Here is a 144,179-nt window from a genome sequence, read left to right as displayed (position 1 = left end):
TACAGGCAAGCTGTATCGCAAATAACCAAGAAAGAGCGTCCTGTACAGTTGCATCATTGCATGTACTGAAGTGCCCCAGACATTTCCTCCAAGAAACTTAAACACATTAGAGCTATCATCCGTCAGACGCTTCTTTAGGTAGGCCACATGAGGACTCCAGCAGAGGTCGCGATCAATGATTACGCCTAAGAATCGGTGCGTCCTGACATAAGGTATGTTTTGACCGTCGATAGAGACATCGTACGATCTCATTGGCTCTCGGCTAAACGCGACCAATGCGCATTTTTCTGGCGAGATCTTAGTCCTTGTTCATTTAAGTACGCCGATGTTGACGTGGCAGCTTTTTGAAGCCTGGCGCGTACTTGCGGCCGTGTCACACCAGATGCCCAGACGCAGATATCATCGGCATACATTGATATTTTAACTGTGTTCGGAAATCGTTCCACGAGACCAATGAGTACAAGGCTGAAAAGCGCGGGACTCAAGACACCGCCTTGTGGAACTACATGGTGCGTATAATATTGCGAGGTTGGGCCAGCTTCAGTGTTAAGAAATAGAGACCGCGTATGTAAATAACTGCGAGTCCAACGATATAATGGACCGCCTAGGCCCACCGATTCCAATGCTTCAAGTATAGCATCATGAAGAACGTTGTCGTAGGCTCACTTCATATCTAAGAACATTGCGACAGATAACCTCTTACACGTCTTTTGGTGTTGAACATAGGTTACGAGATCGATAACGTTGTCGATAGAACATCGGTGAGGTCGAAAACCAGCCATGGCGTCCGGGTAGATTTCGTAATGTTCAAGATACCACTCAAGTCTGGCGAGGATCATTCGATCCATTACCTTCCCAACGCAACTTGCCAGCGCAATTGGCCGGTATGAAGTAATCTCTAAGGGAGACTTGCCAGGCTTAAGAAGCGGTACCAGGCGGCTGATCTTCCAAGCTTGAGGAACTTTGACCTCTTTCCAGGACTCGTTATAGATATTTTAAGGAGCGCACTTCGTGCTCGTTCGCCAAGGTGACATAGCATGCGGTAAGATATGCCATACGGACCAGGCGACGACGACCGATTACATAGGGCGAGCGCCACGTCAAGCTCTTGTGTCGTGAAAGGCAGATGCATGCGTGAATCTCGTGAATCTGGAATACGGTTCAATGTAAGCGAACCTGTGCGAGTTGGCTGGCCCGCAATCATAGCACAGAAGTCTTCCGCCACATCAATGTCTTGTCGGCGCTGGAATAGTGCTAGGGTATTAAACGGGAAACGCTGTTTCGGAACAGAACGTAGACCTCGCACAGTTCTCCATATTTGCGATAGCGGTTTGCGGGGATCTAGCGACGCACAAAATTTCGACCAACGCTGAACCTCTAGTTTATCCACGCAGCGTCGTATCTTCTTTTGCATTCGCCTGGCTGTTCTTAGATCCTGAATTGACCTAGTGCGTCGATATCTTCTTTCAGCACGACGGCGAATCGCACGAAGCCGCTCCGATTCCAGGTCAAATTCAGAATATCTTGGAGAACACGTGAGTGTGCGCGTGGCTGTCTGTGCCGTTTTCTTAACAGCTTGTTGAAGTCCACAAGAGAGGCCTATGTGACAAGCCTCCTCAATCTGGGATTTAAAGACAGTCCAATCTATTGTTCGTATCGTGGTGGACGTATACGTGTTAGACATTCCCTTGATCTTGAGGTAAGTGTCTCGAATATTATACTATCACTGAATGTTTTCCCTTTTGTGCTGCAGAGTGATGTTAGAGCCTCCTGTGAATCGCTGAAAATTACCAATTTTTGCGCATCTCTTACTGACAATATAAATTTTATCGCACATAGAATTGCGAACAGTTCTGCCGTTGTTGGCGAAGTCGCACGAGCTAGCTTAAATGATTCTTGTTTGCTGAGGTGCGGTATAATGAATGATGAAGTTGAAGAGCTTGATGTACTGGAGCCATCTGTATAGACGTGTGTGTATTCTGAATACCGCATACATATCTGGTAAAGTGCTAGCTGTTGAGCAACTTGAATGAACATGTCTCTTTCTCTGAATATCCCGTCTACTGACAATTCGATTTTTGGAAGTGTAAGCAGCCATGAAAGATATTCGACGTATGAGTTCCACAATTCATTTCTTGGCAATATGTGAAGATTTCCTCGAAGTTCTATATGAACATAACATTTAGCTCGTTTCATTATGTCTAGAGCCAATGGTCACTTTTATGCTGTGTTTGAAGACGAAAATAATGTCGGCATGTTTCTGTAGTTTGCATAACTGGAAATGGTGATTTGCGAGGCTCAGCTATTACAAGAGAGCTAGAAGTCGCTCGTGGAACTCCTAGACATATGTGTAGTCCTCTAGCTAAAAGTCTTTGAAGTCGCTCTTCTGACGCGTGGGAAAGCCCGTGTAAGATGGGCTCGGAATACGCAATTTTTTGGCGTATTAATCCATTGTAAACAGTCAGCATGGACGATACTGATTCACCCCATGATGTGCCTGCGAGTCTGTGAAGTACAGTCACTATGGCATTGACCTCGTTTTCGAGTTTTTTTATGGGGTGTCCAGGATAGCTGCCTAGCAAGTATTATGCCAAGAAATCGATGCTGTGTGACAATCATTAGAGGATGTCCTTCCAGATTAAGGGTGAAATTTTTTAACTGCCTCCGAGTGAAGGGCAATCCTAAATCTGCAGTCATTATACTGTACACTATGACGCAATCATTCGTGCTTCCATATTCCAATACTTTTCGCCTGCTCGTCATGCAGGCGAAAACTATGCGCTAGCTGAAACACATGCAAGTTACTCAAAAGCTGTTTCCTACGGCTCAGTTTTCATATCTTCTTTACCGCAAGTCCATACACGTAACGTACCAACGTACAATAGCCTGCATTTACCTTAGAAACGACGTTGGGCATATCCGAATGACAGAAAGAGACATTTTTATTATGAATATTTGTTTGCGAAGGTGGCAGTTCTTGTGACGTGGTCTTGTGGCAGTGAAAGACGCTCAGGAGGAGAAATTGCCGGCTTCAATGGCCAGGTTAGAACAGCCCCCCACCGCCACTCCGTCGGCTCTTGAAAGGTATTTTAAGGCAAAAAACGCAAATTGAGACTGCAGTTTTAGTGATGGGGTGCAAAATACACAGCAAGCATGCTGTCCTGGAAACAAGTGAATGGCTAAGCCAGGCCGTTGGTCTGGCTTAGTGAGAGTGCCAAGTACTTGAACTACCTAAGACAGAAAGACACGTCCGCGGTGCCACGGGAGCTCCCGCATAAGGTTATGTCGAAGAACAGAACGGAGAAAACGCAGCGATGATGCTTCCCGTGTTGGAAGCGGTGGGCGGGAAGTCTGTAGCATACAGTGTGCATTGGCGGCCTGTACAAGTTCATAAATGATTCTCAAATAAATCAATAACAACACAATTTCTCTATGCTCATGATCTAACGCTGATGTTGTACTGTCATTTTCCGTTCAATTAAATGTACATAAGTTTTAAGTAGCTAGAGGTCTTTTTAAATTTTATGTGTGTATTGTTACGATTGTCCAGCGGGAGCAGTGACTTTCGAGTCTTTCTTCGATTTCCTGAGATGAATCGCTTAAGCTTTGTGAAGTTAACAGTAGGTTCCATCAGTCAGACCAGTGGTAACACCATGGTGGGACACGTTTGACGGAATACAGTGTGGTTGATGGATGACACCGGGCCGCGGACCACGACGTTGGGACAAAGAGACTCCCTGGAAAGTGCATTCTGCAGCTTCGTTACGGCCGCTACTGGCCGCCCAAACAAATCGGCCCAACAACCAGCTAATTGCTGAGCCCATTCCACGAGCTGAGACGCGTCAACTGAGACAAGCATGAGCCTTCCTGTTAACGCGTGCCCCTTCCTTTCTCTGGGGCAGAGAGACGTGTGTGACTGGGGGTATTTCTGCGATTGTGTTCAGAGTACAAAGGTGGCGGATTGCTTATACGCACCCTTGCCTCGCCTTATGCACACCCTAGTTAGAGGAAGGTGTTCCGCAGAATTCACTTTATAGGGATCAAGAGAGGACCATAGGGATTTAAGCAGACTGCTGAAGTGTGTGCTGGCGTGCTCTGATATGTGCTCGCCAGAAAGATTTATCCTCTGAGCTGTAGCTCATGCTACGCGAACAATGTACTGCGCTCCGTACTCCGGCCAGTACGAGTACCCCTTGTTCTATGTAAAGAAGTTTGTCTTTCCAATGTAAATAAACCCCCTGTTCCGTTCCTGATCTTCTCGACCTCCTAATCTTCGCGAAAGAACCAGCGCTCGTGAATAACCCCCCAAGTCATGAATAACCCCCAAGTCATGCAATATCTTGCCCCGCACTTCGTCAGCCTACCTGTCACTTCAGGAGGAATGTAGAGAGAACTTACAACAATTAGACGTGCGCTGAAATCACACCATCTGAAACCATATCATACCACCCGGGTAAGCCCACGTTGGAGACATATATAGCAACGACTCAACAACGAAACAGTCGGATAAGTGTAGGAGGACTCAAACGTCATCACGATGGTATACGTTCACCCCGGAATTAAGTGCTAACAGACGGAGGCTGAGAAGAAAGCAGACGTACAGAAGCGTTCCCCGAACGTACAGGCATTTAACAACGTATACATATACGTGTATGAAAACTACTGACCAGGCGTCGACACCACAGACTTTCTGTAAACAAAATTCACATCGTGGCTATGCATAAGTATTCGTACCTGCAAATGTTCTCACACGTAAATACTCCCGGTTTAGCGAGCTCAAAAAATTTATCCAGCAGTATTTAATGAGTGCACGGGACAGAACGAGCAAGCGAGCGATCACCGCGCCGTCACACGTTGTTCAGAATACTTTTAACCGGCGGATATTTTGCATCTATGACGCCTTTCTTTTCGCCCTTTCGCCAGCACTGTAGAAAGAAGGAGGTTTGCAGAGCGATCCGTCAGACAGCCACGCAGTGAACGCTGCCTACAGACGCCGCTTTCAGCTCTTAAACGCACCTATCAGTTTCGCAAACAAGACACAGATGGCAGAAAAGAGCAGCAAAATACCAATGAAGCACGCTCCCTGATAAAATTTCCCCAAAAAGACATCAAAGAAAACGAAGGAAGAGGGATATGCGCAAAGGCAGCACATGCAAAATATATAAAGCAATAGCGCGAAAAGAAACATCGTTCAACGACAGTCCTTTGAGAGCTACCACGTGGTTTCGGGCATATTGCCCAGACCGTTGACGTAGTGCGAAAAACCGGTTTCTTGCTAAATCTCTGTTCTGTTAATAAAACCTGCTTGAAGCACGAAAAAAAAAAGAAAAATGATAAGCTGACAAAGAACAAAGTCGTAAATGCGTTCTTCAGCAGTCTACTAACATTCTCATGGCAGAGTAAAGAAAAAAACAAAAAGGAATGCGGCGATCCAGCATAATGCTTTTGAAAGCAATTGGCCACGGAGAAGAAAATAAACTGGCTGAAATTTCCGTATTTAGGCATGTCAAAGAAAAAAAGAAACTTCCTTAGTGCATACATAAAAATAAAGATAATTTGGAACGCTTCAAAAAGAAAAGTAAGAATACTAGCAAAAGGAAAAGTCGTGAAACAAGTCCAAACTGTGGAAATGTCATGCATGAAAATTGTCCCGGCCAAAGATTGAGATGAGAGCGATCGCGAAAAAAGCCACCTTTATAGAGAAAAATAAAATACAACAACAATATAGTGCATAGTCGTGTCGTGTGTATCCGAAGTAAGCTTTATACGAAATTGCCGCACTTGCACATAAGCAAACAAATGCGCACCGAATGACAATGCAACAGGAACGGAAAGCCTCCGAGTAAAGAACATTCAAAAGCCGGCAACATTGGATGCTGTTTTTTTTTTTGCGCTCTTCCTCGGCAGCCCTGTTGTCCGCTGTACTGGCGTCCTCTAAAGTGGATCTTCGCGGATCAAGCCGAGCGAAGCCGAAGCGCGGGCAACTAGGCTTGTAAAAAAGGTTCGTGTCACACCCACGCTGCTGTCCCGCAGAGCGCACCGGTTCCGCAGAGAAGCCAGCGCCTCCTGGAGGCGGACGCTGCTCGCCCGTCGTCCCCTCCTGCTCTGGGCGACAGCCGAGGAAGAGCTTCACTCCTGAAGCAAACCTCAAAGCAGGAAGAATAAAAGCAACGCCCCGCAATAAAGCGCCGGGTCGAAGCACACAAGTGTCTCTGCGTTAGCTCGGTTGATTTGAAGACGACGTTTCTGTTACGGGACGTCGTGTTTGTGCAGATGTATATAAGTACAAACGCCCGCGGCGAGTGGCGGTTGCGTTTCTCCGAACGCAAGCTGCAATTCATTGTTTTTTTCTTCGTGCGTGTATTCTTTTACACGTGCCCTGCACTTCCTGCGATTTGATGGCTGTCGCGGACGGGGTTTACGACGTCACTCGTCTCCAGACTGCGGGTCGCCCTCTGTGCTCTCCCCTGGGGCAGCCCACTCGTCTGCCGGGCACGGTGCTTGGCGCCGCCCCGCCAGAACCAGTCCCATCAGCGGGATCCTTTTGTGTCTGACCTCTCCCGCGCTCTTAATCCCTCGACACCCGGCTGGGTGCGTGTGTGCCCCGCTCTCCGGCCAGTGTACGTCAAATTAGGCAAAGGAAAAAGAAATTGTGATTGCCAAGGTACGCAACCTTAACTTTATTATTATTATTATTATTATTATTATTATTATTATTATTATTGAGGTGAGCCCAGTTCCCGGTGTTCAGGTTTCTATAATGAACGGAATATCAGCTAGTTATTCACTGTTGTCTTATTTAATTTTACAATCTTCTTTTTTTGTTCCTCGTTAGTAACAGCAGATTTGAAAATCGGCAATTAAGATTTACAGTCAGGAACGCTGAGCAGGAGGCCCTGCATTTCCTCAGTTATACAGTTCCACGGCTTCACGATTGAAGTAATCGACGAAGTCCGCATAACAGTATCCTCACGGCAGCAATTCTTCAGTCCAGCAACTCCTTTTAAGAAAGTTGCAAAATATACATTAAAGGGAATCCTTCTTCCAACAAAAAGCGCTTCAATGAAATGCACACTGGCGGAGTTATAGGCAGTCGAAGGTTACCCTCAACGAGTCTTCGGCGCTCCCGAGTTCCAACGGGGCTGCCCCTGCCGGGGCCATAGCTGCCTTGGCGTGTCTTCTACACCATGAAACGAGAGCGCCAAGCGACCAGCTCTTCCGAGGCCCATGTTCTAAACGGGCGTGCAAAGGGCCTTCGGCCAATTCACCGCTCTGTTTCGATGGAGCATTTATCTACCGCAACGTCATTTTCCAACGAGAAGAAGAGGCAATCGGCGAAGCAGAACGCCGCCGCGCGTTCCTTAACAACAACGAAGACGCCCGAAGTGGATACCGCGGGAGTGGCCGCCGATCCCATCGTCGCCAATTTCCCTCCCAACAGCGAGAGGTGGACACTCCGACCGGGGAAAGGATGAAGGAGGATGCTACCCCGAACATTTACGACGACAAAAGTGACGACGACACAGGCGGCTGTTGGAAGACAGTGATACATAAGCGACGCATCCCTCAAACGCGCGCTAAGACGCAACCCTCCGAGAACATCTCGGGCATTCCGGACGCCTCCCAGCCTACCGTACGCAAGCGCATTCGGAATCAGAACCTCCCTCAACTTCCTTTGCACGATGAAAAGATAATTCTGCGGCCTCACGGAGGACTTTGTCTCGATAAGTGGACGCGCCCCGAACTCGCCAGTGCTCTATGGAGTGCAGCCGGCTTGACCGCCGAGGATCGTCAGGACATCATATTCCGACTGCGACCTCAGCAGAACTTCGCAATCATCAGCACACTCCAGTCACACGTAGCCGACGCATTGTACAAGGTGAGGGAGCTGAACCTTGGTCAGCGGGTCTATCCCATCACGACTTATTTCGCGGCCCCAGACAACTCATGCAAGGGAATTGTTCCTGGCCTTTTGCCCGGTACACCGTCTTCCAATTTAGTCGATGAGCTTGTGGCTCCTGGAACTCAAATACTTCAAGCACGAATGATGGGTCAAACCATCGTTGCGTTGGTAAAATTTGAAGGACTTAATGTGCCTCGATACGTGCGTTTCTATGGTGCAGAACTCCGCTGATACCCCCATCGACCCCGCCAACTGGTTTGCAATATATGTCACAAGCTCGGCCATTGGGCTGATTACTGTCCTATGCCGCACGTGGTCATTTGCGTGACGTGCGGGACTGACAACCCCACCCCGTCTCATCCGTGCACCCCACACTGCAGATCCTGTGACGGGACCCACCCTACCGCGGATCCAAACTGCCCGCGGCATGCTAGGCAGACACTGAATAAATCTTGGGTGCGGAAAGCTCTCGAGAAAGAGCAGCGTGAACTCCAACCCTCCAGCAACCCGACCACTACCACAGATACGGCGGAGGCCCGAACGTCGCGCGCCCCAACGAAGGAGACCAGAAAAGTCCGGTCGGAGACCCGTTCGAGATCCCGTCGCAAGTTCAAGTCTCGGTCCCGATCCCGCGAGGCATCGGTGCGCCTCCCAGAGAAGCGCCCTCCTTCCCCATCTTTCCAACAACCCTACAAGAAGGCCCTTCAGACCAACGCCCCAGCCAAGGTGACCCTGGTCCCTTCAGGGATGCAGCGGACCCCGGAGAAGAAAACAGCAATGGAGGCGCCTCGGGAGGTAGGTCGAGCGGAGGGCCTCCCACAGCTCGCTCCGCCCCGTAAATCTCTCCCTACCCCTTCCCCTATTACCAATTCGTTACCAAATCCCGATCCTTTAATAGAAATAGCCCGCCTACGTCGTGACATGGAGGCGCGCTGTGAACGCTTGCCAAAACAAATGGACGCGCTGGTGGCAGACATGAGCACTAGTATGCAGGCGGCTCTGGACAGGATAGAACGCCAAATGGAGGCCCTTCAAATAGGGATTACGGAGCAAGTGACATCATGTATAGAGTGCACTTTCGCACGCATGCAAGTTCCTGAGCTTAGCGGTAACAACGAAAGCGCGCTTTCCGACCAAGGCTTTCGGCCGCAACTTTCAAATGTGGGCACCCGGCGCCCGCATCCCTACGCACGACCGCCTGCTTCCTCTCGCGATGATGATGGTGCCGCGTAACGCGGAGCAACTAGTGGTGTGGCAGTGGAATTGTAGGGGATTGCGCCGAAAACGAGGTTCCCTACAGCACTATATCGCCACATCCACGAACCCTCCCGATGTCATCCTCTTACAGGAAGTCAATTGCACCCCTTCTTTATCCGGCTACAGCACGCTCTCGGGTGTCTCTCCTCTTGTGGGAGCCTTAGTTTCGAAACATGTTACATGTCGCATGCATACTACTAACATTGACATTCCTCACCAAATATTGGAAATAATTACGCAAGGCAAACGCAGCGAGAGTCTGTTTATACTCAATGCATACAGTTCCCCCCGTTCGCGAACGCACTGTTTTCAGCACCTACTAACAGAATTTGGTAGGTTTGGACGGGTTTTTGTGGTGGCCGGCGACTTTAACGCTCCGCATATTGCACGGGGTTACGTTAAATCGCAGGCTAAAGGGACCCACTTATGGAATGCCATCTGTCACATGAAATACACACGGCTTACCCACCCAGAGCACCCCACTCGGACGGGCAACAGCGTACCTCGTGACACCTGCCCTGACCTTACCTTCGTGCGCAATACTGGCCCAGCCGTTGCGCACGGGCCTTTAGAGGAGCACCTTGGTAGTGACCTCTACATTGTAGTGACCACCTTGTCATTACGGGGTGCGCGCAGGCCCGAGCGAAATGTGCGTATTACGGATTGGGCGAAATTCAGGGAACATCGCCAGGACCCACCTGAGCGTCAAGGGTACGCACGCTGGCTTGACTCTCTCGCAATAGATCTAAAGGCCACCACGAGCACACTGCGCACCACAACCGAGACACCAGACATAGACCCGCATTTTGGAACGCTCGCAGAGGGTTGACACGACGGTGGAAACGACAACGCCTCAACCGCAAACTTAGGAAACGTATAGATCAAATTACACGGGAATCTCAGGAGTATGCAGAGATCCTTACGAGGAATAACTGACGAGGATTTTGCGATCGCCTCTGAGGCACATTGAGCACAGCAAAAACGTGGTCGATTCTTCGCTCACTCACAGATCCCACCACAACAAAGGGAAAAACATTTGAACAGCTGCACATCCTAATGCACGAGTACAGGGACGATGTCTCGACACTCCTCAGAGAGCTAGAGAAGCATTTCATACCCACACGCCCGCCGCCGCAGTACCCTGACTATCCTTAGGTAGGCGAGGTGAACGAATTGCTCGATGCAGACATCACATCTGACGAAGTGCGGGTGGTCCTACAAGACCTACGCCGCAACACGGCACCGGGAGCCGACCACATCCGATTCGCCACCCTTCGTAACCTCAGTGACGCGGATATTAACCACCTCACCCATATCTTCAATGATTGTTGACGCAAGGGCATGCTTCCCCAAGCATGGCGACAAGCCGACATCACACTGATCCCCAAACCGCGCAAGCCTGTTAAGGTTGAAAACTTACGACCCATCTCCCTAATATCCTGCATTGGTAAGCTCATGGAGCATGTACTCTTGCGGCGTGTGCAGCCCTTCCTCGATGAAAAATCATTCTTTTCTAACTCTCAATTCGGATATCGGGCTCATCTGTTTGCCAAAGATGTGCTTTTACAATTGCGGGAGGTAGTCATAAGACTTTCGTCGTCCGCCCAAACGAGAGCACTCATTGCCTTGGACCTAAAAGGGGCATTCGATAATGTGGAACATGACCTCATCCTTCGCAATGTTGCAAATTCACACTGTGGAATTCGTATGTACAACTATGTCCGCGCATTTCTTCGAGATCGCACAGCCACCGTAGGAATGGGACCGCATCGATCCGGTACGATTCGCCTTGTAGGACGTGGGACACCCCAGGGCTCAGTTCTTTCCCCTACTCTATTCAATATCGCGCTCGCAGGGCTCCCGCGGCTACTCGACCAGATCCCTGATGTCGCCCACGCTATTTATGCGGACGACATTAGTATCTGGTCGACACGGGGTTCCGACGGAGCCATCCAGGACCGACTGCAGCAAGCAGTCGATACAGTTTCCGAGTACGCGAGAAAATGCGGCTTAAGATGTGCTCCGGAAAAGTCGGAGCTCATAATCGTTCGCCCCCGGAGCCGTTCCTCTACTCCCCCTATCACTGTGCACGTGGATGGCGCACCGATACCACAGGTTAATCGTGCTCGTATCCTCGGCCTACACGTCCAAGCGAATGGCAGGTCAAACTAAACTGTTTCGTTTCTATCCAGAATAGATTGAGCAAATTCTGGCCATGATCCGTAGGGTCTCCAACAGGGGCTCGGGCCTTCGAGAAGAGGACGTGCTGCGCTTGGTGGAGGCATGCGTGATCAGCCGCCTTACATACCATCTCCCGTTTCAGCAGTTGACCCCAGCTCAACGACTTCGCATTGACGCAATGATTCGCAAAGCGACGAAGCTGGCCCATGGCCTCCCGAACTATACTTGCACACGCCATCTCCTTAACTTAGGGACACATAACACACTAGGCGAGCTGCTAGAGGCACATTTGGTCAGCCATCGCCTGCGCCTCCTACTCACTCCTACTGGCCGCCATCTTCTCACACGGCTAGGATACTCTGTTCCACCCCTTGAGTCTGAAACCCGTCCAACGATCTTGTCGTCAGCGATACGCCAAGCACTGAGTATTCATCCATTGCCACGTAATATGCACCCCGAGCATGACAAAGGGCAGCGCAAAGCCCGTGTACGATACATCGGCCGCATGCTTGCAAACATCCCGGAAACACACACTTTATACACGGAGACATCACGCACTCAAGAGGGTTATAGCTCGGTAGTTTTGGATGGCACCGAATCCCTGAGAGACTCTGCTGCAATGCGCGGAACAAATGCCGCTCACGGAGAAATTCTCGGTGTTGCTCTTGCAATTTGATACGTCCTCCATGTTCCTGAGGAAGTGTATATATTGACGGACTCGCAACAGGCATGCCGGGCGTTCCTATCAGGACATCGCATCCCGAGAGTGGCGCACCAAATTCTCAAACAGATCCCGCAAAATACACCAACCACACCTCCCCGAATCCACTTACTCTGGACCCCTGGTCATACCTCGCTGCCGGGTAACGAACGCGCACATGCGGTTGCCCGAGAAATTTCCCTCCGGGCGACTCGGTGTGGTGAGGCGACTAGTTCAGAGTGGGGGGATCCCTTGCTCTGTGACAAAGACATACTCCGTCATTATACACGCATTCGTCGCACCCATGCCGCACCACCGCCGTCCTTCTCGCGGGAGGAAGCAGTGGCATTACGCCAGTTACAAACCGCAACTTTTCCAAATCTTGTCTCTCAATAAATTCTACCCACACTGTTATGCAGATCGTTGCCCTGGCTGTGGCAGCTCACCCACAATCTTCCACGTCACGATTGAGTGCACTGCAAATCTCTTTCCTCCCTTGTCAACTCTCCTTTACCCCCTACGCAACAAAGAGCTGTGGGACGATGCCCTCTGCGACGGGCCTCCCGAGTCCTCCGAGCTGTGATACAACGGGCTCGAAACATCGCCGGAATCATCTTAGGGACCCCGGACTGAGGGTTCCTCCCACACTGCTCTCGCCATTCAAATATTATTAATAAAGATGTTTTAGTCTTTCTCGGCGCTCCCGCTTCTTACACACTGTGCACGATGTACGTAGGGAGGAGCGGACTGTTGCCTTCAATGCTCAGCCCGTTACACATCCGTATACTCACGTAATCGCGTGTTTTTTGCTTTCACTGTTAACGTGACGGTCAGTACTCCTAGTTATTACGGTAACGACTTGCTAAATTCTGAGGTTCTAGCTTGGCTTATTGACAATTTTCGCGGCGATTCCGTGGCCGCTGCCATATTTGATAACACGATGATGCGTCCATTGCTTGCCTCAACTGCCTCCGTTATCTCCGTGTTCACAATGGCTGTGTAAGACGCCGGTGCGGCTTAGTAAACCTCTGTTTCGGAAGATATCGTAGACGGTGACTGGATGGGCAACACGAAGCTCTGGCTACAGCTTGAGAGAACATGCAAACGCGCTTTCGGAGCTGATTAACATATGTCCGAACGGCGGGAGCAGCGTATATGGTGCTTGTTCTAAAAGTAGGGCTAGATATGTATTCCTAGTTATCCAAATTTTCCGCTCATCAATTGAATTAGGATTAGTGTGTTTTGCTCTTCGTACTTCATGTGACAAATATTTTGAAGCAGCGGCTTGTCCCATTTCTGACATAGCAAAGTTTCTCTGTACGGTCACTACCTGATTATATTATTTGTTGCCTAATCCCTCGCGGGTGTCCTCAGTTCCGATAGATTTATTCTTGCTGTGCACAAGCATTGAAACGTAGCTATTTTGCACATCTTAAGACCTTGTGGCAAAGATGTATTATCGCTAGAAACTCACTTACTCTTCTGGACCGTCATGAAACATTCAGCTCCGACATTCCGTGTGCTGTTTGTGCAGACCGTGGTTTATTGCGCGTATATAGTTCGCATATATTCAAGTGTGCTTTCATTCCCTTATTCTTGACAAGTTGGCGATAGAGCGAGCGTAAGTTTCCGTGCCACTTGTGGTAGATGTGTGTAGATACTGTGCGCGAATCTTGCTATGACAGGAAGCGGCGCTACTCGTTTTGTCATTATTTAACGAGTGGTGCTCCCTCTTGCCGATGTTCCTGAGCTGAAGCACTTTCTGTGATGGTTAGCGACACAACTCTGCTGGATGAGCAATTTTTTGTATCCTCGAGGAAAGCCATACATCCCAAAGTGCCGGTAACACGTAAGAACCGGCACTTGACTATGCAGATTCGTTCCATTCCTCAATATGCCAGTCACCATTTTTGCAACCAACTACTGAACACGTCTTCAATCCACATGATTAAATCCAGCATGACTGGAGCACAATGCGTTAGCGAAAACTCAGTTGCATTTCCAAAAGCTGATCGCACTGAAGCAAGGTAGAAACGGTAACGATTTCATATTCGTGCACTGCGCTGCGGCGACGTGCGGCACGCCGCCGAAAGCGCCAGCTCGTTGCTCTAAAACAAACTGCTCCGCGAAAGGGATTAATAGTTGAGGTACTGCAGGCACAGTGAATGGAATTAAATTTTATGGTTTTACGTGCCAAAACCATGATATGATCACGAGGCGCGCCGTGGCGGTAAATACCGGATTAATTTTGACCACTTTGGGTTCTTTAACGTGCACGCAATGCAAAGTATGCGGGCATTGCTTAAAATTTCGCCCACATTGAAGTGTGGCCGCCGCGAAGGGGATTTGATTCCGCGCCCACGGGCTTAGCAGCGCAGCGCCATAGCCCTTACGCCGCGACGGCGGGTCATAGTGTTTAAGGCACTAACATGTAGCACCGACTCAGAATCCTGCAGCCCACCATTTCTCAAGCTGACAGCAGCTCCGCAACACGAAGCGTCGCAAGTTAACCGTTTCATGGTTTTGATGTCACCTTCTGAGCTGATCGAGTTGCAAATGTCCTGCTTTAGCCGGACAGAGAGCTACCCTAAGCTACTCTAAGACAGACAGCTGGTGTTTCACATGGCTGGACAGCGACGCGGACGAGCATGGCCCGAGTTACCTGAATAATCAAGGAACCGTGATTAGTCGCAAGTTTGATTCTTGGAACCGCGAAATATGGGTGTATTCACTATCTGGCATTTCAAGCTTTGCGTTTGCTCGTGGCAGGTGCCGTCTTCAATGTGTACCGGATTTCCGTGGGCATCGAGTAGCGGAACTTTCTCGAGGAGTTTGGGATTGACGCTCTACAGACATTGGTTTCACTAGTGCGGAATTCTTGTTTCATCAAAAACGGGGTTCTGCGTCGGCACTACACCAATTTCAATGCCACTGTTTTTCGACTTCGCCACAAGGTTACCATCCTCTTCAAACTCGATGTGCAGTGACGCTCAGCCATTGCATCAAATGGCCGCCGAGACAAGCACTGCTAGCCCAGCCCCGAAACAAACACGGCACGCATAAAACATGTGAGCTGACGAATTGTTCATTGGGCTTTCTACAGATTATTGAAATTGTTGCAGAAGGATAAAATAAATTCTCAGTCACCAGTGCTTTCAAAATCGACTCACTGACTACTTCTCAAAGACAGAAATTTTTGAGCTGAAATCACGAAGCTTTCCCTTGATGAGTGCTTTTTGCCATTGGCCATTCTCCTTTGCTAACAATTTGCCCAGTATAAGGATCGGCTGAAATTTTTACTTACGAACGATTGCAGCGCAAGAGGGTTTGGGAATACAAGACCTTTTCTTCGGCTGTAATTTGCATTATTGCTTTTAGGGCTCCTTTTGGCATCAAATTCATTTCTATGACCATCCACAGGTGACAAAACCAAACACAGAAAAAAAGCTCAGAAGTCTGTAGCATTGTTTAAAGAGCTCAGGAAGACCATGAACACTGGCACGGAAAACGAGTATGGATAAGTGGCCCCGGAATTCAAGCAGTTAAACCTTGAAAAATGAAAGAACCTGAAACGAAACATTGGCTACGTAGGCCAGAGAAACTTCGTGGCTTTAGAAATTTTTAACAGAAAAATAAAACATCGGCCCCAGCGACTTTAGAAGTAGAATGAAAGACGCGGAAAAAAAAGAAAGGAAACATAGCGTAGCAGCAGGTGGGAGCGAAATTATTTCTGTCGGTTTTCTGTGTATAGGCACTGTCGCAAAATGGAGAGGAGGACAGGAAAAGAAAAAAGTACGCATCGCGGGAAAGTAGGCGGGAAAAGCGAAGAGAGAATTGACCAGGTAAACGGGATCCATGTTTGCGCGAGTAATTACTTTTGCCGCGCGCATGGTCGTCTCTTGAGCGGCACAGTGTACCGCGCCGGGAACAGCGATGCCGTCGCAATCTAATTATTTTCCAGGAAAGAACGCCGCGCGCTGGAGAAAACAAACAGTGGGAGGGGCCACAGTTGCGCCCAGCTGACAACACGAAAAATCCGCGAAAGATATCGCCGAAGCAAAACTGGCTAACGCGCTGGCTCGCACACGCGCATAGAAAACACGGGCGTACTGCTGGGAAGACGGTTGCCTTCTCCGGCCTGCTAGTGGTTGCATGCGCGAAGTAGCGGGAAGGTGGGCAAAAGATAAAGAAGGGGCAAAAATAAAAGAAAATATAGGAAAGGGTGTGGAGAGGGTGAATTTGCTACAGAAGGAAAAACAACCATCACTGCGGCCAATCACAAGCAACGCATGCCCGCTCATGCTTTCCGCGCACTCTCCCACTAACGCCATGGCCCAACCTAAACCTGAGTATTAATCGTGGTAAAATATGTGGTTCAGCTGTCCGTATTGCAGCGGCATTTCGGAAGCGTTTGCATCGCACCGAAGACATCTCTACAGAGAGGACCTACTCAGAGTCTTTCGTTGTCAGATGAAATAAATTTCAAAATACAGACGTGAAAATAGGACGTGCTTAAATTACATTAAACTGAGATTTAATAACCCGAACCTGCGTGGTGATCTATGAGGGAAGCCGTGGTGCAGGGCTCTAGATTAATTTGGCCCTGTGGGATTTTGTAACGTCTCTTTCTTTCTTTCTTTCTTTCTTTCTTTCTTTCTTTCTTTCTTTCTTTCTTTCTTTCTTTCTTTCTTTCTTTCTTTCTTTCTTTCTTTCGTCCCGAACACGTAGGAACACGGCTGCTGCAGCCGGGAAACTACACCTCGGCCTTGTGCTCAGCATCATAACGCCATACCACACCTGGTGGGATGTATTTTTTCTCAAGAAACTTCTAAGCAAATTAGCGATAGGAAAAAGTTCGGAAGCCCGTTTGCATTACACCATAACGATGGCATGAAGGTGTAACAGACTACATGGAGTAATGACGCTTCTTTCGCTGAACGAACATGAAAATGAGGTGCGCATACTTTCCCAAGAATTGAGAGCAAGTTACACTGCAACAATTAACAAAACAAGCACTATAATTCCGCAAAGAAGGAAAGCTTAAAAAAAAAGAAAGACTGCAGATTTCAACGATTCATACAGCTCTGAATTCATTTACTGCAACAGAAGCATATTCCCACAGTGAAGACCACCATCCTTGCTTGCTTGCTTCTTCCTCAAATAATTGCTTCCACCCACAACGAGGAACTCAACAAGAGCTCAGCGATTATGGCAAAGTGTATCAGGGAGGAAATCGTGCGGTCGTATAAAAACACAATTTGAAGAATAATAAAAATAGCAATTTAATATTCAAAAGGTATTTATATATGCCTAAATGCGCAGAAAGAATAGTGTGCATTAAATAAGTTTTGATTTTTTTCTTAAGCGGGGAAGCGGCTTCCCCATCGAGAAACACGGGGAAAGGATAGATATTTAGAAAATCACATTTCATTTCGAACAACACTTTCTATACTTGATTTCGAAAGCCACATAGAAGTGCCCTAAAAATTCGTTGTGTTAGCCAAGATGGTCAAAAATTTCGTGCAAATCACAAGAGAACACCGCTTTTCAAGCCACATGTCTAGAACGGCGCCACCGAGCAACGCTATCTTCTCCTCATCGGAAAGCGCAGTTTTCCGTCTTCAAGCTTGCCGCTTCAGCTATCTCCTCCATACAAGAACAAGCGAACAGGTGGGTTAAAGGTTCTTCCGGAGTCTCCGACTGGCCGCGCCCACCACCTGACTCTAGCAAGGTTAGCATTACTCCGGCGCTCGCTCCGCAGGGTTTGTCGGCTCTTCGGAACTCTCGATCTATCGACACTCTCCGTAATCTGGACGAGTATAGAAAGGGGTGCTAAGCGTACATTGCAGTAGCGTGGGCTGTCCCTCCCTTTGTGGTCGCCTCAGACACGCGCGTAAGCCTTTCGGGCATTGCCGACGCGGCTTTCGCGCGTATAATCCTCGGACATGCGGCTAAGCCTTTCAGCATCAGTGGTTACGAGTTCGCGACCAAGTGCATCGAACAAGCAATCCTTGGACCAGTGGCCAAGCATTTCACGCAGTCAGCGCCTCCAACTACCTGACTAAGCACATCGAGTGTCGACTCCTCGAGCCCACATTTAGGTGTTTCGCGCATCGGCACCTCGGACTACGCGTCTAAGCACATCAAGCGTCGAATCCTCAGACACCCGCCGCGTGTTCCACGTGTCGAGAGCTCGAACTGCGCGACTAAGCATATCTAGCGTCGATTCCTTGAGCCCGCAGCTGAGCATATTGAGCATCGGCACCTAGGACTATGCAACTAAGCACATCTAGCGTCGATTTCTCAGACACGCGGCCGAGTGTTCCATGCGTCGGCACCTCGGACTGCGTGGCCAAGCACATCAAGTGTCGGCTCTTTGAGCCCTCAGATAGAAATTTTGCGCATCGCCACCTCGGACTATGCGACTAAGCGTATCGACCATCGATTCCTCAGACCCACGGCTGGATGTTTCATGGGTCGGCAGGTCCGACTATGCGACTAAGCACATCGAACGTCGATTCCTCGGATCTGTGGCAGGGTGTCTCACACGTCAGCACCTCGGATTGGGCGAATAAGTACATCCAGCATAGACTCCTTGAGCCCTTAGTTAGGCATTTTACGCATCTGCCTCTCGGACTACGCGACTAAGAACATGGAGCGTCGATTGCTCGGACCCGCAGCCGGGTGTTTCATGCGTGGGCACCTCGGACTGCATGGCTAAGCACATGAAACGTCGAATCTTTGAGGCCACAGCTAGGCAATTTGCGCAACGGCACCTCGCACTATACGACCAAACACATCGAGTGCCCATTCCTCTAACACACGGTCGGGAGTTGCACGCGTCGGTACCTCGGAATGCGCGGCTAAACACATCGAGCGTCGACTCATTGAGCCCGCAGCTAGGCAATTTGCGCATCGGCACCTGGGGCTACGCGGCTAAGCACATCGAGTGTCGATTCCTCGGACCCACGGCCAGGCGTTTCATGCGTCGGCACCTTGGACTGCGTGGCTAAGCACATCGAGCATCGATTCCTTGAGCCCGTAGCTAGGCAATTTGGACATCGGCACCTCGGAATGCGCGGCTATCCACATCGAGCATCGATACCTTGGCCCCGCTGCGGTTGTTTCACGTGTGGGCACCTCGGAATTCGCGGCTAAGCAGACCGAGCGTTGACTCATTGAGCCCGCAGCTAGGCAACTTGCGCATCGGCCCCTCGGACTATGCGACTAAGCACATCGAGCGAAGTTTCCTCCGACCCGTGGCCGGGTGTTTGACGCATCGGCACCTCGGACTACACGACTAAGCACATTGAGCTTCGATTCCTCGGACCTTCAGCCGGGTGCTTCATGCGTCGGCATCTCGGACTGCGCGGCTAAGACCATCGAGCACCGACTCCTTGATAACGTAGCTAGGCAATTTGCGCATCGGCACCTTGGTCTGCGCGGATATGCACATCGAGCGTCGATTCCTAGGACCCGTAGTCGGCTGCTTCACGCGTCGGCATTTCGGAATGCGTGGCTAAGCACATCGAGCGTCGGCTCCCTGAGCCCGCAGCTAGGCAATTTGCGCATCGGCACTTAGTACTACGCGACTGCGCACATCGAGACTTGACTTCGCGGACCCACGGCTAGGCATTACGCGCGCCGACTCTTTTATCACATTGTCACGCTATATGCTAACAATATCGGTGGAACCACCCCTTCGTAAAGAGGACCTTCTCATGAGCTCTGTTCGCTAGGTCCCTTTAGCTGGCAGACACCGGCCTGCAGAAGTAAGGCATCAACCGCCTTGGTTGCTTCGCGACTTTGGTGTTGCCCTGCTAAGCACGAGGTTGCGGAACCAAATCGAGGTCACGGCGACCGCGTTTTGATCGCGGCGAAAGGCAAGAACACCCATATGCTTAGATTTAGGGGCGCGTTAAAGAACCCCAAGCGCCCAAAATTAACCCGATTCCCCCAATGCGGCGTGCCTCATAATCATGTCGTAATTTTGGTACGTAAAACTCCCTAATCCTTTTTTTAGAGCTGAGGCATCACATAGAGATACAGAAAGAGAAAGAGAGAGAGGAAAGGCAGGGAGGTTAACCAGAGGTGAGTTTCCGGTTTGCTATCCTGCACTCGCTGAGGGGATATAGTGGTTGTAAAGACGCCAAATAGCGAGAGGAGAAAAAATTCGCACTGCTGTCCGAAAGTCGAAGTAGCGATCGCTATAGCAAATTAGTAGTCTGCTGTACGAAGTAAGGTGAGTAGTTTTATCAACCGTACAAACTTTTAGACATTCACTTAGTAACTAAATTAACAATGATAGAATATGTAAGCGTGAGTCAACGGTGACGTAGAAGGAAACAGACAAACAGAGACAGTGGTTATTGTGTGTCTGCTTCTTTCTACATCCTTGTTCAGTCGCGCTTACACATTCCATCATGGATTCAAACCAACTAGCCCGTCAACGTGTTTTGACTAAATTAACCAGCACGGTGTCACGCGCGCACAGGTAAACATGAACACATCTCGCTATGTCAGCGCGGAAACTCGCTTTGAAAATTCAGGAGTGAGGAATCGCGTCAGGAGCAAGCAAATTGACCTTCATGCATGTCTCGCTTCAGCGCGAACAAAATACCGAGAGCACAGCCCATACGAATCTACAGGCACTACGCGCACTCTGCAAACACAGCAGATCGCCTTGAGGATGGGGTCCGTGCGGGCTCGCACTTTAGCCACGTCACAGATTGCTTTCAAGACACACGAGCAGCGGCAACGCACCCCTACGGCGTCCGCCAAATTGTCTACAACGGGGGGAGGCCATCAGGGGGCCAAGCGATATAGACGTGCCTCAAATGAGCTCCGGCCTTTTCACCTCACAGCGACCGTCAACATTTCCTGGAAGTAACCATCGCCACGACTGCGGGAAGTCATCCGGACCACGAAGAGCTGAACATTTCTGCAAGTGTTTGCACATAAACTGAACTGAACTGAACTGAACATAAACTAAACGGAAACTGCCACATTTTGTGCCCGGTTCGCCGGCCGCCGTGTGAACCCTAACGCTGGTTCGGCAGCCCGGCATCTCTACCAACTCATCATGCAGCTATGGAAATAGAAGTGGAGGGGACTGAAATCGCCCAAGAAAAAATTAACGAGGCAGGGTGGCTCGCCGCCCATAAAAACCTACAGCGAAGCAAACCAAGCCTTAGCGAATCCAACACCATATTGTGTACAAGAACTGGTCCGGTAGCGCAGACGCCGGCGTTCCGTCCGCGTCGGCAAGCGCCAAAGCCTCCACAGCTGCCGGAAGACGAGTTTAAAGGGGTTCTCCGACCGCGTGACGGATTCAATACAGCCATCTGGAGCTCCGCGCTCATTACCGACAACATCATGAGAACGGCTGCTCTGGAAGCGGCGACACACCTAGATTACACGATCCGAATCAACACCACCCAAAATTTCATTATTGTCAGCACACCAAGAGAAGACAATGCCGTCAAGTACAACAAAAACAAGGAGCTCAAACGACAAGAGAAGAGATTCAGCATGACTACCTACATTACTGCCCCGAAAACTCGGCCAGAGGAATCATCCATGGGATTCCGGACTACGCCGCACAAGAAGACATTATTTGAAGTTTGGCGCATAATACCCCCCGAGTCCTGCACGCCAGGCGCATGGGCAGGACGTTCTCAGTTATCATCGTTTTTTAAGGTGGAGAAGTACCACACTACATCAACTACTGAAATACTACGTACCGATGTCTCCTGTACAAGAAGAAGATCGAAGTGTGCGGAATCTGCCGAAAAGTCGGCTACCGGGATGATGTGTGCCCCACCCCAAACGAAAGATGTTGTATCCGGTGCGGCAAGCAAAACCCGCCAACGTACCATGACTGTGAACTAGTGTGTGCTATCTGCAACGGCAACCATCACTCCGGCTCAAAGCAATGCAAGAAGCGTTTCCAAATCACCTACATCATCCGACAAGACAATGGCAAAAGCTCTCGGTGGAAGAACACAACCAACCCAGCGAGGGCAGGCATAGTAGATCGCGAGAACGCCGATCGATACAGAACAGCCAAGAATCCAGTGCAACCTTTTTTCCCGGAGGATCGAGCAGCAGGAGTCGATCTCTATTTTACCCGAGACAAAGCTCAACTCCGAGCACCACGGACTCCGGCGGGACGTCGTGGAACTGGTCGAGTTCTGGGAGACGAATGACCCCGACTAACAGCGCTCCACAGGTGAGCTGGGCTAACATGGTCTCTTCTACCAATGCTCAGTATCCTAAGATGCAGGCTCTCCAGGCAGAATTCCAACAAATGAGGCAGTTAATAGAACAACAGAGAACAGAAATCACTAAGCAGCGGGCAGAAATCACCCTACTACAAGAAAGACAACAGGAGCGCAATCAGACGCCGCGCCCAACCCCACCGCCTACTCCCTCACACAACACCATAGCACCACCAAAGAATCGTAAGGCAGAAGAACATACAGACAACTCTCCCGACATATCCCCAAGATTCGAGAAACTAGAATATATGATTACTGAACTTGCCAACCAGATGCTTCAGCAACACCAGGGGAATGGTGCCAACTTGCAACAAATAAGCGCACGTCTAGACCTGCTGAAAACCAGGACCACTAACCTAGAGTCAACCTAGAGTCTAGGTTGGCAAGCAACCTAGTGGTCCGGAGAATCTTAACCCAGACGCACCCATTCTAGAGGCTGAAGTACGAGCCGTCTTGCTTAGACTACGATCTAAATCTGCACCAGGCCCAGATGGCAAAACGAATAAGACCCTCCGAAATCTAGAATACGCATCTGTCACTGCCTTAACAGAGTACTTCAATCGCTGTTGGGAAACAGGTTCGATCCCCTCGCAGTGGAATCATGCATAAATAATATTCGTACCTAAACATTGTAAGCGACTACAGCTCGACAACTTATCCCCGATCTCTCTGACCTCGTGCGTAGGAAAACTCATGGAGCACGTCATACTTTACCGCCTCCACAATTTTGCGGAGGACAAGAACCTATTCCCGTACTCCATAATTGGCTTTCGTCCGAAACTTCACACGCAAGACATCATGCTTCAGCTTAAGCATCAAGTTCTGGACCAAATATCTTGATCTTGATCTTACAGAGGCCTTTGACAACGTAGCGCATCATGCTATACTGGAGAATCTGCAGTACCTAGGTCTAGGCCAGAGGACCTACAACTACATCAAAGACTTCCTCAACCACCGCACAGCGGAACTAAGAATAGGGGAACTACACTCGGACAAGATCCCTCTCGGATGTCGTGGCACACCGCCTGGACCAGCCTTGTCCCCATTCCTCTTTAATTTAGCAATGAATTCATTACCGCAACAACTTAATCAGATTCCAGATCTACACCACAGTCTGTATGCCGACGACATCACCCTGTGGGTGGTTAAATGTAGCGATGGAGATATAGAAACCACGCTACAACAAGCTGTAGACATGGTTGAAAAGTACGTGACCGACAAAGGCCTCACCTGCTGCCCTCAAAAATCAGAACTCTTCCTACTCAGAGCCCCTACAAACCGCAAATCCGACACTGAACCACCCCCAGAAATCACTGTGCGAGCCGGAGGAGGCGGGGACCCGGTGGTGGCCACCATCCGTGTACTCGGCCTCTTCATGCAAGCTCACGAGCGCAACGGCAACACAATTTATAAACTAGAAGCATGCGTTCAACAGACGATGTGAGTCATCTCAAGAATTGCCAACGGACACTCTGGCATGAAAAAGTCGAACCTGATATGATTGGTACAAGCCTTCGTGCTCAGCCGCATCACCTACATCACCCCGTACCTCTGCCTCAAAGCGGCTGAGAGAGAGAAAATAGAGGGAATTATCCGGAGGGCCTATAAACAGGCTCTTGGGCTGCCTATACGAACGGCAAACGCTAAATTGCTAGCCCTAGGTGTGCACAACACCCTCAAGGAGCTTGTGGAAGCGCACCTTATATCTCAATACGAAAGGCAAGCTCAGAGTGCCGCTGGGCGAAACATCCTCCAGAATCTCGGCTTCAACTACGAGTCGATGCAAAACACAAAAATAGACATTCCTCACGATCAGAGGCGCAATCTCAAAATTAATCCAATCCCTAAAAACATGCACCCCGAAGTCCACAAGGAAAGGAGGGCCGAGCGGTCTAAAGCCCTACATCATATATACCACGCCTACAAAGACGTAGTCTATGTTGACGCAGTAGAATACATAGAACGCAACTGTATGTCCCTCGGAGTGGTGGACTCCTCAGGTGAATTACGCGCTGGTGGTTCAATCCACACCAGCTCTGAAAAAGCGGAAGAGGCGGCTATCGCTCTGGCAATAGCCTCCACACATTGTCATTACATTATTAGCGATTCCAGAGCACCAGTACGCAATTTTGAGAAGGTCGGGTCTCGGCTCCCGTAAAACACATACTAGACACCAACGAACACCCACGACCAATCCAGATCATTTGGGAACCAGCACACTCCTCACTACCCGGCAACGATGCCGCCCACACTGCCGCTCGAGGACTCGCCAAATGAGCCCCCGGACGGCTCACGCTAGGACCAGAGAGGGATCGCATGGTCAGTTACCAGGAACTAACTCAGCACTACAGGTTAGCCAGGGCAGTGTACCCGCCAGCACACAAATCGCTTAAAAAAGCGACAAGAAGTAGCTTGGAGACGACTTCAGACGAACACCTACACCAACCCCGTAGCCTATCACTACTACTACCCGGACCAATACCCTAATACATGTAACCATTGTAAGAAAAAAGCGGATCTGTTCAATATTATGTGGTCGTGCCGAGCGGAAAATCGCACAAATCACGAAATAAGAAATACTGAGCAGTGGGAGGCCCCGTTGATCAGCTCCGACTCTGAGCTGCAGGCCAAGGTCATCAAGAGAGGTGAAGAAGCCACCCGGGCCCAGGGGCTCGTAGCTGCCTATCAACAAGGTCATCTGTCAATACCTTGTTTTCAAATAAAGTCTTTACTCGCTCACTCACTCACTCACTCACTCACTCACTCACTCACTCACTCACTCACTCACTCACTCACTCACTCATTCACTCTAATACGGCGTCCGCCATTCGCGTGGCCAGCGCCGTAGTAGACGGCGCGGTTCTCTCCACTCTGTGCGGAGCGGCAAGCAAGGAGGACGTCGAGACACCCTAGCAGCCGCCGGAGAAGAACGCCCCTCCTCCCCCGCCTCGCGCGCCACAGGAGAAGTCTGGGTGGCTTTGGGAGAAGGCTCGCGTCGGGGCCGCGTTCCTCCCTCGCACACACGATTGAACCGCGTTCGCCGGCTCCCCCTCACAAGCTTTCACTCGTACGGAACCTCACGGTGACGCCGACGGCAGAAATGCACCTACAGCCTCCATATAATTGCTATCGCAATAAATAAGTACGAGCTGGAAAGCACCTAACAGCTCAATTGCTGCCTATCTCTCAGTAGCTCCCTAGCTGATTCTAAGCTCCACAGCCATTCTCAAGGGAGAGAGAGAGAGAAACTTTTATTGACAAACGATTTACGTGCAGTGGTCGGAGACCCTTTAGTCCAAGGCCCCGCTGGCCTCGGCCGCCAGCTTGACCTGTCTTATGAAGGACTGTTGTCCCGGCAGGTCTGAGCTGGTTAGCTGTGCCTCCCATTGCTCCATTGTGTGGTGTGTTTTATCAAACGGGTGTGATTCACAATCCCAAGTAATGTGTTGTAGTGTTGGTATGCCTCCGCACCACGGGCAGTCGGGCCTGTAGCGAATGGGAAACATGGCATTCTGTAATTTAAGGTGGAGGAATACCCCAGTCTGAATTTTGCGCCAGCTGGCGGCTTCCTCTCCACTGAGTTGTGGGTGAGGGGGAGGGTACTTTTTTCTGGTTGCACGCTGATGAGCGAGAATCTCCCGGGCATTCGTTGGATTGGGGTCATTACAGCGGCTACTTGGGATCGCCCCAGTCGAGTCGGCCCGGTTAATAATACCTCGGGCTAGCGAATCGGCCAGTTCGTTCCCCTCAAGGCCTGTATGACCTGGACACCATAGGATCCGGTGATGATGGGCAAATTTCGTCGGTATTATTGAGTGACATGTTTTGGTCACGTGGCCCTTGAGAAAAAGGCGACATGCTTCTTGTGAATCTGTTATTATGGTGACGCTCTTTTGCGTGCGTTCCGCGTGAGCGAGGGCCATTGCCACGGCAAAAGTTTCGGCAGCCGCGGGAGTACCTGCCCTAACGGAAGCCGTAAATTGTTGCTGTGCTGTCGTGTCGACGATTGCCACTGCGTACCTCCTGATGTTCATTTGGGCATCACTGGCGTTCGAGTGCACGTTCGAATACGCGGCTGCGTCTGTGTATATTGTGTTGTACGTGGGATTATTTTCATACATTGTTCTAATATGTTGTACACGTGCTTTTCGCCTTGCTTTATTGTATTCAGGGTGCATGTTTTTGGGTATGGGTGCCACTGTTATTCGAGCTCGTGTTGAGGTTGGTAGTGGTAATAACTGTTCGCTGATAAATTGTGGGTGTGGGGAAATACGTACCCTTGTCAGTAGGGCCCGTCCTGCGTGAGTGTAGCTCAAGCGTTCCCTCTGGGAGATTAGTGTGGCTTGTTTTAGTTCTTCGAATGTGTTGTGTACTCCTAAGGCTAGCAGGCGATCTGTGGGCGTCCCCTTGGGTAGTCCGAGGGCCGCTTTATATGCTGATCTTATTATGATGTCGGCCTGCCTTTCCTCCTCGCGACTAAGGAAGTGGTAGGGCAGGCCGTACGTGACTCGGCTTATTACTAGTGCTTGGACGAGCCTCAGCGTGTCGTGTTCTTGCATGCCCACTTTCCTATAAGTTACACGACGGATCATTTGCGCAATGTTATTTGCGGTGGTTTTCAATGTTTTGATGGTGTGGGATGCGTTTCCGCTACTTTGGAGCCAGAAACCCATGATACGCATCGCTTTAACTTCTTGGACCGTGTGTCTTTCCACAACGATGTTGACAGGTCCGTTGGATATGTAGCCCCTCGAGTGTACCCGAATGACCTGCGATTTTTCGGGGGCACATTTGAGGCCACTACTCCTCGAGAATTTGTCTACTTCCTCGGCTGCTTGTTGTAGCACTTGTTCTTTGTGTCCCAGAGAGCCCCCTGCTGCCCATAGCGTTATGTCGTCTGCGTACAGTGTGTAACCCAAATCGGGGATTTGGTCCAGCTGTCGCGCAAGGCGACACATCGCTATATTGAACAGCAAAGGTGAGATTATCGCCCCTTGGGGTGTTCCTCTACCGGGCATATTGAACTTTTGGGAAGCGAGTTGACCGATTCCTATCGTGGCGGTGCGGTTGGCGAGAAAAGCCCGCACGTAGTTGTACGTTCGTTCTCCACATCCCGTCAATTCGAGTTCCTCCAATATTGTTTTGTGCGAAACGTTATCAAATGCTCCCTTGAGGTCTAGTGCGAGCACTAGTCTTTCCTCTCCGCGGGCAATGTTAGCTATAACTTCTTCTCTGATCAGTAAGAATGCGTCTTGACAGGATAGCCCCGTACGGAACCCTATCATGGTGTTTGGAAACCATCTTATTTCTTCGAGGTACCGCTGCAGTCTTGTTTGTACTACTCGTTCGTACAGTTTACCCAGGCAGGACGTGAGAGAAATGGGCCTCAGAGCGCCTATTGAAGGGGTCTTTTTAGGTTTGGGGATCATGATAATTTTAGCGTGTTTCCATTCCGGGGGCAATTGGCCTTTGAGCCAGCTCTCGCCGTTGAACACTTCTGTGATTTTAGTCAGGACTCCAGCGTCCAGGTTCCGAAGCATCGCGTTCGTGATGGCATCAGGGCCAGGAGCCGAGTTTCTGGCGGCTGCTTGAGCTGCCTCAAAGACTTCTGCATATGTGAAAGGTTCATCTAATTTGGAATTCGCCTTTCCAAGGTATGGTCGCATCTCGATTGGGGCGTCTGTGTTTAGTGGTGGTCCTATGTATCGTTCTTTCAGTTTCTCTAGTAGTTCCGCGTCTGTGCCTGGAAAACTGTCCGATATGATTTGGATTCGTTTATTGTTTTCCGTGCGTGTGCTATCCGGGTCAAGCATTCCACGAAGGATGCGCCACGTGCCAGCTGTTCCCAAGGTCCCCGAGAGGGACCCGCAGAACGTAGCCCACTCGTTTTTCGCTAATTCGTCAGCGTGTCGTTGCGCCTCCTCCGCCAGAAGTGTTATGCGGGCACGTAGCTGTTTGTTAAGGCGTTGCTTTTTCCAACGCTTAACTAATCTGTGTCTTTCGTCCCACAAGTTTACTAGGTGGGAATCTACCACGGGGGCGTCCGACGTACGCTCTATGGTTTTGGTAGTGTCCTTGTGTGTTGATTGGATGAGTTTTGTCCATTCTTGTATGTTGTCGGGAGTCGTTGCTGTGTCAAGGTTCCGTTGGAGCTCCCTGTATTTTGACCAGTCGGTTAATTTCGTTGTGCCAATCGTTCTACGTAGTTTGGGGGTCGAGAGTGAAATACGAATCAGATCATGATCACTTCCCAAGTTTTCGTTTAGCGATGCCCACTGTGCGTCTTTGATGTTTAGCGTGTACGCGCGATCGGGTGTTGTGTCCCTGCTCACGCTGTTACCTGTGCGTGTGGGCGTGCCTATGTGGTTTGCTGTCTGCATGCTGAGGTTCTCAACCGATTGCTCAAGTAGGGCTCCTTTAGGGGATGTGGACGCGTAGCCCCACATTGTATGTGGCGCGTTGAAATCGCCCAATATCACCATCCTGTCTTTGGTTCCCGCTATGGTTTCAGTGTCCGATAAAATTTGGGGTAGGTCCAGACCTTTGCTTTTAGGAGGGCTGTAAATGTTTGTTATGATGCTGTGTGCTTTGCCTCTTTTCCGCGGTAGCACGCTGATAGTTACGGAATTTGTTTCCCCGGTACGTTGGGGGAGGAATATCATTTGTGCCGTGATTGTCTTGCTCACCAGCGTGGCAACTTTAGGATTTTGGGGGTCGCTCAGAACATAATAGCCCTGTAGTCGGGCCGGTTTGGGCCCAACCTCCTGAAGACATATTATGTCCGGAGCTACCTGAGAGCTTTTAATAAATTGCTGGAGGGCTGCCGCCTTTCTAGCGAAGGATCGGCAGTTCCATTGCCAGATCTCTCATTGTTCCGGGTTGTTTGGTTTTGTTTTATCTTTAAGTGCAGTAGCCATGGTTCCCACTCGTTATTTATGCTTTTGACATCTCGGTGTCCGAGCCGTCCGTATCAATTATGCGGTGGGCCGTCTTGGTCTTGGCCGATCCGGCTCCGACAGCTATGGCGCGTTTCTTAGTGGTTGTGGTTTTGGCTGCGGTCTTTAGCTGCTCCGTCACTTGTTGTTTGTGCTTCTCGAATTCTACCAGCATTTGTGATTGGAAATCGAGGAGTTTCTGATTCACAAGGGTTATCATCTCGTGCATTAGTGATTTAGAGGTTTCTGCCAATAATAGTTGGATTTGGGCCATTGCGGGTGGCGCTTCGGTATTCGGTGTTTGTGGTGTTGGTGATTTTGGTTCACTACGTGTGAGAGTGTTCGTATTTGAGGTGATTTGCGTCGGTTCTGTGGCCGATTGTCTACGATCTGATTCTAGCTGTTGTATTTTTCGTGTGAGGCGTTCCTCTAACTCCTTAATTTTCTCGTCGGATCGCTGTCGTTTGCGTTCCTCGTCTCGAAGTTGTGCGCGTAGCTGAGCGTTTTCGTGTTTAAGTATTTCATAACCGGGATCTCGCTGTGTGTTTGGTGTGTGTTGCGGAGCATTGGGAGATACAACCGCCGCCCAGCTCACCTGAGGCTTTTGTGACTGCTGGTGCTGCGGGGGCACTGGCGCTTGTGCGGCCCTGGTCAGCTCCCTGGATGGGCTCCTACTTCTTTTGCCGTTAGGAGATGTGGATTTGTGGCGATGACTCTCTTCCTCGTCCTCTGAGCTGAACCATCGCAGTTTCTTCTGGCCCACTCGTTCTCGTGAGCGGGACTGACGATTGGTGTTCTTGGAACGAATGTTCTTTAGTTTCTGTGGACACTGGTTGCTGCCAGTCTCGTGGCCTGCCGCCCCGCACTCGGCGCATTTGATCACACACTCGTGTCCAAGGGCGGGGGGATCCTTCAGGCCGCATTTTTTGCAGATGTTGATCGGGTGGGGGCACACATCCGGTCGGCGTCCCGCTTGGAAACATTCCGTGCATATTTGAACAGTGGGCTTGTATGGATGGAGTCGCATCTCTCCTCCCATGTAATAAATACATTTGGGAAGGGAGCCACCGGTGAACGTGATGAGCGCCGTGGATGACTTGCCTAGCATCCGAGCTCGTTCGATTTGAACTCCGTGTGTCCGTACTCGCATGTTGGCTACTAAATGTTCCATGGGTGTGTCCGCTGGAATGCCATGAACCACACCTCGATAGCAGTTGTCGGGGTCAGCTACGTATGTGTTGAATTGGTGCACGCGTCCGCTCAATTCGAGTAGCGTGATGCGGCGGAGTACGTTGGCCACTTCCGTGCTGCTCACCGATAGAATTATAATGTTCGATCCGGGGCGAGTGCGAAGGATGAAACCCATGCCTGTGATTCTTTCTCGCTTCACGGGTCCATCTTGAATTCGACAGAGATGGTCTTGGATTGGTTGGCTTGCCTTGAGAATGGCACTCGCCAAGGTTGGTATTAGTATGTCTTTGATAGTTAATCCCTTTGTGGGACGCATGATGATTTTTACATCATCCTTTGGTAGTGCTGGCAGAGGCTTGCGCTTTGGATGGTGGAAGCGATTTCCTTGGTTGTCAGCCACACCATATGGATGGTCGTCGCGTTCCCCTCTCGCGAAGTTTGCCTGACTAGGTGAGCCGCGTTGCTTCGGAGATGGGGCTTCCTTGCCCTTTTCGTTCTTCTTACGTTGTTTCTTAGCTCTTTGTGATTCCACAATGTGCCAACTACCGCCAGTGCGGTCGGCCTTTGTCTGGTCAGTTGCTGTGAGGTCCTTGTCGAACTCGTGTTCCATCTCGATGGATGAAGATTGTTCGTTATAATCATTCAGTGAGTGCCCTGAGGCGGAGCACATTGGTGCCGGTGTTGTGCCGGTAGCCGTCGTTGGCTCTTGAGATGCCTTCTCAGACATTTCTCTATCGTTGAGGTGGCAGCGGTCTCATAGACCACGCCTAGGCGTAGCGAACGCCGTGCGTTTCTGTGAGCGTTCTTGCCGCGTTTGTTACCCGACGCAGCTGCGCCCGCTTCGGATCTTCAAACTTCGATATTGAGGTAAAAAATTCACCTACCGGTGTGAAAATGATGTCTGAGTGTAGATCTCGTCGAGTATAGTCCAATCGATATCTTGGCTGTTGTCCTACGGTCATTAGAAGGGGCGTAAATCGAGTTTCGGTGGAGCCGATGTGAGGCACGTCTGCTCCGTCTCGCCCCCTCTGGCGTTCTTCATTCTCAAGGGAAGATGAGTGAGAACGCTCCTGAGATCCTTCATTCAGAACACGGTTGATCCTACCAAGAGAAAAAAATGAAGGACTCTTAAGCTTCGCCTTTCAAAGTGGAACGCGATAGCATTCAAAGACCCCTGACTGCTGTCCATGCTTCCCGGCAACTGCAGCTTATCTAACCGCAATGTTTCCAGGGAAACACTGGCGGCTAACGCTATGCGAAAGCCACCTAGAAAAAAATGTAAGGCCTCCATATGCCGGTGTGACGTCACGCTAGTCGGATGGGCCGGACAGTTGACGCCGTCGGCGTCTCCGCGCCTAGGTTCGTTGCGCTTGCAGTGTGTCTCAGTGCGCGTAGCGGATACTATGGCATGAGAAAATTAGTGCTGCCCTTATAGTGACAGGAACCTATAAATTCAGATGCTTCGTTTCCAAAGCAAGACACGTATAGCTGACGCAAAAAATAAGGGGGAGCCGCTGGTTCACCGCAGTCAACACCACCATAGAAAGCAGCATTCTTTCATACCTTCCTTAGATTACTTGATTGGCAACATTTTTGTTTTTTGCGTGTATCGCAAAACGACGTGCCTTATTGTGCTTGTGATGTTTGGTCGGGACTAAGACAAGCAAACCGCATGCTGCTTAGTCACTCAACTTTAGACGGAACGAAAGAAAGAGGAAAACTGCATATTGAAGACACAGAATATACTTTATTCACAAATGATAAGAACTGTATTCAGAAACAAACATTTTAAATCGTCCATATACAATTATCATTCTCACTCTTGCATTGCATAAAACAGTCCTCGCTAGACACACGAATATCGAGGTTAATTTTATTGTGAAAATTTTATCATTATAGGGTCACGCACAATTAATTCTCAAATAGAATAAGCTTCCGTCTTTGTTGTACCATTTCTTGTGGTTATTTTATTTCCACCCGCCTTGTTTGCAGGCGTTATTTGTCTTCATAAAATACTGAGATAATGGTGAAAAGTAAGTAAAAAACGAGAGGCCTACTCTCAGTCCTAAAGGAAAACATGTAATTAATGGATTGCGGTAGCACGGAGAATTCGAATCATAAACAGGTAGCACAATACACTCAAATAACATTTGAATTGGCCAAAATGCAGGGTTTAAATTTTGATAATGTAGGCAAATAAGTCCTAGCTACGCCACAGGTTTATTTTTACAAGGGTTCTGTCAACACAAACATACGTAGATGTTCAACAAAACAGAGCTTCATGAATAAAAAATAAATAATGAGAAACATCTCAGGCCTTCAAGGTCTGCAATTTTCGGTCGTTCTTGGCGTTGCGTAATTTGTCGTTTTCTGTGCGGCACAAGTTGTTCAGCAGTGTATTCGCTGCAGCACTTACAACATGCCCCATTACCTCCTGTGCAGGATGACCGAATTCACACACATCGACATCCTCAAAGTCATGAAGGGTAGCGAACACAAGGCCGACAAGAGTATCTTTCTGCCTAGGAAGGCTGAAAAATCGTACGGCATATTCTGGTGTCCTGAGCTTGTCCAATATAATTTCAGTAAAGAGTACAGCATTAACTACAACTGCTCATGGAAACTTCAGGCCACCCCTTGTCATCTTCGTGATTAATGCATTCTCAGGGTCATCTAGATCGACGTCTTGCATCACAAGGCTTTCACTGCAAGATGCGCATGTCAGCTTTTTTAGAGCTGCATGGGCACAATAGCCGGCAACATAGATTAGTGCCGGTAGCCTTGACGTTTTTTTCTCAATGTCGGAGTCGGTCACAGTGACTTGAAACTGGCCGTTTCCTGAATGTACACTTGTCTCCAACGTGTTCGCGCTCGGTGGTAGTAGAATGTCCAAATCTGGCAGGTCCAGAACCTTCTGCAAACGCAATTTGTTTTCAGATTCATATATCTGCCTTATAGACACGTGGTAATTGGCACCAGACAATTGCCGGCACTTTCCAAAGCGATCCTCTAAGCTATCAGTTTGAAATTTGCCCAAAAGAACATACTCGAAATGAAGCTCTTTGAGAAAGTATATGGCAAGTTCGTGCAAGGCATGGGTAGTGTGGCTGAAAGCTATGTGCGTTTCACGTGTCAAGCGGCCATTGTCATGTTCGAGGCTTCTCCAGTGATCAAGCCATTGAACTATTCTCTCTAAGAATTCTAGTTGAGGACATGACGATGAAACTATTGGACCTTGCAATTGATCTCGCAACCGCTGCCCTTTTCTTGGCGTCTTGACGTTAACAATGTTCCACCAAGTCAAAATGGTGTCGACATATTGAGAGGTTTCCTTTTCACGCTGGAACGTTGCAACACTGAGAGCAGCAACAGTAGATGAGTTAAAAATCTTTAAGGCCAGTTTAACCTTCTGCCGTTCCATGTTTGAGGGGTTCAGTGCCTTCAAAGTGAGCGTTGGTGCTAGCTTCAAGAGCTCATGCTTTTCAGCTTGGTGCAGCTGGCATAATACCTTGAAAGATGCTGTAAGTATCTTTGGTTCAGCCTCATCACTCTTCGGTTCAGGAAAGTACATGAATTTGCCAATGTTTCTTTGATTCAGCCAGTTATTTCTTATACACCTTAGTATGTGAACTGGGTCCACCACAAAAAACAGGGGTCGTGATGGGTCAGCAGGATGCTGGTAAACAATGCTGACACTTGCCGGCTTAGCGAAGCATGACATGGCTTTTCTGTTTATGGAGTTATTGTCCGAGATCACTGCGATTATTCTAAAACCAGATGCCTCTAGATCAAGAACAATCTTCCGAAGGAAGTCGTGCAGTGCCTTAGCATCGATTTCTGCCTCAGGAAGGATGTGTACAACATCCTTGTTTGAAGAAAGCAGGCTCTGTATCATAAATACGTGGGCAGTTTTTGCTGCAGTCGATGAATTTACCGCAGCACCAGTAACCAAACCAGCCTTGTAATCAAAAAATGATTGAAGGTGAATCTCATCAATCATTAACGTTACAGTATTTTCATGCTCTTTATATGTGCTTACAATACGCTTTGCATAGGAAAGAAAGCTACATTCTTGCTGCTCCGTTTCAGGGCGTACATCGTACGATGAACACAGTCTTCTGATCGTATCAGGATGCGGCATCTTAAGCTTCATCGAACTTCTCAGGGATCTATAAGCATGAGGTGAAATTGTGAACAAAAGGCTAGCAAAAACCAATAAATCTGGGGGATATCGGCCAGCACCATTCAAAACAAGATCAACTTGACTCTTCAAGAATTTAAGCACTTCCAAATGCCATTCTTGCAACTCGCATGCGAAATGTTTTCCACTTACTTCCTCTAGCAATGTCGAAACCAATGTCAGTAGATGACGGGCCTTTTCAGAACGCTCAGTGCTGATATCCTTACGTGTCTGTTCGATCATGTGTAACACACTTTTCAAATCTCTCAAGTCACACAGCTTTTCAGGAACTAAAACATCCCCACACTTCCTCACACCCGTTTCACCAAAAAATACTTCGACGCGCAGGTCTGTGGACACGATCACCGAAGTACGGACTGCGGGAGCAGATTGAAGTGACAATTCCAAAAAGAAAACCTTGGAGCCCTTGTTCAAAACTGTCCAGAAGGCCGAACACTGAAAGCTTGGCAAGGCTTTCAGCAAGTCCGCAAAGCTACCAACCAGATTTTTGGCGTCCTCTTCTGCTTGGGTTTGCTGAGAAAGCATTATTGCTTTTTGCAAATATGTGGCTTCCAAGCGCGCTCTTTTGGCAGCCGGCGCTTCTCGAACGCACACTTGCGGACGCGATAAATAATAATAATAATAATATTTGGGGTTTTACGTGCCAAAACCACTTTCTGATTATGAGGCACGCCGTAGTGGAGGACTCCGGAAATTTTGACCACCTGGGGTTCTTTAACGTGCACCTAAATCTAAGCACACGGGTGTTTTCGCATTTCGCCCCCATCGAAATGCGGCCGCCGTGACCGGGATTCGATCCCGCGACCTCGTGCTCAGCAGCCCAACACCATAGCCACTGAGCAACCACGGCGGGTGACGCGATAAATAGGCAGGGCAATTGGGAAACAAGCTCGGAACTGCAGTTTTCTTCAGACGGTTGTTTTTCATGGCAACTTCGACCACTTTTCCTGTCTTGACGTCCGTGTAAGATGTCTTCAAGTAATCCGGTGGCAGGAAATGCTTTTCACAGAGCTGAAATAAAAAAAAAACACAAGCTGTTACAGGTATGAAGCTCGACGAAAATGTTGAAGTTACAATCGCGTCGACAGGTGCAGAGACCCATCTATTGTGCACGCGTGCATGAATGCATTGCGCACTATGCTGACGAAACCTATTCGTCTGGAAACCCAGAATAACAATAGAGAGAAGAAATACTGACCACTGTGTACTTCGTTGGCGAGAATTCCTTCCGAGGAACTGCTCTCGTCCATGCTTCCCGAGTGGCTCGGTCAGATGGGAACTTGTGCACTCGGACACTTTGTCCTCCGTCATAATTGGACTTGCAGTTTGGTGCGCAACAACAGCCAGGCATCGTTGCGCTTCCATGTACGACAAACCACGCACAATCGATGAAAAGCAATCGCGTTTACGGTGCAGCATGCCCCACCAAAGCCACCAAGCAAATGCTCCACCCGTTGCCGCTCTAGCGTTGCAGCCACGGAGAAAATTTGTTTTCAGAACGCGCGCCGCGTTCTAGAAACGCAGCGCTCCCCCATCCACCGCTACCATCCGACTCGACAAAGACGCAGCTTCCGAACGCTGTGGTTGCATGATGCATCGGCTCCGTCTTTTTTCGTGTGCTGTGTCCGAATTCTTGCCTCGACTCTTGTGATTTTTGGATCACTGGTGCTGTAAGTGACCCGCTGTCGAACGACACCTCTTCAGCGGAAATCGGACCTGTCATCTTCAGCTCATCGCCAATTATTCGAAACATCCAAACCCCTGCGCCCCTGCCGCGCAACGCCGGCAGCGTGCGTCGGCGGTAGCAGCTGCAGCAGCCATGACTCGGGACGGCGTCGTCGACAGCGTCGACATGACTCCGGAAGAGATCCTCGATTAGCGCGAGAAATTTATTTACTCCGACACCAACAAGCCTTCGCCAACCTCGCCCAGCGCCCTCAAAACTCCACCGCAAGTAAGCCACATTCTGCCTCGTCCTCCTCCACTTCCAGCCGCAGAATACAAAATAATTCTTCGTGTACACGGTGGAGTCAACTGCGCCAACATACATCCAGTCTCTCTCCGCGACATCGTCATCAAGTCCACTGGTCTCTCCACGGCTGCAGCGTCGCTAGATCGACTCCGGGCCAACGAGATTAACAACACAATCATCATAAGCACTCCCTGCATGGACAGGGCTGAACGCTATTTGAAGATCGCCACCCTCACCATCATGGGCAAGAGCTACGAAGTCTCCACGCACGTGGCAGACCCTAAAAATTCGTGTAGGGGTATCATCAAGCTGCCGGCCTCCCTGGTAGAAGGGAACGTGTTGGCTAACCTTCGAGAGTCCAATCCAGCAATCAACATCCTAGCTGCTCGAAGAATGGGCTCTACAGACTCCATCCTGGTCACTTTCGAAGGCTCAAAGGTCCCCTTCTACATTGACTACCTCCGCACAGACCTCCGCTGCCGACCATATCGACAAAAAGTGGAGGCGTGTACTAAGTGCCGGCAGCTTGGCCATCGCCAAGACGTCTGCCCCAATGTGACCATATGTCTCTGCCCAAAATGTGGCACGCCAGATCCTCCTCAGGACCACAGCTGTACTCCCACTTGCATCATCTGCAACGGAACACATGAGACTGGTTCCTCAGAGTGCAAACTTCGTTACAAACCACGGACACCGCCCCGGGCACCTCCAGAGTCTAAACTGACACTTCCGGCCAGGAACGCTGTACAGGCCCCCAATCAACGCAATGGACAAGAGACGCCGCAGAGCAGCTCTGGCCGCAAGAACACTGCAGCATCGGCGCAGCTCCCATCATCGAAGCAAGCTTGGCCTCCACTGACCCCACGCAACGAGGAGACACCGCCCATCAACCATAAAAAGGTGAGCTGGGCAGGAGTAGTCTCCCACAATAGCAGCTCCTCACAATATGCTGATAGCTCTCTCACCAAATACATGCTAAATCAGAACGAAATGCTTAAAAACGAAATCAAGCAGCTCAAAGCAATGCTCCACCCCCCCATCGATATCATTGACACTCCTGCTGCTACTTCCAAACCACTCCCACAAACGCTTGCGCCCACACTCACACGTCCTCCGACAGAACACATGGACACACTTGCATCCACTGCTACGACGGAAGCCGCAACTCCAATGCTGCCTTCATCACACACGCAGCCCCCACCCGCAAAAAGGAAGAATGCCGAAATAACAGACACCGAGAACACCGTTGAAAACGCCATATTTGTCCTCACTGACCGCATGAACCTTCTGGAAAACAAACTTGTTGCCCTTGAAAATCGACTACAGAGCGAGCTTGATGCATTTATTTGTGAGGCATCTGCACAGTTTTGCCGGTTTCAAGAGCTAATCGACAGCTGGGGAAGACGCTCCACGACGTCACAAATTCCCGTCCTTCAAAATGACAATAATGATGAAGCCAGCCCGTAGTCTAGTCATCTGGCAGTGGAACTGCAGGGGGTTCCGCAACAAGCGCGCATCTCTAACACTATTTCTACAGAGTCTTAACGAGCTCCCTGACATTATAGCCTTGCAGGAAACACACGGGAAAGTCACACTACCTGGATACAATACGTTTCAAGACCCTCACATAGACAAGCCCAACACTGCCATACTTGCAAGGCGACATCTTTCTGTTAAACGGGACACATTCAGCAGTACTGAAATCCCCCACGATTTCATCAAAATTCTACCTCAAAGCCGCACACAACCCACCCTATGCGTGTTGAATGTTTATAGCCCTCCCAATGCTCGACACCACCGCTTTGAGAACATGCTTGCCCAGGCCAAAGCTAACGCCAATAAACAGCCGCTAGTCGTAACGGGCGACTTCAATGCCCCCCATCAAATGTGGGGCCACTCCGCATCCACTCCTAAGGGAAGAGCTCTATGGCAGCACATACAAAATCAAGGTTTCACCATCTACAATGACTTCACTCTTCCTACCCGGCTAGGAAATAGCGTCAGTAGGGATACATCCCCTGACCTCACCCTAACTCACCGCATCACTCAGGCGACGTGGCAAAACCTCCAAAACAACTTGGGAAGCGACCATTACATCCTCGAACTCTGTGTAGATTTTAAGCACAGACCGTTAGCCACGAAACCACTAAGGCTTACGAATTGGACGGAATTTAGAAAATCTCGCTGCAACACTAACGAAGAAACCATTACCGACATCGAGCAATGGGCGAACGCCTTGCAAGCAGACGTAGAGGCCCATACCACCACTCTCCCGCTAGACACACCCTTGGCCACAATTGACTCCAAGCTATTACACATGTGGGAAGCGAAGCAAGCTCTACTTAGGAAATGGCTAACAGCACGTTACAATCGTAAACTCCGAATCCGAATCGCCAAATTAGACTCTCAGATCCAACAATATGCTATCAAATTGGCGGCACAGCAATGGACTCAGGTTTGCGAAGGCGCGCATGGTACTCTCAGCACTAAAAAGACCTGGCAATTGCTCCGGCACCTGCTCGACCCCACCACGTCTAGGACGCACAATAACCACCAGATGAATAAACTGCTGCATGAACATGCAGCCGACCTGCCGACCATGTTCAGCAACCTGGCTTCCAAACATATGCCCTCTCCTACGCAAATACCCATGCCCGACTATGCTGGTGAACCCAATCAGGAGCTTTGCAGCCCCATCACAGAAGCGGAGGTTCGACATGCCCTCAACCAAGTGCGAGCCACCACGGCACCAGGCCCAGACTCTGTGACTAATAAAACGCTTCGCAACCTCGATGAGCAATCCATAAGCAAACTCACCGGGTTTATCTTCATTCCAAAGCCGAATAAGCCAATTCACATTGATAACTTCCTTCCAATTTCTCTGACTTCATGCATAGGGAAGATCTTGGAGCACGTAATCCACCTACGCCTCTCCAAATACATCGAACATAATCACTTGTTCCCTTCGGAAATGACTGGCTTTCGCAAATCTCTTTCTTGTCAGGATGTCATGTTAAGGCTCAAAGAAGACATTATCGAACCGAGCGACGCACGTGACACACAAGCGTTGCTCGGCCTCGACCTCAAGGGCGCCTTCAACAACGTGTCCCACTTGGCCATACTACGCGAACTTAGCAGTATAAACTGCGGGGAGCGAATCTACCGCTATATACGCAGCTTCCTCACGAACCGCACTGCGACGCTACAATTAGGCAGCGAACAATCTGGCCAAATAAGTTTAGGAAGTACTGGCACGCCCCAAGGGGCAGTACTTTCCCCCCTCCTCTTCAATTTGGCTATGCGACCTTTGGCTTTCACTCTCAAGAAGATTCCTGACCTCCGATTCACACTGTACGCGGACGATATTACGCTGTGGATGACCGGAGGTTCTGACGGGCACATCCAAGACACCCTCCAAGCCGCAATTCATCAAGTCGAACAAGTGGGTCACGAGTTGAATCTCAGGTGCTCCCCCACCAAATCACAGCTTCTCCTTCTACGCCCCACAAGACGCTTCAGGACTTCACCCCCGAATATGCAATTCACGATTGAAGGGCGCCCTATACCCCAAGTAGACAGGATAAGGGTCCTAGGATTACACCTCCAATGCAACCGAGCAAATCAGCATACCTTGCAAACACTACAAACAACAGTAGATATTACGCTCCGCCTGATAGGGAGGATCTCCAACAAACACGGAGGGCTTCGAGAGAAGGAGCTAATTCAACTAATCAAGGCTTTTGTCTTAAGCAAAATCACCTTCGCACTACCGTATCTCTCACTCTCTAGGCAGGAAGAGGATACTGTGAATTGCTTGATTCGCAAGAAACACAAAGTCGCTCTTGGTGTTCCAATTAGAGCATCCACACAAAGGGTGATGGCCACCGCCACACTAAATACCCTTCAAGAATTAACCGAAGCCCATCTATCATCGCAATACCATAGACTCACCACCACTGAAGCTGGGCGTGAGATCCTGAGACAACTTCATCATGCTCCACCATTCAACGAGAGTAGGCGACATCAACTTCCTCCGAACATACACGGCCAATACCACATCCAGCCCCTACCCAGAAACATGCACCCCGAATTTCACGTCAAACGCCGCAAACATCGAGCCAAGGCGCTACAACGCAGCTATGGACAGGCTGAAGGAGTGTACTATGTGGACGCTGCAGCCTACACCCCTCAACATCGTTATGCTATAGCGGTCGTAAACAACCAGGGCAACACTGTTTGTTCAGCATCAGTCAAGACCACCTCGGCGGGTGACGCGGAAGAGACCGCCATTGCACTTGCATTAGGGCTACCCGATTGCAACGTCATTATTAGCGACTCTAAGACTGCTATCCGGAACTTCAGTAACGGCTACATTAACAACCTCGCGTACTCTCTGCTTGTAGCTCACCCACCAGAAAAAGACATCGCTCTCGTATGGGCTCCAGCACATCAAGGACTCTATGGCAACGAAATGGCTCATGCCGCTGCTCGAGGATTCACGGACCGAGTGGCCGCAAATATGGGCCTAACTCTAAAACCCAATGACTCCCAACAACACACCAATAAAGACACACTCGTCACATTCCATGAAATTTGCACACATTACAGAAACCAACGCCTATTGTATCCACCTCTCTCTGTGTCTAGAACGCGCCAGAGAGAAATACTGTGGCGACAACTACAAACTCGTACTTTTCTTACCCCGCGCACTTTGCACTTATACTTTCCCGCCACATACCCGACACCCAAGTGCCGCTTTTGCCCTGTCCCCATAGCAGATCTCTCCCATATCATGTGGCAATGCCCCATCAAAACTCCCCCCCGCAAGCTCAAACCATTAATTAGTAGCGAGGAGCTGTGGGAGACTGCCCTGCGCAGCTCCGATCCCACCCTACAGGACCGAGTCCTGAGGTGGGCTGAAGAGGTAGCGGAGGCTTACCACGACTGGTAGACGGACTTCTAGCCACATAATGTGGTGATGGACGCCTGCTGGGACTGGAGAACTTAGACCTCCCTCTCTCCCCCCCGGCTCCTCCCCTTTCTTAAAAGGGGAATAAAGTTCATTCATTCATTCATACCATCCGACTCTCGTGACGTATTGACTGGGGAGAAGAGGTGATGCGGTGGCCTTACATTTTTTCTAGGTGGCTTTGGCTATGCTATGCACGAAGGCAAGCTTTCTGTTAGAAACGCGGCCCCTTGCGTGGGTCGAGCTCCTGTTATTGTTTTGCGCGTTTAATATTTCGGTCCGAGAAGTGCTAATATAAAACACATGAGCTGTCGGTATTTTTCTCCATTACTTTAGTTTGTGGGCTGCCGTTCTGAGAATACCGAGGAATGACCTTGTAACGAATGAAAGACCAGATATGAGCGTCTATGGTGGTAGAAGAGTGGTTGGGTTTGCGTGGTTCAGAATTTGGTTCGAGATTTCTTTACCGAAATTTTTAACGCCGGACAGAGGACGCCGACGCCTGATTTTCTGCGACACAGGGCCCTTAACCTTATCGCGACTATAATGATTCACTGATTGCACTGGACGCTGCTAACAATGAGGCACTCTGTAGGTACCACACTAAATCTATATTTATACCCACACATATTTCGGCACCTCACTTGAGTTGAAAGCCAGGCTGCTTGTAAAGCAACAGTAAAGACTGTCATACAAAAGAGGGAGGGGGAGGAACGAAGAATCACCAGACCAGAGACCGCACGCGAAAAAAGCCCTACATCACAAAACCTGCCAAAGACTTTTATAGAACTGAAAAGAAAGTGAAAATTTGAGAGCCGTTTTTTTTTTTCGTTCTGCTCAGCTTTTGGAGCCGATTTTTTGCTCCCGTTTGGCCTATTTTGATTCGGCATTTTTTGTCATGCGCCTTTCCCTAAAGTACAGGTCGTGTTATCACTTTTTTATTATGACATTTTATGAACTTGTGATGTAGCTGTTCGGTCATCCCAGAAGTGTGCTTGATGCGAAGTTAACATCAAAAATGAAAATTCAATAAAATTGTGTTCAGAATACAAAAAAAGCTAAATATCAGGACCTTCAGCACGCGTTAGCTATGTAGTCAATACTTAATGAGCCTACCATTGCATTTTATTGCGATAGCAATTATATTGACACTCCAGGCGCATTTTGCCGTCGCCATGATGTCCCGCATAAAGTTGAAGGGCCACAAGACCGTCGCCGCGCGTCGTATGCTGTACGTGCGAGTGAAAGCATGCAAGGGAAGCCCAATATTGCGGCTCAGTCTGGCGGGCGCGAAGGAGAAAATGCAGAGCAAACTTTCTCACGTCGTCCGTCGCGCGAAAGGCCATGCGGATATGGGAGAGAGGGATGGGCGATGGAGTTGTGCTCCGGCAGGAACTGCGCATATCGCGACTGGGCCTAAGGGCAACTAACGATCGCGGCTCAATCTCGCGCGCCATATATGTATGAAAGCGGAGAGGCAACACGGACGAGAGAGAGGGGGGGGGGCGGCCTTGACACCACCAAGTGCGTACTTCGCGCGCGGTGGCGCGCCCCGTATCTCGAAGGGATCTGCAGACGGCTGTTACCTTTGTGCTCGCTGTGTTTACGCCGCTCTTGCGTCGAAGTCATATACTGCACGAAGGACTTCGCTCGCTGCTGCTGCCGCGCTTGCTCGCACCAGCGTCCAGCCTTTTGCAGCCAGTGTCCGCGCTCATCGTATTTGAAGTGTTCATGTTTGCTTCTGCGCGCTGACGCCATGCTCGTTAATCCACTTAGTTAGTGAATGTTTCCAAGTTTATATAGCCGATAAAACTACTATCCTTACTTCGTATTGCTGTCGACTAATTTGCTATATCCCAATGAATGCTTCGCCTTTCGAGACAAACTGCGACATTTTAAAGCTCCCCTGGTACTCCAGAAAGTGCAAAGCAGAAAACTTCTGCTCAACAAAATGTTCTCAAGATGTCACTGAAAAATATTCAAGGAAGCACCAGAGAGACATTTTACATATTTGTGCCGATTTTGACCAAAATCCACGAAGAAACAAGGAATTTAAATCCACATCTCCCCTTAATAATCTCCGCAACTTCATGTCTGTATGACATAGTAATGCATGCTGTAGAATTCATACTGCTCGTACATACACGGAAAGACTTCAACACATTCAGGCTCCCCATGCCTAAAGAGGCTATATTTATTTATTTAAAATCAACCCGTTGGTGACAGCGCCGCCACGGGAGCCCTTAAACGACTGGTATAGCCTGGCCGCAATTAGTGGACACGGGGGAGCGGTAGCCATGTGCTCGTCGCTCACGGACCTTTCCTGCCTGCCTGGGTAGCTTTCTAGTACGGCGCCCTTGTACTCTAAACGAAATAGCAGTGTTTGTTTGCTGCTCCTCCCGTGTCCACAAGCTTTGCGAACATCTTAATCTGATTGTGTCTTTGTCGCAAGAAGCTTATTAATGTGTGGCGACATGGAGCCCAATCCTGGGCCCCCTAAGTTGGATTTAAGCTGTAAGCCTAATAATGATGACGCGCTTTGTGCTGTTCCTGCTATTTCCTCGAAGTTTGATTCGCGGTATAAAGAAATAATGGGTGCTCTTGATAAACTTAGAAATAACCAAGAGAGAGAAAAAGATGCATAGAAAAGCAGGCAGGTCAACCAGAGGCCGTTCCGGTTGGTTACCCTGCACGGGGGGAAGGGTGACGGGGGACAAAAAGAGAAAGAGAGCGGAAAGGGGAGATAAAAAGAAATAGAGACGAGCACGACCAAACCGCATACACTACAGAACGATAGGGGTCGGAGTTCTTACAGTCTATCGTGAAGCCCCGCAGACCGCAGGAACCTTACTAACACGAGGTATTTAGCGTGGATGTTCTGAGGGAGTACTGACCTAAAGCTTTGAATTCTGATAGTGGACGATTGTCCAACTAGTCTAGTACTCTGCACAGAACTTGTCTCTGGGCACTATATCGCGGGCAGACAAAGATAATATGTGCGAGAGTCTCATCGATGTTGCATGTGTCGCATGTACGTGGGGCTGTTGGCCATTCCTATAAGGAAAGCATACGAGTTCGTAGATGCAACGCCTAGCCACAGACGGTACAGCATGGTCTGTTCACGTCGTTGTAGCCCAGGGAAGCGCTTGCATCGAAGGTATCTGATTTAACAGTTCGAGTAGCCGCATTTGAAGCGTCTGTTGAACTAATAGAAAGCGGGCAGTTAAGCACTGACGGGCCACGCATAGTTGCGATGCAGTGAGCGAAGAACAGGCCGCACTGCAGTCCCGCTTTGATCATCTTGAGGTCCGTTCAAGGCGCGAAAATTTAATATTTTATGGAATCGCGAACATTTCTTCGGAAAATTGAGCGCAGTCGGAAACGCAGGTGCGCAATTTTCTTTCCAGCCAGCTCAACTTGAACATCTAGGAGGAACCGTTTTCACGGGCACATATATTGGACAATTTCGTGGCAAACAAGTCACGGCCAATTATCGTGAAATTTGCATCTTCAAAGTTAAAAGATAGCATTCTTTCCCAAAGAGCAAGGTTTAAGAATCCCGATGTATCATTAGTGAAGATTTCTGCAGGGCCACTCGACAATCGCGGAAACACTTAATTGAATTTGGCAAAGCAAGCGGCTATTACACAGTTCGCCATACCAGACTCGTTGTGAACGGAAAGACCTGTGTGTATAGCGCAACTAGAAACTGGGTCTGTGAATCCGGGCTTGCTTTTACTTCACATGTTCGAGCTAACCCATCAGTAAACTTGCCCACCGCAAGCTCATCCTAGCAAATATCGCACTCTAATACCGACAACCTATCAATTGTGTTCACGAATATCAGAAGTATCCTTAATAAGCGAACCGATTTGTCGTCCGTTGCCGATTCGTGTTCAGCAGGCATCATCGTCCTCACTGAATCATGGCTGTCGGCTAAAATAAAAGATAGCAAAATCTTCTATTGCGACAAAGCCTATACTATTTATAGGTATGATCATGACATCCCCTCCGGAGGGGCGTACTGGTTGCTGTCAGTGACTCACTTGTTTCTTCACCTGTTGCTATTGCGTCCCCTCTAGGATTAGTTTCTGTACGTGTTCAAGCTGGCTATCGAGAATTTCTGTCCTGCGCAAGCTATCGGCCTCCCACTGCACCCATGTCGTTTTGTAATGAACTACACGACGCACTTAACAGCATAACCATCCGATTTCCCAGCTTGCCATTGTTCCTCCTGGGCGATTTCAATTATACTACCATTATGTGGAGCAGGGGGCGGCAGAAAGTTAGGTGGGCGGATGAGATTAAGAAGTTTGTAGGGAGGACATGGCCACAATTAGTACATGACTGCGGTTGTTGGAGAAGTATGGGAGAGGCCTTTGCCCTGCAGTGGGCGTAACCAGGCTGATGATGATGATGATGATGATGTGGAGCGATCAGGCCACTACTCTTAAACGTAATTCTTCTGGGTGCGTTAATTTCCTGAACATCTGTAATAATTTTAGCATAACCCGACTTTTTTTTCAACCAACCCGAACCACTGCATGTCTCCAACGTCCTTGATCTGTTTACCAACACGCCTGACGTAGTTAGTTAGCCCTCTTGTCTCACTAACATAAGTGATAATCCTTTGATTCACTTTACTATCAAAGCACGGACCTCATCTGACAAAAAGCATAAACTAATTCGCTATTACTGTCGGGCAGATGTAACATTGATAATAGCTGAAATGCAATCATTCCTCCTTGATTCCATATGCAATTTTCCTAGGCGTATTGTTGAGGAAGACTGGTACCTCTATAAAAACAAACTGCGTTCTTTAGCTCAACGCTTCGTACCACAGCGTAAGATAATTTCTCGCCCACGGTGAAACTGTCTTACTACTGCTCTGAAACGGCTTTCGAACAAAAAGAAACGTTTATTTTTCTTCGTGCTAAGCGAGCCAACAACCCCAATTGTAGGACTGCCTATTTCCAAGTAAACGTGCTGTACAATAACGATATGGAGTGTGCTAACGATCCGGGTTTTCCCACTGCTTTGCCGGAAATGTTGCAAACTAACCTGCGCAAGTTATGGGACATTGTCAGTGGCTAGGACAATCACCATGTCCAACCAGCACGCGATGATAACGCTTTAGTCCCTCCTCCCCACTGCTGCTTAGTGCTTAAGACGCGTTCGTTTCTTTTTTCTATAAAACCGTGCCTGTTTCTTTCCCATTTCTTCGCGACCGTAACTTTCCTCCTGTGGAACTCATAATCATTGATTCTGTAGGCAATGGCAAAGTCAGTAGTAATATTAAAATTTTATCGCCTTCTGGCTGTGATTCAATTATGTCGAAAATTCTGAAACTGATGGAAGTGTACTCTTCTGTTATCCTGTCTAGTATTGTTGCTCAATCTTTAGAGTGCTCCACCATTCCTGGTGATTGTAAGGTAGGGAACGTGGTACCTGTCCATAAGTCACGTAATGTACATCTTCCAGATAATAAAAGACCCACATCAATTTGAAGCATCCCATGGAAACTTCATGAGCTTGCTATTTATTCTCATTTAATCTATTTTCCAGAGAACAACGCTTTCTCCACTAACTGCCAGAATGGTTTCATGAAAACGTTTTCCTGTGAAACGGCGCTATCTTTTACTAATGATCTCTTTATACATAACGACATCAGCTCTAACATTGATCGAATATTCTTGGAATTCGCTAAAGCTTTCGATGGGTTGGCGCGCGATTTGCTTCTTCAATTCAGCAAACTGAATTAACATAGACACCAAGGTATTGTATTAGATCAAAAAGTCTTCCTGACCGCACCCAGTTTTTCACTGATAGCAACGGTTCGTCTACTCTTTCACCTGTCTCACGCGGTGTCCTGCCAGCATTAGGGTTGGGACCCTTGCTCTTTCCCGTTTACATTAATGACCTCCGTGACTGTATGACGTTTTCATAAATGAAACATGAAATGAAGCATAAGAAACTACCTCAACCCTCTAATGAGCGGAAACTTCAAGAAGACCTTCACCATTTGTCCTCATGGTCCATCAAATTGGGGATGCGGCTAAACATCAAGACGTGTAAGAGCATGCGAATATCTCGACGGGACCATACTATTAGCAGCGCGTATTTTCTTGATGGTATCCTACTAAATCCTGTGACCTGTAACAAGTACCTCGGAATCAACATCATTTGCGATCTTTCTTGGAGCATACTACATTACTAACAACGCAAACCTCATGATGGGTTGGTTACAACGTAATTTTTCCCGACCACCTTCTTCAGTAAAACTACACCTATATAAAACACTTGTTCATCATAGATTACGCATGCTCCATTTGGAACCCCCCCAATACTGCACATTTAGCAATTATTTAGTCCGTCGAGAATCGCCCAGCTCGTTTGATTCTATCAATTTACACTCGGCATGCCAGCGTATCATCAATGAAAGCAACACTTGTTTTACCTGAAATATTTTTGTGCCGTAAATGCTTTTGCCTTTCATTCTTCCGCAATATCAATCATTATGATCCGATTCTAGAAGACGTTCTTTTTTCTGCTTTGGTCTAGGTGTCATAGCGATCAGACCATAACTTCAGAGAAGGTGCGACATCTTGCCCGACTAATACCTACAGCGAATATTTCATTCCGAAGACCGGCAAAGAATAGAACCACCTTCCCGCTTTCATCCCCACCATCACCGATCGCTTCACGACTGCCATTCATGAAGCTTTTTGTTAAGGTGTTTTCTTTATTTGCTAGAACTGTTCTTTCTTTCTTTTAGTGTGCAAACATTATATTCGATGCAAAAAGGGTCCGAGGCGAAAACTTCTGTTGTAGAATGGATGTCACGAGCGAGATGACGCAGTGCCACCTACGGGATTTAAGCATTCTTTTCTTCACACCTTCAGTGCTACTATACGTGTAGAGCACTTGGCGGTTGTGAATACGTTGAGCTGCTGCGCAAACTACGCGGCGTTGTCGCTGCAACGTCACTGTAAACATTGACATTGTTGATGCTTTCGTCGTTTTCACCGACCGGCTTATTTTGTGGGCACTCTCTATAATGGGTATGTGCCATGTTTGAAGTTTATCACCATTGTAATGCACCACCCACACTGTTTCCACGAGCATGACAACGAAGAATGTTACGCAAGAACATCGCCATCTTGTCAAGAACAATTTCTATGCATTGCACGCAATGCAATCCTCCTCCACTTCAGTATTGCTCGTATACGCTCCAAAATACATGCACAGGTCTATGCCACTGCTCTCAGAGTCTGTGTGTATCGCAATACATTGCAATAATTTCCCAGCACTGTTTGCGATAGCTCAGTGGGCGGCGCTATCGACTCTCAAATGCACATTGCTTTATCGGCATGGTTTAAAATCTCAGTGCAGCCGGTGTCGAAAAAATTTTCTACAGCGAAGGTGTATACGGCTAGCCTATTCGTCCGTTTGTCCGTCCGTCCGTCTGTCCGCCTGTCGGTCGCCTGTACGTCGAAAACTCCTGCGGTGCAACCCCATGCGCATGCGCGAAAGAAAAAAAGACAGAAAGAGAGGTGCGCGTTTAGCCAACACCGCCTAGATAGCACAAGACCTGTTTACTCCCATCTATAACCTCACGCTACCTCTTCCGAAATTTCCATTGACAAGGCTGGCTGGATGAAAGCGGTGACGTCAAAATCACTGTCGCCTACTCGGGAGCATCCCCATTGGATTCTATGGCAGTCGGATCAGGTAACATGACGTCATCGACCAGGGTGAAGAGGCCTTGTGCTATTTAAGTGGTGTTAAACTGCGCCAGTAGCGACGTCATTGCTCTCCGTTGCAGCCGAGCGCGCGCGCTGCAGTTTCTTTCCGGCTCCGAAATGGTACTTTATAATCCAACGCAGCATGCGCGTGAACCAGCGTCGGCGGAGGTTTTTCTTCACGTTGTGGTAATGGTGAAGCTGGGGGTAATAAGGTAGCATGACGACAAAGGAATCAGGGCGATCAACTGGATTCGTGAGACAGTAACGCGTGAGTATTAATTTTCCCCTGTAGAAGGCGCGCCGTCCATTGTTACCTTTAAGTATACAGAACACAGACGCAGCAACTATCGCGAGAATAGGAACGCACGACATGTGCCCGGGCTCAATATGCAAGTCAATCTGACGACGGCCGAGGTCCCGCAGTGCGGGCTCTCATCCCGGGGCGCTGCGTGCGCCGCCTCGGTCAGCTGCCTCCACCATTTTCACCTGCGTCAGCCTCCTCGCCACTCCTCTCTATTCTTTTCCCGTAGACAAGCCGACAGACAGCCTTTCGTTCCCATGACCATTCCAATGTTGACGCATTCAACAATCATCGTTGTGTATCGTATATGACGACAACAGTCGTCGTCCGAGTAACAGAACGGATGGGCAGAGTGACTGGGTAGACGGACGGGACAAACGGACAAGGCAAACCAGGTTTCGAGCACTTAACTGTTGTCGCAGTGAAGACTGCTGGCTACTTGTCACACAGCGTGACTGTGCGTGCGCGCGCACAGAATCTCAGTGTTGGCGCAGAGCACATCATGCACAATATCAAAGTTAAGATCTAGAGCAGTTCGTGTTTACAGAGGTCGCAAATGTGGCCCTTGAACCGCGTGCGAGAGTGCATCGTTCTTATTACAGTTGACTGCCGGGGTTTTCTTCAGGCTAACTAATCCTCATCTGTGGTTACATAACCGTTTATATACTTAAGTTCAGTTGCATGTCTGAGTGATTCGTGTCCACGGTTTTCAAAGGTTTCGTAAGTTAAAGCGCCTAGAAATAAAGAAATTGACAACCATTCTCTCTGTGAAGATAGAATGGCAGCGAAAGCTGACGACAGTCGAAGCTCTCAAATGAAAAGCAAAATGCTTCACCTCCGCCGCGGGTCGGCCCGACGATAGTGCAATATCAGGCCGACCCACGGCGAATGTGAAGCAGGCATTAAGCACCCCTCATACCCGGACAAATCCCGAAGGTACTGCAATGCCGGGCCGACCCGCGGCAAACGTGAAGCAGGCGTTAAGAAATCCCCATACGTGGGCGGATTCCAAAGATAGTGCGATACTGGGCCCACCCACCGCGGAAGTGATGCATACGCTAAGCGCTCTCCATACGTGGGCCCATCCCGAAGGTAATGCAATGCAGGGCCGACCCGCGGTGGAGGTGAAGCAGGTGTTAAGTAGTCCCCATACGTTGGCCCATTCCGAAGATATCGAAGGGCACGTTACAGGTTCCCGAGCCCCCAGGAGTATGTGCCATTGAGCTGGGACTCTTTCTGCACGATCACCAGGATCGGTCCACATTATTTTTTCTGTTGAAGGACGCCGAAGAAACTACGGAAGGCTAGTCGTACATAGCTTTCGCTGTAAAAAGAGGTCACCGAGACTGCCAGCGCTAAAGAATTACTGCTACTCAATGAGGTGCTTTTGCTAAAGTATCCACGTAGGCTGAGCTTAGGCACTTACAAGCGGTAAACATCTTCTACTGCAACCCGAAAATGCTTCGACTTCATGTTTCAAAAGTAATAACAACGCACAGTAGTGTTGCGCATGTGAGTACTTCGGGCATTTTAGGTGGGGGCGCTATTTCACTGCCCCTCCGTCCAACATGGTAGGCGATTAGCCTTTTAGAAGCATTGGAGAGCGGTTGATTTTCGCCTATCTTTTTTTTCTCAAACGCAAATCCTTCGTTTTTCAATATAAAGGGCGAATCCTTCGTGGGGATCTTACGCTGTGCCTTGTATACATTGCAACTACTTAGGAGGCAATGCGTGAATCTTACCCCTGGTATAACGTGTTATTGCACAAGTTCCTGGCAGTCCTTGCACTTGGATTCGGCAGTAATCAGTTCATACCGACCCCCCGTGGTTGCTCAGTGGCTATGGTGTTAGGCTGCAGAGCACAAGGTGGCGGGATTGGATCCCGGTCACGGCTGCCGCATTTCGATAGGGTAGAATTGCGAAAACACCCGTGTACTTAGACTTAGGTGCACGTTAAAGAACTCCAGGTGGTCGAAATTTCTGACGTCCTCCACTACGGCGCGCCTCATAATCAGAAAGTCTTTTTAGCACGTAAAATCCTATAATTTATTTCTTAATCAGTTCTTACTAGGTAGACATGTCTGAATCACTTAAGCCTCCGAGAGGAGAGCGACAGTCGACGATGCTATGTATCACTGCTTCCACAAATTTCCATGATAGTACCACAATTACTAGCACAGTGATGCTAACGGGCTTTATCACTAGGTCGTGCTCACTGCTGCGAACACCCAAGATAATATTTTGTACATTTCTTACTAACTACTGCGACCGTCTATGCTAACATATCAGTAAATGCAACCTAACGTATTTTTTTTTCGATAAGCTATCACGTTGAGCGGTGAAAAAGAAGATGCTTTGAGAGACAATCAAGGAAAGGCATGGCGATTTACCAGATGGACGTCCGGTTGGCTAGCCTGCCTGGGGTAGAGGGATTGAAAGACGAAAGGAGAAAGGGAAAAGAAGAAAGTTCATTATTGCACGGTAGTAAACAGAGGGTGTCCATATGGCTCGCTGAATTTGGGAGAGCCATGCATTCGAGCGTGCGTAACATTTTTGATTAATGATGGATGATGACACGCCCCCAGGACCTTTGCGACTATAACGCATTTACCATCCAATTGTCTAAATGCGCTCGGAATAGGCTGATGTCGGACGTCGGAGTGGTGGCAGCGGGTGTACTCGATGGTTTCTTCACAATTGCACTAGTCGCATATGGAGGAGTCTGCCATTCCAATGAAGAAGTGGTGTGAATCTGTGAAAGCTGCACCCATTCGTAGGCTGAACAGCAGGGAATGTTGAATAGGCCTGGTGGTAACCGCAGCTGCGGTGATAGATAAATAATAAGTAAACAAAAGTCTTCCAAAGATCCAGTGTGATGTCTCGAGCCATTCATCAAAGTTTCTTATCTGTGCCCTTTCTCTATAATGGTATGAACATGACCTGTGCGTGATCATGGGCTGATCATGCAGCTTCATCAGCAAGATGGCTGCCGAAAATGCCGCAGTAACCAGGCAGCCACTGGTTTTATTTATTATACACTTATTTATTAGACACTGGAGTGCTTACGTGACTACGGTCTGAGGCTGAACCTCAAGAGATGCAAATTCAGACAAAAAGAAGTCATGTTCCGTGAAAATCGAGTGGACACTAATGGAATTAAACCAAAGAATGACAAGATTGAAGCAGTTCTCCAAGCACAGCACCCGAAGTCGGTCAGCGAGCTGAAATACTTCTTCGGTTTAATCAACTATTATGCCAAATTTTTGCCAAACTTGTCCACAGTACTGGCTACACTGTACAGTCTACTAACAAATGGAGCTACGTGGAAATGGCAACAAAAGCTGGAGCAAGTGGTCCACAAGGTGAAGCAAGACATGCAAGCATCAAAGTTTCTGACACACAAATCTTTGAAGTTGTAATGTGATGTCTCACCTGTAGGAGTGGGAGCTGCACTTTCACACCGCATCAATAACACCGATTATCCAACGGGACTCCACTCCAGGACGCTGTCCGCAGCAGAATGCAACTATTCTCAGCTAGAAAGCGTTGGCGCTTGCATTTGGTGCGACATGATTCAAGGCCTACTTATGTCGCAATCTGTGTATACGGCACTCTTCTTTGTCAACACTCACTCTGTTCAATCTACGAGGTACTGATCGGGCTGATTGCTCACGGCGACCTACGCTACATCGCGGCATTTCTACCGATCGAGACGTGGTCTGGGGATCCAAGCATTCAACAAGCGTCCACACATCGTATACTGGATTCACGGCGCATCCTGGAATAGTACCTTCTGCGCATCAAAAATTGCCTGATGACCGAGCATCGTGGCACGCTTCCGGAACCGCCTGCTGCTGGCTAAAAAAAGAGCCTCTGAACCAACAGTCACTGACACACGGCACTCTTCTCGACCCGACACTCGCTATGTTCAATGTATCAGGTCGGTTACTGAGCCATTGTAATTATTTTAAAAGCAGTAATGTCCTGCTTATTAGAGTGTCGTGTTCTATCAACTGCAAACGATTTATCAGCACCTGCAATATTGTTGCTCGCGAGTGTGCAGTTATCATGATGAATTCGTTGTTTTAGAAGACTGTAACATTGAACAATTACTGAAGGAACCACACTCGGGACAGGCAACCATGCTGGAAAAGTTTTCAGACATCTCAAAAACTGTTTAACCTTAACCTTAATGCCTCTTAACCTTAATAAGTGCCAATGTATGTCCTTTTCCCGTAAGCTCAGCATCACAAGTTACGCGTACCATATAAGCTAAACTAAAATACCACGAACAGACTGCTATAAGTATCTAGGTGTTCACCTGACATCATTATCATGTGTTAATCACATTGAAACAATAAGCGCAAACGCCTCGCGCCACTTGCTTTCTTGCGTCCCAATGTGAAATCATCGCCAGCTATTAAAAACTTGCACATCAGACATACGTTCGGCCAAACCTGGAGTATGCATCATCTATCTCGCACCCTTCACAAGCATATCTCACCCACGAATTAGAAGCAATGCATAATCGTGCTGCACGCTTTATCATGTCATACTGCTCAAGCGAATCCAGCATAACTGAACTGAAATGCACACTCGATCTTCCCAGTCTCTAATCACGTCGTATCATCTCGCGTCTGTGCATGCTTCACTGTTGCTACTACGACCCAATAGCCAGACACCCTCGACTATAACCCCCGCCTAAAATCTCTCTCCGCCTCCACCACAACTGTTCAATGGCGCACATTCAGTGCCGAACGTCTTCGTTAAAGGATTCTTTTTTGCCAAATGCAATGGCGCTGTAGAACACTCTTCCCGACTGTATTGTTACTTCCGCCGACCACATGACTTTCCGTGAGAAACTAACAATCCACCTCACCTAGAATGTTTTGTTAAAAATGCATTTGCTACTTGACCCCTGTTAAGTAAATAATTCTTAGTGATTCATTCTCATGCGTAGTATGTATTTAGCAGTATTTATGTAGTATGTATCTAGTTGTATTCAGTAGTTTTTTTTACACAGTCATTTTGATGATAGTGTCGCTCGCTCGGTTCCTTCCTGAGCGTTGTTTCCTTTTCTGTTCTTCGTCTGGCTTTTCTTCCTCTTTTCTCTCCTTTGCGTGATGAATAGTTCTTCACACTTTGTTTGCCCCCGCTTATGTAATGCCTCCGGGCCTTTAAGGCTTCAAAAAATGAAATGAAATGAAATCTGACATCAATGCATTGTGGCCTATTTTTCGTGACAGAGTAACCGAGCTCAAGACAAACGTGCCTCGGGGGTGTCTAAAACGCAGAAAGAGCCACAAACCTTGGTTTACCACTGAGATACGCAAACTTATCAGAAAAGCAGCTAATGCCAGCAAAAAAATTTCGTAAGAGCTAAACAACCATTTATAAGACAAGGTTTAGAAGTGCATACAAACAGGGAAAGTTGAAACGGAACAGGCAAAACATCATTTTTTTTGCCAAGCTAAACACAGGCATGAAGCGTAATCCAAAACCCTTTTTCAAGTACGTCAAGAAAAGCCGAAAAGATGACCCAGCGTACTCAATTTATTAATCGCAGACAAAAATATAACGGGCGACTTCGAAAAAGCAGAAACATTTAACGCCTATTTTCAGTCGGTGTTTACTAAAAGGTCTCCGCACTAAGCGGTGTTATGCACTAAGAATATTGGTAAGGAGATGGCTGAAATCGAAACTGACTATGCTGGTATGGATGGTTTGCTGCTTGATCTTGACACCTCCAATGCTATGAGGCCAGAAGGGATATCACTTTCTTAAGAAGTGTCACACTATTGTTGCCCAATATCTATGCGTTATGTAGAAATTATCTCTCGATACCAACCAGGTTCAAAAAATACTGGAAGACGGCGAATGTTGTCCCTGAGCGTAAGGCAGGCAGCAAAAAGCTAGTACAAAACTGTCGTCCTATATCTCTAATTTCAAATTGTAAATTATTAGAGAACACTATTTACAGCGCGTTGTTCAAATATGTTAAACTATTAATTTTTTCCCTAGCTCCCAGCATGGATTTCGGCAGAGTCGCTCATGCATAACGCCACTAGATGAAGTGATATACGTTGATGCTTTGTTTTTTTTTTCGCAAAGCATTCGACACAGTACCTCACAATCTATTAGACATCAAACTCACTTCCTTAAACATAAATGGCAAGCTACAAACCCTGATCCCGAATTAAGTAGTCGCGATCTAAATGCGGAAAAGTCATCGTATGCAAGCGTGGCTTCAGGCGTTCCACAAGGAGGCGTACTGGGATTCTCTTATTTTCAGTTTACATAAACGATATAGTAGCTAATATACAATCCCGCCTAAACCATTCTCAAATGACTGCGTCATCTATCGGTGAATTGCTCCAATAAAAGACGAAAATTTAGTACAAGGTGACAACAGAGTTGACAGAGCAAATGGGTATAGACGATATTCTAATAGACATTAAGAGAAAAAAAATGGCGCATGGCAAGTCATGTAAGGCGCAGATTAGATAACCTTTGGACCATTAGGGTGACGGAATGGGTTCCAAGAGGAGGAAAGCGCAGTAGAGGACGGCAGAAGACTAGGTGGTGCGATGAAATTAGGAAATTTGCGGGGGCTAGTTGGAATCGGTTGGAGCAGGACAGGGGTAATTGGAGATAGGAGGGAGAGGCCTTTGTCCTGCAGTGGACATAAATTAAGCTGCTGATGATGATGACCTAAACACAGTCACACGTTCGTGTACCAATTGGAATATGTGCTTAAATATCTTGAAGTGTAACTATGTTAGTTTTGCGAAAAACATTCCAAAATACCAGTCTTCATGCAGTATCAGTAGCGTTGCAGTCACAAAAGTACCGGGATGCAAGTGTGTGGGGAATTTGTCGAACGGTATCATCGAATTGGAAGAGGCACATATATTCAAGTGTAAGAAAGGCTAGCAAAGTGTTGTTATTTATTCGCAAAAGCTTTAAGGAAGCAAAAGAAAAGACGCAAAAGAGTCTCTACATCCTACATGTAAGATCCTACATGCAATGCAAAAGGTTCAAAATTAGGCAGCCCGATTCGTAAGCAATAATTAAGATGTCTTTGTCAGTATCTCCAAAATAAAGGCCATACATAGGAAATGCTACAATTTAGAAGACGGAGGCTGCGATTAAAATTTTTGCATAGTATATATCACAATGCAACAGGAATTAATAAAATGGAATATCTTTTGGTACCAACGTATCGTTCAAAGCGCTGCCAGCACACAAAATACTAGAGTACTCCTTCAGAACCACCAGTTCTGTTAACTCCATTTTAAAACAATTAGAAAATGGAACCAACTCCCTGAAGACGTAGTAAAAAAAAAAAACGATAACAGTGTCTTTTTTTTTCATCGTTGTAACCTGCGACAAGTGTATTACAACTTTGTATCGCCTTACCATTTGCATATTGTACTAAGTTCGTAGCGATATGCTATTATTGCTATTATTTTGCATTCCGTTTTCGTATGCTTTTCTAGCAATGTGGTTAAATTATGTCGACTTTGCCCCCCCCCCCCCCGCTCTGGATTAACGCCAGTATGGCGTTGGAGCAATTTCGTAAATAAAAAATAAACCTAACTTTCTTTTTGTGACGGACCATAAAGCCTTGACGGGTTTATTCAACCAAAGAAAAGCCCTTCGTCCCACGGCAGCGACTAGGATTCAGCGGTGGGAGCTTCTCTTATACAACTACCAGTGCATGTTGCAATGTGGCAAGGATACGGAAAACTCGAACGTTAATGCCTTAAGTCGCTTGCCGTCACAAAAACAAGCTGCAAGATAGCAAGAGGATCCGCCAGAGTATGTTCTTTACTCTGAGTGTTTGTAAAGAAAGGTCGTTAGGTCAGATAAGTGGCAGGTTTCACAGAAATGGATCCGAATCTGCAGCAAGTGAAATATTCTATTAAGAGAGGCAGGCCGAAATTTTTGTCTCAAGAGCAAATTAGGCTCCGGCCGTACTTCAGCAAGAAGGCTGAGCTCACGTACTGTCAAGATTATACTGGTGACATCGCATCGTGCTTCCCGCAGCTCTAACTTGTCGCATCTTGGACTTGCTCCACGAGACACCCAGGCATGGCGGCCATGAAGAACCATAGCAAGATCCCTGTTCTCGCTTCCAGGTGTGGATGGTGAAATTGAGCTATTGGTGCGTACATGTCCTGCTTGTGTACAAGCTGCGGGGATGCCACCAGCGCAAACTACTGTTCCGTGGCCCACAACGGTAAAAAAATGGAGCCAGTTACACGCTCATCATTTCAAGTCCCATCGAAGAACACATGATATTGGTGACCGTGGTCTCAGAAATAAAGTGTATAGAAGTACTTCCAATGAAATCGGCGACAACGGAAACGACAGTGGAGACCCTTAGGGCTATGTTTGCGAGTTTCAGCCTACATCGCAAACTTGTGACGGATAATGAACCTCAGTTCACAGGTTTCCCCTTCCGTAATTTCCTGGCTCAGAACCAAGTACAACACATGACTACCTTTCGCCCTATCTTCCGTAATCAAATTGTTTAGTGGAGAGTGTCGTAAGAACCCTGAAAGAAGCGTGGAAGAAAAACGAAGGAATCTAGCTACAAACAGGGATTGCAAGGTGTTTGTTCCGTTATCGTCCCACGCAAGTGAGGGAAGGCAAGTCCCCGGCAGAACTTTTGGTGGAATATCAAATAAGAACAAAGCTCCGACTGCATCATGCCGGAGGCCGAGGCAGCAAACACAGAGCCGTGTACCGAACCACAGTAGCGATGACAAGTTGGACAGCGTTTGTGGACTCGAACGTTCCCGCCATGAAAAAGATGAATGCCTGCTATCGTGCGTGATAAACAAGGAAAGTGAATGGTCACAGTGGACACGACTCAAGGAACGGAACGGTGGCATCTTAGCCAAGCGTGACGTCGGGGCGCTTCGGCCACGGAGTCATGCGACACGGACAGGGTAACGCCCCTTCAAGGACGTGCGGAAGGGGTAATGCCCCTTTAGCGCTCATGTTTTAAGCGACCCTGGTTTTGAGCAGGTTTCCAGCTAACGTGGTATAAAGGAACGTTCTACAAATGTATGACTGACTGGTGTCATGTGTCGAAGCAGAAATGACTTCTTGTCCTGTTCAAACAGTCGGATGATAGATTTCTATTATCTTTAAACCAACTTCCTAATTACCATGGTACAGTGCCAATTACATTCGTTGAAGAGCTGTTTTAAAATAGTAGAACATTACCCATTAGCATAGGGATGTTTCTTCAACATACTTAAATGTGGCGCGAAGGGTAACACGTTCTCATCCTGTGAATGTGGTCGTATGCAACTGTTGGAATTAGGCTGGGATCGAATGGGATGTAACGACAACTGAGGCTATGGAATTGGCAGAAGGGACCGAACCGTCCTTCTAAAATGAACAAGGTCTGCAAGCACTCAATGTAAAAGTGATAAAGTTACTTTAGAGGTGTTAATGACATTGCGGCCTTCGTAATTCCTGGCATTTTAAGACGTACTTGGGGCTTTTGCATACTCCACAAGGAAGATGGTGATCTTGCAGAAGCTGCGGAGCTCTTTGGTTTACTCGCTTGTTTATGAAAATGTAGCCAGAGGCTTCTTCTCTACCAAACTAAGAAGGTGGCGGTCAGGAACCCGAGAGAAATGTCGATTATGTGCTATAAAAGTGTCTCGAGCTATCTAAGTCGAGATTGGGTGCTCACCGGCGATGACAGTCGTTGCGGCGGTTGAGGCGCACAGAAGTGACCTAAACATGTACGAAGACCCTGGCCTCGCTTGCTCTTAAGAGCACGGAGGTTGATGTTTCACATGTTAGACATGACAGCCAGGCTCTAAAAAATAATGCACTGTTTAACAGAAGCATGGATCTTACTGATCTGTCCCACGTCTTCCCATCGAGAAGTCTGAGCAGGTATGCAATGAAGCTGAGCTTATTTCAGTGGGCACAGTTGCTTTTTGCTTGGTCCCACGCAGTGGGCGGGAATGCGACTATTAGTTTCGAATTTTTGTGATGGTAATCTATAACCAACCCTTTCAAGATAATGCTATTTCATGACATCCATAATGATTTTATCCTCCACTGAAGACTAATGACGGCATTGTTGGACTGGACAGGAAGAATGCTGTTAGTACCATGTTTGCTAAAATGTAAGCTCTGTTTCATCTAAATGACTATCACAATAGCAGAATATGCAATTATACTGTCGGTTCAACAACTTCAATATAAACAACCGCTTTTGTAATTCCATGACTCGAAATACATCAAAGTTGCAGTACTTCACATAGAACATCATCAATGGAAGCATTAGCTGCTGACTTTATTGAAGCACAGAAGCAACCTTCTATATGATGTATTCTGACCGACTCAAAGTTGGCTCTTCAATGCTTGCTGCACTTTTGTCCACGTGATCTAAACGGAATAATTATTTACGAGATGCTACTGAAAATGGCTGCAACTGTATCGCCGTGCATGCAATCAAACGAAAGTGCAATGCATTCCTGGGCATACTGGTGTCGCAGTAGGAGTTGGGGAACGTCTGGGAGAACTACAGTGTCTCTAATAGACCACTCAAAAGTAAAAACTTCAAGAGTGTCTTGACCGCCTTGGGATGTAATGACTTTGTGGGCCGGCGGTCTAGGATTTTCTGCTCTGAATGTGGCCGGTCATCAAGACAGGTCAACGCAGTCGCGAGTGGCTGCCTGTGCGCGCTGTATCGAGGGCAGTGGCAAAGAACAAGTTAGATAGTTGCTTACCTGCCATGGTGGTCACAAGCAGCACTATCATTCTTTTCTACGCTCAAAGCAATGGATTTCGTTGGGAGGACGCCGAACCGCACTCGACAAAGTACTGTTGTCTCGGGTAGAGGTAGTCCAGATCCAAGACGAATCTCTTCCGTTTAATCTACCTGCTTTTCCTATCTCGTTTCTCTCTTTATTTCTCTCGGTGTCGCAGGAAAATAAAGACAAACTGGCTAGAGATGCGCATCCTTCCATTCCTGTTGCACTAAGTCAGTCCACGAAGGCTGATATTAAGAGCCCTCGTAAATTTCTAACATTTAAAAAAAATTGTTTTATTCTAATGTTGGCATCATGAACTTGATTTAATAGATCTCAAATGGAAAAACAGACGTTCATAAATTTCAGGCCAATTCTATGAACCGATTTCTGCATAAAGTGGACGCCTTCCTGCAGCTTCCAACTTCTCTGCAGCTGCTAGCCGTGACGTAGACTGATTGAAGGTCTCAGGTTGGATGGTGGCGTATGCACGTAGCTTTATATATTGCATACGCCGTTCAGCTATGCCTTGTCACACGCGCGGCTGTTCATGGGATAACATATAACACGTTCTAAGTTTGAACAGCAAAGATTTTCTTCGAGGATGCTAGCGAATTATCTGGATGATTGTCCTTTCGGCAGAGAAAAGTTGCAGGCCATGAGGTTAAGCGTCGTTACCCAGATCCGCTCCAAAAGCCTTAGTGACGTTCTTTACTAGAAGCAGTATTGTTTGTGTGTTGTGCCAAGTATTTTATTACGTATTTGTTTATTTATATTGTAGCATTCCATTCACTTGATTGATTGACTTGCATTTAATTGCAGATTTCATATCGCTTTTCATATCCCTTCATGTTATCATTTTTTGATCATCGGAAAATGTTTGCAGAGAAGCCGGTGACAACAGGTGCAAAATATCTTGATCTGAATAAATCACTCCCTTAAACATATTAGGTCACCAATTTGAAAAGTTAATCTCTGAACGACAATATCATTTACAAAAATTATTCTCCCAATGCAATTCCGACAAAGCTGCACAGAAACCCTGAATTTCTTTCGACTGCCTAGAATTTTCTTTTTGAAGTGAAAAAAGGTAAGCTGCGCGTGTTCCATAATTAACTAATTGACACTCGTAGTCCTTTTACAACAGTCTACGACGGAGTTTATAGTCAAGTAAAATTAAACACTGCTGTTTTTTTTACAGCAGGATATTCCAAGTTGTTCAATGCTTCCCTGATGCCGATCTATACTGGTGGAGGAAAACGGAATGTTCAAGCTGTTTTAAACATATGGCGGCAATAAATAGTCACTACCAAGCACACACAGCGAGCCATCTAAGAGAAGCGCGCTGGACTCTGCACGCTGCAGTGGATAGCGGGCCTTAGGCTAGCCATCCGCCGTTACTACTGAATCATTCCACCGACTACAATTTTTCCGCGATAGTGGTGTCAGTGAGAAAAATCCCACGACACACATATCTTGCAAGCATAATTTCGCAAAAGATATGCCTGGTTTTCATGGCCTTGGTCATGCGACACCACTGCCTACGAACACAAGAGAATCGTCAGTCATGCAACACGCCACTTTTTCATGGACTCCGAATTCTGAGTTCACACTGGTTCTGTAGAAGTCGTAGCGTGATTCAGTGGGAGGAACAACGGAGCAAGGTATGATAACGCCCAACGTGCATTAGACGCTCGCCATAGACAGAAAGGAAGCGCACGGCGTTTTAAGCACGTCGGCGGCTTTCATGAGACTGAACAAGAAAAAAGTTTCAAGGAAAGTCCTTGCATTTGCAGCTCACAGCGAATGGCAGTCGGAAGAAAACAGAAATTTGATCACATCTGAAAACTTACGTAAAATAGGAAGACAAGCTTGACAGAAGACCTGTGCTATATTCCCTAAAGATCGAGTCGAGTATGCTATTGCTGCTGCGGATGGCGTTAAAACTTGAGTAGAGTGCAGGGGAAGAAAAGCTTTTTACTACACTCGAACAGGCCTGTTTGGAAGCGCGAACAGCCGAAGAGGTGAGCAAAGACAAAAGAATAAGAGGGCCGCGAAGAAGCCGGCGGCGAAAGCTGACCAAATAGGGGACCATTAGTGTGAGCAGCGGCCGCCGAAATCGGATCAGTCCGCGGGAGCGACACGCAAACGCGGCGAGTGGTCAACAAGAGAGCTGACGAACAGGGCTGCCGCGAATGTGTCGGTAGGGCATCGGGAAAGTAGAATATGTAAGGACGGCAAAGGAAGCGCGGGGCAACGCATAACGATCGGAGAAAAGTGGGAGACATGAGGACACCTGAGAGAAATAGAAAGAAAAGGTAAGTAGAATAGACGAAGCGCTTGAAAAGGCACGCCTAGACTTGAAAAGGGATTGCGGTGCTCTGTCCACGGACACGTGTTTTTTGGCTATTGGGTAAAGGGGGACCATTGAGTCAAGTGAACACTCGCGAAGCACAAAATACAAAACGTGCGTTCTGCCCACTAAGTGCGTGCGAGAATGAAGAAGGGCTGCCCGTAGCGCAGAAGATGTGCGCTTGCCACCGTTGCTCACATGTGGGTCGATTCATGAGAAATGACTATTGCAAAAAGAACACGGGAAGAAAATAAAATTGGCAATAAGAGCGCAGGCGCTTCGTGAACCTACTTATTTATAATTTGCATTAGAGAGGAAACGGAAAAGGAAAATAGCGATGCGGACACAATAGAAGGCCAGCTTGATTTTGCATATGATGGATAAAAAGAAAAAAAACAACAAGGATGTGTAGCTTTGCTGCTGCCTCGGGTATTTATAGTTAGTGCAAATGCCTAATCGCCACTCCCATAGCTTCTGGCGCTAATGACGTGAGATCATGCTTGCTGTTACACGTTCGTTGAAAGCAGTTGGTCATGAGATGTAACAATTAACCAAGACTGAAGAGCTCACGAGAGTTTTCGCTACGGGTTGTATGTCATGCGGTGTCCTTTCATGCGGGTATAGTATTTCGTGGATTTTATTAGTTTTATTTATATACTCTGCAGATAGTGAATCCGAATTCATTTTTTTGGTGAATCCAATATTTATGAGACGCTCGCTAATTCTCACAGCACAAGTCTACGAAGATGAGTTAGCGCTTCGTAAGGTCAAATCACTTAAGCGAACACCTTTAACATTGACTCAACTTAACTAACTTTGTTGACACTTTGTAAGCAACAGTTCAAGATCAGTCATGTCGCAACATGGACGGGATCCGAACTTTCCACCTTTGCAGTGCTATATGTGCAGCAACAATCACCAAATCACAAGGATATATTCTGTGACTCAAAGGAAGCCCTGCAATCACTCTTTTCAGCTCTACGCTGCAGCCCACACGAACAATTGGTAGCAGAGATGCGATTACGCTACCATCAAGCGGTGGACAGAGGACACGACATTGTATTTCAGTGGCTACCTGGGCACTGCAACATTACTGGCAATGACAGTGCCAACAAAGCCGTCCTTGAGGCACATGATGAATGTGAAAGCACCGCCATACCATTGTCGAGGACAGATCGCACATCAGCTGCCTTGCCTATATTATTACTCTAAGAAGATAGAACACAACGGAGTTCACCAACCGGCTGCTATATGTCATTGACCCCCAATATGACATTACAACATTTACTTGGTTGCAATCGACGGAAAGAAACGCTACTGTACCGCCTGCGATTAGGAGTTTCTTTCACAAATGCCTGCTCATTCCTAAATGCAATGGCGGACAGTCCTAATTGTAGCACATATGGTGTCGAAGGAACGACCAAACAGCCCCTGTGTGACTGCTCCACATGCGAAGACGAGAGGAGAGGAGCCCCTTCGGACAGCTTTGGCGCACTCAGACGACCATCCTTTCACACAGATTTTGGGACCGTGGCCTCGTGCGTCTGCTATGTGCAAGGTCACAAAGGTGCTGGGGCGCTTCTTGAAATGCACCAGCCTGCATGACCGCCTGTGAGTGACTCACCGATGAACGTTTGTGTGTGTAACAGTGGACACTGTGACCTCCTTTTAACGCGACAGCGTTAAGGAGCTCGTGTCGTAGAAAAGCCGGTGTCGTCGGCATTGGCGGCGTTGGCCGTGAGCGAAAAATGGCGAAAGGCAATTCATAAATAAAAACAACTTGCAAGAAGGGCTGGGTGGTAATCGAACCAGGGTCTCCGGAGTGTGAGACGGAGACGCTACCACTCAGCCATGAGTTCGTTGGTTCAAATCGGGACAAAATCGCCTCTAGTGAATGCGGTATTGCCTTAGAAGCACGCCGTAGAAAGTTATACTGCGGTGTATATCGGTAATTATGAGCACGTAAATTACACAAGTCGCAGTTAAACGCGTAGCGAAGTACGTTTCCGCTTCATTTCTTCTGCGCTTGGCACACGCGCAGAGCCATCTTGCGGCGAACACAGAAGATCCCCTCCTCGCAATGTACGGCGCTGCCCCGACAGGTGGCGCCCCACTCGCCCGCTTCTCCCCTTCGTCTCTTTTGAGCGCATTGGGGACGTGCGGGGACCGGTGCGAGGATGCCTGAATACCCTTGCGTTTAATAAGTTTTCTCGCTCTCTCCGCTTCCAACTTCCAGCAAGCGTCACTCGAACCCTCATGTTTAGGCGACGCGGCTCCTCTTACCGCTCACAGCGTGATTCCTAGGTGCAGCGTCCGATCAAAGCCATCCAGGTGGCTTTGGTCCGATGTGGGACGCCTCTAACGCGAACGCTGCGCCGTAGCGCGTCTGGTGGGAAAGCGCCCCTTGCGATGTCTGCCGCGCTGCTGGCGACGAACCATGCGTCTGCGTGGTTCTCCCAAGCGAGATAGAGGACGATACCATCGAGGCGTCAGCCCCATGACCGCGTCCGCCTTCATGGCGCGTCGCGGCCCGGCTCTCCGTGCCGATCACGACGTTTGGCTCGCGTAGATCGTTTCTCCCTCCGAGACACCGAGTTCTTTGGTTCGTTCAACTTGCTCAGGCGCACGTTTCGTCTTCGTGTCACTCAAGAGCATGCCGAGCGAATGAGCCGGCGGTGCGAACGGGGTGCAATAACGCTATCGCATTCCACTCTTGAAGGGGAAGCTTAAGCGTCCTCAAAGTTTTTTTCCTTCTCTTTGAATCCCCTTTCCTCCTTCCCCAGTGCAGCGTAGCATACCTGGCTCAGCCTGGTTAACCTCCCTGCCTTTTCCCATAGGACTTCTCTCTCTCTATTTGTATGCCGCACTTTTCTTCTCTACTTATTACGCTTCCACACACATTTGCCTTCTTCCCCATCTGTAAGGAAGTAAACCGGATTTTCTCTTATGCTTGACCTCTCAACATTTGCACGCCCCTCCCACTTCTTTCTTTTCTGTCTTTCTATCTCTTTCTCCAACGTTCACTTATTCATCCTTACGGGGATGAATAATCATCCGTCGTTCGAGTGGTGAATCTAGACAGTTGTGTTCAGAATACGAGCCGCAAACTGAAGCGAACATTGACTTTCCTGAAGCGCAGTCTATTGCGCCCTCAGTGCGCTACGGATATCCCTTGGAAGTACGTTTTTTTTTTTTTCGGTGAGCTTGCATGTATATTATAGCCCAACCCAGCTGTGACCGATCTTAATATCCTCAAGTCGGCACTTAATGGCTATAAACTTATGTAACTACAGACCACCAATACACATTTTCAGAAAGTCACGTGCGCTCCTAGCGGCATCCCTCAGAGGAGCCAGAATTAAGGCGCTCCGGGTCCGCTATCATCTGTTACCACCATATGTTCCCATGGACGTTGTGACGCACGCAAGCAGCCTGAAGCATTTTCTTGGTGCTTTAGGCGAGCAAGTGCCCTGCAAGCTTTCCGAATTTTTTCCATATGTTCAGATATTCACTCATGGAAATATCATGCAAGTCAGCACTTATTTACGTTTGTTACAGGAAGCGTCATCGGCAAGTGTCTTATAGAAGGACGTGCCCATTTTTCTCTTAAAACTCTAGAAAAAAAAAAAACGTTTTGCACTTATGGCAGCTCCGTTCTTGCTCAAATTTTGCAGGAGGATCGCATTATTTTTTGTCCGGATAGTTCAAAGTAAGACTTCGTATAATTAAATGCATAATTTGGAGAGAAAGAACTGAGAAATTTTGTTCCTCTGCACCTCTCAGATGCACCTCCGAGCAATTATTGGAAGTGTATGTCGAAGGCTCTTCTCTATCTTTATGGAGGCGGCTGAAGCGACATTACACGCATGTTTCGGACATTACCAACTGCGTGGAGCACAGACGAAGAGAAATTCGCAGTTTGTTTCTCGACCCACTAGGCTAGCGACAACTCCAACTGTTACTTCAAATGATTCAGGTAATAAAATTCGATTTCGCTACAAAGTTTTAGCAAAAACTGAACTGCGGTAAGCGCAAAATACTTTTTCTATGATTGTAGGCGATCCACAACGGTGGACCTAAGCTTGACTACAATAGAGATATGTATTGTTGTGAGATTTAGCACGCGAAGATTAAAAAAATACCGGCCAACGGATGCCTCAGGCTCTGAGATCATGATAAAGTGGATGGCGTATCTCAGGTGTGGTCGAGTGGATTGGCGCTTCCAGAGCGTGTCGCGGGGTGTTCGCGTACTAGATCGGCTGTCTCCGATGCTCATTTTCCCGCACGACACCGCGTATGCTCCATGAGATTGCACAATGGTGATGTCGCGAAGTTATTTAAACCCCTTGCCACGACGTTCTCTTTGTTGAGCTCTTTTTGCTGTTGCCTATGCAAGATTTTATCTAGAGTCCCTGGAAAAAATTTAAGAGTAACGCAAAGGTAAGCGGCATGCCGGGAACAGCGCGTGGCGGCGGCCATATAACACCGCCGACGCGCTGCCAACGTGCGTTGAGTAAGAGACAGATTTTCCCCCGAAATTTCTTGTTCAGTTTGGCGAACCTGAATTATTTTTGTGCGTTTCCTTAAGTGGATATTACAAGTGATACCGGGATATCAAGGGTAATGGATCTACTGCGCGGAAAGCGACGGAACTGCATAAAATGTTCGGCGATGGTTTCAATGCTCCCGAACTCCGCGTCGAGTTCTATGTGCGGAGCTGCAAACATACTTGCACACGCTCAATTAGCACGCTTAAAACCTTGTTTACTTGCACACTGAGCCTTCAGCTTGTGCTTGCGCTAAAAAACGCAGTTTGAAAGCCGATGGAATGTATATTTGGTGTTCAGGCTGCCTTCATAGAGCTGGTTCGCGTCCATTCAAAGCACACAAGCAAGCAAATGTAGATATTGCTTACTGCTGGGCTGGTTGATCTATATAATCGGAGCGAAGAGTACATGGTAATTTTCATGTAGATTTCTGATGTTCCCCGTCAGGTACCGTAGATAAAACGCCAGTAGCAGCAGCAAGCCGACAACTTCGTGTGTCGCGGCTAGTAGCGTATTTGAGAATGCCTGCTTGAAATGCTCTCATTGATTATTCAAACAAACTCTCTCAAGATATGTTAACTAGTTATTACAACGTGGAACACAATGCTCCATGTTGTAGTAACGCATTAACAGCTCTTCATTCACGCGAGACGCAAGCTTGCTTTCGTATACGGGTATAAAAAATGTGTGTACGAATGTGCTTTTTATAAAGTATTTTTGTACGTTTAATAACGTCAAACTTGTAGTTCACTTACTTCCAAAACTTTGACTATGATCTGAAACGTTGCCTTGTTTGTTCTAGAAGTTGCCAGGACTTAGCAGCGGTGTGGTTCTTCTCAAAGCCCGCTTGTCTTTTTCGATTTTGTTCATTTTATTGTAGATCCCTTACACTAATCATCGGCACTAAAAAAAGTATATTTTAGAAAGAGAAGTTGCGGGGTCGTGGTAAAAATAGCTTTGAAAAACGCAATCTTGACCGACTATTCAGCACTTCTATTTCTTATACGATACTCTATCCCTGCACTACTGGCGTAAAAAGATGTACAAGGCTCTTTAGAGAGGTGCAATGTCTGTTGGCAATTGGCAAGCATTCAAAATCATGCTGCAGCGGGCTTGCAATAATTCACTATTCCACAGCCTCCGTGTGTATAAGGGACACTATACCATTTGTCTGACTTGCTTTGCGCTGTCAGCAAAATTTGCGTCTTAACAGAAGCATGAAACCACAAAATAAGATGTGGAGGCAAACAACAGATATTTATTTGACAACAGTAGCATACACTGCCGAAGACATGGTCTTTATTGCAACACCAAGTTGCACACTATATCAGGCATTCGAAAGTAAAACATCGATCTAGCCAGACAGCTGTGTTTATTTTAACATTACAATAGCCGAGTTAATTGTGGGCGCACAAGGGAAGTCGCAGCCTAGAGTCATTGTTTCGACAAGGGGACAAGGGGGTATTGGTCAGCTGCTCGGCTCCCTGTTCCGTGCGGTGTGTCACGTGAACCTTCTGCGTTATCAGCTGACGGCTGGAGGCAATTTGGTTTATCGACGTTTGCTCCCATTCAGTATCAGAGTCAACGTACGCACAACTCATTTTTACTTACGCAGAAAGCTTAATACTAGTGAATGAGATACACACGGAAAAAATTCACGCACGCACAAACAAAATCGAAAGTGGTCCCCAAAACACCGCAAGACATAATAACGTCCCACCATAAACTTGATAGCGAGTTCAATCCATGTATGCACCCAGGAGGTGTGTTTCTTTGGTGTTTAGCACTATTGAGGCCTCAGTTGTACATTTGTCGTCCCTTTTGCCAATCTAGTAGGCCTCCGTTGTCAGGCAGGTTCTGTCGTCTTCATTCCGTTACGCGTAGAATCAAAGAATAAGTGTACATGACCCATACGAAGTATGATAACAGAGCTACGTGACCGAGTTCGCTATCTTGTGCGCATGTCTTCCGTGTAAAACCCATCGCACGTGTGCCGATAAGCGATGCACCGTGCCCTTGTTTTTTGTGCAATAAAGGAATCTTGCAAAAGCTGCTGCTGCGTCCACATCGGTTATTACACTGGCGACGAGGCACGGTAGTGCCCGTGCGGGAAGGGCGTTCCCGGCAAGATGGCCTTCAGCGTTCGTATCGGCGAATTTCACTTAAATAGAAACTCTTCATGGGAGGATTACGTCGCGCGTATAGAGCTATGCTGCACTGCAAGCAAGCTCAAGGAAGACGCCGACAAGAGGGCAGTATTGCTGAGCTGCTGTGGGGAGGATGCATACTTCCTGATAGCTACCCTCGTAAAGCCTCTCCGACCACCGAACGCTGACTACCAATCCCTCGTAAAAGCCTTGAAGAACCACATCAACCCGAAGCCATCCGAGCTATATTCAAGGTACGTGTCCTCCCAAGCGAGATCAGCACGACGCCGAATCTGTCGCAGACTACGTTACAGCTTTACGTAAGCTAGCCGAGAACTGCGGGTTGAATGACAACCAGCTTCCTCTTGACGTAATGCTGAGGTACCGCTTGGTTTTTGGAATCACCGACAGCATTGTGCAGCAACATTTGTTGGCAGAGAAAGAACTAACTTTTAAGGCTGCCTACGATCTAGCAGTGACGGCAGAGGCTGCTGCAAAACATCAAAGGGTTATGGGCGGCCTACGTCAGGACGTCCCAGATATGACAGCTAAAGTGGACAGGCAACACATGAAGCAGCATAAAAATGGGCCAGATGAAAAAATTTCAAGCGAGCAGCTGAAACGGCAGTGTTTCCGGTGTTTGGGCAACCACGCTGCATACCATTGCAGGTTTAAAACCGCACTATGCTTCAACTGTTCCGTGAAAGGACACTTAGCCAAAGCGTGCCGAAAGAAACAAAGAGGTCAGGTTAACCACCAGTTGGAAAATATGCCAAACTCGGTGCAAACTGAGTATGATGACATGCTAAATATTAGTCAAGTGACTAGCGGTTGCCGCAAATTTATGGTGGCCGTAAGTATAGGCGATGAAATAGTGCCCATGGAAGTCGACTCAGGAGCAGCTAGGTCGATTATCAGTTAAAACACGTTCAGCAAACTGAGAGTGGCAAGGCACATAAAGCTTGAAGAATCGGACACCAAGCTCGTAACTTGGACTAAGGAAGGATTGGACGTCGTCGGAAAAGTCACACTTCCGGTCAAATTCAAAGAACAGGACTTCCAGCTGCCGATACTCGTTGTACGAAACGAAGGTAGCACGCTTTTGGGTCGTGATTGCTTCAAGTTCTTGAACATTAATGTCACTGGGCTTCACAGCATCGAACAAAACGCAGAAGCCCTCATCAAAAAGTTACCGGATGTTTTTGACGAAACACTTCCAGGCACTGCTCTGCCACCACTACACATCGAGCTGAAGGACGACGCCCGGCCCAAGTTTCTAAAATGCCGCAGCATTCCGTTCGCGCTCAAGGATTACGTCATTACAGAACTGTAAAAACTGGAACGTCAAGGTGTTCTGCAACCGACGCAGTACTCGGAATGGGCCACCCCTGTGGTCATGGTCCTTAATAAGGATGGGTCATTAAGAATATGCGGCGACTATAGAAGTACAGTCAACCAAGCGGTAAGCAACAACGTTTATCCTTTACCTACTAGCAAGGAACTTTTTGCAAAGTTAGGGAAAGGCCGTATTTTTTCTAAAATTGGCTTGCAAGCGTACCAGCAACTTGCAGTTGACGACGCTTCAGCAGAAGTGCTCACGATAAATACAGTAAAGGGCCTGTACAAAGTGCGACGTTTGCCGTTTGGTGTGTCGGTAGCACCCGGATTATTACAAAGAGCAATTGATACAGTGCTTGCAGGTCTATGCCAGGTAGCGGCATACCTCGACGACATCCTTGTGGCCAGCGAAATGGCAGAGGAGCACCACGAAGTCCTCATGGAGGCTCTCAACCGACTGTCAAAAGCAGCACTGCGTATACAAGGCGCCAAGTGACAGTTCTTCAAAGAGAGCCTGGAGTACTTGGACACCGGATAGACGCAACCGGCATCTATCCGTCAAAGGCTAACGTCGAGGCGATTCACAAAGCACCTGTACCAAAGAACAAGAAGGAGCTCCAAGCTTTTCTAGGTATGGTGAATTTGTACAATAGTTTTCTAAAGGGCCGGTCCGAAGTTGCAGAAGTGCCCTACCGCCTACTGGACAGCGACAGTACGTGAAAGTGGGGTGAAGAGCAGAAACTAGCTTTCGAAAGACTAAAGATGTTGCTGACGTCCGAGTCACCTTTAGGGCATTTCAACCCTGATGCACCCTCAATTCTGTCTTGTGACGCATCACCCGTGGGTGTGGGAGCTGTATTAGCTCAAAGCGATGCTCAAGGACGCGAGCAACATGTTGTTTATGCGTCAAGAACACTCACTAAGGCGGAACGTAATTACGCCCAGATTGACCGCGAGTCTCTAGCTATTGTTTATTTATTTATTTATTTATTTATTTATTTATTTATTTATTTATTTATTTATTTATTTATCACAATACCCACAGCGCCCGTAGGCATTACAGCGGGGGGAAAAAGGAAACAAAGAACCAATAAATAAAGCGGGCAAAACATAGCATATACCCGGAATGCTGTCATACTCGCACATACACACAAAAACACTATCTTACTTCAGTGGGCGTATACAGTTCGAAAATACATCATTTGATAGAATCCTTGCGACATCGGATGGTAGCTTGTTCCATTGGCTTATGGTTCTGGGGAAAAATGACATTTTAAACGCTTCAGTTCTGCAGGCTATTTCTTTAACCTTATTTTCATGGTCCAGCCGTTGAGAAACGTAATCAGGCTTGGAAAAATATTTCCCGGGATTTATACCTGTTCGAGAGTGGAATACGTTATGAAAGAGTGTCAGTCTGAGATATTTCCTGCGTTGCTGCAGTGGCTCCCAACTGAGGCTTTCTTTTGCTCGTGAAACACTGAAATTCCTAGTGTAATTTGAATAAACAAAACGAATGGCTATGCTTTGAATTCTTTCTAAACTGTTCACGTCACGTGCCGTCCACGGATCCCCCACTGCACAGGCATAATCCAGAACAGATCGGACATTTGATTTGTACAATGACACCTTTGTCTCCAGTGGCAACTTTTTGCATTTCTGCGCAGGAAACCTAGAATGCGGCATGCTTCACTTGTGATATGATCAATGTGACGGCTCCAAGAAAGAACAGGTGTGAAATAAACGCAGAGATGTTTGTGCTCCTGAACCGATATTATCATGGTTGAATTTAAAGAGTAACAGAAGACACGAGGGATTCTTTTCCTCGAGAAACGCATATGAACGGTTTTTTTTCATGTTAATGTGCATATGCCACTTATTGCACCACTCATTTATCTTGTACAGGTCATTTCGTAAAACATTGCAGTCATGGGTAGTATGAACAGTCCTGTACAAAACACAATCATCGGCAAATAACCTGATTTGCGATGAAATACCGGAGCAAATATCATTTATATAAATAAGAAATAAAAGTGGTCCTATGACTGATCATTGGGGCACTCCAGAGGACACATCAACTTCACGGGATGTTTTGCCATTAAGCACCACTTTTTGTTTTCTTAAATTTAATTATTCTTTTATCCAGTTAACAACCGTACTGTTTATGTTATTTATTTCTAATTTTTCTACAAGTAAAGAGTGAGGGACAACATCGAATGCCTTCTTAAAATCTAGAAACAAACAGTCAACAGAAAAACCCTTGTCCAAAGCTACTGCTAAATCATTCGTCAGCTCAAGCAACTGTGTTGTACAGGAAAATCCACTGCGAAATCCATGCTGCTGGGGGCTGAGCAAAGAGTTCATGTTCATGTGGCTCATAATATTACTGTAAAGCACATGCTCAAGTATCTTACATGAAACGCTATTAAGCGAGATAGGCCGGTAATTCAAAACACTACTTCGCGGTCCACCTTTATGCACAGGGACGACATTGGCAAGTTTCCAGTCATCTTGTAAAGATATTTCTAGTAAAGATTTAGTAAAGATTACACACAGATATTTGGACACCTCCCGTGGGCACAAAGAAAGCAGTGCTGGTGACAAAGCGTCAGGACCAGTTGCTTTAGACGGATTCAATGTTCTGAGAGCTGCCTCTATTCCTCGTTGGTCGATCACGATATCGTCCATAGGCTCACCCACCACTATGGTGTCCGTCAATTTCATCAGTACCTCTGGGGCGAGAATTCCGCATCTTGACAAATCATAAGCCACTATTCGGTATCTTTCAACGAGACAAGCAGATTCCCGTTGTTTTGTCACCGCGCATGTTGCGATGGTCTTTGTTGTTATCTGCTTACGAATACAAACTGGAGTATAGAAGGACGCAAGATCACGCAAACGCTGACTGTCTAAGCAGGCTACCGATACCCGGTGACAGGAGGGACATCAAGCCTCCTGGCGACATCCTTTTGTTAGAAGCAGTGGAGTACTCTCCTGTGAGCGCAGCAGACGTCGCATCAGCCACTCTGCGTGATCCTTGCCTGTCGCATGTGAAGAAATGGATCGCAACTGGCTGGACAGAACAAGGTGTACCCCGAGAATTATCCGCCTATCAGGTCAGGCGTGGAGAGCATGGGATGCTGTACCGATAGTCTCTCACGCCAACCCCAGCTTCAAGCTTCCAGCGACTGAAACTGCAGTACAGAGATCGCCTATCCTTGCAGCGACGTAAACTGCAGTGCAGAGATCGCCTAGTCCAGAAGTTCCGCAAGCAGGCCGTAGATCTACTCGTGTACGTCGCCCAGTGCATTGACTACTAGGTGGGAAGGGATGTGATAACAGAGCGACGTGACTGAGTTGGCTATCTTGTGCGCATGTCTTCCTTGTTAAACCCTTCGCACGTGCCTACATAAACCCTTGTTTTTTGTGCTATAAAGGAATCTTGCAAAAGCTGCTGCTGCGTCCACATCGGTTATTACACGAAGAGAAAGCGAGAAGGAATGACAGCGAAGTTAACTGGACTTTGTCCATTTTTGCTACCCTACGTGTGGGAGGGGGATGGGGCAGTGAAAGAGAGAATACACGAGTATTGGTCGAACTTTGACATGCACGAAGCCAGGTGCAGCGCATTTAAAGTTGAGCACTCAAGTCTGCCACCTCCGGATACTTTAGAGAGCTGGAGTGGGCTTTCTGGCCTGATGAGCGGTGAGGCCAGGCACCAATACAAAGCCAAATACCTGACTTGTGTTCTTCAACCTAAGAAAATGTTCTTGCAATCTCCTATTGATACATCGATCCGTGTAGCAAATCTAAGACGATTCGCATAACAGCGAAAGTTCGCAAACAAGGCCACTGCACGGCACTAATCTTTACCTGTGTTTGTTCTTCCACGCACTGTGCACTACTGAACTTGAGACCTTTACGCGTGATTACGCAGCCCGGCGAACACTGCAGAATATTCTCGGGCATGAAATGATACCCACAACGCTGTAGCAGTTCGCCACTGTGCTCGTCTAATCCTTTACTTACTGTCCTGTCCCTTTTGTTCACACTGTAGGTAAATGAACGAAAGCTTTAGTCGCCACTTGTAGCTGGAGTGCCGGTAAAGTGAAGACCACACATACGAGTGTCCCCTTTAACACATGAATGCACTTTGCATTAGCCAATACTCATCATCACTTTGCTTGGTCAAGGTTCAATAAATACAATACAGAGTATTTCAGTCCACAATTCATGTTTTCAAATATACTGTAAATTAGCGCTTAACTGCATAATAACATACAGGAACATGTATACCTGCTGTGAAGCATTCCATTGGTGATTCCCAAATCACAGCAGAGCTGGAAATCCCTCATAGGCAGTTATGTGCTTCCTGGGTACCTTAAGTCTCTTCTGGGACTTCAGGTGCTGCTTGGCTTATTGTTCCTTTTGATGCCTGAACTGAATCTCCCAGGTTATCAGATGTCGGCAGGCGATAGCCTGATTGCGAGACGGTGCTTCCTTGTGGCGAGAAATGGCGTCTATGGAACGGTGGCTTTCTGAGATTTTTCTGTGGCAGATGCGCAAAAATGCTTAGTACTGCCTTCTACTTCAACGTTTTTCACAATCGAATCTTGGTTTCTCGAAATCATCACGAATGAAGTGATCGTATATTTTGTCAAAGGGCGAAACAAAGAATAAATGAGCATAGTAACGAACTTCCATGGGCACCGCTTAAAATACCTAAACCGTAAGTAGCCACAGAGAACAGGGCCAGGGAATTTATAGAAGGCATGCAGAAGCAACATATTGTATATAGACATGGGACTCGCCTAAAACGCATTAATTATAGGAACCGACCCCTTTTACTCTGTGGCTATTTGATGAGCTTGAATAAATAGCTACAAGCTGTGGATGACTTGAAAACACCCTCGCCTTTTCTTTTAAGTTTTGTTTTTATCACAAGTATGCAGCTATGCCAAGTATGACTGCACTGACACGCGCATTGTTTATCGTTTCCCGGGGACCAATTCTCACCTGTTTACTGTTGCAAGGCTATCGCTAGCGCACTACAACTTGGTGGAATTTTTCTTGAGACAAAGTACACATGCCCCTAACGTCTACAATGAGCAAACGATCAGTATTTTACGCGCAATCGCAAACTAAGCCGTATTTTCTTTACGAATATTTGGCAGGTCTTGCCATACCTGCCGTCAAGGTATCTAATGGATGAACACTCAGTAGTACACTAAATCTTTCAACAACTTCGCTCCCCCTGTGAGCGTAACATACTTACTTCAAATATATGTACATTGTTTTCAACTGTACTAATCATGGCGAGCAGCGCGAATCAAGCACTCCAGCTTACTTGACAGGTATGTACTACGTGTTTGCGTAGCGCCGCGCAAACAGTATGAAACAGTAGCTATATAAGCAGATCGAGCCGAACAGAGCTTGCCGGAAAGTCCGTACTGTGCTGCTTTCAATAGCGCTAAGCAAAGCGAGCCGCGCGAACCGAAGAGCTTACCTTGGAGGCGGGGAACTACGTGATTTTCAACAGCGCGAAACACAGCGAGCCGCGCGAACCGCACAGCTCCCTCGAAACCACGTGTACGGACTCCATCGTTTTCAAGAGCTCCAAGCAGAGCAAGGTGCGCGAAGCGTACAGGTAAAGTTTAGCGGTCACACGCGAATACAATCGCTTAAAAGCAATAGTTGTCCAGCAAACTGCGTAAGTTACTGAGCAAACTTACCAAGCACAAGCGCGTGTCCTTCGAGGGCGTCAAGTTTTTGCGGCCAATTCTGTGCGGCCACTCAGAACGTCGATTCCTGTCGTCCTTTCCGCACGGAATGCAGCAAAATGGCTTTCCGGACTCCATTTGGATGCCATTTTCGACGGCTCAGCAACTAGGCATAATGCTACGGCAACTTCTGGCGCCTGTGTTCTCCAGAAACGAAGTGCTCACGCCAGCGACAAACTGCACGCTCACCGTCCGCGTTCCGCCAGCTTCGTGTTCGACATGACAACTGGAAGCGTTTGGAAGGGATATGACAAGGTCGATTCAAATATGTCGCGAAGCTTTGGGCGAAAAGCGGTTCAGTACAGATTGTCACCGACATCAGCATGGGGGGTTATGGGAGCAGCGAGTGAAGCGCTACTATGTTTGGAGGGAACAAACATAGGGAAAGGAAAACGCGTTTTTTTAATTCAAACGAGACACAGTTAGATAAGTTCAACGAAAATAAAATTCCTAGTCAACTTTATATATTCGTGACGAGTTAGGAAAATACAAATTTATTTAATTTTATTATTATTAATAAATGCATTTATTTTCAGCGCCCATCGTTAGAGGGGGCGTTGACGCCACTATCACTCGCAATGCAATGCACGTCTTGAAGTGGGCAGAAAGGCGCACTCGTAAAGTTCACCTGTTGAAATACGCGCCCCTCACAGTTTGTGCTTTCTTGCTTGTCGAAGTTTGCCTGGATTTGGTGACGCGGGTAGCTCCATCGCTTCTTAATCTGTTCAGTCAAAAATAGTGAGTTACGACCGCCAGATAATTATGTAGTTGTCCTGCGACTGCGCTGGCCAAGGGGCTTGGTATCCGACAATAGGATCAGCACTCTACACCTAAAGCTTTCGTCGGCCTCCAAAAAAAGTATGTTCTGCACAGGGATGCGATTTCGACAACCGTACGGCTGGCCTTTTCCTGCATCGCTTTCCACGCTGAAAGCTCGAAATGCCCATCAAGTCGAATGGTGGGGCATCTGAATATATAGCTCCAAAGGCAGGACAACAAAACAAATTTCGCGCCTTCGAAAACAAAATGACGTCACTTCCGCTTTTAACGGACACGGCGTCACATTATTTTTTCTTCCGCCGGAAGTGTTCCCACCACATACAGATGGCGCTAAGCCCCATGAACCGCCGATGGACCGCCATGTTTTGAACGTATGGGTTCCTATGGAAGCTTCGCTACCAGGTATATTTACCTTGGATATGACAGCAAAAGGGGTCACGTGAAATGAGTGACCAAATCAGTGGCGGCCGCCGCAGGCGGCGGCACGCGGAAAACAAATTCGATAACCTAAAATATTTTCCAGTAACCAACTTCATCGGGTGCACAGCGCCTTCGCCTGCCACGTTTCTTCTTTCTCTACGGAATGCTTAAGGCAGTAAAATAATCGTGAAATGCTTTGCCGAATGTTCCGCAGTATGCACACTAGCAGCTCCCAACCAATAACCACGAAAGATAAGTCAGAGCTTCGTAAAATAATAGCGCACGACGCCCTCATATTCATGTTGAAGGCAGCTGCCCGGCGCACCCTCTCTCCCAAAAAACGCCACCAGGGGAAAGAGCGGCGCTGCGGGTTTCTGAAAAGGTCAATTGGACTTCCAGACGAGTAGGTATTGAAGCTAGTTAGCTCACATTTTATTGCGATAGCAATTATACGGACACTTCAGGTGCATTTATGCCGTCGTCGTCGCCGCAATGTCCTGTATAAAGAAAAAGGGTGATAACACCGTTGCCACGCGCTGTATGCTGTATGTGCGAGCTAAAGCGTGCGAGGCTGGGCCGACGATGGTGGCTCTATCTCGCGCGCCCAAGGCACCCGTTGGAGGGGGCGGCGTTTTACTCCGGCGGCTGCTGCGTATGGCGTGGCTGCGCGGGCCCTATCTTGAAAGTGATCTGCAACGGGGACAGAGTGCGCCGAGTGCTGATAGCTTCATGCGAGCTATGTTCTCACCGCTAACTTCGCGTTGAAGCGAGAGGCCGCACGAAGGCCAATTCGCTCACTGCTGCTGCCGCGCTCTCTCACCCCAGCGTTCGGACAGTAAGTGTGCGCGGTCACCGAGTGAGATGTCTTCATGTTTGCTTTTGGGCGCGTGACAGCATGATTGCTAATTTAGTCAGTAATCGAATGTTTACAAGTTTAGACTGCTGATAATACTACTACCCTTACTTCGTATACCTGTGCATATATTGATTTGCTATCGCAAAACGCAATTTTTTTTTCGTCTCGTGGTTTCGCTGTTTTCCTGCTGAGATCAATAGGCCATATTCACCTTTTGCCAGCTAATAAAAGAAGGCCCAATTTGTTCCGTTGACATAACCAAATTAGAGCAATGTAGAGGCCTCGCATAGTTTTAAACACTTTTGCCTCAGGCTAAGTATGCACGTGCGCGGGTGGATTTACCGATAAACTGCATTGAACGATGCTCTGTCCTGGCCACCAAAAGCATAAAACGAGTCATAAAGACTGAACTGCTGCTCAACGTCAAAGTGGCGTTTGAGAGGAACAACAATTACACGAGAACAAGTCACATACGCAGTTATTCATTTTAACAGTTTCATCACCATCCTGTTTCATTTCATAGTATGAAACAGTGACCTTTGAAAAAGAAATTTTCTATTTATGAAGCATCAAGCTTCTTCTTTTAATGGAAGAACGAGAAGCACCGAAAATCCGACTGTCAAGCAACGCAAGTACATAATTTCTCGTTTTCGGTTGTCAGCAAAAAAGGCAAGCCCCGTCATTTCGCTTCCTCAATAAGTAATGCAAGTCCTTGCGTGCCCTTTTATAAATTCAGGAAGAAGGGAAAGCCGCCATAAATGAAACGCCATCGTGACGCTGAAGCAACATCGAAAACCTCCGCGCGTACAAAACAGTGTGTGCGTGAGGCCATATGTTTCTCGAGAAGGCATCTCGACGCGTCGGACATCTTTCTAAATCTGACCTCTCGACTGTCAGGTCACCAGTCTCTGTCGACGCACGCGGAAACGGGAGAAGAAACGGTGAGCGGCTCCCAACGTAACTAGAAAAGCGCTAAAAATATAGAAAAGAAGGCTATGATAGAGAGAAAGAGAGGAGGATGCTGGCGGGTGGGATGACGTGTGTGGCGGCCACAAGTTATTCATCTCCCGACGTGTGATTTCGGCAGCACCTTCAACGTAGCTTTTTTTTTTCGAAGATGACGTGACCCCTCGACACTACTGCCACTCGGGCATTACTACGGGAGAGCCGTAGTGCGAAGGCTTGCGAGCGAGTGCTGAGGCGACCAGCAGGATTCACAATTGGTGCGAGCTTAAAAAGCCCAACTTAAAGGCAGATTTAAATCAAATGGTATGAGGTCCCAAATCAGCACACACGCTATGAGAAGACGCTGTAGTGAAAGGCTCCGATTATTTTCAACCCCCTGAATTTCTTTCACGTGCACTTACGCCTAAATAGACGATCATTTTTGGATTCGTATCTCGTGTGGCCGCCCCTCTGGGAATCGAACCCGCGGCAGTCTCGGCACGAGAACGCCACTGACTCACCGCGGTGGGTTGTTTACCCCGGCTCGTAGTCGGCTCCGGTGCGCCGATAACGCGTCCTGCAGCCTGAGCCGACTTCGTGGAAAAGCTTTAATTAGGAGCGAAATGTGCTTCGCGATTCGTCGCAGGGGTTCAGCCAAAATGTGCGGCGAAGTGTTCGCCCATTGCTCGACAATGGAAAAGACGGTACCACAGTCCCACACAGTCAACACTGACATCTGAGGCCGCAAATTTAAAGGGTCTGTTTAATTTATTTATTTTATTTATTTATTATACCCTCAGGGCAAAAGGAATTACCGAGGGGAGTGGATAATATAGGTTACAAAGACAATAAATACAATGCAGTGCATTTTGTTATGTGTGTGCATTTCAACATTCTCCAAAATAAACAAACGCTGTTAGTGCGTCACGAAACCGTTGATTATCTTCAATGGCTGCAATATCGGGAGGGAGGCGGTTTCATTCGACAGATGTCTGGGGAAGGTAGGACGGAAAACAAGCTTTAGTATTGCATTTTTTGAAGCCAACCTTGTACCGATGATCAATGCGATGGGAGATGTATTCCGGTGGTGAAAGAAAATCGTTGTGTAGCGTGACTTGATAATATACCTTGTGGAACAGAGTGAGCCGACCAATTTTCCGCCGAGATTTTAAAAATGGGAGAGAAAGGTTAGTTTTCATGGCTGTGATACTTGCAGTACGGTTGTAATTTGAAAAGATGAAGCGAACGGTGTTATTTTGTATAAGTTCGAGAGAAGGTACAAGATTTTAAGATTTTCATGCCCAGGGTACCATATAGATGACGCGTATTCAAGTTTAGGTCGTATTAGTGATTTATAAAGTAGGAGCTTTAAGGACGACGGAGTAGCAGAGAAGTTGCGACGTAAATAACCTATCATGCGATTAGCGTTATTGGTAACGTATTCAGTATGGGCATTCCATGTTAAGTTTCGTGATATATGTACGCCTAGATATTTATATGATGCGACGGAATCAAGAGGAATGCCATTAAGACAATAAGAAGAAGGGGGAGTGTTAGAGCGGCGAGAAACACGCATGAAGTTACATTTGTTAATATTTAATTCCATTTTCCAAGTTTTGCACCAGTTAGAGTATAAATTAAGATCCGTTTGGAGAGTGTTAACGTCGTTGAGGTCACGTATTTCTAGGAAAATTACACAGTCGGCAGCAAAAAGGTGGCTGGCAGAAGATATGGTGGACGGAAGGTCATTAATATAAATTAAATATAGAAGTGGTCCGAGGACGGATCCTTGTGGCACACCAGATAGCACGTTATAAGCGGTGAGGTTCCGCCATTAGTGAAAACAAACTACCAGCGGTTGAGAAGGAAAGATTGCATCCATCTAAAGATTAAGATGGATCAAGATTAAGATGGATTAAGATGGATCAAGATTAAGATGACTTAATTTATAAAGCAACAATTGATGGCACACTTTATCAAGAGGGAATAACCCTCTCTTACTGTACCAATTTTCCCGTACTTTACTGATAAAAAGAGCAATTGTTGACCCGTCTCTTTCCTCGGCTTCGCGCGTGGTGCTGATGGCTTATGCGGTGTGCTCAAACCCCGGATATTTTAAGCGAAGAGATATTAATGCCACACTGTTTGACTCCTGTAAGCACCGAAAAATGTACTTATTAGCATTATTTACTTATTCTTCTACAACTAAAGGGCCTTATACTGAGACGAATAAATATGTCATAAATGTTGGAAGAAGGCGCCGCTCACTGTTTTCGAACCTTGCACTTCCCACTCTGAAAAATTAACCAGCAAGCAGTGTCAGAAGATGTTTTATTTTTTTTACAGAGAATCCAAAATGAAACACTTTCGCGGGCGCAATGCTCAGCACAAAGTCAATGGTGGGTCAAACAAGCCACAAATGAGCATAACAGCATTGCTAGACCTCTCAACCTGGATGGAGAGGGAGCGATACAGCACCAACGAGGCCCGTTATCATTTGAGCCACATTGCACGAGGTCTTCTTAAGGGGCCCCTCAGCAGGCCAGATAGTAAACTTCGGTTATACGCTGGAACTTATTACGTGTCCTCTAGGGAGCGTTCTGCCACAAAAAAAATTCAAATCGGCTAATTAATAGTCGCGATAGAAATATTTCAGTGGCGCGAACCCATGATTTCAGGAGGCGAGCTCCAACACTCTCTCCACTTGCCCCGTCTAGCCTCCGCAAGCGAAAGTCCTTCCCTGCGTTCTCCCGTACCGGACCTCGAGGATCGCGTGACGCATACGACATGGGCCAAGCCATCATGTTTTTTTTCTCCTCGCTTTTCTGCGGTGCGGCGCACTTCCGCAGATGGCGTCGCGCGCCAACTGTTGTGTCTCGTTTCGTGCAGCACAGCAGCACACAATTTTGCGTGCTGTGCACGAGGACACCTGACTAGCGGTATAAGTGAGTGCTACCCATATACTGAGGCAGACACAAGCGGATCACAGCGCATGATCACGCGCTTGAAGAGGGTAGAAAATGACATAGTTTCGGCGTTTGCGCGCGTCACTACACCACGTCGGAACAAGCAGACGAAACGGAAGTACATCTCTCTTGATGCGTTGCGAAGTAAGACAAGAACATGCAGACATTTGGTTTGTGTGTTTCATTATTTCTCTAAGCTTTAATTCGTCTATCCTAGCAACATATTATACAAATAACTGATGTTGCCTCGAATAATTCTCGAAGTCACTTTGTCACCACGAGCAACGTCACAGCGGGAACACGTGTACGTAGGCGCACTAGCACGTGTACGTCATCCTGCGGCCTGGAGCGCGGCGGCCGCGAGAACAAGAGAAAACGGCGTTCGGTTTGAAATTTCAGATTTTTCCACGGCGCGTAGCGGTGCAATACTTCGCAGACGCGATCGTTATCGCGCAAGGTATGCTCTGCACTTGTCAGCTCAAACTGGCCAGACCTTGTGATGGGCCCTTTAGGCGACGTAACAGAAGGGAAGCGCCGGAAGAACATCTCCTATCCACGCAGGCTGATTATCTCAGCATCAGCCAAAAGGACATCGACAAGGTCAAGAAAAACATTTTTATTTTGCTCGACCCATTGAACAATTCGGCAATTTAAACCAATTCCATAGAGAGAAATTTCATAGATGCACGCCGTGTACATCCAGTTGTATCTATTAATAAATAGTCACATACACGTGAATTGTTGAAAGACGTCGAACTCAAATACATATCACAGGTATCGCCGTGTATTCATCGCGAGTACGAGGGAGAACAGAACTCCGACCTCGATGAAGAGTTCAGCGAAGCAGAAATAACAACACACTCTAAGAACAGTTTACACACTTTGGCGTGCCCCTTCTGACACACAGCAATAATCGTCATCTGCCTTGATGCGTTTCCTTTCTTTATCGCTGCGAGCCCGGAACTGTCCAGTAACGAACGGCACGCGCGTTATAAGCAGGGGCACTCCAAAGAGTGTAAACTGTTCTATGCTGATAACGCGCGTGCCGTTTGTTACTGGAAAGTTCCGGGCTCGCAGCGTTAAAGAAAGGAAACGCATCAAGGCAGATGACGATTATTGTTGTGCGGCAGAAGGGGCACGCCAAAGGGTGTAAACTGTTCTTAGAGTGCAGTCCTGAACAAACTCAACCTCAAATCGGCACCGACCGGCCCAGACGCCCTTACAAACAACACACTCACAAACCTGGACGACGCGTCCATTGTCAAACTCACAGAATATATCAACGAGTGCTGGAAACAAGGAAAGATACCGCAGCAGGGGAAGACGCCACAAGTCGTCCTAATACCAAAGCCTGGCAAATAATTACGACTCGGGAATCTACGACCCATATCGTTAACTTCCTGCGTGGGCAAACTAATGCAGCATGCCTTTCTCGCCAGAGTCACTAACGACATAGAAGACAATGACTTATCCCCAAACACGATGATAGTATTCAGAAGAAACATGTCTACACATGACGCCATGCTTCAACTGAAACACCAAGTAGTAGACGAACCAGGGAGATCGACGCGGGCCATCGTCGGTCTAGATTACACCGTGGTCTAGATAGATGGATGGAAAAACTTTATTGAGAGTCCTGAGATATGCGATTATCGCGCAGCGGGCCACTCCCACGTTGGGTATGGCAGGCCGAGCCTGGGCACCGCATCGTGGGCTCTCTGGATGGCCCACACTTGGTCCCCATAGTCGGGGCTTCGCAGTGAGGTATTCCATCTTGACTGGTCCGCTTGATCTGTGCCTCGTAGCGAGGGGCATCACCAGAGCATGTCTTCTAAGTTATCTGAATTACACCATCGAGAGTAGGTATTGCTAGTATAGTATACGTGTCTGATTAGATCGAGTGTAACAAAAATGGGTTGGGGTATATCCTCGTCTGCAAAAGTCTGACGGTGATTGTCTGCGTTTTGGTCAGTTGCTTGTGTGAGAGCGGATAAACCCTTCTACTAAGGTAAAGGTGTTGCGTTACCTCGTTGTACGTGGTTGGAGAATCTCCATTGTAGGTTGTCGTAAGATGGGGGGGGGGGGGTAGAGGTGTTCTCCATGGGCACGGAAAGTGAGACCTCGTGCCTTGGAGTGGGCAATCTCATTTATGTTGGTGAGCCCCTCTTCAATGTACCCCATGTGTGCTGGAAACTACGTTAGCGTGTTTGGGGTGTCTGCCCTTGAGAATACAATGGGCTTGCTTGGTGATGAAGCCGATGGAAAGGCTCAGACGCCAGCTCGGGCGTCGCTAAAAACATTTACACGTTGTCCGTCAAGTAAAGCGATGGCTATGGCAACTTTCTCAGCCGCCCCTGAGGAGACGCATTCGACCGAGGCCGCGTTGACGATTGTTCACGCGTGGTGAACTGAAACGACCGTGTATCTTCGACTATCTTCGACAGTTCTCTTTAGGGTTCTTTAGGGCTAGGTCTCAAGAAGGAATTTGACAATGTTGCACACCAAGCCATACAGCACCAAATCAACAACCTTGGCTTGGGCCAGTGGACATATAGCTGTATCCGAAACTTCTTAACGGAAAGAAAGCAAAAATCACGGTAGGAAACCTCACATCTAAGAAAGTGCCTATTGGCAGTGCAGGCACACCCCAAGGATCAGTGATATCGCCTATGCTCTTTAACCTGGCTCTAATTGGTCTTCCTAGCAAATTATAAACAATCGAAAGTCTTAACCACATAATCTATACAGACGACATCACGCTATGGAAAAGCAATGGCAGTAATAGATCAACTGAACAGAGGCTACAAGAAGCAGTCGAAACCGTCGAGAAATACCTAGAAGGCACCGGACTAACATTCTCGGACGAGAAATCTGAGCTGTTTCTATACAGACCAACGCTATAAATGGGAGACTTCCCAAGAACCACAACACACAAACCTACACCGACATACAACTCAAGACCCAAGATGGGCAACCCATACCTAAAGTCGAGGAGATAAGGGGTTAGGAATGATCATAGCAGCCAAGGGCACCAAGGCAGACACCATTCGCAAACTCGAAGCCGAAGTTTCTCAGACGATGCGATTGATCAAGAGAATCATCAACAGGCTCGAGGGCATGAAAGAGGCAAGCGTCATGAGAATCATCCACGTGTTCGTCATGAGCCAGATCATGTACGGGGCTGTATATGCCGCAGATGATACGCCCCAGAAAAAAAGAATCTAGACGGTCTGATTAGGAACGTATATAAACAAGCGATTGGACTCATGATAAGCACCAACAGGGAGAAACTCCTAGAACTGGGACTGCACAATACGCTAGAGGAGCCGATAGAAGCGCAAAGTATAGCATAATAAGAACGCCTCTCTGAGACAACGGGGGGCAGACACATACTCGATAAACTAGGCATCCGCTACGGCACACAACACGGAGACATACGGGCCATACCCAAGAAAATAACCGGCAAACTCACGGTACCTCTACTACCCAAGAACAGTCATACTGTACACCAAGAGGGCAGGAGAAGAAGCAAGGCAAAGAACATTCTGCACAAGCTTCACTATAAACACTAAGCACATTAAAACGGTGGAGGAAGCGGCTATAGCGTTAGCCATAGCATAAACCAACGCATACTATATAACCGGTACGCAACTTCGCGAACGGTCGGATTTCACCTGAGGCACTTAACATACTCAGAAAAGGCGAAACAACAAGGCAGGACAGATCCGTCCAAATCCTATGGGCACCAGCCCGCACCCCCGACTCAACGGGAGAGGACAACCCTAACGCGACGGAACACAACGTAGCTCGAGGACTCACTTTCCGAGCTGCGACGAACGCAGACCCATCGACAGGGCCCTCCGAGGTACGAAATGGAAAGGCACAATGACCATGTTCAACATCACCAACCATTACAAGATGCAAAGATGCACTTATTCACCACCCCATACACAACTAAATACATCGCAAGCAGTCGAGTGGCGGCAACAACAAACAAAATCATACGAAAGTCTGATACTAATGCACGGTATTTATTCAAAAATATACAAAACAGATAGATGTAAAGTGTGCGGTACCAGAGCCAGGCTAGAACACATCCTTTGGACATGACAGAGATTAATACACGATTATGAGAGCCTGACCTCCACTGACAGCCTCCGCACGCGATGATAGGCCGTGCTGCTCAGCTCGAACCTGGACGACCAACTCTAGGCGGCCCAACAGGCCAAGGAAGCCGCCGGGAGACAATAACTCTTGGCCGTATTTCGGTGGGTGCTCTAGCCCGGATGCGAATCGATTCAAACCAGAACGATTCGCCGGATGCGAATCGTTCTGGTTTGAAATAAAGTTGTTCTCACCCGCTCACGAAGCGGCGATGAGGCAAGACCTCGACGTCCCATCGTGGGAGGCCAAGGCCCAGCCGACTAAACTGCTGGTTCTCAATAAAGGTCACTTTCTCTCTCACCCCCTCACGTGAAGTACTACCAGCAACGTTTCATCATCGCCACCAGCAAAATTTATTCCATAGGTTATCAGTCAAGCGCCGCTGTTGAAATATAGCGTCGTTACAATACGGAGCGTAGGCAAGAACAAGTACAAGCAAAATACTGCAAGTTAGAAATGGAAAAAGCAATGCGCCAGTATTTGACACAATTAAATAGATATTTTACAGTAAAGCGGAACTATGTTACTAGCATAAACCAAGATTAACCACTAATACACAGCTAAAGCGAGAAAAACAGTAGGTTAACGCTTGATATATTTTGGAATGTTTCCAAACCATGTATAGACAACGGAGCATCTGAAAAGAATGCCGTGGATGAAGAATGGCCACCACTGCCAAGGATAAGCCCTGTGGAAAAACCCCAACAAGGAAAGACACCACAATGCTCACCCCTCACCCCTCACCCAGATGAGCTGACAGAGCATGACCGCCGAATTGCAACAATGCTCACGTCTTTGATAAATACGATTCGCACGCTTGTGGGCAACTCGAATACGCCAACAGCTCGAAGCGCACTGCAAGTGTTGGATGCCCTGAGCCCAGTGCTTGCAAATCTTGCATAAGCACAATGGCTCTTCCACTGCCTTCACTCCGTGATGAAGTGCGTAGCGCGACGATTTTCCAGTGGAATGCCAGAGGACTTAAATCACGGATTTCATGTTTCCGCCAATACGTTTTCACGAACCGATTTCTTGTAGTGGTAATATGTGAACCGAACGTGTCAAAAGCGCTAAGACTCTCTGGATACGAAGCCTTTATGGCGTCGACGTGCGGGCAATCCAGCACAGTAATTGTTTACATCCGTACAGAACTGACTTACATTCCCCACTCGGTGCAGCCTCATGATGGAAACCAATACGTGTGTCTCCGCATTACAAAGAATAAAGTGGCCTTCACCCTTATCGGCGCCTACATATCCCCATATAGTCGGTTCGACGGCGACCGATTGCGAGACATCCTGACGGCGACTACTGGACCCTGGATTATCACGGGAGACTTTAATGCTCATCACTTGGCTTGGGGAAGCTCCAGAATAGATTCCAGGGGCCGGAAACTTGTGGAATTTGCTTCCGACCATGAACTCAGCATTATGAACGATGGCAGTCCGACGTACTTGCGTGGTTCGAACTATAGCAGTTGCTTAGACTTGACCTTGGTGTCACGGCAACTTGGTCAAAATTTTCGATGGTTCTCTGACATCGAGACTCATGGTAGTGACCATATTCCCACCTACTTAAGTATCACTGGATTTGGAAGCTTCTCCTCTTGTACTTCCCGACAAGCATATATAAGGTGGTCAACGTATAAGACAAAGGTGGAAGAGGCATGCAAAGAAGGATTTACCGGCACCATTGAGAACCTTATTACAAGTGTACTGGAATCGTCTAAGTACACATTTACATCAGCTAAAAAACGTACGGATTTTGACATGGAACTTGAGCGACTTCGAACTATTCGCAGAAGAGCCGAGAGGCGATACAGGCGCACGAAGTCAATTCATGACCTTAGAGTCGCTCGACGTATACAGAAGAAAATCCAACGTCGTATGGACAGTCTGGAGGCACAACGGTGGAAGACGTTCTGCGAATCACTTGACCCCCGCAAGCCACTGTCTATCATATGGAGGACGGTGCGCGGCCTTGGCTCGTCTCCACAGCAACGACACCCATTCTCAGCCCTAGCCCTCCATCAAGGCCGCTCACAGGTCGATATAGCCAAAGACTTCTGTGTGAAGATTGCGGGCAGTGTGGTCACCATCAATAGCGAAATTCTGGGTGAGGTTCCTGCGACACGCTTCCCAGACTTGAATGCGTACCTTCTCACTTGAGGAATTGGACGCTGCTCTGGCCTCATGCAGGCGCTCATCGTCGCCAGGACCAGACGGCATCACCTACGCTACTTTATGCCACCTAGGTGAAGATGGCCGAAGCAGACTTCTGGAATGTTATAACCAGTCACGGAATGATGGCGTCGTTCCTGAGCGGTGGAAGTCCAGCCGCTTGATACCACTCCTGAAGCCTGGAAAGTCGCCACTTGACCTAGCATCCTACCGACCCATTGCGCTGTCCAGCTGTGTTGGGAAGGTCATGGAAAGAATGATTCTCAGCCGCCTAGAATGGTATCTTGAGCGCCACAACGTATACCCCGATGCCATGGCTGGTTTTAGAAGAGGCCGTTCCTCTATTGACAACGTCATCGACCTAGTCACGTCTGTACAACAAGAAAAACACCACAAGCGTATATCGGTTGCACTATTCCTCGACGTGAAAAGCGCCTATGATAATGTAACGCATGAAGCCATCCTTGATGCCCTGGAAAATAATGGAATTGGTGGACGCATGTTTCGGTGGATTCGGAGCTATCTATTCAAAAGATCCTTCTTTGTGCACAGTGCAGATGGCCGAACTGCTGACCACTACACTAACCGTGGCGTCCCTCAGGGTGGGGTTCTTAACCCCACTTTGTTCAACCTTGCAATCCTTGGCCTTGCTGACGTTCTACCACATACAGTAAACCTTTCCATATATGCTGACGACATATGCATATGAGCCTCGGCAGTTACACGTCTCCATGTGCGTGCACGGCTTCAAAAAGCAGTGACCCTAACATCATCGTACCTGAGTGCGCAAGGCCTCAGCATTTCGACCGAGAAGTGCGCCTTAGTCGCCTTTACCCACAAGCCCATGACCTGGTACCCCATTTCTATTGACCGCCAACCAATTTCCTACGCAAAAACTCACCGATTCCTAGGCGTTATTATAGACAGAGACCTTTCATGGAGCCCCCACATCACATACTTGAAGAAGAGGCTTACTTCTATCTCCCATATATTAAGGTTTCTTGCCGGTAAAACGTGGGGCACATCCGTGGCATCTATGCTTCAACTATACAGGACGCTCTTCCTAGGATACTCGCGATACAGCACACCAGTGCTGTCCAATGCTAGCAAAACTAACATCCATGTCCTACAGAGCATTCAAGGCCAAGCCCTACGAACATGTCTGGGGCTACCTCGAAATGCTTCAACCGTGGCAACAATTGCCACCGCGAGAGACCACCCAATAAGGACCTATATAGATATCGACGCACTCCGGGTGCATGTTCGCCATATATCCAGAGTCCCTGACCACCATCTCGCTCGCTTGCCTGAGAAAAGACCCAAGGCAGCGTTCTCCAGATCAGTTGCGGCTAACCGGCACTCTTTGTCTTTGAGGCACTCACCCTCAACAAGAACGCCATCCCCTATGTGGTGCTTGAAGAAGCCTCCAGTGTACCTTGCTGTTCCAGGAATAGTGAAGGAAGCTAGCCTGACCACCGCGGCTCTCAAGCAGATCTCATTGGAACTTCTGCATTCTTCATACGCTAACCGGATTCATGTTTACACGGATGGTTCCGTCTCGGAAAATTCTACATCTACCATCTCAATCGGTCGTCATCAAGTTTAAGACTTCCCATGTAACGACATCTACAGGTTCTGAACTGGCCGCCCTTCGCGCTGCTGTCGAATACATTGAAAAAGCACCGCCCAACAAATGGGCAATATTTTGTGACTCGAAAGCAGCCCTCCAGAGCTTGCGAAGTTTACGACGTGGCAATTAGGAACAGCTGGTGTCACAAATCAACGATACCTGCCATTGTGCATCTGAAAGAGGGCATGATATCATATTTCAGTGGCTGCCGGGACATTGTGGCATCGTTGGTAATCACCTCGCCGATGACGCTGCCCGACGTGCCCAGGCTGGCTCACCGACACTCCTTATACCTTTATCCAGAGTCGACGCTGCAAGAGAGCTTCGCAGTCTCGCTCGTACAATCACGTTAGGTTGCTGACATACACCACAGAACTCTAAGTGTCGTTTACACAGCCTCGACCCATCACTGAACCTTACATTACCAGCGAACCTTCCACGACGTGACGCAACACTGGTGTGTCGGCCGTGGGTAGGAGTAGCATTCACCAACTCCTACAGCTATCGTATTGGAATGGCGGATTCACCAATGTGCGCTAAGTGCAAGTGTGAAGAGACCATCAGTCACCTTCTGTGCCACTGTTCTCGCTTCGATATTCAACGTGCGACTCTCCAGTGTGCCTTGAATAGACTGGATGACAGGCCATTTACGGAAGCGAAGACCTTGGGAGCCTGGCCTCACAGCTCATTGGCCCAGAAAGCAGTTCGAGCGCTTTGTCGCTACCTGAGGGCAACAGACTTGAGTGCCCGACTATAGACATCCTACACCTGAGTTCTCTCTCTCTCCCTCTTTCACTCCCCATTCCCCTCCCCACGTGTAGGGTAGCAAACTGGACTCAGTCTGGTTAACCTCCCTGCCTTTCCGTCTTCCCTTCTCTCTCTCTCTTCTCTCTCTATTCCATTCTGATTTCAATCCAATCTCCTCACGTGAAATTTACGCTACCGCGGACGCAAGCATAGGCGGTTATCCGCAAAGTTGTTTCAAGAACACAATCAAACGCTACCTCCTTTATAGGAGGCAACTTTTGTTTGGTTTCAAAGCGAGTAGCACTGCCTACCGCAAACATATTTTTTCTTATCCAGTTGGCTGACGAGAGGCGAGGAGCGTGCAGAAGAGGAGAAGATTTTGATGCCACCGAGTTAGCGCTGTGAAAGTAGATAAGCGAGTGAACAGAGAGGTGCCGGTGTCTCCGACTGGTAGGCGTTTTCGTGCTTAGAGATGGTTGTGGCCAGTTGGTGATAGCGGCGGCGTGCAACGGGCGTTAAAAATGCGACCAGAACGGATCCCGACTGAAGAAGCTTCGGCAGAGCGTTGTCACACATGTGCCGAAAGCGCTCGAGAGCCGTCACACTGTCCCGCAAAATTTTCAATTTATCCCAGGAGATCAATAGCCATCGCCGGGGCAATCTGTGGACAAGATTCTCCTATTCATTTTATGTTTATTCATAGTGTAAGCTTTCTCGGGCACGCAAAAGAAGTGAGTACAGTTACAGATATAGGAAGTTGGTACAAGTACAGTGTCAGCGCGTTGCAAAAAAAAAAATTACAGTTTATAAAGAAAATGAAAGGAGCATAAAAAAACTACGGGAAAAAAATAATGCTGAAAACGCGAACAGGCCCATACAATTAGTTATGGAAATGAAGCACACTATGAACCAATATCAACCAAGTTTCCGTGGCAGACTGGTCATGCAAAAGCCCAGTTGTTTCCAGCGCAGAGCAGCTACGGGAAAGGGCGGTTAAAACTGCGCAAAAAGAACGAGGAAAAGTGGAAGGGACACACAACACACCCCGAGCGCGATGTTTTGTGTTCCTTCAGCTTGTCCTTGTTTTCTTCGATCAGGTTTAACCTTCATTAAATCATGAACCGACTAGCGCTCAAAAACGTGTGATTAGGGAAAGGTCGGTTTGATGAGTTTACAACTGCCCCGGAGCGTGAGTTATTAGCAAGGTTTCCAGCTGCATAGGCGCGCTTACGCCACGCGCACAACCAATCAGAGCCGTTTCGCTTCAGCCGGGGAGGGAAAGGCCAAGAAAGGGTGTCGCATGCACTGCGTCGGCTCTGTTTCCGTTTAGTTCAGTCTCGGAAAATGGGTGGGATGGTCAGGCGTTGTGTGTTCCCCCGCGGAACAGGCAGCATTGGACGAGCGGCGGCGAGAACTTGCCCGTGAAAGGGCTCACCGTCGGTGCACCAATCCGTTAGAGTCGCCCGAGCCAAGGCAATCCGACAGCAACGAGAAGAACCCGAGCTGAGGGAGCGGGAGGCCAAAACAATCCAGCACCGTTACCTCTGGGTTACTTAACCGTGACGAAGGTCAGGTGCACGAAAGACTAGCTTCGCTTACCCTCACTTTCCAGTAGGCGAAGGGTTGGTAATTTTTTTGATAGTGTATTCCACAATTCAATTGCTTTAGGAAAGAAAGAATTCTTATATATGTTACACCGTGCGATAAATGGTCGAATCGAATGCACTTGTCGTGGTTGTTTCTATCAGAATGCCGGTACGGTGGCGTCGGGTACTCTTCCTCGTCAATTTGTTATGTGTCCGTGATGATAAACTAAATAAATAATTGGTCTCATTGCAGTGATATCCTGCTCCATGGTCGAAATTGGGATGCATGTCTTGGAACGTAAATTAGTTGCACTGACGTCACGGGAGTGTTTACTGTATATAAATCATAGCGCTCTATTTCGCCCGCTTTTCGTGTTTTTCGATAAGATAGACTTCAATATCATATGCTTAGCAGGGATCCTAAATAACTTTGCATATTCAAGAATGGGCTTTACTAAAGTTTTGTACGCGGTCGTTTTCACGTGTAGTGGTGCCATTCTTAATGGCCGGTGCGGAACTTCTGTTTGGATGCCTTGGTGCATGTAGTCTCAATATGCTGGGCTTATTTTAGATTCTGTGCAACTGTGACACTCTAATACTTGAGTGGCAGCACTTATGTTATACTAATGCTTGATAATTGGCAACTAATCATGAAAGACGCTTTTGTGTACTTACAATCAGAAACTGTTTTCTTGATGTTTGTTAACATGTACCAAGCCGAAGACAAGCCAGCAATTTTTTTTGCAATGAAAAATTCAGCCTTTCCTGCTATATGACGCAGCGCACAGTGGTGTAGATCACCTATCATCGGCGAACAACTTCAGTGTGACGAAAGGATATGCACATGAATAAAATCAGTAACATAAATAAATAAAAATAAAGGTTCTAAAACCGATCCCTATAGGATGTTTGATAAAAGCTTAAGATGAACAAAATAAACATTGTTTATTGAAACATACTGCATTCTTTTAGGAAGGTACGCTTGAATCCAAGTGATTATTTTGGGATGAATACCTATTAATTTTAACTTTTCAATTAACGTGCAATGAAAGACGCGATAGAAAGCCTTTGCAATATTATCAAAAATTGCATCGGTTTCCAAGGCGGATTTAGTTATCATAGCGAAGTCATATGTAATTTAAAGCAACTGGGTTACAGTTGAGAAACCTTTACGAAATCCGTGATGCCGGGTATAAAGAGCTTATTATTTCTTTATTGATGAAATGTTCGAAAGCTTTAGAACAACTCGTAAAGGATACGGGCCGATAATTCTCTACCAATAGATTGTCGCCGTCATTGTAAATAGGTATTACTTTTGTGCATAGCCAGCCCACACGAATAGCACTCGTATCTAGTGACACTGCGAAAATGGCGTGCGTGAATGGCACAAGCTGTTCTGCGTATCTTTTAAAAGACTGTTGATTGGGAGCCCCTCAGCCGGCACCGAACGAAAAAGTGGTCTACGAAGCTGAATGACGACCTTTGCGATTTCCGACTTCCCAGACTCTCATGACCCAGCTACTACGTTTGAGTGAGTCTTCGCCGTGTAGCTAACAGGCCACACTGGCATTTTTATGCAGCACTGAACACACTTCGAGTCTTATGATTGAGCTGCTCGAGACAGATGAAAAAGGTAAGCCCATCCAGGACATTCGAGGAGATACCAGGACTGCAGTCAAAGAGCTGCATTCCAGCTGCAGAAGCCATGTGACTAGTTCTGGAACATTTGAACACGACTTACCCGAATCACCTCCAGGTAAACAAAGATGCCTCTGTCAAAGTAGACGAAGACCGCTGCCTAGCTGCATTCTACACTCCCTCTCTGAATATGCGTGGTCTGGCCGTCTGGACTGCATAGCTTCGTCGACAGTTGTGGGAGGCGTGACAATAGCTCCTGCTCTGCGCAAACTAAATACATTGCCTCCACAGAATGTGTACCTCTTCACGTACTCAAAAACCACGTTGCCACAACTCTACGGTGGTCTACCGTCCATCAAGTTCCCGCGCAAAATCCCAGCCCTCGAGAAAGAACTCGGCTTCACAGTAAAGTTTCAGTAGAGTTCCTTCCCCATTCGCATTGCTGGAAACGAAAAAGCTGATGCTCTTGCATATGCAGCGCTTCGTCATCCTCCAAAAATATAATGAACTTAAGAAATCTGACATTCGAAATTACTTTAGGTCTGTTTGGTTTCCACCCCATATGACATTCAAAACCAAGAGATTTCGTTGAGAGGTAGTCTCACTTCTTTATCGAATAAGGACAGGATCTGCTATACACCAGCATGGGTATTTAGGACGGGAAATATCAAGTCTCCAAACTGCACGACATGCGACAAGACAGGAGGCATTGAACACTGTGATCGTTCTCGAAATTACAAAATGAAAGGGACGCTCTCCTGGAAAATCTGCAACAAAAGGACCTTCTGCATGCGTGCCTGCAACGCCTTGTGTTCCCCGCAGGATCAGTTATAGCCCGCAATGAAACTCCACGTCTTTTTATTACGTTCTTAAGATAGACTGATCTGATGCAAATGTGGCGAAACACCCCAGTGAATCTATAAGAGATGCTCTGGCGGAGCAATTACCAGCCTTGATGGCCAGGCTAAACTCACTTGTTGCTACAACTCCCTACCACCACCACCACCACCACTACCACCACTACCACCACCAGAAAGTGGTTGTCTGTGCCAGCGGCCTTTTTCACTTCAATAAGTAACAGCAAGTTCAAGATGTCAAGTTTTGTTCTCTGCAGAAGGGTCATAAATGAGCGCGGTGTTTATACGTGAACATTTGCTGTGGGAGCAAGAGCGAATGCAGATAGGAAATACGAGATAAATGAATTTACAATTGTACGCGCGTCTTCTACGTCATGATTTGCGATCTCTAGCTTCGATAACGGACTGTCCGCTCTCGATTGATATCGTCGTCATTTCTGTGGTTGACGTAACATAACGTGTGTCTGTGTATTAAAAGAAACAAATATTTGGCACCATTTAAGCTTTGTCTTTAATTTATGAAAAAAGTGAACTTATGTATGTGGCATTACTTTTGAGTCTACGCATTCTTTGCAATCGCCTTTTAAGACGAGTTATATCTCGGATATTCCACGGAGTCTCGCGTTTTACTCTTCTCAGTTTTTTTTTAAGTTGCCTCGCAGTATATAATCGTTGCCCTGAGTTTGATCCAGATGTCGTTGACGTCTGCTGAATTAACTGGGAAAAAAGCGACGGAAAGGTCTTCGGTGTAATCAAGAACGCTTTCATCATTGGTCCTGTTAAACTCTTTAATACGAATACGCCATATAACACTACCATTTCTGGCATGTTTATCTATTTGTTTAAACGTTAACTACGTCATTTCTTGATCAGATATACTATCCTCAATATTAAGCTCTGTAGTTGAAGTATGAGACACACAAAATAAGATGCAACAACGGTGAAACCATTTCCTAAGTGCGCGTTGGTTGTGTAACAAGCTCGGTCGGCTCGAAACTAAACACCTTATTTAAAAGTGCTTCGCACTTCGCAGTTGCCTTATTGCCAACTGTCACATTAGTCCAGTCTATTTCTTGTAGGCTAAAATCACCAGTTAATAATTATGTATTGCGCTGAGTTAGTTAAATGTGGTTTAGTAGCGTAAAAGCGGCTAAGGCTATGCTGCGTCAAACACGAGGTCTTTATAATACCATTTAAGTGAGAAAGGCTGCGTTAATCTATATATTGTGTAGAAAGCCAGTGTCGTCTATGAATTTGCGCATGTCAGGTAATGGGACTATCGAATCATCTCCTAAAATTAAAGCAAGATGTAAAGGTATGTCTAGTTTTTATAGGTTGTTCAAAAGGTTTCGTATTTGTACTTTAATATGTGTGCATGTGAGCGATATATACATAACTGTTAGTGGCTCTTGGCATTTCTCGCATGTTGGTGCGTCTTCTTTTGTAAGTAAATAATTGTGTGTGAGGTGTGCGTGCCCAATGCATAGTCGGCATTGAACTACTTCAAAGAACCGCTCCTGGTGATTACACGACTTACACTCAACAAGTACGGGTTTAGTGAGATGTAGCCCGTTGTCTGTACAATTGTCCCATTCATGTTGCCACTTTGACGTTAAGGCCTTCCTAATCGCACGGATGCTATCTTTGTATGGAAGTGTTGTGTTTATTATGTCTTTGTACGCTGTCATCAATGCATATCTATCAGCTGCTTCGTTACCCGGTATCCAAACATGGCTTGGTACCCCAGCAGAAACGAACTGATCTCCCGTATTTGTTAAGTGCGAACATCTTTAGTATATCACCTATCAGGGGTTGATACTCAGATTTGAGATGTAGAGCGTTCAGTGTGCTTGAGGAACCAGTGTATATGACTGGCATTCTCAGATCATGAACAGCAGGTTGCCATTATCCCTGAAGAGAAAAGTATATAATAGCTGTGTCTTACCAGTACTCACCTACGGGGCAGAAACCTGGAGGCTTACGAAAAGGGTTCTACTCAAATTGAGGACGACGCAACGAGCTATGGAAAGAAGAATGATAGGTGTAACGTTAAGGGCTAAGAAAAGAGCAGATTGGGTGAGGGAACAAACGCGAGTTAATGACATCTTAGTTGAAATCAAGAAAAAGAAATGGGCATGTGCAGGGCATGTAATGAGGAGGGAAGATAACCGATGGTCATTAAGGGTTACGGACTGGATCCCAAGGGAAGGGAAGCGTAGCAGGGGGCGGCAGAAAGTTAGGTGGGCGGATGAGATTAAGAAGTTTGCAGGCATGGCATGGCCACAATTAGTACATGACCGGGGTTGTTGGAGAAGTATGGGAGAGGCCTTTGCCCTGCAGTGGGCGTAACCAGGCTGATGATGATGATGTATATGACTGTATTTTTGTGTTTGCCAGTGATAATCTTCTCAACTACTACCCATACAGCATAAACTTCAGTATTGAAAACAGAGACATGTTTGGTTGTCGAATACTTCTTTCCCAATTTTCCGTTACGGCACCTACACCCATGTGTTCTTTTGTTTTAGCGCCATCAGTGTAGAATTCGATGTTATGTTGATATTTGTCCTGAAGAGCACGGAATTCTTGTATAATGCGTTTGTGTGGGGTGTCTCTTTTCTTTAAATTCATTAGTGTGCAGTCACATAACTGTGTGAAATCGTACCACGGGGGCAATCGTTGTGGTTTGTTGGCACTGAGTTACATTCGCATTCAGATAGTCATGCAGCTGTAATGCATATTACTAAGGGCAGCAGGTTGTCTGTAAACGCCAACAACTAGTATGGAAGGATCATCGATGGCAATGGCGCAACAAGTGGTTTCATAACCATCTATTCAGACTTTTTTTACAAGAAAATAGACTCTGTTTGACAGGCACTTCGATACCGCCTCTACGGCTTCGGCGATCAGTGCAAAAAATTGAGTAAGAGGAGGGGAAAATGTCCAAATCATGTATAAAAGGTTTCAGCCAAGTTTCTGTGATCACCAGATCAGGAGCAAAATCAGTTTCATTACCGTATCATCTTTATTTGTGATACTTCTGGCATTAAAATTGAGCATTGTCAACAGTTTCTTTTTTTCTTCCTGCCCCAACAATTCATAACGAGTACCCCTCAGTGACTTCACTAACTGGGTTTCTGCTTTTCTTTAAGTGCACCCTATTCTTTTAGCAGAATCCCTCACGTACACGACATTGTTAATTTTATGCTTACCATAAACAGACTAACTTTCTTTGCATTTTCACGGTCAAACTTAAATGAATGCCATAGTTTGCTCCTTGCCTCCCTGAAAATAGCTGGTAAATCTGAAACACAAAAACTTTCGTCCTTAAGTTTGCGGCATCTGCGCAGAAGTACGAACTTTTCTATGAAATCAGAGAAGTACAATATGACAAGACGCACCCATTTACCGTTTTCTTTGACCAGCACGGTGAATACGCTCGACTTTTTTTTTTACGTAGGCACCTAGTAAACTCTTTAAAATATCATTCACCCCTTTTTTGTCGAAGCTGAGGGTTGGGTTCACTCTCCTCTTCTTTTAGCCCAAACAGAACAGTGTTGCCCCCTATATTCCAAGTCATCTACTTAACTGGTGATACGTGAAACTTTCTTTTGCAAGGCAATGATTGAACTTTCACAAGTCTGAATTTGTTGCTTGTCGCTCTTTAAGCGAGGCACGGGAGTCTTCAATATCGAAAAGCCGCAGTTAACTTCTATTTTAGTGTGCAGATAAAGTTGGGTAACTTTAATTTCTTTAACAGTATTCAGAATATCGTTGAGCATGTTATCGTTAGGGCCTAGGTTTTCCTCAAGCTTGCTTTTGGAACGGAGAACTGTCTGGCTCTTAAAAAAATAGGTTTTTCTTCGGCATATGAATGCATCTTTAGTGGTAATACTTAACTTTGATGCGGTGAGTTTGTGCGATTTTATGACGTCGCGTGACAGAGAGGCGAAGTAGGCGGAGGCTGACGGTGTGAAAGACGCAGAATCGGAAAGATGTGTTTTTAATTTGTTCGGTCTAATCATGCATAATCGGTGCGTACACGTCATATGGAAATGGGATTTTTTTCAATATTTTTGAGACGTCTTGTGACAGAAGAACGAAGTTGGCGTTGCTCTAAAAATGCTTGACCAATTGTGGAGGACTATCGAATAAAATATAAACAGATTTGAAAGAGATTTACCTTATAGCGCCACAAAAAACTCAAGGATAGCAATGCGTAACAGGGGACAAGTATGGGTAGTTGACAAACCCGCCAGGGTTAGCAGTGGTCCGTACTAGCATGTAAGAAAATATGGTAATAACTTCGCAATTCCAACAGTGGTTAATACCCGAAGAGCGGTGTCAAGTATATTCCACAACTCAATTGTTGAAGAAACTAAGAACATTATACAATCCAAGTTCGACCAAAATGGAATGAGTATTAGCGGGTTTATACGACGAGTATGGCCGAACACGCTGCCAAGTAAAAGAACACATTATAGTATTATATTATTATAGCATTATATTATTTTAGTGTTTTATACGTTATCGCATTAGAACACAATATATCATCAGCTATTACGAAATACCTAACCGAACACAATCTTCTCTTCATTAACTAACATGGTTTCCAACAGGGTCGCTTATGTGAGACGCAGTTATTCGAGCTTGTGTCCGACCTTTGCCAAGCTATTCGCGACTCGTCACAAATAGACGCCACATTTATTGATTTTGCGAAGGCTTTTGACAAGGTAGCTCATAACCGTTTATTATTGAAACTTCGCAATGTTAATAAATATAGTAAGACTGCGAATTGGATGTAGCTGTAGGTAACGGTGCTGGTGTAGCAGGGCTCTGTATTGGGACCAATGTTATTCCTGCTATACGTCAAAGACATCAGCAATAACATTAAATCTACAATAAGGCAATAAGGCTGTAGGTGATTGCTTAGTTTACAGACGAATAATTAACTCTTCCGGCACTGGCATCTTGCAATGTGACCTCGCGAAAATTACCGACTAGTGTAAACAGTGGCAAATGTAACTAAATGTTTGAAAAACTAAGGCTATAGCTTTCACTAGAGCTAGTAACCCAAGGCTTACACATTATTCGATTAAAAGCATTAGTATTGCACATGCACACACAATAATATACTTGGTGATTCATTTACATTCAAACGTTTCATGGAATCAACACATCGAAGCGATTACTACCAGCGCGTGTAAAACCCTTGGCAACATTAGGCGTAACCTTTACTCGGCAAACAAGCCTGTACAAAACTGGTTCGTTCGAAAATGGAATTAGGCTATACGACACTGGTTCCTTCTAAAATGGAGTAGGCGACTTTTATTTGGAACCCGCTTCAGTCATACCTCATAAACAAGCTCAAGACAGTTCAAAACAAAGCAGCCCGCTTAATTACAAAAATTACTCACGAACATCTAGCATCACTAACCTTCAAATATATTTAAATATCCCCTCTCTAGAAAATCGCAGACGATAGGATTTCTTTCGCATTTTCACAAGGTTTATCACTGCAGGTCGTGTTTCAGCACATGCTACATCGGGCCCGCCCATCGTATCTTCCCGCGCCTTTATCATCCCTTTAAACTGCAGCCCGTTCTGGCGTGCACTAACTTCTTGGGTCACATGCCCCTCTTTCTCGCATTATATCACTGTAATATCTTGCCAAATGAAATCGTATCCGCTCTAAGTCATGTTGATTTCCTAGCAAACCTAAAACACTATTTTAACGTACTCATGTAGGAATCTCTTGCTCATTCGTTATAGGCATCACTGTGTTCTTGTGCCCTTTTCCTTATTTTACTTTTTTTGCTCACCATATGTGGACGTTCCTCGCGCAAATCGCTTTGCTTTAGGTTAGCACCGAGTTCCCCGTAATGCAAAAATTTTTCTCTGGTTGTGTTATTTCATTATTTCATGCAGTATCTGCTGGTATGTACCTTTCTTTAGCAAGCATTTTCCTTGTATGAAGTAACCAAGTAACGTTGATATTGTGTAACACAGGGAAATGGGACCAGTTAAGTAGCCATTATGCAGCTTTTATTCTGCCATCATCCCCACCACTTGTATACATCAGTGTACTTATGTGGTAAATAAACTTCAACTTAAACTTCAACTTCAGCGATTTTAATGCTATAAGTATCTTCAACTTTTAGGATATGCCATTGTAGTGCTTTTATGGTTGTTGTTTTTTTTTCTTCCCTGTTTTCCTGCTTGTGTTCTTTTATTTTAGCATGCCTTATCTGTTTAAATGCGTCTACTGTAAATATCACTGATTTAGTTTAACACCCCTATGTAATGCCTGTATGGGCCTTAGGGTACTTGAATAAAAAAAAGAAGAAGCGCGACGCAAGCGCAGAAACGTTTTGTTCATGCAGATGGTGAATCTTTGCTTAAAGGAAAAGGCCTATGAAAGAAGAAATACAGAAGTGTGGAACGTTCCTTAAATTCGTACTAATTATGGCTTTCATATGCTTCGATGTACTCTTCCGCGAATTCTAAATCATTAGACTAGCAAAGGTATAGATATGTCTCATTTAAGTGTCGCAGAATTAGTGGCTCTTTTTGTTGTATAAACTGTGACAATTTATTTAATTGAAGAAGGTTGCAGCAGTTTTCTTTGTTGTATAAGCTATGTATAAACTATGTTTTCACTTTTCCTTTATGGCTTGATCTTTACGTAAAACAATGTGCCACTTTAAAAAAAGTGCTGTGATGTTGTGATGTCCTTCAGCTGCTGCCATTGTTCACAAAAGGGGCGGAGGATCCCTCAAGCCATCATTGAAACGGGTTTTTCCTCCGCCTCCTGTTACACTGTACTGTGACGAAGCAAATCAATCAATCAATCAATCAATTCGTAGCTGAAACTTTCCTGGTCCCTTGTGTGTCGTACTGTTCCTCGTCCTTAGAAAATGCCAACTCGCCCAGTATTCTGTGCTTCTAATCGACATAAAAAATATAAACCGCTGCGGCAGAGTGGAAGATACTTATGCGGTTTGAGATTTGTATGAATTCAAAGAACGTAGACTACAAGAAAATCAATATTAATGACCAGGTTGAGTTTATACGGTAGCCTAGAATGAGTTACAGTGTCGAAGGCTTTTGAATAGTTTGTGAACAACGCATCTACTTGGTGGCCTAAGTCCAGAACAATATTGATTTTAGGTGTGAATTCAGTAAGCTGAGTGATGGTGCTAAACCACCAACGAAAACCATGCTCAGGGTTACAGGAAATGTTATTGGATTTACGCAGATTTAAGAAAGATTGTGATTTGTTTATAGATTATGTGCTCTACGAGGACCCAACTTCACATGACTTCAGAGCACCAACTTCACATGCACGTGAAGTTAGTGATATCGGTATATAAGTCAGCAATAACTGCTTCTGTTCGAATTTGTATACAATGAGAACTTCTGCCCGTTTTCATTATAAGTCTATCCAAAATTAAAGTCAGATATTCGTTCGTCCAAAGAGCGTAACGATGAAGAAATATATTCTTCATTTTATCTGGTCTGGAAACTTTTTATCTGATCAACACATAAGATAAGGTCCAGCCCACCTTGTTGAGATAAGGTGACTTTATGCACTTGACAGAATGCGTCAGCTGCATGCCGAAGCGCGAGAAGGAATTTCTCAATCATCAGGTGTCTCATTGACTGAAAATATTAGTTGAAAGCCTTCGTTATAAAATTTGGTTGACTGATTGGCATTTTATGTAAAAGAAAGAACAATATATTATGCGGATTTGGCGAAATCGAGTTTCAAAACTTTCGCGAGCTGCTTTTAATCAGATGAGTCAACGTAATCTAGAAAAGAATTTATTAGCTTCATCTACTTCTCCGCCTCCTGTTACACTGTACTGTGACGAAGCAAATCAATCAATCAATCAATCAATTCGTAGCTGAAACTTTCCTGGTCCCTTGTGTGTCGTACTGTTCCTCGTCCTTAGAAAATGCCAACTCGCCCAGTATTCTGTGCTTCTAATCGACATAAAAAATATAAACCGCTGCGGCAGAGTGGAAGATACTGATGCGGTTTGAGATTTGTATGAATTCAAAGAACGTAGACTACAAGAAAATCAATATTAATGACCTGCTTGATAGTGTTATACTGAGGTCTTAATTCTCCGTCACCATTGTGGAAGTTTCGGGCTTACTCTAACAGCACTGCGCTCCAAGTGTTTCGCTTTTCTGTTTTTAGTAAACCATAACGTACAATAAAACTTTTAAGAATATTTTCATTGTAGGACACTGTGTCATTGAGGTCACCGGAAACGCACATTTCTGAGAACCTATTAAATTAATTTTTATTATATCAATAATAGTCACATCATCTGCAAGACAATAATCGCGAAAACTGGTGTAATCGCAGCATCGTAAAGCATTCTCGCACATGTATATCTCAGCAAGAAGTAGTAGTGACGGCGTTTGTGTATGGGGGTGCCAAAGGAGAGTAGTAGCGGCCTTGTCTTCCGTACATGAATCTGATTGCCTTTTGTAGAATATTATGGGTGATCAGACTACGCACGCATGCTGATGTATCAGTCGATGTAGTAGTCTATAGGTTCTGACCTTGCACTCTCTGGTCGGGTTCGTTAACGGAGGTTCGTTGTTGACTTTCTTCAAAGTGTGATTATCATTGGCGCTCAGTGAGCGTTGCTGAGACCTTAACGAGGAGCATATGCCACCCATTGTGTTTTCGATAGATGGTATAGTGTCAATCATTCAAAAACAACTATGTACTTCTTTTGCTGTAGACGAAATTAGCTCAAAGATCCTAATGAATAGTAAGCATGTATGAATAATAATATATGAATAATATGAATGAATAGTAAGCATATATCCGCGGCATGTTTCACTCTGTTGTTCTCGCAGCAGTCGTTGTCTACAGGTGCCTTAACGGATGATTGGAAAGTGGAAAAGGTCGTTCCAGTATTTAAAGCAGGTAAGAAAAACTACCGCCCTATTTGATTAACTAGTGTCCATTGCAATATCATGGAATATGTCATATGCTCGCATATCATGAACTTTTTAGGCTCTGTAAACTTCTTTCATCCTTCTCAGCATGGTTTTCGTAAGGGGCTTTCATGTGAAACACAACTAGCTATATTCTTTGAGGATCTGTACGTTAATCTTGATAACAACGTTAAAACCGATGCCATCTTTTTAGACTACTCTAAAGCTTCTGACGCAGTGCCTCATAACCACTTAATAATAAAATTATCCAGATTGAACTTATATCCTCACGTAGTACAATCGATCAGATAATTCCTCACTAATCGTTCCCAGTTCGTCCTTGTCAATAACTTCTCCTCCAAACCCTCCCTATCACTTCAGGCGACCCTCAAGGCTCAGTCTTGGGACCGCTTCTTTTCCTAATATAAATAAACATCTTCCACTGAATGTATCTTCTCCTATTCGCATGTTCGCTGACGGCTATCTGATTTATCGTACTGTGACAGGCATCTCTGACCAAGCATTTTTCCAGAATTACCTCATTAACGTGCAAAACTGGTGTAACCGTTGGGAAATGGCTTGAACCCTAAAAAAGTACAAATTTATTTCGATTTCTCGCCGTCGTAATCCTTATATCTCTACTTACACAATCGCAAACGTCCCAGTGGAATCAGTTCTAGCCTATAATTACTTAGGCGTAACCATGTCCCACGGCCTTTCGTGGAATGCGCATGCGACTAACGTAATTTTGTCACCGAACAAGACCCTTGGGTTCATGAAACGCCACCTTCATCATGCTTCACAGTACGTCAAACTACTCGCACACAAATCATCTGTCAGACTTTAACTGGAATATTCCAGCGCCGTATGGAACCCTCATCAAACGTATATCAGCAATGCACTCCAGTCAGTTCAGAATCATGCGACTAGGTTCAGCCATTCTTCATATTCACACAACATCAACATTTCACTCCTAAAGGCAGAATCTAGCTTGACATCTCTTGCTTTTCGTCCGTCGTATGGCCATGCTCTCTCTTTATCACAATTTTTTACAGCTCGCTAAGCCGCCAACCTTACGTCATACCATCATCTTCACGAATGTCACAGAGCACCAGCCATCAACTCCAAGTTTCTCGTCCTTGAACACGAACTGTCACTTTTCAAGCTTCATTTATTCCACGAGCTACCAAAGACTGGAACTGCCTACCCTTAATTGCCGCTGACATCACATGTCATCCAGCATTTCAGGAAACTGTGCAAACTTGCATTTCACCATAACACCTGCCTTTATTGTGTGTACATGTTAACCACCTCTCATGTAATACCCCGAATGGAATCCTGAAGGTAATAAAACGATCTGAAATGAAATTAAATGAAACTCTAAGTAGCAGCCAATTAAGTCGACCAGTTACTATATTTAACGACTTCACGAAGTTTATAGACTAGTTTAGCGGGGTGAACAGTGTCAAATGGTCTAGAATAGTCTAGAAAACAGCGTCGAGTTGACCGCAGATGCTTATTGCTGAGGTGACGTCGTGGATGGATTCAATTAGTTCGGTGTCCACTCACTAGCCAGCGCGAAGCACATGCTGCTGTTGTCACGCATTTTTATGAAGTCACGCAAATAACGCAATCAGACTGCGCAAGACTATTTCAGAGCATTTCAGAAATAACGCGCTGCACAGACGCGTGCAAAAGTCCTTTCTGAAGCAGATTGTCGAACCAGCTTCTGATAGCCCTACTGCTTTCCTCTCCAGTTTAAATCTTCATTAGATTTTCACAAGTCAGATGAATTTTTTAAAGTGCCATACACGGCAAGATTATCGGAGGCCCCTCTTGGTTTTCTGCGTAGCACACCCTCTCGTATTGGTGTCCGGTCGAAGACTACACTCTCCGGTGTGCACTCTGCAACTTAATGCGATAAACAGATTTGCTAAGACAATGATTCATGGTGTCCTTGTGAAATCACCCTTCATAAAAACAATTAAGGGCTGTCATCTTGCTCAATAGTTTTGTTAATTACGAGACAAAAAGGCAAAGACTGATAGGGCAATAAACAAAAGGAATATAATAAACAAGATTGCTTACATTGCATGTTCGTGCTCGAGTGTAAACCACTATCCCTTTTCTATTGCTTCAAATGTACCCCCTCCACCATTATAGCCATTCCCAGGAAATCAAAGAATATATTGAATACTACGAGAAATCAGAATATTCGCCGCCAATTGAGAGCCCAGACACTGGTTGCAGTTCCTCACTGCCTCAAAGCAAATTACTCAGGAAAGTAACGCAGCTACGAAACAATCAAGTCACCATACGAGTGCACGCAAGACTCGGAAGGCGTCCTGCGATGATCTATCCAGCAGAGAAAATGCAGGCTAAGTTCCGCGAAAGGAGTGAGATCGCGCGCGACGACGGTAGTCCTCTGAGCGAGAAAGCGGCGCCCTCCCTCTGGCACCTCCTCTCTCCTAGTTCTGCAATACGACGGCTGCCTTCGCGGCGAAGGCGAGCAAAGCGCCGCCGCGTCGTGCTGCCGCGGGATCCATAGCGCTGGTGCAGCTGCTATGGGAGTCGGACAAAGAAGATCGAACCGAGAACATCGGCCCGCAAATCATAAACAAACGACGGCATTAGAGAGCTCCTCTTGCACGCCCCATACGAAGCAACCTCTGGGAGCGAAAAGAACTGGAGAGCCAGCGATGAAAGTGCGGCTGGAAGGAGCGCTCCCAGAAAAGCGGAAAACTACGAAGCTTCGCCGGCGAGGGAGCGTGTTCGCCCCTGAGGGAAATGAGCTAAAAGGTCTCGCAAGAGGTTCGGGAAACACTTGCGGCGAGCGCCGCTGCCAGAGAAAAAGGAGCCGGGCAAACGCGTAGCGCCAGTGAAAAAAAAAAAGAAGAAACCGTGAAGCCGTTTATTCCGCGCCGCTAGATCCGGCACGGTGCCTAAGACGAAAATGGAGTTCCTTTCGGTGAAGAACTTCGTCGCCATCGTCGTCTTAAGGACAAAAGCACTCGCGCCGGTGGAGCAGTTTTTAAACTCACGTCGCCGCGCATATGGTCCGCAGCTACTCCCGTTTCCCCGCGTGCTGCAGTCTTTCCTGGAGGAGTTCTTTGCACCTGCGTGCTCGTATCATCTTAGAGTTAAAAATTATCATCGCATTCCCGTGCGACCGACCGGAAGGGCGATGACGAACCTTCGTCAGTCCAGCGCCGTTTACTAACTTCATTGTGTGATCGAGATCATTCAACTTGGTATTAATAAACTTCCGAGTGCTGTCAATGCCTATGTGATTCCACTTCACAAGCTCGGCAGCTTTTACTCTTTCAGTTCAATTCCTGGTGCCTTCGAGCGGCTTTGAGTATCTTCTCAACGTTTGTGATAACCGTTCTGTTACACCAAGAAACTGTGCATGGTTCATCACACGACTTTCAGTCCACCTTCCGTATTTCCCTCGTATTGTGCCTTTGCGCGTTGCCTCTTCCGTTGTCTCTGCAAAGCGTTGCCACTGAAGCGAAGTTTTACCAATATTAAAGAGACCGTCAAACGATTTTTATGATTTCGTGCAAATTTACTGAATCGTTATAGGGTAGGTCCTTCTAATCGTTAATTGACGCATCTATGTGCTCTGCGTAAAGCGTGTTATTTATTATAAGGTTTCAGAAATTTAAGTCTCTAGCAATCGCAGCACGCCACTAAGCTGAGTTTTCAGCTGCCCCGGATCAAGTGACGCGAGGTGACCATATGACGGCAGCAGGGCGAGCTATCCGATTGGCTGCCCAGGACGCGTCATCGGTAATTTTTCCAACGTTATGGCGAAAGAAAGTTGTGCGTAATAGTTGGAATGTTGGTTAATGTGTTTCTGTAAAAAAGAAAGTAACAGAAAGAGAATGCACAAGGACATATCACTACACTCAAGACATCCGGCACACAGCAATTGCGCTCTGTTTGTGTTACAACGTGCTCGTGTTGACGAGAGCTCGGCGGTCAGTTTTGGCCCCGATCTTTCTTTTCGCGAGCACCATGGTTCGTCCTTGTTCTGTGGGCTTCAAACGTAGCGACTGGCACTATGCCAAGCTGCGTGTCCCTGTGCAAAGCAGCAGACGACCTGCAGCGCATCGGACTGCCGGACTTTAATCGGCGCCAGGACTTGCGCGTTTGCGGCCATCACTTTATGCCGGAGGATCACTACCACAGTAGTGTTGCGCGTGCCCGGCATTCGGGTAAACACAAGTGCAAGCGGGCTGGGCCTGGGCGTTGCGCTTGTGGGGTGATAAAATTAAGATATTGGCCGGCGCTACCTAGAATCGTTTGACGCAAGACAGGGGCTATTGGAGATTGCAGGGAGAGGCCTCTGTCCTGCAGTGGACATAAATAAGATAATGATGATGATGAAGTTCTCGTTGGTGCGGGGTCACGGTAATTACAATAAAAGTTTGGTATTGAAGAATCTAACAAAAACGTTACTTTTTACTTGCGTGCGGTTTATCGCTCACCTGACGCAGATGCAACGTTTCTTGTCAAATTACATGATGCTCTTTCAGAAATACGCGGAAGGAATGTTACTTTTACAGGTGATTTCAACTTGTCCTCCGTACGCTGGGACAAACTTTACTATAGACACTCCCCTTGTTGTGACAGTGTGCTGAATATCATGTTCAAACAGAATATTGAGCAACTTGTGCGACAACCAACGCGTGGTAATTCGATTCTCAACTTCCTCTCTGTTAGCCATCTTTTCAGTACAAGGTCAATTAGTGTAGGAGCAAGAATAAGTGATGTTAAATTGTTATATTTTTGTTGGATCTAAGAAACGGAAATTCCAATAGTCTCCATTCAAATCTGCGACTAAAGAGCACAGCCGTGCAGATGATGTCTCAATATGTGATTATCTAGACTCACATCAGATCATCGAGAAAGCAGCGTAGAAAATTGGTGGCGTATTTTTTTAAAATACGATCAATTATTGCAAAGAACACTTTGTTCCAACCAGAAAATATCAAGTTAGACGTCAGAGCCCTTGGACGAACAGAGGCATTATTCAGATGAAATGCAAAATAAAATGTTTAAGAAAGAAGGTATAAGAAAAAAATATAAGGAAAAGAAAAAAACATAAGAAGAAAGGTTAGACCAAACTCATCACAGCTATCTGATCTGAAAAATGAGCGATTAACCAAAACGCAAGAAGATAGAATTAAGTGCTGCACACAAACTATACCCGACTTTATTAATAAGGGCCCAGACAACTTCTGGCAGCACCTAGAAAAGTAAGAACGTGGAATAATGGGGATAATGTTCAATGGAAGGCTGGTTACAGATAAAGATAAGATCGGACAATCTTCGAACAACTATTTTCACAGTGTTCTTATTTAAGCGGTTGAATATGAACTGCAAGATGAAGCTTCGTCTACCGATCCTAGCGTAGTGGTTTCTAGAGGTGTTATATCAATGCTATTTGGTCTCAATACTAAATAACCCCAAGGGCCAGATGGCATTACAAATGTGTTTTTGCGACGCTACACAGAACAGCTATAAGATTTTTCGACGTACTGATGATTGGCGAATTTCCCGCGTAGTTGCGGTGCATAAGAAAGGTGATCCTTTACGCACGACTTATTATCGACCGGTCTCCATTACAAGCTGCTGTTGCGAACTGTTGGAGCATGTCATTGTTTTCATTTTCTGCGATTTCTTGTGTAAACGTGACATAATATCAAAGTTAGAACATGGATTTAAAAATGGCTTGTCAACTGTTACCCAGCTTTTGTCTGTCGTGCCTGACTTTTCTAGTATATTTGATGTCTCTGGCCAAATTGGTGTTTTATTCTTAGACTTCTGCAGAGCATTTGATAAAGTTATACACGGAAAACTGCTGTATACACTGGAGCAGCTAGGCCTACTACAAAATATAATTTACTGTATCAAAGCACACCTCACTAACAGAAAACAATATGTTGAAATTAATGGCCAATCATCAGACTTACTAAGAGTGATCATGTGGGTTCCCATAGGGTAGCGTTCATGGGTCTCTTCTATTTCTTTTATATTGTTACGAAAGTTGCTTGGGCACAATAAATGTTTGGGCTTGGTCTTGAACTGCTTGAAGAAAGCGGGTCTTGTGCTCAATTAAAGAAATGCCATTTTGGGGAACGACAAACTCGTGTACTAGGGCATATGGTAGCTAAATAAGGCATCCGACCAGATCCACAAAAGACTGCGGCCGTAGAGGCATTTAAGGTACCCAACTCTGTCAAGCAGTTACGAAGTTTCTTGGGCTTGTGCTGTTACTTTCGCCGATTCATTCCCCGGTTTGCTGACATGGCCCATCCCCTTACACGCCTTCTTCAAAAAGGCGTTCCCTTTGAGTGGACTGCAGATTGCGACTCATCGTTACGCCACCTCAAGTTCCTGTTTACGTCCCAACCAATTCTTCGCCACTTTGATCCTTCATCACGAACTGAGATTCACACTGATGCCAGTGGCATAGGCATCGGTGCTGTGCTAGTTCAGCATGTTGGCGACAGTGAGCACGTGATCTCGTACGCTAGCCGGTCCTTGAGCTGCTCCGAGCGCAACTATACAGTCACCGAACAAGAGTGTCTGTCGGTCATCTTCGCAGTGCAACGGTTTCGTTCGATCTCTACAGGCACCCCTTCACTGTGATCACAGATCATAATTCGCTATGCTGGCTTGTGAATCTGTGGGATCCCTCAGGACGACTAGCGCGCTGGGCCCTCTGTCTACAGGAATACGATTTCGTTATTTGCTACAAAACTGGTCGGCGAAATGCTAACGCTGATTGTCTCTATCGGATGCCACTTCAAACAACTGAATGTGATGCGGACAACTTTGATGAATACGTCGCTTTTGTGTCCCCGGAATTTCCGGATATGGGTACGGTCATATCCGAGCAGCACAAGGACGAGAGCTTACAACCGCTCTTCGCGGTAGCACAGGAGTCACCTGCAGGCAGTCGATTTCGCCTTCGTGATGGTGGCGCGCTGTATAATAAGAGCTACTCGACCACTGGTGCACGCTACCTTTTAGTTGTCCCCAAGAACCTTCGCAAGCAAGTATTATACGCCAAGCACGATGAACCAACTTCCGGTCATCTTGGTTCGACACGTACGCTCTACCGGGCTCAAGAACGTTTTTACTGGCCTAAGATGCGGAAGGATATCGAACGGTACATCGCCAGCTGCTCTCAATGCCAGCGCTACAAGCGTCCGCCATAAGCGCCACACGGCCTGCTTCAACCAGTTCCCCCTTCTAGCGTCCCCTTTGAGAAAGTTGGTATAGATCTTCTGGGCCCTTTCCCGCGATCCTCTAACGGCAATCCTTGGGTTATCGTTTGCGTAGATCATCTTACCCGATATTGTGAGACCACCGCGTTGCCATCGGCCACAGCTACAGAAGTTTCTATCTTCTTGCTGGCTCACGTTGTACTCCGACATGGACCTCCTTGCATAGAAATCAGCGATCGTGGACGACAGTTTACCGCGGACGTAGTTGAAGAAACCCTTCGTCTGTGTTCATGTAGCTTCCGCCATTCTACGCCTTACCATCCACACACTAATGGTTTGATCGAGCTCACAAACAGAACGGTTTCCAACATGCTGTCCGTGTAAGTCGATTCAGCACACAAGAATTGGGACAGTATCTTGCCTTTCATTACCTATGCCTTCAATACCGCGAGACACGAGACTACTGGTTACTCACCATTTTTCCTTCTTTATGTTCGTCTGCCGCGCTACACCCTCGACACCTTATTTCCCTACTTCGCTCATGACAACGAATCAATTGATGAGATCCTCTGTCGAGCAGAAGAAGCGCGACACCTCGCTAGGCTACGCACCCTTGCATCGCAGGGCCGGTCCAAGATACGCTATGACGGGCGTCACCGCCATGGTTACTTCGATCCTGGTGACCTTGTGTGGCTCTGGACGCCGTTGCGGAAGCGTGGCTTGTGCCAGAAGTTTCTCGCCCGCTACGTCGGCCCCTACGTTATTCTGGAGCACCTCAGCGAAGTGAACTATCGCATTGCGCGTCTCACGAGCAGTGAACGACGCTCGGCCAAGGCTGAAGTGACACACGTCGCGCGTCTGAAGCGTTACAATCCACGAGATGACTGACTCGCCCGGCGGGCTTCGTCTGCCAGCGGGGAAATGTCACGAGCTCTGTCATAACCACGGCTGCCGCGCAGACAACCATGTGTAAGAAAGAACGACGTTGGCCAAGTTGCCTCGGGACCGTTGGAAACGCGCCTGTCTACCAGACTCATCTAATTCTGCGTGAAACACCTCGTGTGTAACAATATGTTAATGATTTAATCAGTAAACTACTAGAGGGGCTAAGCATAAAAATGCGGACGATTGCGTAATATATAAACAAATGTTATCACAGGAAGACCAGATGACTTTAGAGGCAGCAATAGCCACCATGTTTAATTGGTGTGACCATTGGGGTAGGGAACTAAATGCACAGAAAACCATGTTTATGCGCATAACAAGGAAAACATTTTCCAGCATATTCTCATATTCACTTTGCAACAATACAATGACGGAGGTGGATGAATATAAATAGCTCGGCGTCATTATCTCCAGTAATTAAAGCTGGTCAAACCACATCCCTGCATTCTGCTCGGCGGCTTTGCGAAAACTGTGGGTTCTTAAAAGAAAGTTCTAGAATGCTCTCGTTCACGCTAAATTGCTTGCTTATAGCACCTATGTGAGACCGAAATTATAATATTCGGCAATCTGTTGGGATGCGCATTATAATGTTACGTGGTAGTGACGACGAAGAAAGCAGCGAAACTGTGTGGGACAAAACTAGCGTTTAATTGGGCGAACCTGTGCCCTCATAAATAGGCTACACTCAAGGAACAACGTCAGCGGCGAACACCAGTCAACGATCGTCGAAAATCTCATCTGCGGGTCAAGCGTGTCAATCTTTACACACCAGTCATCGAAGGCCCGCGTGTCTTTAAGAAAGTTCTACGGAATTCGCGTCGCACATGTGTAATCAGATTACACAAGCTTTAGTAACAACAGAAGCATACATAACATTCGAGAAACTTCCGATACATGCGAGCGCGTCTCACGCTGAGCGGTAACATTTGTTAGACGGGGAAAAGCACACACCCGAAAAAAATGAACAAGTTCCCGTATCAATAAGAGGAAGATTAAGCAGTTGGAGAATAGTAACCATAAGGCAGTGAGATTTACATTACGCAAGCATAAAATCCGGGATAAACCTTCCCTTCTTATGAAAGCAAACCACATACGGGATTTAGAAGCTCCAAGGAAAATTAATCGCTTGACTTTGCTTTACAAATTCTTGACAGGACAATTAAATCTCAATTGCTAAGTAGTGTTCGTCCTCTCAGCACTCGAAGAACGCGTCACAGCTGGGAACATTCACTTGATCCTACATCTGCGAAGACAAACATTTATAAGTTTAGTTTCTTATTTCTTAGAACTATTGCGGATTGGAACTTGCTTCCTGCCATAACTGTTGTATCAAATTATTTTGTTGCTGCAATTGAGCAATTCTTGTCATCCTTTTAAACAGAAATGTATATACTGGGCTACTGATACTCTTTGTAATGATAGCCTGCAAACCGTGTCTGTCACTTTATACTTCTTCTATCAGTTATCTAGCATTTCCATATTGTAGCTCCTCCTGCTGGGGCTAGATTGATGGCTCCCAGTATTTTGAAGAAAAAAAAAGACAGAATTCCAGGGCTTTAATTCAATTCAGGTTTGTTTACCAGACAATACGCTAGAAGGCCGGTTGGGCTAAAAGTCTTGAAAATGGCTTGACAGTGCCCAGGTGACCGTTACATGGCAGCAGCTGTACAAGGTGTATAGAGATAAACTGGGTAGGAAAGGCAGGTAAGTTAACCGGAAGAGATTCTTCTTTGCTACCCTGCACTGGGGACGGGTAAGGGGAAATGAAAGGCGGAAATAATAGCGGAGAGAAAAAGCAAAGGCACGTAAAAAGATAGAGGAAGTTGGGAAGGTCCGTGGGAAATGTAGTCTCTCTAATAGGCCACTCGAGCGCAAAAATTCCAACAGTGCTTTGACCAACGTGTCGTGTGCGACTGTATAGGCCGGCGTTCCAGGAATGTCCGCACCGAAAGCGCCCGGTCGTCAAGACAGGTCAGCGCGGTGGCGAGTGACTTGCGTGTGTGCGCTGTATCGAGAACAAGGGCAAACAACCTGATCAGTTTCCTTGCTGCCGCATTGGTCGCACCCAGCAATATTTTCCCCTTCGATGCGCAGAGCAAGAGATATTGTAAAAGCAACGCCGAGCTACAGTCAGTAAACAACAATTGTGTCGGATTGGGATAGTCCAGGTGTAAGATGAAGTCGAAGACAGGGGTTCAATGCAGACGTTTGTGCTCGATGCTAGGCGTGTTCCAGAACGATTGTGTAGCACCATTTGCAAGTACTCGAAGTTTCACCTCTCCATCTGTTCTTGACAGCGGGATTAGTTCCTGCTCGCCATCTTCATGAGCAGATCGAGCAGCTTCGTCGGCATGTTCGTTGACTATTACTCCACAGTGGCTAGGGAGGCAATGAAATTAGGCGTCGTGTCTTCGTTCGACGAGACGATGAAGGTGCACTCCCATTTCTAGAACTAGTTTTTCTTAGGGTCCACGGCGTAAGGCCGAAAGCAAGCAATGTGGAGCTGTTTTGAAGTCACTGAGAACACTACATTTTTGAGGTGGTTCCTCTCGAATTATGCGAAGTGCACTACGAATAGCAGCAAGGTCCGCGGCTGTCTAGTCGTCTGGTGGAGGAGGAAGCAGGAATAGACGGAAAGACAGGGAGGTCAGCCACTTCTCAGACCGGCTGGCTACGCTAACCTGAGGAAAGAGTGTAAGAGGAATAAAAGATAATTGAAAAGAGATGTAACAAAAAAAGGAAAAAAGAGCAAAAAAGAAAGGGGAAAACGAAAGAAGAGTACGGCACTGATTAAAATCTGTCTCCAAAATCACTTCTCCGCAAGAAGCGTAACAACGCTTTCAAAGGCTTTCGTCCTGAGGACGGTCTCGGCCAGTGGCCCAGGATCCTTTCCACAGGCAGAGGGTATTTGTCAAGACTACATAACACACCTGAAAGTTCTTTCCTGCGCGCAATGAAGCGGGCACACTCACAGAGAAGGCGGGCAATTATTTTCCCACACTCACAGTTATCGCATGTAGGGCTGTAGGGAATTCCAAGCCGAAATGCGCAGGCGTTGGTGAAGGCCCCACTAAGCGACAAACGGCACAGAAGCGTCTCCTCAGCTTTAGATATTCCTGACGGAATACGTAGCTGTGGATTCGGATCGAAGTTGTGGAAACGAGCGTTGGTGCATTACGTCGAGTTCCACTGTGGAAGTATAAGTTCACGTGCGAGTGAACGAAGTCCTGTAGCTGCGTCTGTTCTGCATAACGGTATATCTACGCAGTAGAGGCCATCATGACCAGATCGGGCGTCCTCTTCTGCATGATCGTTTCCGTAGAAACGGCAATGACCCGGTATCCATTAATAGACTATGTTGTGTTTTTCTCTATTGCATGGTGATGAATAAGTCTTATGTCAGCAACTAATTGCTCATTCGATCCATGACGAAATGGTGACATAATGCACTGGAGAGCGGCCTTGGAGTATGAGAAGAGTGACCACGTCTGTGACGGTTCTTCAAATACGAAATCTAGAGCAGCCCGGAGGGCGACGAGTTCTGCAGCCGTCGATGACATAAAATGCGATGCCTTGAATTTTATCGTGACGAATTTCGCGGGTATAACCACTGCTCCTGCTGAACTTGCAGAAGAAGCTGAATCATCTGTGTAAATGTGAAGACGTCCGCTGTATTTCTCATGCAGGAGCAGAGGTGTGGCTTGTTGTAGGGCTAAAAATGATGATTGTTTTTTCTTTTGGATTCAAAGAATGGTTAGGAGGGTTTTGAGGAGATGTAGGCACCACAACAGTAATGGTAGTCTAGCTGCAGGCGTGAAGTTCAAAGGAAGCAGTGAACGATGTGAAGCAATAATATCGCTTAAAGCAGAGGGCGGCCTAGAGCCAGAAACTGAGGAGTGGCGGCGTGATGGAATCCCGGCGAAATGCCTGATTTGCATTCTTAAGGCAATGACGCGAATATATGTTGTGATTGGGTGATCACGCGCGATGACCACAGTGGCTGCTGTAGATGCCGATCTCGGAAGGCCAAGGCATATTCTCGCTGCTTGAGCTTGAATAAAGTGGAGGACTTGTACGTTTATATCTAGGATCCTGCCCAGCACAGGTGAGCTGCAGCCCATGAACCCGAGGAAAATTACAGCACAAAGTTGAAGCATCGCTCGTACAAATGCACCCCACGATTTTCTCGCAAGAAATCTTAGCTCGTGGGTGATCATGCTGAGTCTCTTTTTCCTGTAGGCCATATGAGGACTCCGGGACCAGGTCGAGATCTATTATTTCTCCCAGAAAGCAGTGGCTCTTCTCATAACTAATAGCCTGTCCATTGACTTTAATGACACACATGCCCATCGCCTTGTGCTTGAAGGCCACGAGCGAGCAGTCAGTTCTCAGATGGCGGTTCTAGTCCACGTCATTGAAGGTAGTTTGACGTCAGTGTAGCTGCTCTCTGGTCACCTCTGATGCCCAGATGCAGCTGTTGTCTGCATATATTGACACATGCACGCACCGCGGAAGTATATAAACAAGGTCGATGAGCTCAACGTTAAAGAAAGTAGGGCTCAGGACTCCACCCTGAGGCACACCACGACAAGAATAATGGTGTGTTGGTCAATCTTCTGCTTGCACAAAGAAGGTTATGCCCTTGAAATAAATTTAAGTCCATTGGTAGACACGGCCACTCAATCCAACGTTCCCCAAAGCATTCAGTATAGCTTCATGCGATACATTGTAGTATACGCCTTTCGCGTCCGAGAACATCGACGCAGATAATCTTTTTAGGCTTTTTTGTAGCTGTACAGACAAAACGTCGTCAATCACGTGATAAATACCGTCCATGCCGAAAGCCTGTCATAGCATCAGGGTATATCTAGTTATGAGGTACCGCTCCAGAAGAGTCGGTACCATCCTCTCTATCACCGTTCCAAAACAGCTGGCAAATGCGATGGGGCGATAGGAGGCCAGGTCCATGTGATATTTACCTGATTTGAGCAGAGAAACAAAACGGCTGCACTAGCACGAGGGAGGAACCAATCCTTTGCAACACGATTTGCTGTATACGGTTAGAAGGACACGCCGAGCTGCCTGACCGAGGTTACACAGACCCATGTAAGTGACACCATCAGGCCCAGGTGATAAGGAACGCTTGCATGCTGCCAAAACTGCTTAAAGCTCCTCTACAGAGAACAGATTGTCCATCCGGGAACCTCTTGACATCGGCGTGTCTACTAAATTGATCGCAGTGAAAGCGCGCCCCTTACCGGCAACCTTCTGTTACTTCAACTTCGCGACAATCTTGGTGGAGAGCAAGTCACTTGAAGGGGGATGTCGCCGTGGTAACGTTCGCTGGCAGCGGACAATTCTCGACATTTGATTTTCAATTTAAATTATTGTATTATTTAAACAATGCACCATTTAAATTATAGTATCAGTTCCTGGGCTCTTACATTTCGCTGTCATATAGCTCCATTGCAGCACATCCAAAATAACGCTTTCGGTATCATTGCATCGGCTCCTTATAACGCTCATGTTACCCCCATCTTCACCGAGTTAAATCTCCCTATAATAAATAAAAAGATCTGGTAGAATCACAACATCGTCATTTACCGCCTACTTAAAAACTTACAATTACATCATGCCATTCGCCGAATTAGGCTTGCTAGCGTTAACACTACTAGGTTCTCTTCACAAAATAATATTTTACTTCCATAATCACACAGCAACTATGCCAAACTAACTGTTAGTTTTGCCAGCGTGAAAATGTGGAAAAATTTACCAGCGCATGTGAAATCTTCACCTACATTATCATCATACCAACGTTCACTGAGAGTTTATATTACTACCTTGTAAACTTCATCTGTTCTTCGATGTATATTTTTATATTACTTATTATGTAAATATTCTTGTTATGATGTCTTGCCATAGGTTTTAATGTTTTGGCACTGCTGACATTGTGTAATTCGTTCTTCGTATGTTCATAACCGCAATCGACGCCGTTTTAGTTTTATATTGTTATGTAACTAAGAACAAGAGCTCCCGCTGCAGTTTATAACTGTGGGTCCTGTTTCTGCATAATAGATCTTCCGTATATACAGGGTGTTTCAGTGAACACTTTCAAAAATCTTTAAAAGTTGCCTGTGGCCGATATCACAATTCTAGTTCATGGGCTGGTTTACTCGAAGCGGCGGACTGTACTTGCACAAAAATGTGCGATGGAAAATCGACTAATTAATAAACATTCACTAAATATGTTTTTTACTAATTACATTAGGGCCCATATTGCAATTTACAAATCATAGCCGTGGAGTTCGCAAGGTGAGTCCACTTGAACGAATTTTCAAGATGACATCAGTTTCGAGATATAAATTACCGAAGTTTCCGGAGAAATGCATTGGCGTTCCAGGTAATTTATTAACAAGACGTCGCTTCATGCGCTCAGGCACACAAGTAACTGGAGCTCCAATGAATATCTCCGCAAAGTTCGGAAATGTATATATCGAAACTGGTGTCGTCGTGAGAATTCGTTCCAAGTGGACCACCTTGCGAAGTCCACTGCTAGAATTTGTAAATTGCAATATGGGCCATAACTAGCTTAAAATTAAATTATGGGTTTTTACGTGTCAAAACCAATTTCTGATGATAAAGCATGCCGTAGTGGAGGACTCCGGAAATTTCGACCACCTGGGGTTCTTTAACGTGCACCTAAATCTAAGTACACGGGTGTTTTCGCATTTAGCCCCCATCGAAATGCGGCCGCCGTGGCCGGCATTCGATCCCGCGACCTCGTGCTCAGCAGCCCAACACCATAGCCACTGAGCAACCACGGCGGGTAAGATAATTAGCTATAATGTTAATTAGTGCATTCTTGTTAATTAGTCGATTTCGCATTTCAACTTTTTGTGCAAGTAGTGTCCGCCGCTTCGAGTAGATCGGCTATATCCGCTATCTGCTACAGACAGCATTTAAAAATTTTTGAAAGTGTTCGCTGAAACACCCTGTATCTACCTGTAATGAAACAATAAATTTGAACTTGAGCGTGATGCTTGTGTGGATCAAGGCGACTCGCCTAAAGATTTCCGTCTTAGAGACTGGAGTGCATTGATTCGACGCTGAATCTTTTTCTGCAGACTTCTCGCCTCCCTCAAGTCGTGGGTGGATTTTGTGCGCCTATGCCGTCATTCAGCACGACGACGGATTGTTCGGAGCCGCGAGCAATCCGTGATGAAGGGAAGGTGTAAAATGTGATGAAGGTGTAAAATTACAGGCAGTGTTATGTGTAGCAACTCTGATTGTGCCTTCAGGTTTTCAAGAGAACCTTATTCATTTTCTTGACAGCGCTTCTCCATTCGTGACCTGCACTTTGACCAGCATATGCACGAAGCAACAGTGATGCGCGACTTGCATAGGCCCTTGATTTTTCTATCCGTAGGAATATGGTCACTTCCATGGGTTTTAGTGCCCGCAAACTAGCTGCGTGACAAAAACGTTAGATCGACGCAGCTGCTATATGTCAGTCCCCGTAAGAAAGGAGGACCGCCGTCGACTACACAATACAGTTCATGATCTGCCCCAATGGAGGAAACTCGTCTTCACCGACGATCCATCTTTTGGCTTCCTCATATTGGGTGATAAGCGTTGAAATCACCGGTAATAACTTAAGGCCCAGGTGTCACTAATATTAGAGGGCTTCATCTCGCACTGTCAAAACGGCTTGAACGTCAAATATATACAGCTGCAAAGTGGAAATGAGGTTATTGCATTTTACTCTGAGGCACATGTATTGGTTATCATCAGGTGTTACTGGATGTTCAATATAGGTAAGTTCACACCTGATATAAATGGTGAATTTACTGTAGCAGTTGCAGGTATCAGACTTGAAAGTTTCGTAGCCAGATAATCATATCGAAGTGCGAAGGCGTGGTTTGCAAATGACGATGATGGATAACTAATCCTTAAATACAAATGGCCGAATATCTGACATGGGCGGGGGGGGGGGAGGGAGGGCTATAAGGTCTCGGGCATTCCAGAGGAAAATCGAAGCTCCTTTGACTTCTTTACGAAAGCGTTGCAGAGAAGGAGCCATGGTGCTTCTCCAGACTTGACAGCACCGGGCTTAAGGCATCCAATACTTCAAGTGCACTACGAGCAGCCGGAGTGCGTATGATAGTTGAAGCACTTGAAGGGTATTCGTGAAGGTTTTTGTCATGGTTATGACCTCCTTATCTTGATTATTACCATAGACTCATTCCGAAGTGACTATGAGCGAGCGATACTGCGGCTCTGCTGGCGGGTTTATCGACGGCAGCGCTGGCGATGCGTCCGGTGGACCAATCATTCTTGTGTCCTTCTCAGGGTACTTGTTGCAGGCATTGCTTGGCGCTTGTTGTGGTGGATGGACAATCCATGGGACAGGCGCATCCCTAGCTTCAGCAGCACGTTTCTTAGAATGGCTCTGGAGAAGATAGCATCCACGTCGTATCTTGGCAGCAGTCTGCCTGTGGGTGGGACTATTTCTGACCATTTGCTTCAACACTTGCATTACCTCCTTCATGTTTGGGCAATCTTTTGAAGACGTATGTGGGGGGCTGTGACAATTACCGCACCTGCGATGTTCTGCGTCTCAGGTATCTGCACTGTGCGACTCTGAGCACCGCAAACACACGGCAGGATTTCTACAAACAGCGGTTATATGGCGCACCTTAGAGCAGTTCCGGCACTGAAGTGGTCCAGGCACAAACGGCCGCACCACACGTAGAAAATGACCAGCTTTGACTTAGGATGGAAGCATGTCTCTTTCGAAAACAAGTTTTGCACATCGCGAATTGCCAAGTCGACGGGCTTGCAATATGGGAGGACCTGCCGTCACGGGCTTCATGAGAATCGGAAAGTCACTTTCCCTAATGGAAGTGTCGACATGGTAATAATACCAGCCGTAGAGTCATTGCCATCTGGTATGTAAGAGCGTATATGTCCCCAACAAGTTGACTTCGCTCGTACACCCAGCGCACTGCGTTGTGCAACGCCTCTAGCGAGAACATTTTAGCGACCATTGATCATCACGTCCGTGATTTGTCCCGGGGCAAGAGACTCAAGAGACACAGACGGTGGCTTGACGGTCAAGCCAGTTGAGGCTATCCGCAGCATTCACCGGTACAAACAAGATAGTGAGAACCGGTGACTCTCGCGTAATCATGGTATCCTTACTTGCAGAAGAACAGGACATAAGTGGCCTTCTCTTTGCTTTGCGCCTTGTCACGCGCACAAAGTCCCCTCCATCCGAGCTTTCGTCACTGACAGTAGAGTAAATCAGCATGTCCTCGCTGTCGGCGTCGCTAGGGTGGCCGGAGAGCTTTCTTGGAGCGGCTGTAGTCGACGTGAAAGGTATAGGCGGAGGCCCCGGTTATTCCTCGTCCATTTCCGCAGTCACAAGAACGGCGTCTTCCGCAAACACACAAAAAAAAACTTGAAACCTTGCAGGCACTGAGAACCAGCGTTCTATAGAGGATGGCTTGAACTTTTAGGTGGGGACATTCACAGGAAAAATCACTGCTCCTGCTGAACCGTCCAGGGTGGTTAAACCATGAGTGTATAGAGCAAGAGGAGCGAAAGTTTCTTGAGTGCTGGTGATGAGTGTTCTGCTTTCATTCGAGTTGTTGGTACTGTCAGTTGAACTTGTGGCTGAGCCAAATACCAGTGGGGAAGCAAAACTCTAGCTGCAGCTATGTAATCTGACGGAACGTATACATGATAAGGTATTGTTTTACACAAAGAGGTACTCAGTCGGTCGTCTGGAAGTGAAGCGAGATAGTGGAAAGGGGCGCGAGCAAGGTGTCTCACGTGTGCTCTGAGTGCTTCCGTAACAATGTGTATCTTGGCTGGGTAGTCATGCGCAACTGCAATGGTTTCTGATGCTGATGTAAATCGTTGCAACCCTAGACAAACCCTAAGCGCCTGGGCCTGCGCACTTTCTATGGTACGGATGTTAGTGTTGCAGGTATCGGTCAACACTGCCAAGCTCTACTTTAGATACCCGGAGAAACAGTGTCCTGTACAGTTGCCTCATCAATTGTACTGAAGTATCAAAGTTATTCCTCCAAGAAACTTGAACAGATGAGAGATGGCCATCAGGTGCTTTCTTTACGTAGGCCACTTGGGGACACCAACAGAGGTCACCGCCAATGATTACCTCTATGAACCTGTGCGTCTTGACGTTAGTGATATTTTGTCTATCAATGAATATGGCGTACGAAGTCATTGGTTTCCGGCGAAATGCGACCAATGCACGATTTTCTGGGGAAATCTTGAGGCCTTGTTCGTTAAGTTACGTCGTTATCAACGTCGCAGATTTTGTTAACTTTGCAGTCACCTGAGGACGTGCCATGCCAGATGCCCAGGCACAGATGTCATCGGCATAGGTTGACAACTTCACTGTATTTGGTAGGCATTGTACGAAAACACTGAGGACAAGGTTGAAGAATGTGGACCTATAGACAGCCCCCTGCGGGACTCCATGTTTGTACCCCTGACAAGTTGGGCCATCTTCGGTATTCATAAAGAGAGCCTGCATATGCAAATAACTGTGTATTCAACGATAGAGTCGACCGCCGAGGCCAACCATTTCCAGAGCCTCAAATATAGCCTCACTAAGAACATTGTCCTATGCTTGTTAGATAACGAGGAACGCGGCTACAGATAATCACTTACACGCATTTTGATGTTGAACGTATGTAACTAAATTGATGACATTCTCAATGAAGCATCGGTGACGTCGAAAGCCAGCCATGACGTCTGGTAAACTACGTAGCGTTCCAGGTACCATACAAGTCAGGCAAGGATCATCCGTTCCCTCAGCTTCCCAATACAACTACCCAGCGCGATTGGGCGGGATGAATTAACCTCTAAGGGAGACGTCCCAGGTTTGAAAAGTGGCACCAGATGATTGGTCTCCCATTTTTGAGGAACGTCTCCGTCCCGCCATAACTCATTGAAAAGCTTCAGCAGTGCATTTTCCGCCTGTTCATCGAGTTGGCACAATATGCGGTAAGATCGATCATCTGGGCAAGTAGATGACGACTAATTACATGAGGCAAGTGCCGCGTCGAGCTCTTCACCGGTGAACGGCAGATCCATGCGTGAATCATGTGTCACGAACGTAGTAAAAGTAAGTAGATTTGTGCCCATTGACTGGCCTACAATCACAGCACAGAAATCTACCGCTATAACGAGGTCTTCTCGGCGTTAGAATAGCGCTAGAGCCTTGAATGGGAAACATTGTTTTGGAACAGAACGTAGGCGTCGCACAATTCGCCATATTTCAGATAGTGGTTTCCGGTGTTCAGTGGACTTCCAATATTTTGTCCATTGCTCCAATTCCACTTTATCTATGCGACGTTGTACATTCGTTTGAGTGCGCCGGGCTGTCCTTAAATGGCGAATGGACTTCGTGCGTCTGTATCCCCGTTCGACACGACGACGAAGCGCACGAAGTCGCTTGAAATCCAGTTACAATTGCAAGTACCTCGGTGAGCGCATGAACGTGCACATAGCGGTCTGTGCCACTTCTTTAATAGGTTCTTGCAGTCTGCAGGAGAGACCTGCGCCGTCCAGTAGGTTTTTAAGCACAGTTCAATCTATTCTTCCTAGTGTGTTAGGCAGATGAGTGTGAAACATCCCATCGATCTTAAGCTTTAAGGTAAGTGGGGATGTGATCACTTTCATGTGTTTCAATGTCCAAAGCGCACGTGGGAAAGCGGCGTGATACAAATGTCAAGTCCAGGCACTTGCTGTACGCTGTGCCCCGTATAAACATAGGACTAGCGTCATTCAGCAGCAAGAGGTCATGATTTGCGAAAAAGGAAGCGAGTCTTCGTCCTGCTGCATTGATTTTTGGCTTTCCCCAAATGGTATGTAGGGCATTGAAGTTCCCGGTGATAATCCAAAGACCAGTATATGCTTTTATTGCGTCCTCTAGTCTTTTGATGTCAAACGAGCTTTATGGAGACAGGTGCGTACCTACCAGTGTAAAGGTGAGCTTTCTATTTTTAATGGCTATGCAGACATACTTATTGTCGTCATGGGGTTATGAAGGCTGGACGACGTAAGCAAGCTCACGGCGAATAAAGACGATGACCTTGCCACTTACGTTGTTGCTTGAGGACCTCTGGAATTCTACTTAATAATCTATGGTTCTCTCGTCTCCTTACGAAATAGCTGGTGATTCCCAGTCATTTTTCACTCGAGCGTTGCTAGGACTGGGCTCATCGAGTTCAGCACTTGTAGTCCCCATCGAATGGATGGAGTTTCGATGCTCGTCAAGATTACTCTGATGAGATACATTATGGAACGCAGCATCGGAAAGACTTGGCAGTCTAGTGCTAGCACATCATCGACGACTAGAAGCACAGGGACACATAATATGGCAGTCCCTGTGCTTCCAGTTGTCGACTAATTCGCCCTCGCACTGCGATCTGTTATCCTTCTGGTTAGCTCAGATGGCAGAGCGGCCGCCCTGGAAAAGCGTTGGTAGCGAGTTCAAATGCCACACCAGCAGAAATTTTTCCTAAAGTTCGAAGGGTTCTTTCTGAGAAGCTCGTATGTTTCCTTTGTAACTTCGTGCTACATTCGGGGTGATGGTAATTTCGGAGGCATGATAATCTATAGCTTCTTTTAATGTCAGCAATGCAGTTTTATTAGACCTGCCGCTTCTAAAGTCAGATTTTACATCCGTTAGAACAATAAATTTATTGAAAAGCTGCGTTATTCGAACTAAGATAATTTTTCTAGGCACTTAGTAAAGACAGGGAGGAAAAAATAGGTTTGTGATTACTTTCTATATTACGATCTTCTCCGTTAAGAATTACTGACACTCTAGCTCTTTTCTTAGCTTCTGGAAAACTGCAGATTTGATAATTAGGTTAAAAATATATGCAAGAACTTCTGTGATGAAGTGTAAAGCATGCTTTATTGGGAAGATCGGCAAATTACATGCATTGAGTGATTTAGTAATATTTAAGCACAGATACGATGGCACACTTCTTGTTTATCAAATGGATCAAGAAAGTTGTTTCGCTTCGCATTAACGCGTCCGGCAACCAAACCTACATTTTCATTACATGGAATAACTTCGTTTTTTAAAGTGCTTGTTCAAGTGAAATGCGAGTCATGTACCGGTTAAATCGCCAACGCCAAGTATTAAGGATTCAGTCAGGGAATTTTTATTTTTGCACCCAACTTTCAAAAAGACGACGATAATAGGTTCCTTTAGCACGTCTAAGTTCAACGTTTATTCATTGGTATTTCTATTCCGACCACTGCGGGAACTTTTGCCAGAATTCGCTGTTTAATTTTCTGCAACGACAGCAGCAGTTCAGTCGGCTCAGTTGAAACAAGGGTCGATTCGCTAGCTATGAAGCCGAATGAAGCACCGACACCTGCTGCGATGTGACTGTCATATCAGAAAACGGGCTGCAGTCCCAGATGTGATGCTTCTGGCCACACTTTCGAAACTTGATATGAACACACGCATCTAAACGCAGCGTTCTACAGTAGAGCCGCTGGATTTTGCGCAGGAAGTACAGCAATTAAATAACCCTTTTACCTCTTTTATTTGCTACCAAGTAGCTCATTCTATTGACAAGATTATCTGGTTATGAACCGTTTTATAACCTTCATCAACGATCGCCATTTACTCTGCACTGAGCAGGAGGCAACTAAGACAGAAGGTAATGATAGGTAACCGCTATCGGGTTAGCTGCATGCCCTGTGATAATCAGCTCTACCCTTTTACTTGCTTCATCTGGTCAAGGCGTGGAGCTGAAAAGATTTTCTCGCGTCTAACGTAACAGAACAAGACGGTCGCAGCATGTCATCGTCACACATGCACAAGTTCTACGAAAAGTTTAAATAGTATCTAAACTTCACTCCTGAGAAGTTATACGCTAATCTCAAGCGACCGTATGAATCACAGCAGGAAATATACCTAAAATGCTTGTTTGGTTCTTGTTTGCTCACGATATTCTCGGAACGCCAATAGCAGAGAACAGACAAAAATATTATGCGGAGAAGAAAACTGTCTCATCCAATTTCACTGATAGCCGGCGTTCATTTGAAAATTTATGCTTTTGAATGTTATAGTTTTGCGTTCCGCAGATCCGTGCAGACACAGTTCAAGAAAACTGAAAAATTTTAAGCATGCGCTTATGCTCTAAGCGATGCTACAGTGTAGTCGCAATATATCATATATCTCCCATGCTGAGCAAATAAACTGTGTGGAAATTTATAAGGTCAACGCAACTTCAAAAAAGCAAAAAAAAAATTTAAAAAATCATCCGTCTTAAGGTAGCACGACGCTGCGAAGGGAACCTACACAAACTTCTCCAAACGAAAGCCTTCTCCGTTGAAAAAAGAAATTCGTCATATTTCGGGGATCCAACTCGAGACCAACCCCTTCCCGGTGCGGTGTCTCTATCATCCGAGCTTCAAACGCCTAGCTTGCTTTTTGAGAAACACATGTTGGTTCCCCTTGATAGCTTCGAAGTAATCTCGGGTCAATGAGAATTTTTCCTATTATGTGATGTGTTCTTGGAAAGTGCGACCGCTTTAGGACACCAATGACATGTTTAATGCGAAAGCGGCCAAGACATGCAATAACGTTGCTGAAGGCTAAATTAAGTGATAACAGGTCAATTTGACTAAAATTCTGAACAGGGTATAAAATCATAAAATCACAGAAACGGCCGCAAAAGCGGCCGATGAACACCGTGTAAGACTGTAACGCAGTTTATGGATGTTTGACCGTGACACCTTAAAAGTTTCTTTACTTTTGTTGTCCTTAGAAGGCTGCGATAAATGTTTTTTTTTCTATAAGGGGAGATGAACAGGCAAGAAAGGGAATAGGGATCGGGGAGAGTTATCGTGGGAGCCGATGATTTGCGATAAAACCTCGGTCCCGCGATGGGATAGCGCCGAGAGCAGAAGGTTGCGGAACGCGTCCATGAGATACTGCTGTTTTGTTTGCGGCCTCATTATGACCTAATTATAGTTCTCAACTACGAGTTATTAAGCATTCTACGGCACCTTCTCTTGGTTACAAGGCAACTCATTACTCGTCCTCGCCAGAACAGGCAGCGCTTAATTTCCACTTATTTCTATCTCGTTACATGTAAAGAAAAAAGTGTTTTAGACCATTAATCTCGCAGCATTGCGCGCGTCCTTCAAGCAACGCATTGAGGTGACGCGACCACCGACAGTTTCTCGGCGGCCAGCGCCAGCCATACCAATGGAAAGAGCCGCTAGACGCAGTGAGGCAGGCGACAGACAAGGTCAGTCTCCGCAATGTCAACGCCCTTTCGACAATTTTGTTTCACCGCGTAATTTCTAGGCGCATATATGCCGGGCGCAAACTGCACGGCCTGCAATGTGGTGATGCTGCCTTCGCAAACACGCACCTATCTCTTAGGGCGATAATAAAGGTGGGAAGCGAATACAGAGAGAGCAGAGAACGCATCCTGCATGAAGCTTCTGTATAGAGTGCCAGAATCCAGCTCTTTACCTTTCCCTCCGTTCGCACCACCACTCGTTCCTATTGATCAAAAAAGAGGCGAGCATACTCGCACGGCTGCGAAACGTTGCAGTGAAGTAGTTGGTACGACGTCCCGACGTCTGGCCATTCATCGCGAGCGACGATGCCTCGTTAGCGGATTCTCAGTCAGTAGCTCGAGCGCAAAGAGGGCAGCAGGGAAGAAAGCACGGAGAGCTGTCAGTAGCCGTTTAGGCGCGCGTGTGCAAAGCACAGTCGTTTCGCTGTCTGCGCCTGTAGTGTTGGCGATGCACATTTACCACGCACGAGCGACGGCAGAGGACATTGAAAGGAAACGGCGGCCGATTGGGGTAGGGGCTACCTGTACATAGCGTATGCGAGGGTGCGTCAGCTATGGGCAAAGCTGTCCGAAATTCCGTGACAACGGCTGCGTTTTCGTGTATAAGCATATAACTCCGGAGCACTCGTAATGGGAGGGCTGTGAGCGACGCGTTTTCATGCACGCAGCAGCTGAGGTGGGTCGGCTTAGGAGAGAACGGGAGCATGTCGTTCGTCCGACCGCGTTGGCCCTTGGCGGAACGTGCCGATGGTCGGTTGGGGAAGCAGCGCGTTTCAACTGGCGCGATCCTGTTGCGAGAGAAGCGGGGGGAGGGGGGGGGGGGGACTCGGAAAGCTCGGACCACGTTGGTTAAGCCCATGTTTGGAGCTGGTGCCAAAAAACGTGCACTCGCCAAGAATAAAGACAACCGGACTCACGTCCACTTTCGCCAAAGACTCCGCTCATTTCATTGAGCAAATAAGAAGCGCCTTCATTAACAATGACGAAGTCATGATCTCCTTTGACCTAAAATCAATGTTTACGCGCGTGCCAATTGACTATGCGGTCTTTGCCCTTCTTTGCCCGAACGCACGCCATTCGAATCCCACGACATTTGCCGCCTTCTGAAATTTTGCCTGGAGAATACGTACTTTGTCTTTCACAAGAAGTATTACAAGCAACTATTCAGCACAGCGATACTTTGTGTCCGTCGTTTGTGCCAACATTGCTCTAGAGGATGTGGAAAGTACTGCCTTATCTTCATTCGGGACGCGACGAAAGCTATTTCTAAGTTGCGTGGACGACTGCTTCTGCATAATCCCTCGCCGGCATGTAACACATTTCCTCGAGCACCTCAATTCCTTCAAGACGAGTATACACTTCACGGCTGAAGATAGAAACAATGGGCGAATTTCCTTCCTGGATGTCCTCGTAGAGAGTACTTCAAGCGGCTTGACGACTAATGTCTGCAGAAAGCCAACACAAACGGGAAAGTGCCTGAGCTTCGGCTCGGCACATACAATTGGGCAAATGCGATTTGTCGCAGCAGCACTTGCGTTTGCTCCAGCACCGCGTTTGCTCCAGCCCCACGAAACGTAGGCAAGAGCTACAGCTTGTCAAAACGGACCTGTTGAACAATGCTTGCCCTGTACAACTGCTCAGAACGCAGGAGCGCAACTCATCGAAGCCCCGCCGTGAAACGGCGAAAGAACCAGTGAAGCGCGTGTCGGTACCCTAAACAGTGGGAACAAGCGAAGTTCTTGCACGAATTTTTAAAGGCTACGGTGTTCGAATCACCCACGTGTCTTCCCGAAAACTTGGCCAACAGCTGGTTCGAGCAAAAGACCCTTTGCGACATACGGACTACCCGGGATGATATACAAGATACTATGCAAGTGGTATGATGTGTCGTACATCGGCGAGAGCGGAAATCTTAAACGGCGCTTGAAGCAACATATGAATGACGTCGCCAAGGGCCACACAGCCGCGAACGCCCTGGCGGAACACCACGAACTAACCGGACACATCATTGACTGGGACTCAGCAGCCATCATCGCAAAAGAGAAACACTTATCTTCCCGTTTGCTTTTAGAATAGATTTACATCCAATCAACTAGACACACGATAAACAGGACGCGGGTAACCTTCCCGAAATGTACACCCGAACGCGGCGCCTCCTCACCCATAAATAGCCGCGCGCCTATACTTACATCTTCATTGTGATCAAGGGACCCGTACGGGCCCGAAACGTTCGTTCTTTATTTTTATTTTATTCTTGGCGAGTGCACCTTTCTGGCTCCAATACGTTTCCTCGCCAGACGAGTTTTCGTCGAACACTTGCTGACGCAATAAACGTAGTACATTAGACGTAGTGAAAGAAGAACAAGAAAAAACAACACATGCTAGTAGTATACATGCTCAGTGTCAATATGCAAACATCCTCGGCACAAATTCAACACATATACAAGAGATGTGCCCATCATACCTGCCCGTGGTGAGACGCGTAGAGAAGTCGGGTACTGTTTTGGGAACTTACCGCAAGGAACACACGAGACGAAGAAAGGGACAACGCGAAGTCGTTGTTGTCCTTTTCTTCGTTTTTCTAATCATTAATAAATATGAAGGAATACGTGATATGGCTCTTTTGTTGAACAGCCTGAACCCATGACTCAATAGGTGGGTTCATATCGGCAGCTTTAGTTTCAGTAATGTGTATAGGCCAGGTTTCTTTAATAACTATTTTATGGATTTCCCTCTGATCCTCGGATCAGCTCGTCATGCTAAAGACCACGTATTTTAACGCGATAGCGTTGCGGGCCCCGTGCCACAGAAAATACGGCAGCGGCGGCAGCGGTGGCAGCGACGTTGTTCATATAAGAAAAATCATCCCTATGCACGCTTCCCGAGCCACGCATTCCGATCCACGCAAGCCCTCCGCGTGGCGCATATGCGTTACTAAACTAATTTAATTTATCAAAGTAAAATGTGTCAGAAAACTCGTAAAGTACGACTTACATACAACCTACAGACATAATAGCGTCGGATAGTAATTTGAATATACGGGAAAACATAATTCTGTTACGCGGAAACGCAAATGCAAACCCCTTTCCCAGCTGCCGTCTGAGGTCTGCCTTAGTACTAGCGGCGCGCCCGCTCAGTTCCTTGCACCATTATCCAGGTGATGTAGCAATGATGTTACAGGGAAAAAAAAGCATAGAACCAGAAAGCTCGCCTTTGTGGGTAGCGTTCACCCCCAGCGTTTCCAGGTAAACATTATAATTACATCAGCTGAAGTTGACGGGAACCATGAGACCATGACCGCGTACGCATAAACCCATACAACAACTCTTTCACCGTCAGTACGCCCTCGGAACAACGCACCCGGCAGTACGTGCATACTCTCTGGGTTGCGTCTCGCCACTCAGCTGTACCCACTGCGCGCTTATGGGGCCGCACCTGACAACGCCCTCCGCGGCATAATCTACAACGCCGTGGACAATCAAAACCAAGAGGAGATAATCGAGGACCTGCAGGCTACGAATCCCAGGAGCACTTACATCATCGCCGACGCAAGGCAGATGGGTCGCACCCGGTCCATCCTGATCACTTTCGTCGGCACGAAATAACTCCCTCGCACAGTGGTGTTCAACTACGGCATGTTCATCTGTCACCCCTTCCGCCCCAAGGCTGAAGCTTGTGTCAATTGTTGGAGCCATGGTCATCGCTCCGACGTATGTACCAAACCCAGGTCCGGACGCTGCCCACGCTCCGGAGCTGTGCACGCGGCTCGGGACCCTGACTGCACTCTTAAATGTATCTTGTGCATCGGCACACATGTCACGCGGTCCCGCCGGTGTAAGCTCCACTTCGAACAGAGAGGTCCCCCCCCACTCACATCCAGTCCCAAGTCAACGTCATCCAACTCAGCGCAGTCAACACCACCCGCCAAGGACTCCCATTCATCCCGCCCCCGTCAACGATCCAGCTCCCGATCAAGTCAGGACCGCAGACCCCGCTGCCGCTCCGTCTCATTTCCACCGCTACCGGGGCAAGATAACTCATCAACTGCTTCCCAGGTGAGCTGGCAATGGCAGCCTCCCACACCCGACCCCGAAAAAGAGGAGCTCAAAGCTCAAATCGCCGCCCACAGCAACGAGATTTCCCTACTGAAAGAACAGCTGCAGTCGCTGCTCGCGCGCCCCCACATCCCCACCTCTTCCCCTCACCAAACCTCCCACCCTATCGCTCTCCCGCCCCCACCGCCACCACCTCCTGCCCCTATGTCCGCCTCCTCTTCGGCCGCTTCTTCTCGTGCCGCCTCCCCCTCCCGCAGCCCTCCACATAGGAGGCGCTCGTCTACCGAACCTGCCCCCACCCCATAGATGGAGGCTGTCATCTGCCACATGGCCTCGATCCTCGAGGCACATGAACGATGCCTTATGGCCGCCATTACAGCACTGCGTACGGACACGCAGACCTGGATGGCTCAAATCAACAACCGCGTGACCAAAATTGAGGCCCCCCAGAGTTCCCTCGAGGCCGATCTTGCGCAGATGACCATTAATGTCTCATCCCTCCTCCTCATCTCCCAAGCACCCTGCACCAGCAGGGGCACCCCGGCCTCAAGATGGCCAGACACCTACCGAGCCTTAATTTCTGGCAGTGGAACTGCCGCATCTTCCGTGCAAAGCGGAACACGCTGCAGCTCCACCTCCAGAACATCCCTCCGTCCTACCTCCCCGCTATCATCGCCCTTCAAGAAACCTTCTCCCCAGTAAAACTACGTGACTGCACAGCTTTCCACCCTGCTTCCCCTTCACCTCCGAAGGTTGCCACGCTAGTTCATCGCGCCTACATGGCAATCGAGCATCCGCTCGACTTTGCTTAGTGCACTCACCTCTTCTTGGAACTCCTTCCCCGGCGGCGGCAAGATGCCAGCCTTTTTGTCCTTAATGTATACAGCCCTCCTCACACAACTGCACCTACCCTCCTCCTCCTCCTTCTGCGCAACGCCATATCACGGGCGAGGCGGAACGCGCTCCTAATTCTTGGGGATTTCAACGCTCATCACGTAAGTTGGGGCTACCCCAAGAACTGCAGGAAGGGCCTGGCGCTATGGATCTTCGCGCAGAAAGAACAGTTCACAGTCCTTAACGATTTCTCGGAGCCCACCCGCATTGGCTCCAGCGTACAATGGAACACTAATCCGGATCTTTCCATCTGCAAAAATATCCCACGCGGTGTGGGCGAACACCCGGGTCTCTCTCTAGCGACCACTATATCCTGTCCATCTCTTTCTGCTTTCCCACCCTATCTTCCTCCCGCAAGCACCTGGTGCAGGTGGTGGACTGGGATCGCTTCCGCCACTCGCGGCAACAGGCCTCCACCTCCATCTCAGACCTTTCTCAGTGGACCACCACCTTGCTTCAGGATGTTTCCTCTGCCACCTCCACCGTCCCCACCTCTCCTCACTCCTACGCGGCTGATAGTCGCCTCCTGCACCTCTGGGAGGCGTATCACTCACTCCACCGCCATTGGCTTTCCCAGAAACACAACCGCTCGCTGCGCCTCCGCCTTGCTCACCTGGCAATGGACATGGAGGAGCACTGCTCTTCTCTCACCAGACAGCAGTGGGGCCAGACCTGCGAGCGCATGGCTGGTAACCTCGGGCTGAGTGATACGTGGGCTCTCCTGCGTGTCCTCCTTGACCCGTCGCATTCCAAGGCCACGCACGCCAGGGACATGACGCGCCTCCTTCACTCGTCTCCATTCTCTGATTCCGACTTTCTTCTTGCTCTTCGTGATCGCTATCTCTGCACCAACCCCCCTTCCTCTCTCCCTTCCTACACCGGCAACCCTAATTCTACGCTCGACGCAGATATCATCCTCGGCGAGGTTCGTGCCGCACTACATAAGCTCCGCACCATCTCCACACCGGGGGCCGACCAAATCTCTAACAAGGCCCTCCGTAATCTGCATACCCCGTCCCTCGAGGCCATCACTGACCCCCTTAATAAACATTGGCATGAAAGCACTCTGCCTTCCGAGTGGACCCACGCTAAGGTAACTTTCATCCCCAAACCTGGCAAACCAATAGACATCCAAAATCTCCCCACCATTTCCCTCACCACTTGTCTCGGTAATCTCTTGGAACACGTTGTTCTCGACCGCTTGCAGAACTTTCTAGACGACAACCACCTTTTCCCCGATTCTATGTTCGGCTTTCGCCCTACCCTTTCTACCCAGCACGTCATGCGCCAGCTCTCCGAAGAGGTTCTTCACCCTCTTCACGCCAAGCGCACTCGTGCGGTCTTGGCACTGGACATGATGAAAGCATTTGACAACGTCCTCCATTCCGCCATCCTAGATGTTCTTTCCACCCTTATCGTGGGTCCTAGTATCCACGGTTATATCACGGCTTTCCTTGCCCTTCGCACGATTGAGATATCATTCGGCCCTCTCTTCTCTCCAAATTTCACTCTTGGAAATCAGGGCACCCCCCAGGGTTCTGTCCTCTCCCACCTTCTCTTCAACATCACTCTTTTCCCCATGGCACGCGCTCTCGCTACCATTCCTAATCTGTCCCATGCTTTCTACACCGATGATATAACCCTCTGGGTGACCACCGGAAATATTGGAGAGATGGAGGCCGTCCTCCAGGCGGGCGCTGACGTGGTTGCCGGTCATGCTCGCACAGTGGGGCTGGCCTGCTCCCCGTCAAAATCGGAGCTTCTGCTCCTCCCGGCTCGAGGCGCGGCCGCCACCTCATCCCCCACCCTTAGCATCATTATTGACGCGCACCCCGTCCCTTCTGTCTCCTGCCTCCGCATACTGGGTTTCCTTCTCCAATCCAACGGCAAACACACTGCTGTCCTTTCCCGCCTAACTACCACCGTACACCAGACCGTCCGACTTATTCGACGTGTCGCTAACCCGCACCATGGCATGCGTGAGCACGACCTCCGTCGTCTTGTCCAGGCCTTCGTTCTCAGCCGCTTTGTCTACTCCCTCCCCTATCTCTTTCTCTCTCGCGCCGAGGAAGACAAGGTGAACTGTCTCATCGGCCAAGCCTACAAATCGGCCCTTGTTCTCCCCACCTACACCCCCACTTCTCGTCTGCTGGTGATGGGCGTCCACAATACTCTTTCAGAGCTTGTGGAGGCCCATCGCACGGCTAAACTCGACCGCCTTTCTCGCACCCCTTCTGGTAGAGCCCTTCTCTCTTCCCTCCGCTCGACCCCTGTGTCCCCTGCCTGTGTAACCCACCCCTTGCCCTCCTCTGTATCTTCCATGCTCACTGTCAACCCTCTTCTCAGGAACGTGCACCCTGAGCATCACGCCGCCCGCCGCTCTGCCCGCGCCTCCACCCTCCGGCGCCAGTATGGCACACAGTCTAATGCTGTGTATGTCGATGCGGCGCCAACAATTCTCTGCCATACAATTCCATACAATTCCCAGGCCTACGGCCTTGCCACCGCTTCCCATACACTTGCTCCCCTGACCGTGGCCACTATACCTGCCCCCACCTCCACTGCCGCCGAGGAAGCAGCTATTGCGCTCGCCATTGACACTACTCCGGCCCTTTTCATATTCGGCGACTCCAAAGCTGCAGTCCACAACTTTGCGAAGGGTCTTATCTCCTCCTCTGCGCTCAGCATCCTTGAGCACTCCCCTCCCCCTTCTCGTCATATCCAACTCATCTGGTTTCCGGCTCACATGGGGCACTCTGGCAACTAGGCGGCAAATTCCATCGCTCGCGAGATGACAAACCGAGCTGGCCCCCTCCACTCCGGGATGGGCATGCGTGACTCCCTCCTCACCTTCCAGGACATCACCCTTCATTACCGCAACTCCCGCCTAGCCCTCCTTCCCCCTCACAAATCCCTCTCTAAGTTCCAACAGAGCACATGGCGCCATTTACAGGCCCACACTTTCCTCTCTCCTGGCCGACTTGCCCTTATTCTCACCGGTGCCTTCTCACCCGAATGCACGCTCTGCAGACACCCACGAGCAGGCTATATATGCTCATATTCTCTATTCATGCCCTCCCCCTGCCTCTTGGCATGTATCTAGTCCGCAGCTGTGGGAGGCTCGTTTGGTCAGCTCGGAGCCGGATGTCCAGCTACGGCTAACGATCTGGGCAGCGGAAGTCGCCTCCAGGCATGATCTGGTGGCCACGACCGGCAGCCTGAAGGCCACCCACGGAACGTCGGCACCTTAATTTTCTTTTCATTTTTTGGCCTTCATTAAATAAAGTTTGTACCACCACCACCAGGCATTAAGCACTCCCCATACGCCGGCCGATACCGAGGATAGGGCAATGCCGGGCCGACCCGCAGCGTAGCTGGAGCAGGCGTTAAGCACACCCGATACGCGTGCCGATCCCGAATAAAGTGCAATGCCGGGCCGACCCGAGGCGTAGGTGAAGCAGGCGTTAAGCCCTCCCCATACGCGGACCGATCCCGAGGATAGTGCAATGCCGTGCCAACCCGCGGCATAGGTGAGGAAGGCGTTAAGCACTCCCCATACGAGGGCGCATCCCGAAGATATCGAAGGGCGCGTTACAGGTTCCAGAGCCCACAGGGCTATGTGCCATTGAGCTTCGACCCTTTCTCCACTATCACCAGGATCAGCCAACGTGATTTTTTCTGTTGAGGCACGCCGAAAAAACTACAAAAGGTTAGTCTTATACCGCTTTCGCTCTAAAAGGCAGCAAAATGTTGAGCGCCGAATATATTGACTAGTCGGCGCATTAGGAAAGTATGTGAGGAGTGATGGCGTGGGCGGGCAGTGGGTATGCCCCTTAAATTAGGGGGGATGATGGAGGGGGGAGGCCCCCTCCCACCCTTGGTACGTGCCTGAGCGGCACCTAACCAGTGGCAGGCGAACGACCCACATTTTTAGACTGCACTGTCTCCGCGATAGTTTGGCAGCATACACCAAGCACCTCGGCGTTTAATCGGCGTTGACTTCGACGTTACACGGGCCCGCCTGGGATGCCGCGTGCTGCTCATCATCGCCAGCCGCGGGAGGATGGCGTCGATACCACTGCCACCAAGGCACTGTCTTACATTCCAAGGTTGTGGAACTATATACAGATCCGCAGTTCTTGATGTATGATTTACTCGGAACGCCAGAAAGCTGAGATAGTTGGTAAGGATTCATTATGCAAAGAAGTGAGGCGTGCAGACAGGACACAAAAGTAGAGAAGCGTACAACACGAACGCCGACTATCAACTGTAGGGAGCACTGAGGCAAAAAAAAAAGGAAGACACAAAACTCATCTGCGCATGCTCAAGAATGGTAACACCACGTGTCAGTCGGGTACACGTGCCGGTCTATGTGAGAGATAACTGTTAAGGCACTTCATCTCTTCCTTATGTAAAGTAATCGAAGGCTGACTCACTCACGCACTTCCACCATTACAGATATGCCATGCCTTTACCATAAAACGCGTATTTTTATTCTTATGCCTGTACAATATAGCCCATTCATCTAACTCTGGCGTGCAGTTACAATCTCGGCAATGTAGCGAAAGATTAGAAGGCGATCCACTGGTTAACGACCTTTTATGTTCCATTAGCCTCTGTTTGATACACCGTCCCGTGTGCCCTACGTAGAACTGGTCACAGCTAAGGGGAATTTTATAAACCACACCCATACGACAGTCAGTAAAACTGTTGTTCTTATTGTGCTTCACAGGACAAATATATGTTCGTTTTTTGCCTTTTACCCGCTCCTTTCTTCCCTGTACAGCAGCGCATATCTTACCTAGCTTATTGGGAGCAGTGAAAGCAACATTAACATCATATCTACTTGCAACTTTTTTAAGCCTGTGCGACACTGAATGAATATACGGAATAGCCACTACTCTTTTTTGCTATTACTGCTTTCCGTAATCACGTCCGTCCCTCTCGAAACCGATATTTCGTTACATTGATGATTACCTGATTTTCTGCAATAGGGAAGAATTCGATTCCGCTGTTACCTCAGTAAGTGAGCAATTTAAACTTTATGGGGGAGGATTAAAGTTTGCCAAGGAATTTCCTCAGCGACGCGTAATTCAGTTTCTTGACATTTCCTTGATCTTCGAACAAAATCATGTTTGTTGGCAGTACCCCCCCCCCCCCCCCCAAGATCTTCGAAGCCGTTGCTAAACTTTCAATCCAAGCATTCCAAAGTAGTAAAAAACAGAATTGCCATTTCGTGCCTTAAGTCTTCCCTCACCAGATCCTGCATGCACAAAATGAGCGCCAGTTTTACTGTGCAGGTCCGGCGCCTATTAGAAGCAGGTTATCCTAGTGTAGCAGTGGCCACTGTGGCTGAGCGCCTAAAGAAGTCGGTTTCGAGAGGGACGGCCGTGATTACGGAAAGCAGTAATAGCAAAAAAGAGTAGTGGCTATTCCGTATATTCATTCAGTGTTGCACAGACTTAAAAAAGTTGCAAGTTGATATGATGTTAATGTTGCTTTCACTGCTCCCAAAAAGCTAGTTAAGATATGCGCTGCCGTAAAGAGAAAAAAGGAGCGGGTAAAAGGCAAAAAACGAACAGATATTTGTCCTGTGAAGCACAATAAGAACAACAGTTTTACTGACCGTCGTATGGGTGTGGTTTATAAAATTCCCCTTAGCTGTGGCCATTTCTACGTAGGGCAAACGGGACGGTGTATCAAACAGAGGCTAATGGAACATAAAAGGTCGTTAACCAGTGGATCGCCTTCTAATCTTTCGCTACATTGCCGAGATTGTAACTGCATGCCAGAGTTAGATGAATGGGCGATATTGTACAGGCGTAAGAATGAAAATAGGCGTCTTATGGTAGAGGCATGGCATATCTATAATGCTGGAAGTATGTGCGTGAGTCAGCCTTCGATTACTTTACATAAGGAAGAGATTAAGTGCCTTAACAGTTATCTCTCACGTAGACCGGCATGTGTACCCGACTGACACGTGGTGTTACCATTCCTGAGCATGCGCAGAGGAGTTTTGTGTCTTTCTTCCTTTTTTTTTGGCTCAGTGCTCCCTTCAGTTGATAGTCGGGATTTGTGTTGGGGTCCACTTCTCTACTCTTGTGTCCTGTCTGCACGCCTCACTTCTTTTTTGCATAATGATTTACTCGGGTTGGTATGCATTGACGAACGTTTGTTATTAATGTGAACACATTATATGGCTCACGAATATAAAAATTCTGCGGCGTAGCCGTAGATGTACAACATGTAACGTGGTCCCAGAGAGGCGATCGTGTCACTGCTCGCTCGTTCGTCGTCATCTTCTTCCACGGCTGGCTGCGACTCCACTCATCATGCCAGCGTTCCCATACTGCCCTTCCCTCTGCGAAGGCGCTGACGGCGATAGCCCACTGCTAGTCAGTGGGATGATTACGGTGAGTTCTGTCGTGCGCTCCAATGGACGAACATTCGACAGAGATGGTACAAAAAGTCATGTGGTCACAGAGACAGAGCGGCGGTTGCGGGCTATATATAGCGCCGCGTGTCGCGGAGATGGCAGTCGGTGCGGTGAACTCGGCGAGTGCTGGCGTGCGCTCCAATGACGAACCTTCGACTTGGACTTCTCACTCACTAGCTGAGCCGGGCTCCTTTGGATGTCCACATAAGCAAGCGAACGAGGCCTGGGCACGTGATGCGATAAATGATACAAGGCAACGCGAAAACAATAGCATTACGTTTCGTAAAACGAGTCATCATCAGGAAGACATCGCAATGTTTTCGCATTCATCCACGTAGGAGTACCTACGTGCCCTGGACTTTTGCTATAGCACTGATACAGACGCTCGACACGCATTCACGCCAAAGTTGTAGTGCTGTTCAGCTGACAGTGCATACGTGACCAGCGCGCCGAGGGTCTCCAGAAGCGCAGAGTATGTTTTGGTGCAAAAACGACGAGGCCAAATGGATGCACACTAGACGCTACGCTCTACCGTCTGGACGGCGGAGCAAGCACAGCGTTTCATGTATCTATTTATTTATTTACTTACCTTACTTACATACTTTACTTTCTTACTTAGTTTACTTACGTCACTTTACTTAATTTACATACTTACTTTTCTTTCTTACATTACTTATGCTATCTTCGACTGGTCGTTTCTGAGCACTCTGGAGCGCTCTCGTGAGCGGCGTTGTCTTCGGCTGGTTGAAAGAGGGTGCGCGCCCTGCGTTCGGCTGGTTCTTCTCGATTGCTCTCCTCTATCTTGGAGCGCTCTGAGGCGCTCCGAGCCCTGTCGTCGGAGCAGTCATCGAGATTGAAACGCAGCGCCGAAACGCAGTCATCGAGATCAACGCAGCGCCGCGTCGCTGCTGTTGGCGACGGCCGACCGTAACCTTGGCAACCTAGGCCACTGCATGCTGGCGTCTCGACGAACGTTCGTCCCGCCGGCACGTCCGCCGGTTTTTCCGGCAGCGCCGGGAGCTTTGGATAGGCGAAACATCGGACGTTGGCAGTAGTCACGTGGTTTCGCATCAGCAATTTCCTCCTCCGAAAGCGAGTCGCACGTTCGGCTTGCGCGCTTGTCCCCTACCTTTGAGCTCGGGAAACGACCGATCTACCCGACTCTGCTTCGGGGCATACAGGCGACCAGTCGAAGATACCATTAGTTTAATTACTTACTTACTTGCTTTCTTACTTACTGACCTTACTTCCTTTATTGACTTACATACTTGCTTACTTTACTTTCTTTACTTATTTCACTTGCTTACTTACCCCGCAGGGGCGTCTGCGTCAGCAGGCGTTTGGTGTGTTGCGACACCACGTACCCGAGCACACGAGGGTTGGACCCTCCCGCGTCTAACCGTGCGTGGCTTAGCCGTGTCCGGGCAAAAGGGGATCCTGGTGGTTGAGCCATTGCTGGGTGTTTGGATCTTTACGGCCCCTCGGTTGCGGCAACACACCTCTTTGCCCTCCGCTTCACATGGACGGCACCCCCGGACTGACCCCTTCCGGGTGAGATCGGCAGTCACCTTTTCCTGTCTTCTCCCTCGACAGGCTTTTAACGCGACAGCTTAAGGAGCTCATGTCCCAGAAAAGCCGGTGTCGTCGGTGTCGGCGTCGGCGGCGTTGGCCATGAGCGATAAATTCCGGGAGGCACTTCATGAATAAAAAACAACTTGCAAGATGAGCTGGGTGGGAATCGAACCAGGGTCTCCGGAGTGTCAGACGGAGACGCTACGACTAAGCCACGAGTTCGATGCTTCAAAGCGGTACAAAAGCACCTCTAGTGAATGCGGTGTTGTCTTAGAAACGAGCCGTAGAAAGTGATACTGCGGTGTATATCGGTAATTATGACCATGTAAATTACAGAAGTCGCAGTTACACGAGTAGCGAAGGGCGTTTCCGCTACATTTCTTCTGCGCTTTCTGCACACGCAGAGCCATCTTACGGCAAACACAGAAGACCCCCTCCTCTCAATGTCCCAGGTAGCACACAAAGTCTTGAAAACGTCGTATTAAGGGATTTAACGTCTGAAACGAATTTTTGACCAAAATCGATGCATCAAAGACGTTCCAAACAATACATCTTAAAAACGAGGGGTGAATACGTATTGAAAACGTTGAAAGCCAAACAGCTTAAAAACGAGGGGTGAATACGTTTTGAAAACGACTTCACATAACTCGCTCTATCTGTTTAGTTATCAAGCCTACCGGCCGGGTACGTTTTCGACAGCGCCGTTTTTGGCGGGAGAATTCCTCGCTTGTCAAACAGCACTCGTCGTGTCAATTGCTCCTCTATTCGACCTACATCAGACTGAGTGCGGCAAGAAAAAGAAATTCTTTTGTGGTGTTCACCTCACGTCAGAAAAGACGAAGGATTGCAAATGAACGTAGCATTCCAAGGAGAAGTGTTTTGCGCCAGGAGGAAGTGGAGCGCGACTACAGAAACATCGAAGCCGCCCTTACGGCAATGGTAGCCGGCCGAGCCTTCAACAGGAAGAAAGATCTGTATGACTATCCGGTTCCTTCCAGTGTGTTTGGAATATCAAAGGTGTCATCACTAAATGTGACAACGAGCTCCTGGAAAATGAGCAGCGTCGCATGCGAATGCTTCAAAATTCCCGCTGGACAAAGCAGCTTTGCCGTGTTTCCTCTTATTCACAATTAAGTGATGTGAATACCTTACCGCTGAACAGCGCAATGTTTTTTTACGGCTGAGGCACGAGTGCTGTAGTTTTCGTGGGTATAAAGGTAACATTTTGTGCCCAGTCGTCTGAATAATGAAAACTGCGGTTTTAATATAAACAGTCCGAGCACTTGGATATATATATATATATATATATAATGTGTGTATGTGTTTGTTTAACTCCATATAAAATTGTAGGTGATATCTCATGCATATGCAATACAGTAAGCGTGCATTATTCATCTAACAACGCGCTTCCCCGTGAGACCCATGAACAACTTGGAGCTTGGCTCCAGAGCGCTAAATCATGCAAGTCACATGCAGCATAAATAAATGTATCGAGTTAATAAGCGAACATCACTTTTGGTGCCAACGGAGGGTCACATCGGTACAGTCGTTTCTGGTAACGGTGCTTCGTAGGAAGTGTGCCAACGAATTCTATACTGTGAGCACAATGTACATAAAAAAAATTTGCAAAAACCATCGTCGATGATTGTTAATGCAAGCGATTAGTGCCAACGAGCGAACGAACAAAAAAACGCTAGAGAAAGCGAGCGAGAGAGAGAGCAAAATATAGTTAGCGTGAGAGCGAACGAACGAGCGCGCGAGCGTTTTCCTTGCAGATCAACAATCCGACGACCGACCACCGACGACTGAACTAAGAAAACATCCGACGGGGAGGAGACAGAAAGCTATTCGCTTTAATATTTCTGAAACTCGTCGTTATAGGCCGCCACGCTTGGGCGCAGAGGGTGGTGTGATCGCACCTATATAGAAGCGGCGATTGTTTTTTAACATGCTGTAACCACAATGACGCGGCACTGAAAGCGGAAAGCGTCCGAAATGAGAGAGGAAACTGAAGGCCTTGCGGAACGCCCAGTGGCAACTTCCAGCTCGCCACTCTTGCTGCAGATGGCGTGGCTAAAGAACAATGGAAGAGCGCGCGGCGTCTGGCTCTGCGCAACATGATTCACGGGTCGAGAACTACAAAAGCGCAATGCACACGACACGCAAGACGCGCACACCAAGGCGCCACACCACGGCGCGTCAGCCTCTTTAGCGGCTTGTACAATATTCGACAACCCATCAACGCGATCCAACCTTGCGCAAGGTGGCGATACCGTCGTCACATCATGTGACCAAGGCGGCCACGTGATTCGTGATGCCGGGCAGCATGCATGAGCATGCCGGGCGGGCGAGCCGGGCAGAGTTGCGTCACCGCACTCGTATTTCGCTGTGTTGTGTTTGCGGCTGTTCTGAATGTGCTGCCGCTGCAATTTGTCATGTAAGTGTTGCAGTGTTTGGCTGTCAGGAAAACGACATTCTGTGATTAGTTTGGTTGTGCGATCTGTTTGTGTGGTTTTAATTTGGAAATCGATAGTGTTTTCATTTGGCATGGGACCAAGGCGGCCACGTTATACGTGAAGCCGGGCATAGTTGCGTTATCGCACTCGCATTGCGCTGTGGTCTGTTTGCGGCTGTTCCGAATGTGCTGCCACTGCCCTTTGTCATGTGAGTGTTGCAGTGTTTTGCCGTCAAGAAAACGACATTCTGTGATTAGTTTGGGTTGTGCGATCTGTTTGTGTGGTTTTCATTTGGAAATCAGTAGTGTTTTCAATTGGGAGGGCGCCGAGTGGAGGGCACTATTCAGCTCTTCAAGTTCATTGTCATGTTATGTGAGGCGCCTGTTCAATAACGCTGTAATTAAGTTAAGGGCGGTATAAGGACGAAAGTTAGAGGGACGAAATCGTGCTTGTGTGTCCCTAGCGTCGGGATCGGCCGCTATGCGTGATCCTAACAAGAAAGTCGCATTTTGCAGAATGTTAATCAAGGCGGCAGAATTGCTGTCTCTGCGCACCTTGCCGATTTCCGCAATAGAGCCGTCGTGGTGGTATTTTAGTCTCCCGTTTAGCAAGAGTGTTGCAGACAAGAGAACTTGTACAAATGGGCTTTTTTAAATGATTCAGTACTAGTACGGTATCCCAAGAGGTAAGGTCAAGTGCCCGCCCTATTCCCTCGCGCTTCAGCGCACTGACAGAATTTTGCGTGCACCATATATACCGTGCTTTTATCGTTCGCGCTTCAGCTTCTCGATTGTGTTTTCGCTCCCTTTACCCACGTGATGGGTATTTCATGGTCTTACGAGGAACTTGTGTCCAATATATTAAACGGTCAAGTTCAATTTTATTTCACGCC

Source organism: Dermacentor variabilis, chromosome 4, assembly GCF_050947875.1.
Source record: "Dermacentor variabilis isolate Ectoservices chromosome 4, ASM5094787v1, whole genome shotgun sequence".
Classification (NCBI taxonomy): domain Eukaryota; kingdom Metazoa; phylum Arthropoda; class Arachnida; order Ixodida; family Ixodidae; genus Dermacentor; species Dermacentor variabilis.
Note: the sequence above shows the minus strand (reverse complement) of the source record.